We start from the raw sequence: 111,599 nt of genomic DNA, 5'->3' as shown, positions 1-111,599 counted from the left end.
GGAACATTTAAAAGAAATTATTATGCATTGATAGCACAAAGACTTCTCTGCCTCTACACATGAAGTAGAAATGGAAGGATATGAGCTGGAGGCCTGAGATGGTACAGTGGATTATACCAGACTGCTGGTTGAAAAATCACTTTTAAAAAAATAGCTTCTATGTAAAAAAATCCTTCACCAATTGAAAACTAGCAGAAAACCATAGAGCCCTTCGCCCGCGAGAAGCTAGTTGGCTGGTTTTCTCACCGGTTCTGCATTTCTGAGCATGTCTAGAGTAGGCCGAATCTTCCGGCGTGCAGGTGGTGCTGAGAGGTTGTAGAAGTCATACTGGGGGCAGGCATCAATTGTGGCCTCGTAGTCTGGTGGGGCTGAAAGAGATCTGTTGTCCTCCATTTGTGCAGGAGGTGCCGATTGCTTAGCATTGCCATTGGCTGGTTGCGCCGGGGGTCCATTCTGAAGCTTCCGGACCTTGAACCGCCCCAGCGAAAAGACTGTCTTATATGATGAGGAGTCTTCCATTGACTGAATGAATTCCTCTCACCAGCTAGAGAAGAGACACAGAGGGGAGAGAGAAGACATGAAAGAATTTGTTCAAGTGAGGACCTTAAGTTTTAGACCCAGAGCATTTATTATTTATTTAGCGTATGGCATATAATACATGGACTTATATATCAGTTAGACTAGATTAAATGTCAGTGTCCAGCCATTCAAGGACAGGGTTGCCTTCATTGAAAAAGTCAGACCATGGGCCAGTATACGCCCTCAGTTTGCAGCCAGATACAATGTGGTATATGGTTTGGCAGGAGAACCCACAATCACACTGTGGGGTAGATACTAGTCTCCATTTAAACATTGAGTCCTGACAAACACCATGTAGGGTACAAATCCTGTTCAAAGTTTTCCAGTGCTGGTGAGGTAAGTTGAAACCTGGCACCTTAAGTGTAGGATCGTCTATATATTTACCTGTTTCTGGGTGTTTGACTGCCAATTTAGCTTTCCACTGGGCATTGATGTTAAAATTGTTGTGCAGATGTTGTGCGAGTGCAAGAGAAGGCTTCCTGGATTTAAGCCTACTGATTGATAGATGAGGATGATCGGCATGTACTGGTAAAAGTGAGTTGCTGGTGATTTTTCTATATTCTTTCACTAAAACCTCTTGTCTCCGTAGGGCTGGTGGTGCTATGTGGCTCAAGATGGGGAGCCAACAGATAGGAGTGGGTCTTATACAGCCACTTATGACCCAGAACATACTTTGGATGATAAGAGTCAGCCCAAGAATGTGTGATTTAACAATAAAGAGCTCCCCTGAGCATTTGCTGAATGCTGACCCTGTACTAGTAAATAAATATGACAATCCCTCACACATCTGAGACTGAAATATGGCCTTATAAGAGATGAGGGTAGCATTAAATCAGTGTGTGTTGGCAACCTTCAGTCTCGAAAGACTATGGTATCGCGCTCTGAAAGGTGGTTCTGGAACAGCGTCTAGTGTGGCTGAAAAGGCCAATTCAGGAGTGACAATCCCTTCCACAACGGGAGCAAGTGCAGTCTGTCCCTGGTCTGTCTCCCCAGCTATGGGCCTTCCTTCTTTGCCTCTTAGCCTCAGACTGTTGGCCAAGTGTCTCTTCAAACTGGGAAAGGCCATGCTGCACAGCCTGCCTCCCAGCGGGATGCTCAGAGGCCAGGGCCAGTGTTGAGAGGCCAGGGCCAGTGCTGAGGTCCACTCCTAAGGCCTTCAGATCCCTCTTGCAGATGTCCTTGTATCGCAGCTGTGGTCTACCTGTAGGCGCTTTCCTTGCACGAGTTCTCCATAGAGAAGATCCTTTGGGATCCGGCCAAATTAAATCAGTGGTTCTCAACGTTTTTGCACTGAGACCCCTTTTTAGATATGATGACCTGTCAGGACCCCCAGATGGCATTAGGTAATATCAGGAAGAGAAGTCATTGTTTTTAATTAATCTTATCTTTTGAATAAATCACATTTTTTAAGTTGTATTCAAACAGCCCCACTCATAAACTGCAGAAATGGATGAATGGAAAATGGATGGATGTGTATGTGTGCGAGTGAGAGAGAGAGATGACTAGATTTCAGCTATTCAAAAATGTGTTTTATTATGTCTCCCTACTGCAACTGGGAGCAGCTTACCTGATGTTGCCTGCAGCTGGAGAGTGGAGGCTCACAACCCCAGCAGCCTGACACTTCCTTTGCCAACCGATTACCAGAAGCATCGAGGAAGTGGTGGTTTAATAGGGAAGCCTCTTCCCTAGCTAGAAATCCCCACTGTTCCCAGCTGCTACGTTTTCCAAAGCTAGTTTGCAAAGGGGCCCTGTAGGGAGGACGGTATCTTTCCTAAAGATAGTAAAGAAAGTTTACTGGTCGCCAAACAATCACTCCAAGAACAACCGCTAATGCTCAGGCCCATCTTACATTCTCACCGACCATGTTCTTAAGCTCTGCCTTTTGGAGCTCTGCTGAGCTCTTCATCACCCCCTGAAAATCTGCTTGCCACCTCCAGGTTGGGAACCACTGCATTAAATGATGCCCAGAATTCTGCACCAGGAAAACCACAATCCTGCAACCTGTAAAATGTTGAAAACCAAGCAAAGTGACATGCATATTTTGCACAATTAATTTTGCTTCTGCTGGTTATCAAGAGGTGCAAAGAGATATGGAGAAGATGACCCCCTTTGATCACTGGTAATCCAATAGTGTTCTCTCTCTCTCTCTCTCTCTCTCTCTCTCATACCCCTCTTCCAGTTTCTGAGATTCCACCAACATTACATTGCGTACATCCTCACAAGCTTTTACTTCCTTGAGAGCTGAAAACTGGTGCATTGTAAAATGTGAGAAGCCAAATCAGGCACCCAGAACAAAATGGTGTACCGCAGAATCCCGCAATACACCCAGATTTGGGCAGAGGCAGCAGGTTCGCTGGAAACTGGTTTGCTTTGGGGCTTCCGCCTTCTCCTTAACCGGAAACCAAGATTCTCTGGGTGCTGATCCTTCAGGCACGGTACCAATTATGCAGAATTATGATAAGAGCCTAAGAAATCAGATCAGCAGACGATGAAGACAGAAAACTGCCCAAGGGCCCAATCCTATCCAATTTTCCAGTGCTGGTGCAGTTGTGCCAGTGGGGTGCGCACTGCATCCTGTAGTGGAGAGGCAGTCACAGAGGCCTCCTCAACAACAACAACAACAGTATTTATATACCGCTTTTCAACACTTGTTCAACATTTGTTCCCTTACCTTGGGGCTACATTGCACTAGTGCTGGAAGCTGGATAGGGCCCTAAGTCATCAGTTCTGCTAGCTCAGTATTGTCTACATTGACTGGAGCTGGTTCTCCAGAGCTCCAGGCAGGGGTCTTTCCCACACCTCCCTGGTAATGCCAGGGATTACACCTGGGACCTCCTGTGTGTCAAGCAAGTGCTCAGTCATTCCCTCTTGTTCTCTCCTCCGCAGGGACTTTATTGCTAACAAACACAACAGCAGTACCCTGCCAATCATAACTGGGGTTCTGTATTTTAGCATATCACATGCAACAACAATTCCCCTTAAAAATATCCAGCAGCCACCCAGTGAGTGCAGTCTGAGGAGATGGGATTGATGAACTGGGAGAGCTGGAACCCATCCTCAACAGCTGAGGGCCAGTTCATCCAGTTTCCCTTTCTGCAATGAGACTGCACTCTTGGATGCTTTTTTTTTTCAGTTCAAAATAAGCTGCACTGTGAACAGTGTCCTGGGGAAGACGTTTGCTGGATTCCCCTTTAGACAATCCAGTCCCACTTGACAACTGTGATCAGCAACTGTGAAAAGAAAAACTCGCCAGGGGGAAAAAGTCAATCGCTATTATTAGCCTTATAGTTGAGAATAACTAGGAGTCTTGTGACATCCTAAGAGCTACAGATTTATTGTGAGAGGGTCATGTTGCAATCCATCCATTCACCGCTAAGGTGCCACACGACTGTTGTTTTGTGGCAACACAGTAACAAAGCTGGCTAAGCATGTTCGGAGATAACATACTTCTGAAAGTCATATGATGGAGACCAACAACAGGGAAGAGTTATCAGCTTTCCACCTGCCTTCTCCTTGGGAGTATCTAGGGGCATCAGACTGCTGGCTGCCGCAGAAAACAGAATGGATATGTGGACTCTCAGCCTGAACCAGCAAAATGTGGTTGAGGACAGCTCAGAAAGCAAGAGTTCCTTTTCTGCCAAGTCTTAAGGCCAGCATACCACATGAACGCTTTTTTAAATGAACACTTATGAAAGACTTCATTCTGTGCCACCTTGAAAGCATTGACAAAACAAAACAAATGAACTGCCACAAATTCATTCGTTTTCCAGCACACCCAACATTGCCTATCAACCTCTGAATTTCAGAATGATACTATAAAAATACACAAGGAAAAGAGTTAGGTCCTCCCAGCTTGAACACTGGGTTTTTGTACCAGCCAAAGAGGTGAAGTTGGAAGAGATGTTCCAGAATTAGGCTGCAATCCTATCCACGCTTTCCTGGGAGCAAGGTCCCTTTGAGTATAATGGGAGTTACTTCTGAGTAGACATGGTTAGGATTGGACTCTCAGGTATGTGCTATGGGAGAAATTACACTGGCCAGAGGGGCCAAGGACAGGTAGACAGGCAGGTGGGAATGGAGAAGACAGTGGACAGACCAAACCAGAGGTGGGTGCAACTCTTGGAAGACAGAATGGATGGGAAAATATTAGAGAGGAGATGAAAAGACAATGGCACAGATGGAGGGATAGGCGGATAGCTGGCTCATCATTGCCCCCTTTGTACCTGCTCCTTCAGTGTGTCTTCTCTCCTTAGTAATTTATCTCCCTCCAAATAGCAGGTATAACTCCTATCTCCCCATGCCTTTTATAAAGGTCTCCGATCCCAGGTCTAGCTCTTGACAAAGCACAGCTGCCCAGATCCCTCCCATCTGCTTCCCCCTCCTTCACCAAATAGGCAAACTTTCCAAGCACAAGGCTGGGTGAGAAGGAGCATCCTCTCCCCTTTGGGCATGTATATGCAGAGCATAACTTAAAGGCCTGTTTGATTGTCTTATCTCCTGCTGCCACTACGTTCTTTCCACTGGACTGGTTTGCTCAGGGCAATGGAAACTCGGGAGACACAATGGAAGACAAAGAGGCTGGAGCCAGGGGGATCTGTCTGGCAGTGCACACGGCTGGCCCCTGCATAGGGGGCAGCGCAAGCACCAAGGTCACAGGCATCCCAGGTGAGGGGATAGGTCTTCCAACCTATCCCCTCACCTTGACCTTAATTGGCGCTTGTGTTTGTCAGAGCTGTTTGGGCTTGTGTTTCCTACAATGCTGTGACTCAGTCATGGCTGGTTAAATGAAGTACTTCAAAAACGTATGCAGGAACTCCTCAATGAGAGGATCGCTAATGGCAGATAAGCTGACAAACCTGCTGACCATTGCCAATCTCCCTTGCCCGTGTTCTGACAAAGAAGAGCATTGGTGCGTTCTTGGGCAGATAGACTCACCTACTGGTGAGTCCCCAGGTGATTTGAAAGAGATGAACAAAAGTTTCTCACTCTGAGGGCCCAGTCCTGTCCAACTTTCCAGCACCGGTGCAACTGCAATGCAGCCCCAAGATAAGGGAACAAATGTTCCCATACTGTGAGGAGGCCTCTGTGAATGCCTCCCCATCACAGGATACAGTGCATGCCCCATTGGCACAGCTGCACCAGTACTGGAAAATTGGATAGGACTGGGCCCTCAGTCCCAGAGCAAAAGTAAGTGGCTAAGTGGATACATGTGCTTAGACAACAGTTTGCATCTGACCCTCCACTGATCAACCTTAGCGCTTTACTTTTTAAGAAAGTAGATTCTACAAGCTTAAAGTCTGCCCACACCTGTTCCAAAGCACAAACTCACAGACAGTAGTATCTGAAGCCTTAAGAGGTAAATTCAGTGCTCTTGCATCAACTGTCTGTGTCCTGTGCACATGGGATCCTCTACAACACCCACAGGCTTGACTGCCTTCCAGGATTGGCCTGGAGTCTCTGGGAATCAGCACCCATCTCCAGGTGACTCCCAAAAACAATCCTAGGAATTTTTACAAGGCCACCTTGACTCAATAATGTTATGTCATGCTGGGGAAAAAAAGCCTCCAGGAATGACTTCAGTCAGAGTTGACAAGCCTCATTTCCACAACAGACCTGCAAAAGCTCTCTGTTGCCATCTCAGACTGAAGCTATTCCTGGAGATGCTTTTATTCCTACATGACATAACATCATTAAGTCAAGGAGGACTCATTAAAATCATTGTTTTCAGGAGTCACCTGGAGCTCAGGGCTGATTCTGGGAGTCTATAGTCCAGGCCTGGAGGACAGTTTCCAGGGCAGACAAGCCAACATGGAAAGGAGCCAAACCTCCTGAAGCAGAAGGTTTGCAAACACTGCGGTGGAGGGTTACACCCCATCCAGGCCTATAGCCTGAAACATGGTCATGAGATTGGATTGTCAAGCAAACACAAAATGTCAGCATGGCTTGTGCCTGTAATAGCAGCTTCATTTGGAGGTATCATCCAGTGACACATGCCATGACCTTGTTGGGCACCAGGTCTATCTAGAACAGGGCCACCCAGCAGTAGGGACCTGTCTCTTGTCCAGCATGCCCAGCCTGCTAAGTGTTGCAGTGCAAGAACACCAGCTAGGTGGGTGGCAATAATTGTCTGCTGGCCAGTCTTGACTCAGTTGGGCTGGGGATTTCTAATTCCTCCTGCTTGGCTACCTAGACAACTGTCACGTCAGGACCTCTTTCTTTCTTTCTTTCTTTCTTTCTTTCTTTCTTTCTTTCTTTCTTTCTTTCTTTCTTTCTTTCTTTCTTTCTTTCTTCCTTCCTTCTTGCAGACAAGGAGGGATTCAAGGAGAGATTCAATGTCCCATCACTAAATGCTGGAAAAAATCCTCACTTGTTGAATGTGTGTTTTCCCCACACAGGCATAGAAAGCCATTTATTTATTTATTTATTTATTTATTTATTTTGGGGGGGGGGGTTGGAATTCTTAGCTTTGTACTGAGAAAAAAACTAGTTATGGAGCCAAATATTTCCAGTTACTTCTGAAAAGCAGCCCATTTTCAAATATGCATTGGTCAGCAGAGTGTTAGTTGTAATGTCACAAGATTGGCCTTTGAAGTCATCACAGCAGCAGCCCATGTTTGAAGTCTGAATTCTGGCCAAGTATTTCCCAATGTTGAAAAACCTGCTTGCAGCCCTATGTGTGGCATACCAATCTGGAGCACCAGGGGGGAGGGGTCCTATTCAGTGGCAAAGCATGCATATTGCATGCAGAAAGCCTGGGGTTCAATCCCCGACATATCCAGGTAGGGTTTGGAAAAGAATTCTGTTTGGAACCACCACCAATCATCCCAGACACTGAGCTAGAGGGACTCAGGATAGGGCACCATCCTGTGTCTCTTCACAAGGTCTGTCTCATCCAACAGTGGCCAGCCAGATGCCCCTGGCAAGCCCACAGGAAGGATGTGGGCATGATGGTTGTCCCCATATCCTCTACTCAAGGGTTAAACTGCCTCCATAAATGGGAGGTTTGTGTTAGCTGTTATTGTTAGACATGGCCTCCATTCACTTGTCTGCTCCTTTAAAAAAAGCAAGCTAAGCTGGTGGTCATCATCAAATTTTGTGTTGCACTACATGACCCTCTGACAGGGCCAGCTCCAGCTTCCTGCCAAGGCAGCCAGCAGGATCATTTATTTGCTCAGTGCTGCTCCTTGGAGTTCTCTTCCATAAATTTAAACAAGTTGGATGACAGTATGGGGGAAAAAAGTTTTATTAGGGAGTTGCTCTATTTAGAGGTTCCTGACTGCATTAAAAAAAAAAGAAACAACTGCTGGTAGATGTTGGCATGGCTTGTCATTTGCTACCCTTTCTAGTGGGTGCTACCTTATTTTTGGCAAAGCACCTGCACCTGTTACTTCAGTGTGTCAGTAAGAAATCCAACAGGTATAGCGTTCCCCTACTAAGAAAGCAACAATGCAAGTGGTGGAAAGTAAGGGCAAAAACTTGCAAGAAATGAACAGTACTTAAACATTCAGATTAAGAAATATGCAATGACCAATTAGTTAATAAAAATGGAGGTGAACATGGGGCAGATCAGATATGAAAAATATCCTACATGGAAATTACTTGTACCTGTGTAGAAATTAGTCACTTCATACATGTTTTGACATGCAAAAAAAGTTACCTCTGTATGCAACAAATAGTTGCTCGCAAACATTATGTAGGGGTGTGTGTGTATGTTGGAGAACCACAACTAGCTATGGCTTCCTGTTGCATATGCACCAATTAAGCAACACAAACATTGGTGTGTGCATCAAACACTTTTCAAAGACAACCTCATTAAGAGATGGAGCTAACGAGCATTGCCACTTTGGAAGGCCTGCAGAACCTGCATCTGTCAAAGGAACAGGACTGAGGGCAGCAACAAATTCTGGCAATCCTACATGGAAACAAACCTGTGTTTGCCATTACATAATATGCAAAGGAGTCATGGGATTATATTCATTTGCAGCAAAGCTGTAATTTCAATAGCAGAGATGTAACAAGAAGCACTGCTTGAACTAATAATTATCTTGCTGAGTCGTGCATTTATTTCATTCATGCTCTTCGTACTATTATCGGCCAAATGTGTGTGGGGGGGGGCTGAGATTGCCAACTATTGTCAGGCTGCTAACAGCATGGTGTACATATTAGTTGATGATAATGCTTCTCTTATAGTACTCTTCAAATACTGGAAGAAGGAACAAATTTGTTGTCAACTGCCTCTGAGAGTAGCTCTAGATCCAATAGGTACAAAACAGCAAGAGAGGAGAATCTGGTTGGACATCAGGAATAAATTCTTAATGATAAGGGCGGTTCTGCAGTGGAACAGATTGCCAAGGGAGGTAGTGGATTCTCCCTCCTGGAGTTTCTTCAAGGAGAGGGTCAACAGGCTGCTCTAGGAGGATTTCCTGCAGGGGCTTGGACTAGATGACCTTGTGGGCACTCTATATAGCCCTGCTGGATCAGGCCAAAGTAGGGTTACCAGATACAAAATGGGGTATAAGAACATAAGAACATAAGAACAGCCCCACTGGATCAGGCCATAGGCCCATCTAGTCCAGCTTCCTGGATCTCACAGTGGCCCACCAAATGCCCCAGGGAGCACACCAAATAACAAGAGACCTCATCCTGGTGCCCTCCCTTGCATCTGGCCTTCTGACATAGCCCATTTCTAAAATCAGGAGGTTGCGCATACACATCATGGCTTGTAGCCCGTAATGGATTTTTCCTCCAATCCCCTTTTAAAGGCGTCCAGGCCAGATGCCGTCACCACATCCTGTGGCAAGGAGTTCCACAGACCGACCACACTCTGAGTAAAGAAATATTTTCTTTTGTCTGTTCTAACTCTCCCAACACTCAATTTTAGTGGATGTCCCCTGGTTCTGGTGTTATGTGAGAGTGTAAAGAGCATCTCCCTATCCACTCTGTCCATCCCCTGCATAATTTTGTATGTCTCAATCATACAAAAGTGCTTATACCTTTCACCGTTGTATAGAAGAGGGAATTTTGGCAGGTGCAGTTTTTTTATACCCTTCTATGTTGGTGAAAGGTATAGGCACTCTGTTCCGCTATGTATTTGGTAACTCTAGGCCAAAGGCCGATCTAGTCCAGCTTCCTGTGTCTCACAGTGGCCCACTAGATACCTCAGGGAGCATGCAAGGCAACAAGATACCTGCATCCTGTTGCCACTCCATTGCACCTGGCATTCAGAGCTAGCCTAGAACCAGAAGATATGCCCATCATGGCTAGTTACATGTGATGGAATTTTCTTTCACAAAGTTGTCCAATTCCCTTTTAAAGGCCATTAGGACAGGTGCCATCACCACATCCTGTGGCAAGGAGTTCCACAGATTAATCACATGCTGGGTAAAGACATATTTTCTTTCTTTCTATGATCATCTTTCCCTGAGAAGTTCGACCTGGTCATTCCTCCTTACCAGGCTGGTGTTAAAAATACAGGAACCGGCCCATTTCTAGCCAATTGGCAACCATGCATAGGAGTCAACACTGCTTCTCTTTTCTCACCCTTTTGGGGGGAAGAGAAAGGACTTTCTGTGTTTATGCTCCTATCAACCTCAAGACTTGCATCCTGGCCTATTTTACAGGTTTTTTAAGGGCACCCACAAAATGCTTCCTTTAAGAAACGGGCAACCTGGGCTCGCCAGTGAGGAGAAAGAATAACAGTAGGGAGGGACTTTCAGGAGCTGAGTGCATAGGGTCCAAAATGAAGACAAAAAGAAGGGAGGACCTAGAGGAAGAAATGGAGGGGGGAAGCATGAGACACAGGTCCCTCCCCTTAGGGTTGCCCTTTGTCCTTTTTTGTGGCTTTCATAGTTCCACAATGGGGCAGGATCCTCCAGTGTTGCAAAGCCATGCCTAGGAAGCTTCCCTTACAATCCTCTGGATGTCTTCTCAGAAGGAAGCTCCATCATTCAGAACTGTAGCCTTCCTCCATTGCATTTCCTCCACTGCATCATGCAGCTAAAGGTGCAGGAGGCCTGCCAGGAATAAAAGAGGCAGCCCTGCCTCATTTTCACAAGTACCATATTTTAAAAACTGAGCAACAAGCAGAACATCACTGGGCAAAGTTTTCATCCAGCTGCACCTGGAGAACCATCACCCACCTCACACAGCTGTAAGGCAGAGGGGTACACTTCTAGGCCAGCCCACAGTTAAACATCAGCCAGAAGATCATCAACCCCCAATGCATCCTTACTCACCCACAAGGTTCCGCACACACCACAGCTGCGAGTGCTTCTCCTCCCTGAGCTGCTGCACTTCAATCCTCAACCACAAATGGAAAAGTGCATCTGATTTATGGGCTGCGGCACAGCTGATAAACCCATAGAAGGCTCTGCAATCCGGCACTGAAGTCTCCTCCCCTGCCATGCTCTTGCACACAAACATGCACACGGCCATGCACCAACCACCACCCCGTGTGCCATCGAAACTCTGGCTCCACCCAAGCAAGCCCGGGGCTTCCTCTTACAACATCAGTTCGGCTGCCTAGGGCTGAGGAAAGTTGCAGAAAACTGGGAGCTTGGATGGGAGTTGCGTAATTTAAACGGGGTGACTGTGCATATTTGGAGGTGGGGGAGACAAGAAATTAATGTTGTCAGCACCTGTTGAGTGGTAGCGCCCCCCCCCCCCACACACACACACATTTGTAATGAGGCCCAAGCACTTCCTGTTAACTTGGCTGAAAGATGTTGGGTATGCAAGAAAAAAAAGCAGCAAATAAATCTTTGCTTCCAGTTGCTATTTTCAGCCACTATGACATGTAGCTTTGGTGTGCTCCAAATGGTCTTCAGTTGTGTGCTGTGGCAGTTTGGGGGAAGGTCATTTATTAGTAGGGCTGTTTAGGGAATGTGAGCCCCCCACCAGCAGTACAGTGTGCATTGTCAAAAAACCTGATGGTCTACCCTGATGATTTTAGCATCCTATCAGTGTGCTGTGAGATGAAAGTGGTTGGAAATAGCTGTCTTAGAGGAATGGTGGATATTGCAGGACTAAGGACTATGAAAAATGTCTGTCCAGGACAGGGGTCTCTAAACTTTTTGGCCAAAGGGCCGCATCAAATATCTGGCATGGTGTCAAGGGTCGGAACAAGAAATTAAATATAAAATTTAAATAAATTCATTAGAGATGGAACTTAGATGAATGACAGAAATGAATGAATGAAGGGGCTCAAATGTCCAGGATTTCTCAAAGCACCAACACAACCCAAGAAATAAAGCACACACACTTAAATGGACCCCCATTCCCCCATGCCACAAGCACAACTCTGGTTGTGTTGGTCAGCTGGGCCAGAGGCTCTCAGGGGATCAGAGGCTGGCCACAGGCTGGAAAGAGGCACTCTATGGGCTGCATCTGGCCCCTGGGCCAGGGTTTGGAGACCCATGGTCTAGGAGTTGGTGCAACATTTGATAGAAGAAAAGAAAATGGAAAACAGGAGGGGAAAATAGGTACCTAACTAGTGGGTACAACTGGAGTGTGTGGGTGTCTGTTTCCTTGGTGGTTCTCAAAGAGCTTTAAACTATGATCCACAGCTTACCAGCAGTCTTCATGTCAATAGTGCTCAAGGCCTGTTCCAGAGTGTACAGCCATCAGCATGTAACTTTCCTGAGCATGCAAGAGGTGAAGGCGAAAAGGAAGTGTTCCTCCCTGTGGTGATCAGAATGCTTTGATTGAGAGCCATTTCAAGGTGTGTCGTGGCGTAGGCTCCAACCCGGCAATACCCACCTACTACTTGGCAGTGCCTTTTCCCTTCACAGGACAGCAGCACTGGTATGTTGAAGGAGCTGAGTTTTATTTCAAAGCCTTTCAGGTGGCCTCCCTTCTTGCAGTTCTCACATGAAAGGAAACTAGGTCAGCTGCAAAAGCAGCCAACAACCTGAAGAGCCGTTTGCAATGCAATGCAACTAGGGGCAGCTCACTCATGAAATGGCCATCTCGGGTGACAGTCTGTCCCACATCCTCCTACCCTCTCCATTGGCCAACGGTTGGGATTGCCAACCAGCAGAGTAATGGTAAATTTTGAAGGGTAGAAGCTGGTTGTGACACATTTGTAGCCATGCCACTTTAGCGATATACCACACTTAACCAAAATAAAAAAATGTAAATCATTCATGATCATCAGTGGTGGACTGTCCCTCACTGGAGATCTGCAAGCGGAAGATCGACAAACACCTGTTGGAGATGCTGTAGGAGGACTTCCTGCTATAGGCAGGGGTTGGCCAAGATAACATGTTATGTCCCTTCCAACTCTATGATTCTATGATTGACTATTGTTTTATTCTCCTTCTCTTTATTCCTACTTTGGAAATGATTGCAATTTCATTTGAAGATCTAGTTCATGCCATCCCAGATTCTAGAACTGCATTGCAATAGTTTTAGAGCAAATGTATAAAAACTGGGGGGGGAAAAATTGAATTTACAAATGTCCCAGATAAATATTTAAGGTAAATTAAGGCACAATCCTAACCAGGTCTACTCAGAAGTAAGTCCTATTTTGCTCAATGGAGTTTACTCTCAGGAAAGTGATTGCAGCCTTGGGGCCCAATCCTATCCAATTTTCCAGTGCCAGTGCAGCTGTGCCAACGGTGAGTGCACTGTATCCTGTGGTGGGGAGGTAATCACAGAGGCCTCCTTAAGGTATGGGAACATTTGTTGCCTTACCTTGGGGCTGCATTGCGGCTGCACCAGTGCTGGAAAACTGGTTAGGATTGGGCCTTTAGTGTGCTAGCCTTTGTAAATTTATTCAGAGGTAAGCCCCATTGCATTCAGTAGGACTTAATCCCAGGTAAATTGGATTGTAACCTTAATGTAACAGGAGCTACATACTATCTCTCAGGGAGCCCTTGGGAAAGCTAATGGCTTAGACATTGTATGCCCCCAGACAGTGCTCAGCATACCTCAGGCTGAACTTGATACTTACACTCAGCTAAGGTCTATTTGAAAAAAGTTTCAAAGACAGTACCTGAGAGCTCTCACTGTAGGGGAAGTCTCAGAGTTCTGCCCCTCTCTACACATCTTTCGCCAACCCTCCAGGACTGGCCCGGGGTCCCCAGGAATCAGCATCAATTTCCAGGGGAATGCTGAAAGCCATTCTGAAGATTTTTTCAGCATCTCAAGAAATTTCCAAAATTAGACTGTGTTGGCAAAACAAATCTTCAGGAATAGCTTCAATCAGGGTTGGCAATCTGATTGCACAATCCTACTGTGCCTCTCTGCTGGAGTGCTCTGCTGGTGCAGACTGTCACAAACAAGCCATAAAGCATGTTGCAACAGTGCTGAAGTTAATAGCACTGGCGGGAAGACCTGTGCCATCTTGCCGGAGCCAGTGCAGGACCTAGTGTGTACCAGAGCAGGTAAGCGCCAGGCTGGGCAGCGGAAGGGTGGGGATGGGCAGATCAGATCCCAGGAGGGGGCAGGATTGGTGGTGCTGGTGCGTGAAATATGCCTTCCTGGGCCAAATCCTCTGACACTGTTCCACTCAGACTTGTGCCAGTGATTTAGCAGGTGCAGGTCCAAGCAGACCCATTGCAGTGCCAGGGACAAATGTCCCCTTTCCTTGAAGAGACCTCCAGACTGCAAAATTCCCCCACAGGATACAGCACAAGCTGTGCTGGCCCCACTGCGTTGGCGTTGGGGAATTTCAGTAGGATTGGGCTGCCCCTCAGCCATCCCAGCCAGAAGCCACCACACTTTCTTTTCATGTACATTTCTGTGGTCCTCTTCCTGCTTTTTAAAATTAACTTAGCAGTGGGGAGGGGGTCGCAGCAAGAGGTGAGTGCAAAATGAAGGGAGACGGTGACAGCTGTCTTCATCTCAGTTGCACTGGTGGTGGTGGTGTGGGCAACAGGACGCTTCAATGGGCCCCAAATACAGCAGAGTGTCAGAACTTGGCCTTATCTCCTTCCTCTGGCCGAGGCTTTGCTGGTCTTCTCTTCCCATCTCAGTCCCTCTCCCCTGCTTATCCTCCAGACTTGTCTGACCTGCTAGTCCTTTCGTTCTCCTCCCATTTTCTTTATGGTCAAATGGAAAAAACCAGCCTGAACAAAGGCATTCCAAGACCAACTTGGGAATTCCCCAAAGATGCAACAAACCCACTGCTCAGGTTAAAAAGTTCTTTCACATGGGTGTAGCCCTGTACTGATGGGGTTCCTTGCAGGGCACAACCCATACTTAACTCGTGTTCCATTCTGAGAACAGCAGCCGGGCACATTCTGTTTCTGGTCCAACCTCCTTCAGACTCCACTCTCTCTTTGGGTTAAGCATGGAAACCTGGGGCCCTGGGCATGAGCTTTCCCCTCCATAAACCCATAAATACACCCTCCTCCCCACCAGCTGAGAAGAAAAACCCAGGATCTTTTGAAAAATATGGAAATAAAAGGACCAATAGGCTCAGGCTGGTTGTGTACTGCTTCCTAGTCAGTACCAACAGTCATATAAGGTGCCATAAATAGTGGACAATACTGGGGCACAACAGAAAACACTTTTGGAAAATCCACAAACACCACAAAAGGGGTGGTGCCGAGAGGTGTTTTTGTTTGTTAAAAACACACTAAAACACTTCTTGTGTTTAAAATATCTGAGTAAAAAAACATATCTTGGGGTTTAAGATATTTCCCAGAAATTAAATTACTTTTCCAGTTAGAAATAATACTGTAGCTGCATCTGCTGACTCTATTTCACCTATATCACCCACCTAGGACACTTTTTAAAGAGTTTAAGATTAATAAAAATGAAAACTTGGAATGAGATCTTGGAATAAAAACATATAACGCCGTTTTTCTGTCTTTAAATCACGAAATCTGCAAAAAATACAAGACCATTTGCAAACACCCCTAGTGATGCCATAAGTCCTGTTTAGCAATTCTGCAAATGGGCATAGCAAACCCAGGTACAGGGAAATCGGAGCCTGCGAACTAGTTGTGCTCCCAGGCCAACGCAATCTGTAGCCATGCCTGCTTCTCTCCCCAGGTTCAATGTTTGTCTGCAGAGGCAAACAATGAACCTGCAGAAAGTTCCTCCCCATGATTTGGAAAGCCGGGTGCCCAGATGAGGGAGAACAGGGGACATGGCTATGGAGCCCAGGGATGTAGTCAATGTACCTATCTGTGAAACATCTAAATAGGGTTAGATCTCCGACTCAGCAAAGAAGCAAATCAGCAAAGGAGGACTCAGCAAAGGAGCAAACCAATTATCATCTGAAGGTCCAGCATGAGCAGGCAAGGATGGAGTCCTTGTTACATGCTGACAAATATGGTCTCTGGCATTCTTCCCTTAACAGTGCTGAGAAAGGAGCAGTGTCTTCCCAATTTGGACAACAGAGACAGGAGAGCAATCTTGGGACACAGCTCCTCTCTCAGTGCTGCTGGCTCTGGGTTCAGGAGCCTCTTCTCTCCAGCACATGGGCTCCCTTACAGACCATTGTACAACTGGCTCCACCACAGTCTGCTTGATTGGGTGGCTCCAGGGGCTAGCAGGTTGGGGTCCTGTTGGCCTTCTTCCAGTACTTAAGCTGGCCAGTTCCTGACATCAGCCCTGCAGTATAGAGAAGGGCAGGTGATGGATCGCTTCCTTCCTTGAACTGAAATGCACTTGAAGTGGGAAGTAATTAAAAGACTTGCTCATGTGGAAGAACTTTCTGTTCCTTTCCTTTTTAAAGGAGACACAATACGGTGACTTGGAAGGAGTCAGCAACTAGCTGAACGTTTCCACTGAGCTACTAAACATGAAAAATAGCCAGAAGATTGGCCCATCCATGAGGCCAACTGAGACAGTTGCCTCAGGAGGAGATTGGCGGAGGACATCCACCTCCATTCTCAACTTACCTACACAGCTCCTCCTCCTCCTCCTCTCACTTCCTGGATTACAAAAGGAAGAGGGGGACAAAGCTCTGGCATGCCACACTCTTCCCCTCTACATTTCCCCTTCTAACCCATCTTTTCCAGTCCAGAGAGTGGCAGGAACAGAGGCTGACACATCACTAGGTAAAAGGGTGTAGCATTTGGCATGACACCTCAGATGCTGGGGAATTCTAAGGCTGGTCCTGGAGAAACCACCAAATGAGGAAACTCTGTAGTATCTTTACTTAAATAACACTTAAAGTTTGTTTGGAAGGCACCGTGCCTGTTGGATGCTATAAGCAATCCTATGATGATTCTTAATATCCTAAAGAATGCAAAGTGGCTGTGAATCTCTCTCTCTCTCTCTCTCTCTCTCTCTCTCTCTCTCTCTCTCTCTGTCTTTCAGAATATGACATACTCAAATTAAAGTTGATGAGAGTTCAGGCTAGCAAAAACACACCCTCCAATCAAAGCACTTAATCCAGTCAAATTAAAATACCAATTGTGTTTACCTGCACAGTGCTAGGCAATGCTCGTAAAATAAATGGACCAGCTATTCAGAGGCAACCACACTGCAGCTCCCAGCGCACCTTGCTAAATCACAAAGTATTCTGGGGGTGCAGATCTAAGTTTTAGACTGGTGTTGCTGTTTCCCATCAAGACTTCGCAGCTCTGAACTGTCCAGGAAAATAGATCAGTGTATATTGTCACCATCTTCACCCTATGTTCAGTAGTCCTCTCCCCGTAACCTTTCCTTTTAAAAAACACTAAAGGAACAATCCTAACCAACTTGCCAGCACTGGCATAGCTCTGCCAGTGGGGCATGTGCTACATCCTGCAGTTGGGGGGCAGTTACGGAGGCCTCCTCAAGGTATGGCAATGTTTGTTCCCTTACCTTGAAGTTGCATTACCCTTATGTCAATGCAGGAAAATGGGTTAGGATTGTGCCCTAAAAGATATGGAAATGTCCAAGTGCTGAGCAAGTGTTCTTGCGGGTGTGTGGGGTGGGGCAGCAGGTGTGAAACATGGGGCAGGTGAAGCAGACCACTTTGGGTGGCAAAGTGAGAGCCAGGCCTCAGGGGTAAGCAAAGCACCACATCCCACCCAGCTCTCTTCTCCTATGCATGGCATGCCGAGGAAGGCAGAAAGACCTTTGACTCCCTCTGCCTGCCTCCTTGTCCTCCTCCAATATCCTGGACCTGGCTATAATTAACTTGACAAGTTGGCATTTGGGCTGGGATCAACATTCCCAAGAGGTCACACTGCAGCTACGGATGCTGCCTAGGTCCAAGAAAGCCCCAGCTCGAGCAGGCCCAGCAGGTGAGAGGTTGGGGTTGGGGACCCCCCAGTAGAGTATGGAACAGCTCAGAAATACTGGGAGGGTTGAAGAGGGGAGGGTGGGACAATGCAGGAAAGCTGCCATGTGGAATTTGCATGTCCATGCCCTCACCTCTTTGCACATCGGAAACGCATATCGCATAAGTGCATCTCAGCACAAAAACGTCAAGTGCAAACAGCTGCGGCAGATTAAGAATGCACTCCGGGTGAACTATTAAAGGGTGAACGTGCATCAGAAATACAGGCAGAGGTCTTATCTCAAACTGACTCATGATTCTCAGTCACGCATGTGCACATTAGCTGAACTATGTGTGTGGGAAGACATTTGGCTCAGCAACTATGCACTCACTGATGATGAACTCACTCAGTCTTTATGTTACGTGTACGTTACACGAAAGAACATTTCAAAAGCTATGGTGTCGGGATGACTGTTTTAGGACTGACAAAATGAAACCAATTATTGCACAAGTCTTCAAGTTCTCTAGCAGTGGTGGTAGCAGTGGCTAGGTGCGCCAGCTGCAGCCGTACTTGCATTGATCAGACATGAGCAAGGTGGTCCCTGCCTTAGGCTGCAACTCTAACCACACTTTCCTGAGATTAAGCCCCATTGAACAAAATAGGACTAACTTCTGAGTTAGGATTATGCCCTTAGTGACTTCAAGACTAGATTACTGTAATGCACTCTACATGGGGCTGCCCTTGAAGACGGTTCAGACACTGCCATTAGTGCAGAATGTAGTGGCCCGGGTGATTACCGGAGCTAGGTGATTAGACTCTGTTAGACCACTGCACTGGCTGCCTTTTCATTTCCATTTCAATTGATCTTTAAATCCCTTCACAGTTTAGGTCCAGGTTATCTGAGGGACCATCTTCTCCCATACATTCCAGTCCACCCTCTTAGGTCATCTGAAGGGGCTCTCCTTCAAATGTCACCTCTGTCCCAAATTAGAGGTGAACCTACTCTGTAGAGCACTGGTTCCCAACCCATGGTCCAGGGACCACAGGTGGTCCGCGAGACGCTGAGAGGTGGTCCGTGAGGTCTCAGGCAAGAAAAATCGCTGTGTCTCTCTGAGCAAGCGGTCCCCCATGGACCACCAGAGACGGCAGAGAACGATGCACCTGCAGCTAGTAGCAAAAGCAGAAAACCACAAATCTTCTCTATAAATAATAAATCTCTAATAAACCTTTTATAATTACAGACAGCCTGCATTATCTGCAGGTTTGGTACCTGCAGATTTCTTCAACTGCGGGTCCCCAAAGTTCTGATGCAGGCCAACCGGAAACCTCTGGAGGTGAGGGGAGCTGTGCTTCTCTTGTCTCTGGAAGCTTTTCTGAAGCCCACAGAGGCTGTGCATGTGTGCCTTCAGCATCTGCGGGCTTCAGAAGAGTCCCTTGACCAACTGGAACTCAGCTCCCATGGGGTTCGGGGGGAGGGAGGGAACTGCAAGTTTTGAACACCCGCAGTTTTCCCTATCCATAGAGGTTCTGGGAATTGAATCCCCGTGGATAATGAGGGCTGCTTGTATTACAAATTTAAATGTATTTTTTGTGTGCAAGGGTGGGGGGTTGCATGTGGTCCATGACAATTCCAGTTTTTGCCTCAGTGGTCCATGGTCTCCTAAAGATTGGGAACCACTGCTGTAGAGGCACCACAACTATGGAATTTCCTCCCACCCCTCCCTCATGGCTTTTCAGCAAGGGCTCAAAACAAACAAGGGCTCTTTCTGAACCAAATAGTCCCGTCCCCCCAGTTCTACTGCGAGGATCAATAATTGGGTTGATCCTTCCTAAGAAAGGTATTATCAGATTGTAGCTTTTGGATTTTTTTTCCCTAATACACCAGCACAGCTACCTACAATGTTTTGAGCTTTGTTGGCCCAGTTCGGACAATAATGGGAAGGTGTAATAAGGAACACATTTCTCCTCCCCTTTCCCAGCATGCTTTTCCACTGCCCTTTGATCATATAGGTTTGTTTATTTTTTAAAATCCAAATCACTTCTAAACATACAAATTAAATATTCCTTCAGCACAATTATATGGAAGCCGGATGGCGCATTGGGTTCCCACGCTGCTCTCCCATGTGATGAGGGTGGGCTAATTGGAATATCGTCCGAATCCGCCTCTTCCTTCCCGGAACCGAAGGGAACACACCCACATAGGCAGTCACGTTTGTTTCTGATTGAAATCACGCATGCACATCACACGCGCAATTAAAAGTATGCTTGCATATCAATTATGTATCAATTATCAAGCAAAGAAGCCTTTGACATTTCTACTGCAGGGACTGAACGTAAGTTGACCAGGATCCAGGCCACAGTTACAGAAGCCTGCCTGATATTCTGCGTTTTCTGAGCACTCAAAACAGGAGAGTAGCTTCTTCCCACGAACGTGGTCATCACGCTTGCCATTGTTCCTTTGCCCATTACAAGGTGTCCATGCATGCAATTGCTTCTGTTGCCCGGTGGTTGCACTCTGGTTTGAGTAACTTGAGGGTGTGTTTTGAGTTGGGCATGTGCATCTCCACCTCCAGTTCGACCACATTCCTTTACCATCATTTCGTTTGTCTTACAACGTTCATGTTCTCTCTTCCTAGAGGGATCTGTGCAGGAGGGGATGTCATGCAGTGAGAACCCCCAAGAAGGTGCTGTAGGGCACACAACAGAGAAGAAGTGGGAGCTACGGAATGAGGGTCACGCAGAAAGGTTCTTCACGGCAGCTTGCCAACTGAGAGAACAGCATTGTCTTGTGGATGTGACCGTGAACCTAGGCCTGAGGAACTACAAAGCCCACAGTGCTCTCCTCGCCGCAGTCAGCTCTGTCTTCTGGCAGCGTCTACTGTGCAGGGAGCAAGGTGTGATGGAGTTGGATGGCGTGACCACATCACATGGCTGGGAGGCCATTTTGAATTTTGCCTATGCTGGGGAACTGGAGATCACACCAGAGACGGCCAAGGAGGTGTTGGACGCAGCTGAAGCACTGGGCATTCCTCGTGTGGCCAAAATTTGCAAGGCAGCATTGATTGGGACAGAAGCAGAGGACAGGCTCAGTCCAGCAGAAGAGATGTGGGAGACTCTACGGAGTCTTCAGGAGCTTTATGAAGAAGGCATTGGCTGGGACCTGGCAGTTAATGCTGAGGGAGAAACCTACCAAGGTGATCAAGGCAGAGCAGACAGGAAATCCAGAACAGAGATAGGGCAGGGTTTGGTTAAGGGATAAAGGGTGGTGTCTGGGGCTGGGCTGGCCAAAGTCTTTGGGTTGGGATTATGGGATCCTGGCAGAGACATGGCTGTTGGATCTTCTGATCTCGTCTTCCCTTCTTCCAGTTCACCGCCTGGCCTTGGCCTGCGGCTGTGAGTTCTTCCATGGCATGTTCACCAGTGGAATGAAGGAATCCTATCAAACGGACACTCCTCTCTGCACCCGCTTCACCTCATCTGATCTGGGCCTGGTCATCTCCTTTGCGTATTCCGGAGTGCTGGTGGGTGGATGGGATGACCTGTTTGAGGCCACGCAAGCTGCTCTGCAGTACCAGGTCTCTGGGATCTTGGAACTTTGCTTGGATTTCTTCCAGCGCCAGCTGAACCCTGAATCCTGCTTGGACATCCTCTCCTTTGCCCGCACCTATGGCCTACACGAGCTGGAAAATATGGCTGAGAGTTTTGTGTTAAGGAACTTCCCTCATGTCTCAGCCACGCCCAAGTTCTTGGACCTCCCGGTCAACCAACTTGTAGACTTCCTCAGCTCTGATGCCCTGTACATACTGAACGAACTAGAAGCCTTCCAAGGAGCCATCCGCTGGTTGGACACTGACCGGGCTGCACGGATGGACCATGCTGAGAAAGTTCTGCGCTGCATCAGGTTCCCTTTGATGTCCACCCGGGAGCTTAAGCAGGTGCGGGCAGTAGACATGATGGCTGCCCCAGGTCGTTTCTATAATCTTCTGGTGGAATCTTTATCCAGCTTTCCACCAGGCCCTTCCAAGATGGAGCAACTCCCCTGCCGGGTAAGGTACCCAGAGAAGGTGATTGTCATCAGTGGAGGAGACACTCTGGCAAATAACATGGCCACTCGCAGCCCCAGTCGGGACTTGTGGTTCACGCACCGCTTTGTCAATGGCATTGGATTGGTCAAGCAAGTGGAGTGGCGTACTCTTGGGGAGCTTCCTGAAGGGGCTCGTTTCCGGCATGCTGTGGCGGTCAAGGACAATGTGATGTATATCTTTGGAGGAAAGCACTATTACGGAATCAGAGACACCATCAACTCAGTATTCAAGTGAGATGGGGGGGTCATGCCTCTTGAATTAGGGTTGGACAGAAAGCAGTTCCATTCTCACTGGAGACTTGTGCATGGGGTGGGAAAGACAAACAGTGTTTTGCCTTGCCAGTTCTTCAGCTTCAGTGGTGGATACCTGACCAGCAAGCAGCAAGCATTTGAGTGGTGATCACCAGGGATGGGCAAATCCGGTGTGGCTTGACTTGAGTCAAGTCACAAGTCTCTGCCCCCGTGACTTGACTTGAAAATGAGTCCTAATGGGGGTACTTTCCGAGTCACCAAGTCGCCTTTTAATGACTTGAAAGGATGAGTCATGAGTCTTTCTGATACATATGCCAGGCACAGAAAAAAAAACTGCTGCTGCTGGGGTGTGTGTGTGTGCATGAGTTCCCTTTAAACACTCCCCTGCTGCCCCATCCCATCTGTCAACAAGGTGGGAGGAGGTGGGAAGGACTGCCTGAGAGTGGGGACAGAAGCTGCAAGAGGGAGGAGGGTCACATGCAGCAGCCATGAAGCTTACCAGGATGACCCAATTCTTTGCAGTTATACTCAGTAGTCCCACTGCAGCCAGTCATTCAATGGGGCTTCCTCCCTTCCCCCCAATGAACAATGGAGCTCACAGCAGCCATGCGATTGGAAAGTGTGATTGCTACAAACCTCCCCATGCCTCCTTTTTCCCTGGGCTTCTCCAACCAATCCTAAGCAAGAGCTCCCTTGGGCTCCTCCTCCTGCCCTCCTTCCATCAAAGTAACAAACCAGACTGCCCATCCTTCCTCCAATGACTGTTGGTTCCTTCCTATCAGAGATGGGAAGAGAGTCCCCTCCCACCCCCCCTCCTGCTCAGATGTAAAAGCAAACATTAACCCTTCCCTGCCTCCTGGCTGAAACTTCCCTGCTGTTTGCCCGATCTGAATGATGGCCCCACAAGGTTTTTCCCTTACTGCAAAAACAGTAAGCAAGCACACCCAGGCACAGACAACCCTAAGTCTGCATGTGTGGGGATGAGTGCCCAAGGGGCTCTTGACTTGAGTGTTTTGCCAAGTCTTCTATGCATGTGACTCAGGTGTACATGAGAGCAAAAAATGCTGATTTTCATGACTTGGACTCGAGTCACCCGACTCGAGTTCCCATCCCTGGTGGTCACGACTATAGTGGCATAGACCAGAGGTGCCGTCCATTCCTATAAAAGGGTGAGGAGTAGTCAAGGTAGGTCAGGGCCAAAAGCAGCAGGGGCATGCAGACCTCAAAGATGAGATCCTGACATCAGTAGTCGGAATATCTAGCACTGAGGCTGACCTTACCTATGAAGGTTATTCAGTGCTCTCATACCAGCCAATCATAGCCTGGTAAAACCTTAAGGGGACACAGAAAGCTAGGAAGGGTTATTCCTTCTCAGTTCTAGTAACAAATGCTGTGTGGCTGTAGCCTTTATTGGTGGACTCAAAGGATCAAGGGATGGGTCGATCAGGGTTGAGTCCCCCAGGTTCTAGCACCTGATGCAGGCCTGGTTGTTAGCGATTGCCTGCTTCCAGAGAATGGGAACATAGGTGTCTTGCCCTTCCAGACACCTACGGCTCCCTGAGCCAGCTGCCAAGGAAGGGAAGGGCAACCTGACTTTGGCAAAGTATAGCTGTCTAGGAATTTGAGAGCGGCAGAAAGGTAGATGTCACAAAGCCACTGAGGGAGAGATAAGAGCATGTGATGGATATCGTACATAATGAGGAATATGAGAACGACGGGCCTTGTGATAGTAGATCAGTGGAATGTGAATAGATCCAGAAGTCAGCCATGGAGGCCATTTGGGAGCGAGAGCTCAGGGTCGGCCTGGTACCAGTAGAAAAGGAAACATGAAAGTGCCTCTGATCATGCGGGGAATGCCTTTCTCTCAACCCAGGGCAGCCTGAATCAGTCCCCTTCCCACACACATCTTGCATGATAGATATCAGAGAGTGAGATCCAAGCAGTCGGCACCTTTTTTCTCAGCAACAGAGGTTTATAGAACTGAACATGAGAGGATGTGGGGATGGCCATGAACTTAGGAGCAGATGTGGTGTCAGAGGTCAACTGCGCTGAGCACGCTGGCCATGCCAAGCCCTCAACCCTCAATACTGACAGCAGTGATAGTGTCCAGTGCCAGATGGGGGGGGCACCATCGGACATGTAGAACTTTGCCCGGGAGCCCCCAGCAATTTGATGCCAACATTGCTTACGTAGCTTTAAAAGGCGACTAGTCAAATGCATGGGGAAGTCTGTTCACAGCTGTGAGCCATGCCAGCAAAGTGGAATCTCCAGATAGGAGACAGAATGCAACCCAGTGCCAACATTTGAGGCTTGAGGGCCCATTGCTTCAGCCTAAGCTTCTGGGCTCCTGGAAGGCACCTGACTGGCAGAATGCAGGGCTGGGCTCTTCTTCGAGGACTGGCTTTAGGGGTTTTGTGATCTATAGAACACCCCATAGGTGAAGCCATAAGTCAGCAGTAGAGTGCTTTGCATACAGATTTCAGGCTCTGCCTATAGAATCTCCAGTTCAGACCTGACCCAGACCTGAGCACCTGAGGCAGCCTGCCAAGTGTTGAATCCCCATTACCTGTGAGCTTTCTTTTCCTCCCACTCCCTAGATTGGAAGAGGAGGATAGAGCAGATGAGGAAGTATGGAGAAGGGTAGTGAACCTGGCATCTTCAGGGATGCTCTAGCCCACTACTCTCCTCTCTACCACACTTCCTCTTCCACTCTGTCCCCTCTTTCTTTTCCAGTCTAGGGAGAGGGAGGAGAAACAGTGGAGGTGAGGGGACAGGTGGGTGGGTGCCCCCTGCCAGTTTGCTGTCTGAGTGGGCCTCATGGTTGGGACCTCAGTTAAAAGGTTCACGTGGTTGGAGGCAGTGGGCAAGACATCTGTATGAAATCCTACATGGCCACTGCCAGTCTGAGTACTGTAGACAATACTGGGCTAGATCTCACCTAGCTGTATAAGGAAACTTCCTCCGTTTTCCTACACCCTCCCCTGCTACAGGTTTGATCCCCTTCGTGGGAGTTGGGAGCGCCTGGCTGACATGACAACTTGCCGGTGCTATTTCCCAGCTGTGTTCCTGGATGGGCTTTTCTATGTACTAGGAGGCAGTTCCAACGATGCCTATTGCCTGGACACCGCGGAAATCTACGATCCTCAGAACAATACCTGGAGGTGAGAGATGGGGAGCTTCACCCAAGCAGTCCTGTTCCCATCTAGCTGGTCTGTTTTGCTTCTCCTAGTTGTATCAGCTGGTGTCCGCGGTTTCCTCCTCCTCTTTTTCATCTTGTCCTTCTCTCATTTCTTATCACAACTTCATTTGCTACAAGGAAAGCAGCCCTTGCTTTTGGACAGCTCTGATGACAAACTGCATGTGTGAATGGGGTTGTCAGCAGCTGCCTAATAAAATATCTAAAAGGCAAACTTCCGTGGGGCAAAGAAGCAGGAAAGCACTGGTTATCAGATGCTGGAGACCAGCCACACAGGAAGACTGTTTCTTGGAAGCAGGAGAGCTAAATTAAGCATGGCAAGATGGAGCAGATTCATTCTCATTTCCTTTCCCTCCCTCCAGGCCTTGCGAGCCCCTGCCTGCTCCACTCTGTGGTCATGCGGCCTGCGTCCTGGACGGCTTCATCTACGTCTCCGGGGGTAGCGATGGCTCCTGCCGCTGCCACTCATCCCTGTTCCGGTATCACCCGGGTGCACCACCCATCCCATTGGCCGCCATGCGGGAGGAGCGTGCCGGACATGCCATGGAATCGCTAGATGGGCGGCTCTACGTGGCCGGTGGTCTGCGGTGGCGGGACGGCCACGGGGGCTACGCAGATCAACTGGCTTGCGAGGTGTACAGCCCAGGCCTGGACGTGTGGGTGGCCCTCAGTCCTCTGCCACAGGCCCATGTCATTGCTGCCTCAGCTGTCTTCCAGGGGGAGCTCTATATACTGGGAGGTTACAGCCATGACACATATCGAGATACCCACCTGATTCACTGCTACAACCCCAGCCATGACCGATGGGTCAATGTGGGGACACTGCCTCAGGCCTACGCCGACCTCAGAGCTTGTATCTTGGAAGTCCCTCCCTCACTCAGGAAAAAGCAGCCCTCATCCTCAGCCCTTCCCATGATGGAAATCCCTGCCGATCCCTCAACAGAGTCTGCATGAGAGCACTCCTGATAAGCCCAAAGTGTAGAGTGGAGGCGGGGGCATCTTGATACTGAAATCACTATTTCCTCATTAATTAACCCTCTTAATTAAACTCACAAGTCTCCCCTAAGCTTTAGTTAATAATGCCATCCCATCATTCAAAAAAAGTAGCTAAGGGAGTCCAAAGCAATCCTCTTAAACTAAGCTAGGCCAGAGGTCAGCCGCAAAGTAATGAGCAACATGCTTGACCCATGATTATTTTGCAGTTGTATGGGTGCTGCAAAGTTGGATAGGATTGGGCCCTAAGTGTGAGATCAGCTGCAACTTCAGGCTTCTATGTACAAGTTTGCTTTAAAAGGCAGTTGATCACAGGGAGTATTTGAATTGTATGAGCAATACTATTGGAATGAATACAGCTATTAAGACAGGACTTTACCTTCCCAGGGCAGGTTGTTGACTTCTCAATTGGCCACTGTGGCAGTGCCTTAACAACACTTTGATCTGCAAGCAAGTAGGCGATAGTTATGCTCCTGCTGATTCATACATATCAAGCTGATCTTCAAGGCACAGGAGCAGGCCAGTAGGCCAGGTTTCTCTGGTCAGTTGGCAACCCTAGCTGCCCATATTTCTGAATCCGGCTGACACCATTGCATGAGACCAGGTTCCAGTGCCTTTAAGTAGAAACTTAACAGGTAAAAGCTTATCCTGCTGTTCCATCTGCAAGCCAACAAAAGACACACTAGTTGAATGCCTGATGCTGTGTGCAGCAGGGCAAAAGCTGGGGGTAGAGAAGGACAGAAATCTTATCGCTCAGAGAATTTGCTTCCATATAGGATGAGGACATTTCTGACTTTTCAGTACCGCCACTTTATGTGAAATTAATTAAATGCACATGCAAGATGAATATAAATTCTGGGCCCTCCATCTGTTCAAGAGTGATAGCAATGCCAACCAGTGGTACCCCCACCACCCGCCAGAAGAGAGACCAGGTGCCCATGAACTGTGTATTTCTGCAAATGATAGGCTGGCTGTGCTGCAAATTAAAAGTCAATTTATTTCTCAAGGCTCACGCAGTAGTGCATGTTTGATTTTGCACAGGCGAGCAGGGGTGTTGCATGTTTCCACAACCAGGTTATCAGGTTGGCAACATCCCCTAAACTGCAATTCAACAGGTGCAGCCTTGTTGATATCACATAATTACCTCCTTCAGAATGACCAAAACAAAATCTGGTGCCAGGGTGGAGCCCTGTGAGCGAGGGGATGGGAACATGGAAAACAAATTAGGGCAGGGAGGATACTGGAGCAGTTATTTTTTTTTTTTTTAAGAGGAATTTTTTCCATTGGAAAAATTGCAGCATTTTCTTCAGACTGAGTGAAACCACTGCACACCTTCTGCTGCCGCATTCTTCATGCAGGTTGTGTGTGTGTGTGGGGGTGTGGATTAACGTAGTAGCAAAAACAGGGTGACAAGGTACAATGGAGGACAGAGCACCTATCCACTGTTTCTCAAACTGTGGGTCCCGACCCACTAGATGGGTCATGAGCCAATTTCAGGTGGGTCCCCATTCATTTCAATATTTTATTTTTAATATATTAGACTTGATGCTACCATGGAACGTGACTGCATTTGGGGAAATGTTACAGACCTGTACTTTGAACAAGCTACTATGTACTATTCTTTTAACAATGATAGTCAATGGGATTTACTCCTGGGTAAGTGTGGGTAGGATTGCAGCCTAGGATTGTTAAAAATTTCCTGCTTGATGATGTCACTTCTGGTCATGACGTCACTTCCGGTGGGCCTGACAAATTCTCATTCTAAAAAGTGGGTCCCAGTGCTAAATGTATGAGAACCACTGGCCTATACCTTTAACTATTGTATAGAAGAGGGAATTTTGGTAGGCACAGCTTAACATGGAAGGGTTTAGAGAGCCTCCCCTGCCAAAATTCCCTCTCCTATACAGTGGTTAAAGGTGTAAGCACTGCATCCTCCAATGTATCTGGTCACACGGAGCAAAAGCAGCATTTGCTAAGGGCCCTACATTTTCAAGGGCTCCACACTGGCTTACCAGCTGCATCAAAGGCCCATCAGGCAAGCAGGCAGGAAGATGAAGGCATATATCTGCAGCCCAGCTGACCACTCTTTGCTTTTGTGAGCTTGCTGCTTGGACTTCTGCCATGGGGGGGGGGGGAACTGGACACTTCTGTACCTACAAAATATCCACATTCTGCACAAGTAAATGATGAAATGCACCCTCTTTGATCTCTTTTTTCTGTGCTTTGCCCACAAGGTGTGTGTGTGTGTGGGGGGGGGAATCCACTGAAATTCTATTCCTGTCTACTCAGAAGTCTAGTCAACATGTTAGGAAACTTGTAGCACAGTGGTTCCCACACTGTGGGTTGGGACTCACTGGTGGGTCATGACCTGATTTCAGGTGGTTCCCCATGCATGTTGGCAACCTTCAGTCTCGAAAGACTATGGTATCGCGCTCTGAAAGGTGGTTCTGGAACAGCGTCTAGTGTGGCTGAAAAGGCCGATTCGGGAGTGACAATCCCTTCCACACCGGGAGCAAGTGCAGTCTGTTCCTGGTCTGTCTCCCTGGCTATGGGCCTTCCTTCTTTGCCTCTTAGCCTCAGACTGTTGGCCAAGTGTCTCTTCAAACTGGGAAAGGCCATGCTGCACAGCCTGCCTCCAAGCGGGCCGCTCAGAGGCCAGGGTTTCCCACTTGTTGAGGTCCACTCCTAAGGCCTTCAGATCCCTCTTGCAGATATCCTTGTATCGCAGCTGTGGTCTACCTGTAGGGTGCTTTCCTTGCATGAGTTCTCCATAGAGGAGATCCTTTGGGATCCGGCCATCATCCATTCTCACAACATGACCGAGCCAACGCATGCGTCTCTGTTTCAGTAGTGAATACATGCTAGGGATTCCAGCATGTTCCAGGACTGTGTTGTTTGGAACTTTGTCCTGCCAGGTGATGCCGAGAATGCGTCAGAGGCAGCGCATGTGGAAAGCGTTCAGTTTCCTCTCCTGTTGTGAGTGAAGAGTCCATGACTTGCTGCAGTACAGAAGTGTACTCAGGACGCAAGCTCTGTAGACCTGGATCTTGGTATGTTCCGTCAGCTTCTTGTTGGACCAGACTCTCTTTGTGAGTCTGGAAAACGTGGTAGCTGCTTTACCAATGCGTTTGTTTAGTTCGGTATCGAGAGAAAGAGTGTCGGAGATAGTTGAGCCAAGGTACACAAAGTCATGGACAACCTCCAGTTCATGTGCAGAGATTGTAATGCAGGGAGGTGAGTCCACGTCCTGAACCATGACCTGTGTTTTCTTCAGGCTGATTGTCAGTCCAAAATCTTGGCAGGCCTTGCTAAAACGATCCATGAGCTGCTGGAGATCTTTGGCAGAGTGGGTAGTGATCACTGCATCGTCGGCAAAGAGGAAGTCACGCAGACATTTCAGCTGGACTTTGGACTTTGCTCTCAGTCTAGAGAGGTTGAAGAGCTTTCCATCTGATCTGGTCCGGAGATAGATGCCTTCTGTTGCAATTCCAAAGGCATGCTTCAGCAGGACAGCGAAGAAAATCCCAAACAAGGTTGGTGCAAGAACACAGCCCTGCTTCACGCCGCTTCGGATGTCAAAGGGGTCTGATGTGGAGCCATCGAAGACAACAGTGCCCTTCATGTCCTTGTGGAAGGATCTGATGATGCTGAGGAGCCTGGGTGGACATCCAATCTTGGGGAGAATCTTGAAGAGGCCATCCCTGCTTACCAGGTCAAAGGCCTTTGTGAGATCTATGAAGGTTCATAGGGTGATGAAAAGATCAGATAACTAATTGCCTCAATCCCTGATGATGTTCAAAAATCAGATACTGTTGCTGCTAATTACCTTGCAAAGAGCTCAGCTCCTGCAGTCTGTAAGCAGGTGTAAAGATAGGGAAATAAGATGTTTGAAGGTCCTTTTCTTGTTATTATAAACAAAGTTTTTTTTTTTTTCTCCTTTTCTTTTTAAGTCTGGTAAACCCAGGTGGGTCCTGATACAATGTCATTTTAAAAAGTGGTTCCTGGTGCTAAAAAGTTTGGGAACCACTGTTATAGCAAATTTTTTAAAAAATTGAACTAGTGTACCATGCAGTAAATAATTTGTTTTAATCTTTATGTATATTAAAAACATTAGGGCAACTTTATATGCTACAGGCCCTGCACTAGTGAAGATCCCCATCCTATGCATATCTACCCCAAAGTAAGTATTTCATTGTGTGAAAAGGGATTTACTCCCAGGTAAGTGTGTCCAGGATTGCAGCCTGAAAGCCCAAGCCTCTGCAGATCTACTCAGAAGTAAGTCGCATTACAGTCAAAGGGCTTACTCCCGCGTAAGTGTATACAGGACTACAGCCTTAATCCAGCCCTGGGGGGCGGGGGATTAAGTGCCATGCCGGCAACACACCTATTTTGAACGGGGGGGGGGGCACAAACAGCACAGCTGGTCCCCCAGCCTGGGAACTGGGAGCGCAGCTGGAGAGCCTGAGAGCCCATTCCTAGCCATGCCAACTGAGAAGTAAATCCCACTGTAGTCAACGGGGCTTTCTCCCAGGAAAGTGTGGCTGGGTTGCTACAGTTGCGGTCCGGCAGCATCCCCCCAGGCCTGGCCGGCGCCTGGGTACCAGCAGCATCCCCAGGGCCGGGGGGGATGCTCGCCTCCCGCGAGCACGGAGCTCCTGCAGGCGCGCCGCCGGTCCTTCCCTGAGCGGGGCAGGGCGCGGCCTGGCTGCGGGCAGGGCAGGAACCGCCTCTTGGGCGCAGTCCAGCCGGCGCGGTTCCTGCTTCCGCGTCCAGGCACCGCCTGCTCCTGGCCGCCCGCTGATCGCGGCTGCCGCTTCGCCGCCAAGAGCCGCGGTCCTGCTTTGCCCCCGGGGAGGAGAAGAGCAGCGGTGCCTTCCTGCAGCGGGAGCCGGATCGGTGCAGGTGGGTGGCCCAGAGGAGCCCAGCCCAACACAACAGTTGCGTCTCCGTCTCCTGGCTGGCTGTGTGTTGGTGGCTCTCCAGGGCGAGGCTCGGGGTTGCCAACTTACCCCCCACCTGGCCTGCTGCTGTACTTTCTAAGCAGCTGAGTGTCCCCTTGCACAGAAACAGAAGCGCTTCCTGGTACAGTCAGTTTCTCACACCAGCGCCTCAAGCGTTGAAGGGACAGAACAGGCGCAAGTTGGCAACCGCAGCAGAGCCCTTGGCTTCCAAGTGGATCCCCCCCCCCCACCGCTTATTCCTGAGCTAGGAACAGGGCTGTAGTAACCCACGGCCTGGCCCCGAGGCTTTCAGGTATTTTGGACCCCTTCTGGCATTTCAGTCTTTCACCCCACTACAGCTGATAGCCTGACCCTGATATGGTAGGTACTGTAGTACGTAGACCTAGTTCCATTTTGAGGGTCTCTTTAGATATGGACAAAAGAGCAACCAGTATGGCATTAATGTGTGTGGGTGTGTATAGATAGATAGTCTACATAGTGCCTTAAACCATTGGAGCCCGAGGGTGCAGGTAACAGTGACTCAGCAAAAAAAGAAAAGATGGGACCCCCTAGTACTTGCAGGGCCCCTAGGCTTCAGCCTAGGCCCTTGCTAGGAACATCAGCTGATAATTGCATGACTTTGCACAAGGCACGATTTCCAGGAAGGTATTCCAAGCTGCCCCCAGACTTCTAAGGGAGATGTTGGTAGTCTGATTTTCCCTTTGCACTGGAGGTTGAGTGTGTGTTTACTCACCAGTAAGGCCCATGGGGTATATTTCCAAGAGACTGACTTCCAAGTCAGTGTGACTAGAACTGTAGGATTTGAGGGCATTTACCTGCATCTGAATATGTGTGTGTGTGTGTGTGTACACACACACACACTTCTTGGTGTGAGCAAGAAGGGTCTTGGCTGCCTCCATGTGAGAGATAGAGTTGCTGTCAGCCTGCGTTTGAGAACCGGAGGCCAGAAATGAGATCAAACCAAGAAGATCCATTCTGAAATGTTGTTGGTTCTTGAAAGAGAGAACCTCTATGATTGTAAAAATCCCCTTGAGGGATTTAGAAACGCCTGCCTATGTAAACCGCCTTGAATAAAGTCAGAGGAGTAATCCGATGACCAGAAAGGTGGTATATAAATACCAAGTTGTTGTTGTTGTTATTATTATTTTATTATTTATTTTAACATTTATTTTTTTATTTTATTATTATTATTATTATTATTATTGTGTGTGTGTGTGTGTAGCTAGAGGGGGTGCAAAGCAGTTGGTTTGGCAGGCATCCTCACCGCGGCATGCAAGCGGCCCCTCCCCTTCGGAGCCATTCCAGGTGGTGGGAGCTAAATGGAGGTGAATGCCTCCGTTTTGCACCCACCATCCAGAATGGATCTGAAGGGGAGGCTCTGCTTGCATGCCGCACTGAGGCACCTTGCAAAACCTAGTGCTTTACACCCCCTCTAGCTAAGCCACTGCTTTGAGCAAAGGTCAGTTACACAGCCTGTGACTAATATTGCAGTTCCATCCTGTAATGATAAGCACACCCCAAGCATGCACGGCGCCTTTTCCTTCCCACTATTTATTATCCAGGAAGTGGCAATATATAGACCAGCAATTTTCAACCTTTTCATCTCACGCCACACTGACAAGGCACGCCATTGGTTTTTTGACATTTGCCAAGGCACACCACACTGATAGCAGGGGCTTACATCCCCCAGTGGTCCTAGTAAGAAATGATCCTCCTCCAGCTCTCATGGCACACCTGCAGACCATCCGTGGCACACCAGTGTGCCATGGCACAGTGGTTGAAAATGGCTGATATAGACAATATGCGAGCGATAATCATATTCGGCTTCCATGTTTTGGAGATCAGGTAAATGGGGAACCCATTGGGCTGACACCCCGTCAAGGAGATCAGTTACTTAATTTGCTGCGGTTTTGGTGATTTGCATAGATTTTTCTGTGAGAACAAAGCAATACTTGCAAAGGGAGAAGAAAGCATGCAGTGTCTAAATGGTGCACGTATGTGTAGTGGCAAGTGACATCTTAAAAGAGGCATGCTCCTTCTAACTCACACAGGAGGGAATGCCTCTTCTGATATTTTTCATCTGCAGCTTTTTGTATTTGTATTGGAAATAATTTAAAAAATAATGCTAAAATTTTTAATCTGGGCCCCATGTTGAGAGAAGACTTGATGCACAATGTGAGGGGTGTGCTAGTCTACCTATTGCAGCTTCTTGTGGAGCATGCACAACTTTCCGTAGCAGTGACAATTGTGTTGGAGGAATCTCTTAAACCAGATTTCCTCCGTTAGGGGGGGAGCAGAGTCGCTTCAGCAGCAGAACCCCCCCTTTGCTGGGAATCAACCCCAGGGAGCCTCCCACACCCGGCTGACTGCTAGTCAAGAAACACACAAACAACATTGGCTGGCTGCAGTTGCAAGAACAGATTCATTTACTCACAGTTCCTTAGCGGTACGGTTACAGCATCTGATTTAGGAATCAGAGGTACTCTGACGTAAAGATAACAAGGCCCTATAGCTGCCTCGTCCTGCATGTGCCATGTGGTCAAGATGGCAGCGCCAGCAGATCCCTGCTGCATGCCATCTTGTCTCCTCAGTTGTGGTGAGGAAGAGGTAAGAGGGAGGGAGGAGGGCGTGCTCAGGAGTTATATAGGGTCTGGATCACGCCCCTCCCACATAGGTCATCCAAGGTGGACAGGTAAACTGCAAAGGACACTGGGCTATGGCTTAACCCTTTTTAGGACAGTCTCCTGCCACCCCTTGAGAGCATACGGAGTTGCACCAATTCCAACACCCCTTCTCAACTCCGGATGCTCAAGTCCAGCAAATTCATACTTTCTCGTAGACTCTGGAACTTTTCTTTTGTCAGCGGCTTGGTCAGGATATCTGCTGTCATTTCTTGGGTTGGACAGTAGTCCATCCTGACAAGTCCTTTCTTTATCATGTCACGCACAAAGTGGTTTCTAATGTCAATGTGTTTAGTGCGTGCATTGTGGCTTTCTGTCTGTGCCAACCTGATACAACTCTGGTTGTCCTCAAACATCTGGATTGGCCTTGGTTCTTCTATACCCAAATCATCCAACAATTTGCAAAGCCACATTACCTCTCTGCATGTCTCTGATGCAGACACATACTCTGCTTCTGTAGAGGAAAGAGCAACAGAGGTTTGTTTTCTGCTTGCCCAACTGATTGCTCCACCTCCATACAGAGCCAAATGTCCACTGGTCGATTTCCGATCAGTTCTATCTTCTCCCCAATCTGAGTCACTGTAGACCACTAACCTGGGTCTCTCACTGGCTGGCAACTTCAATTTGAAGTTTTGGGTGACTTTCAGGTACCTTGCAACCCTTTTCACTCCAAGCCAGTTCCATTTTGTGGGAGAATTGTTTTTCCTACACAGAATCCCAGTGGCAGTTGCAATGTCTGGCCTAGTTGTGTTTAAAAGATAAAGCAACTTGCCTACTGCTTCTCTGTACTGTGTGTTGTTAGGGAGGTTCACTTTCATCTGTTTGTTTTAGAAAGTTGGTCTCCATCGGTGTAGCTACTGGGTGCGTGTCTTTGAGTCCTAGTGACTCCAACAAGTCCAGAATTTTTGTTCTCTGGCTGAGGAGAAAACTTCCATCCCCTTCTCTCTCCACGTGCATACCCAAATAATGAGTCACCTTTCCCAGTTCTTTGATTTCCACTTCTCTGTTTATGTGGTTGACTAACTCTTTGTAGTCTTGTCCTCTCTCATAGAAACACAGCAAGTCATCCACATAAACCAATACATAAGTCCATTTTCCATCTTTCTGTCTTGTGTACAGGCACTGATCTGCTGCACCTTGTGTGAAGTTTAGTTGTGTCAAAATGTGGTGCAGCTTTTCATTCCAGGCTTTGGCTGATTGTTTTAAGCCATATAGCCCCTTCTGAAGCTTGCATACCAAATGTGCCTTCTTGCTATCTATAAAACCAGGTGGCTGTTTCATGTACAGCTCCTCCTTAATTTCTCCGTGAAGGAAAGCGGTTTTTACATCCAAATGTTGGACAATCTTCTGGAAGCAGCTATGCTTAGAAGCAGTCTTATGGTAGTGTACTTCACTACAGGAGCAAAAACCTCATCAAAGTCTTCTCCATACTTTTGGGAGAAGCCTTTGGCTACGAGCCTTGCTTTGTAGCGCTCTATCTGTCCTTGTGCATTTGTCTTAGCCTTGAAGACCCATTTGCACCCTATTGCCTTTTTGTTTGGCGGTAGCTTAGTCAGTGTCCATGTTTTGTTCTTGTGTAATGCACTTATCTCTTCTTGTGCAGCCTTTTTCCACTTACTTGAATCATGCGCGGGCATCGCTTCTACCTCTTCCCAGGACTCTGGTTCGCGTTGTGACGACGACCCTGCGAGGTAGGTTAGCCCAAGTCGTGGAGGTGGAACGCCTTTGTTCTCTCGAGATGAACGTCTGGGTTCTGCTGGTACTTGGTCTGCATCTGCAGCAGCTTCTGGTTCCAGCAGTTCCTCTCCTTCATCAGCCTCCTCTTCTGTGTCGGTCTCCTCTTCTGCTGCACTCGCCTCAGACTCTGGTGATGAGGGTCCTGGTATGCTGCTGTGACAAACTGGCACATACGTGAGCTCCTCATCTGTCTGAGATAGATCATTAATAAATCTCTTGCTTATATCAGCTTTCTCATTTTCTGCAAAGTACAGACCATGCCTGGTGGTCACCTTTCTGGTGTGCATGTCCATAACTTTGTAACCCTTCGTTCCAGGAGCATATCCTATGAAGATACCTTCTTCCGCTCTCAGGTCTAGTTTGGACCTCTTCTCCTTTGGAACAAAAGCATATACCTTGCATCCAAACACGCGAAGATGACTCATGTCTGGTGCTCTGCCATGCAACAGCTCAAAAGGGGTTTTGTCGCTTACGACACCCTTTGTAGGTAGTCTGTTCTGCAAATAGTTGGCAGTGATTATCGCCTCACTCCAAAAATTTGTAGGCAGACCTGCATCTGTTAGCATGCATCTGGCCATCTCTAACAGGCTATGATTTTTGCGTTCCGTGACGCCATTTTGCTGTGGTGTGTGTGGCACTGATAACCTGTGTTTAATTCCCTGGCTCTCTAGTATTGATTTTGTGTGTCGTGAGGTGTACTCACCACCGTTGTCAGTCTGCAGTGCGCCAGGATTTCTCTCAAACTTGTTCTTTACCATTGCCAGGTATTTGCTCAGCATGTCGGGAACTTCACCTTTCTCTTTCAGCAGATAAATCACTGTATATCTAGAGAAATCATCTACAAACGTTAGAATATATTTATAGTTCCCTAGTGAGGGACTTGGCGTTGGACCTACCAGGTCACTGTGTATGATTTCCAGAACCCTGGTGCTGCGTTGTCCAGTCCTCTTTGGAAAGGATGGACTGACCACTTTGCCTTTGATACAGCACACACACCTCTCTGGATGGTTCTCACAGTGCTTCACCTGTATCCCTCTTGCCAGGTCCTTGTTCTGCAAGTCCAGGACTGCTGCTGTGTCCCTGTGTCCTAGCCTGCAGTGCCATAAATCCAAACAGTCTTTGTTGCAATTTTTCTTGGCACTCCTTAGTTGTGCTTCCTCGTTGCACAAATCTAAGACATAGACTCCATTCCTTTCAAAACCTTGAGCCAGCAAAAGGTCATCACTTTTCCATCTTATGTCACAGCCCCCTTCTGTGAAAACAACTGTGCATCCTTCTTTGACCAACTTTGATACACTCAGCATGTTTCCACTTATCTCTGGGGAGTACTTAACATCTTTTATGGTAAAGTTTTTAATTGAATCACCTGCTACACATTTCAATTTCACTGTCCCTTTTCCTTGAATCTGGACCTTCTTACCGTCAGCTATGGTAATCTGACCTTCTTCGTCTGTGTCCATTTCCTGAAAGAAACTTTGGATGGAACAGGTATGAAATGAGCATCTTGAATCAACAATCCACTCCTTATTTTCCACCTTTTCTCTGAGGCAGTGATTGTAATTGCTCTCATGCTTTCTTGCAGGTTTGTGGGCGGGATTACCACTTTTCTTTTGCCTCTCTTTTCGACCCTTTCCTTTGTCTTGGGCAGAGCTCAGGTGATGCTCCATCCTCCCTGGTTCCTTTGAGATGCAAAATTTTGCCATGTGACCTTCCAGGTGATGGGTCACCTGGCAGACAAAGCAGGTGATGGGTCTTTTGTGTGACTTATATTCTGCTTTGTAACCTGAGCCACTTGCAAGTTCCTCTTGCCTGAAGGGTGCACAATATGACCTCAACTCTTGGAGTATTACTTTATACTCCCTTCTCTCTCTTTCAAACACAGATGATGCAAAGCCCCCCAAAATTGATTCATCAAGACATCCTACAAGGTATGCCACCTTCTGGTCTTCCGAAAAAACCAAATTTGTGAGTGCTAGGTCACTGAAAAGCTCAGTCAGTTTACTGCAATACTTATCACAGTCCTCTTTCCTCTCCAACTTGAGGTGACACAATTCAGTGATCAATCTGAACTGATCCTTCACTCCTGTCTTTGCATAGGTATCAGTCAGTATTGCCATCATCTCCTTTGCAGTCTTAGCTTCCTGCACATAGGGCAATTGGAGATCAGTTAACGATCTGAGAATGAGGCACTTTGCTTTGCCATTTTCTCTGTTCCATGCCGCAATTGCAGATTCTCCACTAGTTGGACGCTCTGTCTCTAGTGCGGACGATGCTCCATGCATTTGAATTTCCGCCAAAATTCTGCAATGCCAATTATGGAAGCTCTTGGGGTTCAGCCTGACTGTTGGTTGGCCGGCAAAGGCCCCTACTTCTGTTCCTTCTGCCATTGTTTGTTTTCCAAGCAAGTTCAGCCTTCTAGATTGGGTGGGGAGAGTTCCCAAAAATCAAAAATATCCTTCCAAGGTATCTGGGCTTCCCAATGCACAACCCACCTAGGTTTCCTGGTCCTGGTCTGGTCTGGTCTGGTCTAGGCATGGTCCCTGGGCCCATAACCTGTTGGAGGAATCTCTTAAACCAGATTTCCTCCGTTAGGGGGGGAGCAGAGTCGCTTCAGCAGCAGAACCCTCCCTTTGCTGGGAATCAACCCCAGGGAGCCTCCCACACCCGGCTGACTGCTAGTCAAGAAACACACAAACAACATTGGCTGGCTGAAGTTGCAAGAACAGATTCATTTACTCACAGTTCCTTAGCGGTACGGTTACAGCATCTGATTTAGGAATCAGAGGTACTCTGACGTAAAGATAACAAGGCCCTATAGCTGCCTCGTCCTGCATGTGCCATGTGGTCAAGATGGCAGCGCCAGCAGATCCCTGCTGCATGCCATCTTGTCTCCTCAGTTGTGGTGAGGAAGAGGTAAGAGGGAGGGAGGAGGGCGTGCTCAGGAGTTATATAGGGTCTGGATCACGCCCCTCCCACATAGGTCATCCAAGGTGGACAGGTAAACTGCAAAGGACACTGGGCTGTGGCTTAACCCTTTTTAGGACAGTCTCCTGCCACCCCTTGAGAGCATACGGAGTTGTACCAATTCCAACAAATTGGAGGTCATGTTGCCCTGGTATGTGCTTCATCTTGGTTCATTCTTGTAGCAGCCCTCTGCGGTTGAGGAGCCTGAGATGGCTCTGTACTTGGCATCATTCTTTCTTTAAAAAACTAACCTACAGCTAACCTTCTTGGTCTTTGTATCTCATGCCTGGGAACTACCATTTCCCAGGACAGGAATTCAATTTGCAGGCAAGCATTTCCAGCTGTGAACTATCATGCAGAAGAACTGCATGCTTGGGGACAGGGTGGGGAGAGAATGGAGGCAGCTCCCTCCTTTGCCAGCTGCCTCACCACCATGAAATGTGCAAGTGTAAGACAAGAGTTTTCCACTTGCTGGAGGCAATGACCGCAAATTAACAGGAGCCTCTAATTGGAATGCATGAAGAACATTGTGAACCAATCTGGGAGTGACCCAGGAGAAATTTGGACAGAGAGGAAAACACCCATGCCCCAGATATTGGCTGGAGCCACAGTGTGGGGCCTGCCAGGGCCTAAACCCCTTATGAATGGTTGATTCTCATGAGATACGAAAGAGCACTTGGCTCATTCAGCCCTATTCTTTAGCTGTAAAGAAAAAAAGGTATAGCTGATATTGCGTCCAGTTGCTCTTCGTGGTGCTCCTGCCTTCCAGTGTACTGGTCAGTGGGTGCAAAATTAGCAGCACGATACACAAGCATTTGGTATTGTATTAACGTGATTTAATGCAGTGCTTTCCAAACTTTTTAGCATCAGGACACACTTTTTAAAATGACAATCTAGCATGATCCACTAGACCGGTGTTTCTCAAACTGTGGGTCGGGACTTGCTAGGTGGGTTGCGAGCCAGTTTCAGGTGGGTCCCCCTTCATCTCAGTATTTTATTTTTAATATGTCAGACTTGATGCTACCATGGCATGTGACTGCATTTGGGAAAATGTTACAGTCTGTACTTTGGACAGGCTACTAAATATATGCTTTTAACAATGATAGTCAATGGGACTTATTACTGGGTAAGTGTGGATAGGGATGCAGTCTAGGATTGTTAAAAAATTTTCTGCTTGATGATTTCACTTCTGGACATGACATCGCTTCCCAGGTAATGATATCACCTCTGGTGGGTCCCGATGTTCTAAAAAGCAAGTCCCGATGCTAAAATGTTTGAGATCCACTGCATGAGACAAAAATAAAGGGAAATAAATAATTTTTTATTTATTATTAATAATGGATACATTTTCACTATTTTTATTAATTAATAATAATTGATAAATTATTCATTAACCATAATCAATATCCTGCTAGAGACCTTACATATTGTATGTGTGTAGACATTTGCTAGACTTTCCTCAGACATGGAGTTCAAGGACTGTTACCCCAAACCTTTCAGTCATTCCAGGGTTCCCAGAATGCTGAACTGGGGAGCAAGATGTACAGCTGGGAGCTTCCATGCCAAGATTAAAGCTGATACTGGGTTCACGTGATCTGCACCATACCAGTTACTAGAGAAAATTTGAAAATGTGACATTTTAATTTGGGGGGGGGGGTAATGAAGATTACCTTGTATCACAGGTTAGCATTCCAGCTAACAATTTTCTTCAACAACCTGAGCAAAGGTACTTGCAACTTTTTTTTGTTTCAAAAACTTTTCGCGACCCACCAAAAATTGGCTCCCGACCCACAGTTTGGGAAACACTGGTTTAATGCGTTTAAAACAAACCTTCCCCTTTCAACTACAGCTTCAGCGTTTAGTACATTAATTGATTTAGGGTGCAATTCTAACTAACTTTTCAGCACCAGGATAAGGGCAATGCTACTCCGAGGTAAGAGGCCTCCCTTACCTTGAGGAGGCCTCCATGACTACCACCCAACTGCAGGATGCAGCACATGCCCCATTGGCACAGCTATGTCAGTGTTGGAAAGTTGGTTGGGATTTGGGCCTTATTGAATTAAAAACCTCTTTATCAATGAAAAAAAGTATGTTTGATTACTCAAGTAGCAATTTTTTCTTTCATTTAAAAAACGAAAGGGGATTAATGACTTTAGATGTAAGCATTTTTTAAAATCCGTCATTTTAGCCTTCCTGTAGGAGTTTGCAATTTCTACCTTCTCTCATGCAGGCCTTGTCTTTATCTGGATCAAGCCTGTGCTGGCATGCCTATATACTTTAAAATTATGAATGCTTTCTTCATCACAGCTGCATTCAAGAGAGTGCTATCAAAACTTATATGATTGATCAACTAATGCTGCAATCCTATGTACTTGAAAGCTGGAAACCACAGGATTTTACTTCTGAGTAGACGTGTGGGGCTGTGCTGTAAGATGTCTTGGAGGGCGTGACAGGCCTCCTTTAAATGTCACCGACCACATGCATTTAGGATATTTTTATGTTCAAATTGGGTCAGGTCAGAGAGTCTGCTTATTGCACAGATCTACTTTCATGTGCTACTCATCGGGCATTAAAAGTACGTATCATCCAAACCGGCCTGGTGATGTATTATGTCATTCCCCCAATTGCAGTGTTTCTAGGTAGGAGCCTGAGAGAGGCATTTGCTCAAGTCTGCCCAGGGTTAATTTAGCCTCGTGGCATTCACTTTTTTTGAAAGAAAAGGTTGTAAAGGCTACATTGAGGCACTAAAAAAAAAAAATCAAAGTTCATTGTTGCAGCCAGGTTTGTAAATTAGAATTTTGTGGCTTGGTTAAATGAAGCTTTCTAAGGTTCTCTTATTCCTTGCAACATGGAGGTGCTGTTGTATGGGACAATTACTTGCTAATGTGGGTGCCAACAGCCATGCCTTATGTCTTTATTTCTGCAGACGTTTCGACATCTGCTGCCTTTCCAGCGAGGCCAATGGATTCCTCTGCCCATCTCTGTGTGGAGAAGCCCTTCCTTCCTGTTTCCCTCACCCTGAAAGGCTTGGAGGAGTCCCGGGCCCGACTTTTGCACCCTATCAGCCCTTCTGCTTCATGGCAAGCCTTGTTGAAATCTCCCAACATCCTGAGCCAGCTTCCTCCTGACAGGCAGACAAAACCTTATTCTTCAAGCATCCTGGACTACAGATGCCCCAGTGGGGTAAGGTTATGTGAATGCTTGTAGGTCCCTATAGAGGGGAGTTGATGTGTCTTGCTGTCATGGCTTCTTTCCCTCTCCCCTTCCCAAGGAGTCATGGGAAATTCCTTGTCATAAAACAATAATTTTTAGAGCTACTTAGAAGGGAGAAGGTGATAGGCTGGAGCTATAATTTAGAAGTTGGTTTTTGCCTTGGGTTTGATGATTGATGGTCCCTAGAAAGTTCTGACAGATGGTCCCTAGAAAATTCTTTGGAACCTGGAAAAACCCCTGTGGAGGAGAGGATGCTAGGAGGTGTCAAAGAGTGGGCCCCAACCAAGTTCATGATGAGGATGCTACTGGAATTAGGATTCCCAGTCAGGAACCATGAGGGCTTCACACAACCAGTTTAGTCAAGTTGACCAAACACATTTTTAAATTCATAGTACCATTCTGAGTCCTGGATTGTGTGCACTGAACTTGTAGAAGGAAAAGGAGCATGGGCACCTCCAGTGCTGTTTGGTGCTGTGAGTGCTACTGGCACAAGGCCTTTCTCACAATGCTGCTTCTCAGCTCAGAGAGTATAGCTGCCTCTGTGTAGGGAAGTATAGCCAAGATGAATTCTGTGATATCTGGACAGGGCTTGACTATGCTAAAGTAGAAAGTTCTGTGTACTCCAGTTCTCAAAATGCCTGTAAATATTACAGAAATAAGATTTGCCTTCTCAAATTTTCATAAGTACCTAACTGCATTTGCAATAGAGTCTGTATAGCAACATAATGGAGCCCTACTGGATCAGTCCAAGGTCTCTCCAGGCCAGAAAATGTGTCTCACAGTCAGGGTTGACCTGAGATTTCCCAGCTCCTGAGGTGGCACCCCAGATACTGTCCACCCCCCTTTAACCTGTTGATGTACCAGCCTCTGCTCATCCTACTCCCTGGATCGGAAAAGGAAGAGGGTGATGAGTGTAAGAGGAAGCGTAGAGGAGAGGAAGAGGAGAATGGTGAGCTAGAGTGCCTCCAACCTCCCCTTCCAAACTGTAGGAGGAAGAGGAGAAGCAGTGGAGGTAAATGAGTGGCTAGAGGTAGGCACCTTCTGCCAACTTGCTACGTGAGGTGAGTGGCTTAGTTGGCCTCCTTGATGGGCCAGCCCTGCTTTTGGAGTTTAACCAGATGCTCTAGGAAGGCCATAAGCAGTGCATGGAAATCAACAGTCCTCCCCCATGGTTGCTTCCCAGCAACTGTTATTCAGTGTCAGTGCTTCTGAGCTGGGAGGCTTCACTTAGCTGTTGTGGCCAGTAACCAGACTTCTCTCCCATTCATTTTGTCTGTTGATCAAGTAAAGTCATCTGAGCCCAGTGGCTTGTTTCCACATCTTGTGCAACTGAATCTGATAAGTTAATTTGTGCATTGTGCCAGGTGCTGCTTTCTCGTGCCTGCCTGAATTTGGTGCCAATCGACGTCACTGGGTGACCCTGAGAAAATTCTCGCTTTGTCCACGTCTTGTATAAGTTTATGGACCTCTGTCTTGGGTGTGTCCGCTGTCCCGGTTGCTTTATTTCTAAACTTAAAAAAAAAAACAACCTGGGCACTAACTTCTTATTGGCAAGGTGTCCAGGCACCTCTGCAGCATAACAGCCCAGAAGGGCCAAGTGAAAGAAGCTGTGTGCAGAGGGCAGATTCAAGCACAGTGGTAGAGAAAGGATGTTTTGTTGCTGCCATTTAGTTAGGGCTCAGAGTGACATTTGTTTCAGGTGCAAATTTGATTTATTTATTCTTGCGCAAAAATGTTTAAAGAGCTGAGAGATACGTCATGTGGGACCATATATTCACGTAGAGTATGTTGGAATGCTCTGCCTGGGTAGAAAATTCCCAGCCCTTGGAAAATCAGCATATCCAGGAGAAGGCTGGGCAGGAGGTCTGGTCTAGAGGGTAGAGCCTCCGTCTGCCTGAAGATAACATCCACAAGGTCGCCAGTTCGAGGCCACCGACACCGTGCGACCTTGAAGCAGCTGACAAGCTGAAGCCGAGCTATTCCATCTGCTCTGAGCGTGGGAGGATGGAGGCCAGAATGTGAAGCCAGATCGGAATGAAACACCTGAATGTAGTGGTTCTTGAAAGAAAGAACCTTCTTTCAAATTGTAAAAATCCCTATTTAATAAGGGATTTAAATAAAGCCTGCCTATGTAAACTGCCTTGAATAAAGTCTTGAATAAAGACAAAGAAAGGCAGTATATAAATACCTGTTGTTATTATTATTATAAGGCTAAACTACAGCCTGCTCCCTGCCATGCTAGTTTACTGTGGGCAGGGAAGTTTTTGACACGGCAGAATGTTCAACAGTGTAACTCTCTCCTTCCCAGTCTGATATGGGAGATTTGAAGAAATCTGTACCGGGTGTTGTGTCTGATTCTGTAGATCAGCACTGGAAATTGGTGTACAGCTCCTCCTTCAGCTGATGGGAGCCACTGGGGTATAGCAGTTCTAAAGATAAATGGTGATTTCTGGATTTTGCATTCTTATTGATATCGACTGTTCTCTTATGCTCTTTCCTCTAGATAGCTCCAGATGCTGAAGATGGAGTCAAGAAACCTCTGTCCTTTTCTGAACCAAACACATCCTGGTTGGAAAATCCACTTCTGAAACAAACCAGCTCTGCCCCCCTCCATTTTCAGGGGCTGGAGGAGACCAGAACTCGCCTGCTGTGTCCCATTGCCACCTCTACCCTACAGCTGGCCTCTTCAAAGTCTTTGGATACGCAGTTCCATTTCCTATTGGAGCCCCTGGAGAAATTCGGTGTGCAGGCTTGCAGTGGGTTGCTCCCAGATCACAACTCCCAGAATGAATTTCCCAGACCATGTGTCGACCTCAGAGTAAGAAGAAAATTTGGGTGGGAACTCATGAAAGCAGTGACCACTGGCAGGAGTGTCATCAGGGCAACCAAAGGACTGATGTCAGAGGTTTTAACTCTTGATTGCCTGGAGAGGGCTGGAAACAAAGTGCAGCAGGAAGGAAATAGGGCTTTTTACAGGGTGGGAATTAAAATTCCATATATTTTTAGGAAACCATCTCAGATTGTGAGTATTTCTTTTCCCAAGTCATTGTTGACAGCTAGGACTGTGGGATTGTCGGGGGAAGCTCCAGTCGTCCTTTGTAGGTCGTTGCCATGATTTTGACTTGGGTATACAAACCACACCTTGAAAGTGTCGCCAAATCTGTCCTTGATTTTCCCTGGGGAGCAAAATGATCAGTTTCTTCACCTCTGTAGTGAAGAAATTGGCACAAGCTCGCTAATCTGATGTTCCTGGCAGTAAATTAGCCTTTTTATAAGTAAACTTTGAACGATTAAATCAGCAAATGACATGTTGTGGTTGCAGTTGCATAGCCAATTGTGAGACTCTATTACTGCATGCACATTAACCTGCCAGCCAATCGCTCGCAAGTTATGTGTTTAGTCTGTGTTTGCAACACGTTGTCTTTGTGTTTAGTCGGGTACATAGCCAATTAGCTTTTCCACATGTCCTGAACTGATATGCAATTATCTTCACTGTTGGAATGAACGGGACAATTCTGCTGTCTCGTGGGAGGTTCTTCTGTTCTGTGCCCTGGTGCAGGTGGGGAACGAACATGAGCAGTGGAGTCTAGGTTATGAAATCCAAAAGCAGGACATTGCCTTAATTAGGACTAGCTAACAAAACAAAGTGGCAACCTTTTAAGCTCTCCAGAAATCTTTGTCAAGCTGGGTGCTAACTGGTCCTAATACAGGCTTGAACCTGATTTTGGCTCTTGGATTTTTTTCTCATCCAAAATGTGGAGAAATGAATAAACAGAAAAGTCAGGCAGTTTGGTGGGAGGTGGGAATTGACCTACCTGAGCCCTTAACAATTTCTGAACTCCTGGAATAGGAGATGAAAGTAGGGTTGAGGGTGTGAGGTATGCATTCCTCAACCCCTAAATTATCTTCTGCAACTTCCTGTATTTTTCAACTCCTCCCCCTGATTGGATCTGGGGCTAGATTTCAGCTTTCTGCTCACTTCCTCCCAGACCTTAGCAGCCAGGCACAACATGGCAACTGTGCTGCGATGTTGGACTGTGGCATTTCAGGGGCGTGTGACACCGAAGCTCCCCATCCAACCTTGCAGCTCAGCAGTCCTGTGCAATTTGGGGGAGAGGATTCCCCAGTGGTGTTTATTTCCTCCATGCTCCCTTATTTACCCTTGGTGTGTCTTGGATGTCTTCAGGTGGAGTGCAGAGCTGAGACAGTGTAAAACCAATCATGGTGTCCCCCTGGCTCCTAGGTTTGCATGCCAAAATTCAGGTTTATGTTCTCCTAATGTATATTCTCAACATTCCCCTTTAGTTTCAGCTTTCTACAGTTTCAGATGGAACATAGCTATGTACCTCCTACATTGCACCCTTCAATAAGGCTCGCACAGGAGAACTCCCCCAGTTGTTTGTGCTCATCTATAGCAAATATGTTTAGCAAATAATAATGGGAAACACTGGTAGGTTCATTTCAGCCTTGACTTTGTAGCGCTCAAGTTACAGGGGGCCAGAGAAGGACCAGAGCCCTTCTCTTTTGTAATGGCACCTGAGATGATGTTTTGTAAGAAGGCTGCAGAGGCTCCATGATTTGGTCAGAACTGGAAGGAGTTGCTTGGAGATTTCATTCGAGGCCTCCCTTCCTTTCCCCCCATAATTCAAGTACCAAGCTAAAGATTTGCATATCCTTTAAGTAAGCAGTCTTCTGCCAAATCAGACCTTTGCTCTCTCAGTTGCGCCTGCATGGGCTGGCACTTTCAGACTGTTTCCCTGCCCTACCTGGGGATGCTGCCAGGGTTTGAATCTGGGAACTTCAGCATGCCCAACCTCACCACTGCAAGTGCAGCCTGCCCTTCCCCACTGAAATATATGCACTTTTGTTCACAGTGGGATGAAGATGGGGGTTCGGCTGACATGATGCCGGAGTACGTTCTGTCAATTCCGAACGGCAGCTTGAAGAAACATTCAGAAGAGGAAGACCCCTCTGGGGATGTGATGCCAATGGAAAGCGAAGAGCAGGATGTGAAAGAAGAAAAGGTAGGAAGGCTGATCGTAACAGGAGCCGGGACTCCTGGGTAGGCAGTTGGTTCAAAGGTGTCGCCAAGGTTGGACTTATATGTGTGATGCTGTGTCTTGTCATTGGAAATGCAGAAATTCCTACTGAGTGGAATTTAGCCACAGAATAAAGTGCACTAAAATGAAATAATAACAAAATAAGTAAATAAAACCATATAGAAGCCATAGCAGCAAGTGAACCTCCAGTCAAGGCCACAAAAATCTTTCAGATCAAAGGCAGTGAGGAACAGGAGAGGCTCTGGCTGGTACCAAAACAATGACAGAGATGGCATTGCCCTTTACCTCCTGGGAGTGAGAGTACCACAACTCAGGTGCCACCACAAGGAAGTCCCCTTTTTATGTCATCGCCTGGAGCACTACTGCTAGAGGTAGAACACGCAGAACAACCTTCCTGGACCACCTTGACTGGTGGTGGCCCATTGTAATAGGAAGTGGTCCTTCCCTTTTAGCATTATGAGTAATTGAATCTGGATTTACTGGGCAATGGCAAAGGAGAAGAGACAAATTCAGTGTCTCACTGGAAGGAACATTGCACCTGGTCTATGAGCAGCTTGTTCTTCCATACAGTGTGAGAATTAGGCTTGATGGTGTGTATACAACAGCAACTGAACTCTTCAGCCATAGGATTTAGAAACTTGAAAACTGAGATTTCCATTTGGAAATGGAAAAATTGCAAAAAAATAAAAAAGGAGATACTTGGCAAACTGAACCAGTTTGGTGTGCTGCTCTCTCATACAAGTGTGGCCTAGGTATTGCTAGTGTTGTTTTGGGGACAGCAGGAAGAATCTGATGGATTACTAGGTTTTTTTTCTGGTTCTGAAAGCAGTTGAGTAGGGTGTCATGGGTGAAGGACACCTGAGCCTCTGCCTTTCATCCGGCTCTGAGTGAATTGTTTAGAAGTTGGGACTCCTGGTTTCCCTTCTGTGTCTATAGTTTGAATGGTGTCCAGGGAACTAGAATAGTGAAATTTAGAGTACTGGAACTCATGGAACTCTTTCTAAACTTTCCGTTTTTATTCTCTCCTCTCCACTCCTTTTTAACGTTTCCAGTTGAAGTTGGTGAGCCTGGTCTGCTCCTCTCTGGTGGAGGGGGCAAACTTTGGGGACACAGGAGGGGAGCTGCAGCAGAAGCTGGAAGAAGTGTGCAAGAACCTAGCAGAGCGGGAACCAGAATTTATCCTCAAGGTACAAATGAAATGGTGCATTTCTGGGCTGCATCCAAAGCTCTAGGAGGGGAGTGAGGCATGAGCACCATAGACCAAGGTGGCGCAAGTCTGAGGTGACCCATTGGAACCGTGGTGGTTTACCCGAGGGTAAAAGGAAGTTTCCCCTTGCCTCCGGCTGAGCCACTTCTGACCCCAATCTTGTGCTGAATACAGTGCAGGCTGCTTGGCCTGCCTGTTCCAGCGCAGGGTAGGATTGCGCTGTGAGTTGTCTTCAATGTTTCCTTGGTTCCAAGTTTTCTTTTGAGGGGGTAGGCTTTCAGCAGCATCCGTCTTCTCCCTGTGACTGCGAGTGCCAGAACTGGAACCATGCTTGTAGAAACTTTCACACCCTTTAGCTTTTGGTGTTGAACTGAAATCTTTGGATGTGGCCGCCCTGACACTAATATTCTGCTTAAAAATATAAATATTCCTGACAAATATAACCCCTCCAAGACTCCCAGGTCCTTATTTCATTTATTTGTTTTCCATCAGCATCTTCTCTCTCTCTTTTTTTCCTTTTCATTGTAGGTTGCCCTTTACACTCGCCAGGAACTGAATATCCGCAGCACAGCTAATTTTCTTCTGGTGCTATCTTCCCGCCTCCTGCCTTGCCGCCCATACCTGCGGCGGTATTTCTGCCACACTGTGCGTCTCCCTTCTGATTGGTTGGAGGTGGCCAAGCTCCACCAGGTAGGAAGACTCATGCACAGTCATTCATGTTCTCTCTCTCTCTCTCTCTCTCTCTCTCTCCCTCCCTCCCATCACCTCTGGTGCTTCCCAGAATCATGCAGCAGGGAATTCCAGCAGTGATCCAAGCGTTCACTCTCATGTGTTCTGTAATCAGGTGATGGCACTATTTCTCTCTCTCTCTCTTTCTCCTAGAGCCTAGCAGGAGAAGGAGAAGCTCTGGCCCCAATGCCGTCATGCCTCCGTGCAGCAATGACTGACAAGTTTAAGCAGTTTGATGCCTACCAGTTAGCCAAATACAACACCCGTAAAAGCCGGGGTAAAAAATGTCATCGGCGGAAGACCAAGAAGGTGGGAAGAGAACACCTGAGTTAAAGACCTGCCTGTTGCTCTTTTTACATATGTCTGCTGTTTCTGAATTTTTCCCTGTGTCTCTGCTCGCATGTATTGGCAGAGCTGCTGTGATATTAAGGAATGTTCACAAACATTCTAACTACTTGAGGGAATGTAAAGCCTGCAGTTGAAGAATACTCCAAAGAGCAAGGGTCTTGTGAGGGGAAGTGAGCAGACATTTCACGGGAGGAGGCAAACCTATAGGTAATGGGAAACTATAGTTGAGCAGGCTCTGGAGACACGTAGGAAGGGAGCAAGCAAGGGAGGTTTTTCTGAGGTAGGAGCTTTGAGCCAGGTGACAGCGAGGCCAAAGTACAGTATGAACTTTCAATATAACTAGTCGAGAATTGTGCCCGTGTGACAGATGGGAATCGGTCCTTAAAAAATCTTGATAGGTGTGGGAGTTAGAAACTTTAAGAGCTGTAGAGAGACACTGAATTGTTCTCCTTTCATGGGAGTAGGGTGGGGAAACAGGGCAGGGATAGCCAACCAAATTATCTGGCTTTGGACTTCAGTGTCATTAAATTTGTATTTGTAATGCATGGAATCCACTGTTCTCCTCCATTAGCACTTATCTGTGGAGTCCACTTTTGTCATATCTCTGGGAGCGTCTAGTACGTCAGGTGGTTTGGTAACCATTTTTTGTTCACAGAGGGATCCAGGAGCCCCTCAGCGAAGCGACTGGAGAAAGCATGCGGCGGGTTCTTATAAACCTCTTGCACGACAACTAGAGGCTCTTGAGAAAATTGTAAGTACCACCTGGGAGAATAGAGGCTGGGGTGACCTGGAAACTAAGGCACCCCTCCCACCATCAAATCTGAACTTGTGGGCTAATTGGGGGGTGGGCAGAAAATTATTGAAGCATGAAGTTTGTCGCATCTGGGAAGCGGGCAGATGAAATGCACCCATGGCTGCACACAAGCACAGGGGCTTGAGGCTTCTTGGTCCTCTGTCACCTTTTCTGCAGTTTCACAGTGAGTCTGAACTGAGAGAGAAGCATCCGGCAGCCTCCAAGAGTCTCTTCTCTTTAAAAACTTTGATCCAGCGCCTTCACATTTGTGAGCCAGCCCAACACGTGATGAGTCTCCTGGGGCATAGGTGAGGCAGCCAAAATACTGCTGAAACCTCCTTGCCAGTGGAAGTACTTTGTGGTGTCTGATTATTATTCTTAGCTATTCAGAACTCAGAACTTCCTCTGTTATCATGAGGGCTAGCAACTTAATTTTAAAAGCAAGCTGCCATGAATGTGATATTGGACTCTAGGCAGCTACTCCAATATGCACTCATTATGAAACGACGCCTTCCTTACCACTGCTTCTGCAGGTACCCCTCTGATCTGCAGTCCTTCTCCCGTAGCCGCCTTCCAGGGCCCTGGGACTCCAGCCTTGCTGGTACTCGCATGAGACTTCCTACACCGCTCACCTGGGAGAGGGAGCTGAGCCAGCGTGGGAACAGCGCCATCGTGTGGGAGGAACTGATTGGTACCTGCAATCTTTTCATCTGTCAAAATGGGGCAGCTCAAAACCCTCTGCCGGCCCCAGATCAAAACTGTTGAATGTCCGGGAAACAACCCTTGGGTATCTCCGGGATGATTTGGATGATGCTTGACTGCTTTGATCCAGCCCCACACATGCAGAGAGGCAAACTTCTCAGTTAACTGGTGGCACCTGAGCAAGAGGAGACTGAGCAGGGCATTGTGTGTCATGTGCGCTTAAACTATTGCAGCTAATCAGGACATTGGAAGTATCATCCTAACGAGCTAGCTGTTGGAACAAAATGGGGGAAGTTGTGCAGTTCGCCTTTTGCCAGTAAATGTTGCAGTGACATGGTGTTGCACAGCCAAACCCCACAAACGTACTTGCTTGTCTATAAGAAGGGTCCACATTCACAGAGGCATAGCTAAAGGGGGTGCAAAGCGCTGAGTTTTGCAGGGAGTCTCATCACAGTGTGCAAGAGGCCCCTCCCCCCCTTTGGAGTCATTCCAAGCATACACCTTTATTTTGCATGGCTCCGAAGGGAAGGGGTCCCTTGCGTGCTGCGATGAGGCTCCCTGCAAAACTTAGTGCTTTGCCCCCCTCTCTAGCTACACCGCTAGTGTATACCAGAGTTAGTGCATAATTTAAAAACAGAAGTCCTCTAAATGGAGAGTGGAATCTAGGGGGTACAGCAGAAAAGGGACTACCTGATTGAGGTGTGAAGTAAAAAGTTCACAAAGTGGGGGGGGGGGGGTGACAGGAAAATGCAAAGTGATGTAGATACTGAAATGCAGACTGCCGGTGATGCTGAGATAGTCTGTGTGTAGTCTGAGATTTCATGTCTTCACCAGAAATGAGAATCGCCTTTTTCTTTTCTCTTGAAGAAGATTCTAGTCCTCAAGGCTGCCCAGAAAATTCTTAGAACTCGAGGGGAAGGGGCATAAGTCAGCAGGGGCTTTGGGGGGCCTCCACACCCCTCCCACTACTAGCAGGAGTCAAATATAAGCCTAGCCACACACTTAAGGCCTCACTCGAGGTGCCACTTCATGTTCTTTCCTCGTCATGAAGTGCGGTGCATGGACATCTCTTTGGGCTCTCAGTATGTCCTTGATCTGCGTTGTTGCTGCTGAGGTCTTAGTCAAGTGTTCCTTGTCAACAGTTTGTTTCTTGCTTTTTTTGGTAACAGTTTCAATGCATGTTTGTGTTTCGTCATTGCAGCTTGTGGGATGGGAAGGTTTTTAAATTGTTAGATCATCTTAAATGAAGTGACTGTAAAGTCAATGTACACAGGGTAAATTTTGACCTCCTTGCAGAGCAGATGCCCACAAGCCTGTTGTCCTCCTCACAGATTCTGGGAAACTGCCTTTCATGGCCATGCTGCGTAACCTGTGCAACATCCTGCGGGCAGGGGTGAGCGAAAGACACCACAAGCTCCTGCTGAAGCGCCTGGAGGACAAGGTGAGGCTGCCTTTGACCAGGAAATAATGTAGAGCTGTGTGTGGGGTGTCTGTAGTAGGGCTACTTCGTTGCACTTTCGTTGCACTTCGTCATGACCCAGAAATTGAAGCCGGAGTAAGGAATACGCAGAAAGGAGATGATGCAGCTCAGAACCTCTTCCACTAAACATTGTGGGATGTGGTTGGTATCTGGGATATGAGAAAAGGCAAACTTTTACTCTGGACCTGGCTAATGGGGCAACCAGGAAATATATAGATCCTCCAACTGCCAGCCTCCTCTCTGTGTTCCCAGACTGCCATGCTCCAGATATTTCCATTGCTCTTATATGCTTCTGTTACAGAGGTTGGCTGTTTTGCTAGTTACTAATCTGTTCTGTCTCCATTTGTTAATTGCCTTTTCTCCCCTCCCCCATTCCTCTCATCCTTCCCAGGAGTCTGTGATTCACAGTAGACAGCTCCCTTTTCGATTCCTTGCCGCCTACAAGGTCATCCAGCATTTGGAGAAGAACCTCGAGGAGGAGGGTGAGGCCTATGTCATAGGGTTTGGCTTTTAACACTTTGCCCTGCACTGCAAGCCTGGGGTCCCTCGATTAATTATTTGCTGGTTTCTAACCCCCCTTTCCTCTGCCCCCTCTCTATTTACAAGGCTGACTAAGGTCACTTACAATAATGAAGACGTTATGTTAGGGTCACACAACTGTATCACAAAACTGGAAATACACTTGAAAGATTTGCCCTGCAAGCAAGGTACAGAGGGTGGTGTGTGCGGTTGAAAGTGTATCTTTTGCCCTGCCAGGGAAACCCATCCCTTCAAACATGTGCCTCATCAAAAAGATCCTGAAGAGATATGCATCACGCCTCCCAAAAGTTGTGAGAGAGATTCGTAGTCGTCGGGTGCTACGTGGCGCAATGGAAGTCCCTGTCATCTTCCAGTTGGTGAAAAGCGAGAAGAAAAGACTGCTGAAGTCTAGGTAGAGCTATGGCTGCTGGGGCCATTTCTAAGACCTTGAATGGTGGACATATAGAATATGCAAAAGGAAGTCTTGTACATATAGAAGTCAACAATCGCTCTTCTCTGGCAACCAACCAGATCCTTCTGGAGAGCAGGGCACAGTGGAAATGCCCACTCTGTTATTTGTTGCCAGCATTAGAGTTGAAGGAATGTTACTACTGGACATGGAGGCTTCGCTTTGCTAGCATGGGTAATATCTGTGAATGAAGCTCTCCTTCGCTGGTTTGTCCAGTTGTTGTGTGTGGTTTTTTTAAGGTCGTCTGTCTGTGGTTGTGAGAGTGGCAGTGAGAAGCAAGTATCTTGTGCTCTTGTGTGCTCCCTGCGGCATCTATTGGGTCTCTGTGATAAACAGGAAACTGGACTCGATGGGCCCTGGGCCTGATCCACCAGGACTCTTCTTATGTCCATCATTTCCTCCTTGTTGCTGTAAATCTATGAGCTGGTCATACATTCTTTTGAAAAACCTGTTTCATGCTGTACACAGTTAATGTAAGAAACATGTGCGCAGCAGATCCTCCTTATCTGTGGGTCCCATATCTGCAGAGCTAAGCATCCGTGGATACAGAGAGTCCACATGGCTCCCTGCAATTCTTACCTAGAGCCTCCGGAGGTCTCTCTTGGGTCACTCCAGGCTTGCGACCCACTCTTTTGGCCTCCATGGGCCTCTGAATGGCCTGCAGAAGCAACTTCTGGTTTTTGGAAGGCAACTTCCAGTTTGCTTCTGAAAACTGGAAGTAGTTTCTTCTGAGGCCCACAGAGGAAGCAAACTCCCTTGAATGAGGAGGATGCACTGTACGCATTGTGGTGGCTCTGTTCATTGCAGGACCAGCCAGTACCATTCTGTGATGTTCAGACTTTTAAATATTCATTGGTGTGTTTTTCTTTCATTTGCAGAGATTTACGTTACAGGCAGGCTACCCTGCAGCGTTACCGTCAAGCGTTGGAGACGGCGATCCACTTGGCCGTCCGGCACAACGTGCCCCCTATTCGTGGCCGCACTCTCATCCTGATCTCTTGCGATCACAGTATGTGTGAGCCTTTCCAAAAAGCCCGGGATCTCTGCTGCCCGAACCCCGAGCAAAAAGATGGCAGCGGAGAAATAGGCAAACCTCTTACGGTTCGTAAAGAGTTCTTGGCCATCTCTCTCCTTGTTTTACTTGAGCTTTGATAGAAGAACAGCAGCCAAGAACGAACAGAAGGAAACAAATTGTTTTTCAATAATTACTCTTGCCTTTTCCTATTACAAAAAGAGCTACAACAACTGCAAATATAGCACCAGTTTGTAGTACCTGTGCAATGATCTCTTCATTGTACAGCAGCCCATCTGGCAGTACTGATGCATAACTTTTAAAATAAGGGGGGATCAGGGCTGGCTCCAGGTTCAAGGAGAGGCCACGGGATCTCTTGGCTGAGCCCCTTCTTCTTACTATGGCAGGGACATTGCTTTTTCGTCCTTGACAGGCCCGCATCCAAAAACACGACTGTAGCACTAATGCTTGTTCAGGAAGGGATATATGTAGACATATGGGATCATACAAGCACACGCAGGGGAAGGAGGAAGGAGGGGAGAGTGTTCTGATAGCTGAGCAGGTATAACGAGTGCTTTGTGCTGTATTATACATGCAGTCCAGTGCTCTGTGTAGTTAACAACAAGAAGAATCTCCTACATTTTCTCCTGTTCATGGCATTTAAAATTGGCAATGCCACTTGCTTCCATGTCTTGCGAGCAAAACTAGGCTAATCGCAGTTCATCACCTGCGAATTAAGTCCTGTGGTGATGGTTTCTCTCTCCCACCCAACCCCACAGGCATGGCTCTCAAAGGGACTAGAACCTGTCTCTTTTTGAAGAAAGGTTTCTTTTTCTCCAGAAACTGGATGTAGCCATGCTGTTGGGCTCCATTGTGTATTCGGCCTCTGAGCGGGCCCAACTCGTCCTCCTTGACCAAGCTAAGAATGCGGGGCGGCCTGTGCCCATGACGGGTTCCGTGCTGAAGGATGTGCAGACCTTGCAAGCTCTGGTGAGACCTGGAATTGTGTGAATGGGGTGGCAGAACTGGAGAAATCAGTGTTGGGCTTCTGCCCTGTAGATGGTGTGACTTCAGGGCAGATGTGACTTTCTGGGGTCCTCCTTCTCTTCGGGCCTTCCTAGGGGTTTCCCCTTTATTCTGAAATTCATTAAAAAAGCTCTTGCCTCTGAGCAAGTACAGAATGCATTTTATTTATCTTTCACATTTTTATACCATCCTTCCTCCAAGGAGCTCAGGGCCGTACATGGTTCCTTCCCTCCTTTTGTCCTCTCAACAACCATGTGAGGTAGAGGAGGCTGAGATGGTGGACCCGGGGTCACCCAGGAAGCTACTGTACATGGCTGAGTGGGGATCTGGACTTCAATCTTCCAGGTCTAATCAAAACTGTAACTAGTACTACACCATCCTGGCTCTCAACAATTTTCCTTGCTGTTTAAGGGCTGGCTGTGGCTATTCATCTCCAGTTAACAGGGAAGGTCATTGAGGCACTTTTGATTTCTTAAGTAGAGTTCCTCTGTGTTTTGTCTGTTGATGGATGATGATGGCCACAGCCCTTTTGCCAACTTGGTGTTGCAGGCCGAACTTTTTTTAAAAAAGCGGTGTGGGGGAGAGAGAGAGAATGAGGGTCTGCACTCTGAACTTAAACTGGTTCTGTGCCAGCTTGAATGTTTGTAGCTTCTTCCCCAGATCCTAGGAATTGTAGTGTTTTCTGAGGGGGGGGGGGAGCTGCTGCTGAGAGTCCTGTGAGAGTTCTGTCTGTCTCATGCCAGCAGAACTAGAAATCCCAGGACCAGGCAGAGGGAATGGCTGCTAAACCAAAAACGCCTGCACCATAGCGATGCCCAGAGAAGGGCATCAGAAGTGGGTTTCATGTTCTGGTTTGGGCCTGGGAAGGTGAGACTTCCCCTTCCACCCACCTGGAAGCTTATGTTGTGATTTCCTCTCATGGAAAGCCAGTCCGTACAGCCAGCCGGATCACGTGGTGGAGCATTTCCTAATTTGCTCTGCCTCAGGCTGCAAGAGAAATGTTCAGTCAAGCATCCTCCTTGACATGTCATTTTCCTATGTTCAGGAAAGCTCCTGCCCCTTCCCCTCCAACCACTACAGGGAATATTTCTACACACAGTACATGGCCCCCTTCCCTTTCTGGAGGCCTGAACTTGGACAGTTCAGGCAAAGCTTTGATCTTTTGGCTGTCTTGGGAAGTATTAAACAGGCCCCGAGAACCTGTCAGAAGAACAGTAGCCTTGTTGCGCACTCCTTTCATCTTCCTTCTTCACTGAAACTCTGCTTTGCACACAAGATCTTCTCTATTTTGTTTTGGCTGCTCTGTATCTCCTTGCTAGCAGAGGCCATGCACAGAGGTCTGGTGACACTTCCTGTCTTCTGTTCCCACCTCTAGGAGAGAACATGGGCCTCGAACAAAAACCTTTGCCTTCGGGATGTCATCGTAGACCTCCTCGCTCGCCGCCAGCGTGTGAGTCTGGGCCGTGCTTCTGACAAAGTTCACTTTGTGCAGACGAGTAAACATAAGCAATGAATGTCGAGAGGTTCTTTTAATGATCTGAATGGAAGAGTGGATCCTGCCTTCGCCTTTTGAATGCTTTCAGTGCAGTTGCAGAAGCTAACCTGCTTGAAAGACTGTGAATTCAGAACTTGGTTGGGGTGGGAGGGCAGGTGAGAAGAATGGTACGAACCTTCCTGCCTTGCTCAGGCCCACAGTCATCTGGGTGCTTCTCCTCCCAGAATTGAAATAAGGGCATGGGCCAGCACAATTCCCTTTTGCTGGCCCACCAGGGTTGCACCGGGAGAGAAGGGAGGCCGGCACAAGCCCTGCTTGGCCAGAACAACAGGTAATCTGTGCTGACCAAGCTAGGCCATTGCAGGGGTAAAGGGAGTGGGCATAGGGAAGGCAGGAGGGAGGTGTTTCAGGACAGGGGAAGGGCGGGTGAGCTTGTGGGCGGGTAGTGGGTAAGTGTGGGGCGGGACCAGGTTGGGCAACCCGGGACAGTTCTGGGCTGCTCGGATCTGTGCTACCTCTTTAGGGGCTACTGTGGTATTACCAAAGGAGAAGCGGTTCCCATTACCCTAGACCAGGGGTGCCCAAACCCCGGCCCGGGGGCCACTTGCGGCCCTCGGGGAATCCCAATGCAGCCCAAGGGGAGCCCCCAGTCTCCAATGAGACTCTGGCCCTCCAGAGACTTGCTGGAGCCCATGCTTGCCCAACGCAAGGCTTGTTCAACCTCTCACTTGAGCTGTGGGATGAGGGCTCCCTCCACTACTTGCTGTTTCACATTTGTGATGCAGCAGTGGAAGCAAAGGAAAGCCAGCCTTGCTTTGTGCAAGGCCTTTTATAGGCCTTGAGCTATTGCAAGACCATTCATTCGTTCACAGAAGTTCCATCTCGAATATAGTCATTTATGTACATTTATTCAAATTTGAAATGTTAATAATTTTTCCCCCGGCCCCTGACACAGTGTCAGAGAGATGATGTGGCCCTCCTGCCAAAAAGTTTGGACACCCCTGCCCTAGACTGAGCCACTTTGTGCCCCAACCCTGTTTTGGATGCAGGGCAGGCCTACTGGCCTGCCTGCTCCAAGTTAGGTTAGGATTGGACTGTAAGTCTGATTCACAGAGATCACACAAAGCTATGGATCCTGAAGTCAGGCCGGTTGTCCTCCTTGGATTCCATGAGTGGGAGGAGAGCCTGAGGCTGGGATTTTGGCTGCATGGTGTCTTTGATTTAGCCAGTGTGGCTGGGTGACACTGTAATTGCCGGTTACTAAAGTGTGCCAGTTCATGGGAAAACCTTATGTGAATAGGCTGTCTTGGAGATCACTGATGTACCTCTTGAGGATATTAATGCTTGCAGGAACGAGAAATGCTGGGACCAAACGTGGGCTGCCATCAGGCTTCAGGAAGGCTCCTGACACTTTTACTTTTCCTTCTCTGCTCCAGGTTGACACAGTCCTCTTGCTGAGCACTTATCCCTCAACAATCCCCAGTCCTGAACTGGCGTTCCAACTGTATCGCCACCACGTGGTCCCTGACTTCCTGTTTGTGAACCTCTGCTCTGATGGAGTGTAAGAAAGGCTTGGTTCTCTCCTATGGCCTGGTAACGGAGGTGGTATAGGAAGCTGAGCCACCCTTGGGGCCTCCAGCTGGGCAGCAGTGCTGGGTCTTAAATAAAGCAGGGTGGAGGTGGAATAGCCCACAGCATACAGGCTGCCACCCAGGGTTGCTCTCCTCTCCCAATTTCAGGTGGGGGAACAGTTCTGATCCCAGGAATCTGATGTTCAAGTGTGGATTCAGTGAGCAGGTGTTGAGGTGAGTCTGGGGTGGTGGGTTCTTGGGTGAGGGTAGAGCAAAAAGGGCCAGAAGGCCTACTAGTGAGCTTTTGTTATCAAAATATGGAGACTTTAGTTCTCTAAAGATCTCACTGGGTAGCTAAAAACCTGTTCCTGAGTGGGCACTAATGTTTAGACGAAGTTTCTTTTCATGAGCATTCCTGACTACTAACTACTAGAGAAGCTGTTTGGGAGGGTTGGACCAGCAAAAGGCATGCTTGAGGCATGACTGTGTGTGTGAGTGCCTGTGTTTTTTGGGGGGTGGGGTGGGGCTGCAGCTGGCGAAAAAGGAAGCTCCTGTCACCTCTTCTCATATTCTTTGGCAGGTTCATGGCTGAAAGTGGCAGCTCACGACTCTTGGAACACATTGGGATGGTGGACGAGATCCACGGCCTACCCAAGCAGCAGAGGGCAGCAATGACTAAACAGGAGGCCGAGGTGGGACCCTTGCTTCCTGTCCCCAAGAGCAGGTGACTGAAACAAAGTGGGGAGACAGGCGTGGGGGGCTGATTTGTGAGTTCTGACTTATTTTTCCATCTCTCTTTCCCTGCAGGTGGCGCACCGTGAGGGTTTTCATCTCCTCCACCTTCCGGGACATGCATGGCGAACGTGACTTGCTTATCCGCTCTGTCTTCCCTGAGCTACAAGCGCGGGCTGCCCAATTCTGCCTGGCAATAGAGGACATTGACCTGCGCTGGGGCATCACTGAACACGAGGCCCAGCGAAACAAGTATGAGGTGGAATGGGAGGGCTGTGACAGTTGGATAGGGAACGTGGTCAAAAGGACCATTTATTTTAAAGAGTTATACAGGTGCAGCCTATTTATCCACGGATTTTTTATCTGCAGATTTATCTCAGCAAAAATGGGGTGGGGTACTGAAAGTCACACACACCTTTGCCTCCTGTGCTGGCATCTCAGCTCCGTTTCCAGGCAGCCCAAAACACTGCAAAAAGGCTGCCCTCGCCCAGGCAGGGAAATAGCCCTGGAGCCCTGGAAGAGGTTCCCCTTGCAAAGAACAGTAACATTCCTGGAGCCCCTGAGCTAGCAAAGAAGCTGAAGAGGGGAAGGGGGGGGCAGAAAACCTCTGTAGCCAGAACATGTGCAGGAAGGTGGAGCTCTCTCTCTCACTCACACACACACACACACACACACACACACACACACACACACAGGGGCAGGTGTGATAGCAACAGAGGGGATTGCTTTAAAAAACCCAGGGAGTGTTTGCCCAATTCCCCCCCCCCCCCCAAGATGGTGCAGGCAATCACCGACACAAGCAAGCCTTCCCACCAAGCAAAGCAAGAGATTTAGCCTACAATCCTCTCCACACTTTCCTGGGAGTAAGCCCCATTGACTAGAATGGGGTTTACTTCTGAGTAGAAATGCATAGGGCTGGACTCTTAAAAGCTCAGCATTCCAACTGTGAAAGAAGCCGGGCAGCTGGCAACCGGGAGGGCTGAGTACGGAGGGGAGGGGATTGAGAACAGCTGCCTTAGTTTCCTTCCATCTGGAAGTGTCAGGTTGCAGTGTATTTGCGTAACTCTGTGGAATTTAGCACAACGCGTTTTTTGTTAATTGCACCGAGTCACAGAACGGAACTAACATGGATAAATAGGCTCCACCTGTCCCCCTTCTTTTGAGCGAATGGTGGTTCCTCCAGCATCTTACAGTGAATTGCAGGAATGACAATTTGAAAATTGAAACACCCCACCCACTTGTGCGTGTACCCAGCACAACCCGGGAACCCTTTGGCAGGTGGCGAGGTCCAGAGGGGACTGTCCTGTGCTTATCTAGTTCTTGGCGACTGGCATTTGGCTCATATCATTCGAACTTGAGAGTTCTGCTTGGTCTTCAGTGTGCCACTGCCTTGCTGAGAGGCAGAGGGTGTATTTGTACTGGATAATCTCTAATTCAAATGGGAACACTTGCTTCTTGCTCTGAGCATACATGGAAAGAGCAACTGGGTTAGCAAAGCAATGCTTACTATTTAGTCTGCTAAATAGCAGTGGAAGTGGAACCTAAGAATTCTGGGAGTCTTGCCCTGAGGTTCTCCCCTATACTGTTCTGCCTTCTGCAAATGCATCCAAGAAATGTTGGGGTTGCGTTCTGGCTCAGCAAAGATTGGGGGGGGGGCGCGGGCATTGTGTGATCAGTGGTATATTTTCTCTCTCTCTAGGCAGCTGGAGCTTTGTTTGTCAGAAGTCTCACGGAGTCACCTTTTCATTGGAATCCTTGGTGAGCGCTATGGCCACATCCCAAAGGAGTATTCCTTACCGGATGAGCCCCAGTATGAATGGGTGAGTGAGGACTCTGTGGGGGAGCAGGTTTTGGTGGAACTCTATGGTATTTATGACCAGAGGATGCCAAATGGGAAAAAAAACTTCCCCTTCTAATAGAAAAGGTGTAATCTGTCCTGTGTGTGTCACTGGTGACCTGTTTATATGCATAAACATAGTGAAAAGTATTGGTGCATCTGCAACGCATTTCATGTTGGAGAAAATGCCCCATATATTGTTATAACCCCAATCAGCATGCACAATGTCTCCCAGAGTAACATGGGCAAAAAAAGTAAGTCATCTCAAGGGGCTTACTGTCCACATGATCCTAGTAAAGGGGAAATGACCTTGGAGGAATCAAGATTTAGCAAAGGAATGAATGCAGACAGAGAGTGGGTTCAAAACTGACCACGCAAAGCCACTGTCCGAAGCCACTGTGTGGGGTAAGATGTACCTTGCGTTCTCTCCACAGGTGAAGACCTACCCGGCAGGCCGGTCCATCACAGAGCTGGAGGCTGTTCAGTTCTTGAAGGGCAGCAATGATCCCACTGCAGAATCCAGGGCCTTCTTCTATCTTCGAGAACCAGGCTTTCTTGAGTAACAAATTTTACTTCAAAATGTTACCCTACCCCAGAATAGAGTTCAGTTGCCATTATTTAAAAACATTCACCGGTCCTAAGGCAAGTGGACTTCAGGCAGGGGTGCCACTTGCCCTCCTCCTCTTTGTGTCTCCCAGTGGTTAAGCTTTCTGATTCAGTCCATGCCCTCTTGGTTTGAGAAATGCTGCAGCCACAGGTGAACCATACCCATGGCTGGCTCCACTGAAAGCATGTTTGAAAAGCAATGTGGTGTCTGCATCCAAGTTCATCTCTACAACTTTTCTCCCTAATCATTCCCATACCCTAGCTTTTGGTTTAAAACTAAATTATTTTGAGAATCCTCAAAGAGGACTGTAAAGAATTGGAACTGTATTTTTAATCTGGTTTCCTTTGCTCCTGTCTCTCTTGGCAGCTCCGTGCCGGAAGCATGGAAGGCAGACTTCACAACAGAGTCTGAGGACGTTAAGCGTCGCCTGGCAGACCTAAAGAAGCAACTAGGGGAGCACAAGGGTCTGGCTTCTCTCTCCAGGTAATGGGGAAGAGATACTAGTGGGTACTGTGGAATAACTTGACCTTTCAGCAATGTCTTAACTCTCCTCTCTTCTTACAGATACACATGCCAGTGGGGCGGAGTGGCCCGGGACAGGCCATTTGTCAAAGGCCTCGAGGATTTTGGTGCCAGGGTTCTCCAGGATGTGTGGGAAAGTCTTCAGCATCAGTTTATAGAGGTACGATGCTGTGGTACTTGTCATGCCAAGTGAACAGCTTTGTTTAGTTTGTAGCTGGAAAAATTCCCAGGGTGTAAGAGCCCCAGACAATTTAGGAGCATACTCCCTGCTCCCGCATTCTGGGGCTTAGGAGCCAAGGTAGCTGCTGCAAAATATTATTGGAAAGTTGAAGCTCTGTTTTAAAATCACTCCTGGATTTTTCCGTCTCCACCCCCATCTCTGCTTGCCTAGGGTGATGGCTTCATGCTTGGTGATGGCTCAGAGGAGCAGGAAGAAAATGTCTTGCAAGAATCCTTCCAGGAGATGCAACAGGGGAAGTTCTGTGCCCGGGCAAAGCTTCTCCATGCCACCACTGCCCAGCTGCATGGTGGCAGGCTCTGCGTTGTGAGCGGCGAGACCGGGCAAGGGAAAACGGTCTTCTTGGTGAGCATTGGGGCCTGAAAAGAGCTGACTTTGTGATGAGAAAATGGACAAGTTATAAGGGGAGAAAGAGAGACATGGAGGCCCTGTGCATTTCATTAGCAATATGTAATATTTTAGATAATTTGCATGCTTAATTTGCTATTTGTTATGGTGGCTGATGTAGCATAGTGACTGATACACACCTCTGGTGCTTTTTGCCAGTCCCTTACATGAAGGATTTTCTTCTAGGAGGTCATACTGGTATTCCAGTGTTCTCCCTGCATGTAATTGAGTTTACTCCTTTGCAAAGAGCTCAAGGCAGCACATGCAGTTCCCACTGACCTACCCACCCCCATTCATGTTTGCTGCAAGCCGTGAAATAGGTTAGATTAGACTGATTGGCCCAAGGACGCTCTGCAAACTGTATGGATCTGAACCTGGGTCTCCAGGCCCTAACTGAGCACTCTAGCCACTCCACCACACTGGATGCGAGGACCAGTAGCAATGCACTATTATCGGGGGGTGGCCAAACTAGCTTAAAGTAAGAGCCGCATATAATAAATGCTTAAGAGCTGAAATATTTAAGAAGCATTTAACCTTCTTAAATATGTTTTCTCACCATGAGCATTCAACGTATGTTTTAATCCAGTGGACTCTTGGTTTATTCACGGCAAATAATGATAAAGCTTGAAAATTTTTTACCTACTTGTATATTAATTGTGATGCTAAAAGGAACTCGGATAACATTTCCATAAGCCACACATTGTATGTCAAAGAGCAGCATGTGAGCCACAGTCTGGCCACCTCTGCGCTATATTGTGAAGAGAAGCTTCTTCTTTATTCCTTAGCTGGTGCTTGGGGAGCAGATTGTCCTCTCAACTAACACACTGCTGCAGGTGCTGCTGGAATCCCTGTGTCATTCGTGACATGCTTCCACTCTTTATGATTGTTGACAATGTTTCTAGCCTCGTCAGTGGTCTAAAGCTGCTTCACTAGATCTTCCTCAATATGTTTGAGCCATGTTTTCTTTGGTGCTGCCCACTGAGCCCTCCAGGAGGGAGGTTGTTCTCACCAGAGGAGCTTGTGTGGCAGCCAACCGATGTTTGTTTGGCAGACATGTGGAGAGAAACACCCTGGGAAGGAGAAGGGAAGGCCCTTCTTCTGTAATACTAGTCACAGCAACCAGCGCAAGAGTGAGGGTGGTGGTGTTGGAGAGAGGGTGAGGTGCTGCTCTTGTTCCTTCTTCACTGTCAAGACCTTTGGACTTGTTAAACTGAAGTCCATTCAGTGCCTGTACATGGTGTTGCATCTGGAGAGTGGCCACATGTGTGCTGTGTCTGGGTGGAACTTTGAAGCTGGAGTGAGAGTTCCAGGTTCTCACCTGGCCTGATTATATTTTTTCCCCTTCTTAGGCAGCCCTAGCCCAGGAGCTCAAGGTGAAGACTCCACTTCCTGGTGACCCTGCTCCCAGTCACTATGTTGTGGCCCACTTCACCAGGGCCCGGCCCGATCAGGCTGGGGCCAAGGTTGTCTTGAATCATCTCTGTGCCTTGTTGAGGAAGCTGCTGAAAGAGCCTCCAGCTGCACCCAGAAGCTACAGGTTAGTCCAGGTGTTGTTTTGAGGAAGTGTGTCTCTGTGTGGGGTGGAGGCATAGATGAAGTGGGAACAAAGGCTGTCTTCCATGGGATAAGCCACTTGGACCATATTGAGCAGAGAAAGAGAAGAGTGGGAGGATGAAGGAGGATGTAACAAATGGGGCTATCAGATAGGGTTATCAGATCGGGTTCTTCACCCACAATATTAGCCGGACTTCTACAAGATGGACTAAATGCTTGATCCAACTAGTCAAATGCTGGATCAATTCTCCCTCTCCTCCCATGCATCTGGTGGTCTGGGAGTGTGTGAAAAGATATAGCACAAGCAGTTTTCAATTTTCTTTGAATGTATAAGATAACATTTTAAAAAGTATTTAAAACTGTTTCTGGGATTGATTGTATACGTGTATAGGTTGTGCCTTGTTATCCACTGATTTGACTCACCACTGATACAGAGTTCCACCTTTAAATGTCTTGTAACAAGGAAAAAACACAAAAATCCAATTTCCCACTTTTGCACTGTTAAATTATTGTGCTTTCATTTCATTAGATTCCATTATTCACCCCCATCTAGTGACTGAATGTTGTCTAATGTCTATATAAATGCATTCTGGGTCAACAATGGAGGAGAAAGAAACCCGCAAGTGGGTCTTTAAAGCTATTTTTTCACTGATTTGGTATCCACTGATTTTTTTATCCACTAGGGGTAACTGAATGGGACCCCAGTGGATAATGAGGCATGACCTGTATTTTGTGACGATTTAGGTACTAGCCAATAGGTGCTAGCACAGCAGGCTTTCTGCTGGTTCAGTCTTCATGCTTGAAGCATTCAGAACCAGTTTTTCAGAGCTTGCCCTGGGATTTGCAGAAGGGAGAGAACATTTGACTTGAACATGGTGAGGGCATGTTCAAAACAACACTTGTTACCACCCTTCAGGTAAAGAAAGGATCTGCTTTCACTCTTATGTCTTGGAGGTTTCTCTCCCTAGCCCTGTACAAGACGTGATGAAACATGAATGTTGTCTGCATGTCTGGGAACATTTTGTAATCTGAGTCATTGCTACACTGAGCATGCATGTTCATGGAAACAAGTTGCTTTGTCTTGTAGGGGGCTCGTGGATCAGTTCCAATCTCTTCTCCACTCTGTGGCACAAACACTGAAGCAACGCCAGACTCTTGTGGTTTTGATAGATGGTGCTGACCTTATCCATGCAGCCAGTGGCCAGCTGGTCTCTGACTGGCTGCCTGAAAAGCTGCCCCGGGTGAGCTTTGACTGCCTTCCTGTGCAGGTGTCTGGGTCAGCCTTCCACATTTGGTTTCCTCTTACTTCAGCTCTTTGCTGTCTTTCTCTTCTTCTAGCGAGTTAACCTTGTCCTCAGTGTCTCCGAGGAATCGGCACTCCTTGGGTCCCTCAAGCGACGGAAGGATGTGATTGCCGTCCATCTGGGGCCTCTGGAACCCGCTGACCGGGCTGCTGTGGTCCGCAAGGACTTGGCTTTGTATGGCAAAAAGTTGGAGGAGTCGGCCTTCAATAACCAGGTAAATGGAGAAAAAGTGGGGAGAGCAGAGCATGGGGTTGACTGAATACTCTGACTGGTATCTGGGTAGATGTGGGCATATCCCATGTGTTCAGCAGTGTTCTGCGCAAGCAGTGAATTAAATAGCAGTTGCGCAGTTCCACATTCAGAGCTTCCCAATTTTTATTTTGAGCAAGTTGCTAGCTTTCATGGAACTGAAAATTGGTGGAATCATTTCAGGAGAAAAGTGGTGTGCTTCTGGTAGGCAAAGCTTGAGGTTTCAGTACTGGGTATGGTTTCTTAACTACTTCATGACAGCACAAAATAAGTAATGCAGTTTGGGTAAAGTGCTGTACACTTCCCTAACTTAGACAACAATATTTTGACTCTTCTTTGGTTCTGTTTATACATGGACCCTCTGTATCCATGGGTCACGTATCCGTGGATTTTCCATCCCATCTGTGGATACAGAGGGCCCACATGGGTGCTTTCTGAGGCTCCCCACAGTTACTTACCTAAAGGCTCCAGAGACTTTGTGTTGCACTAGGTTGGTAACCCACTCTGTTGGCCTCTGCGGGCCTCAGAATGGCCCACAGAATCCTCCGGAAGGTACTGGTTTTCGGAGACAACTTCTGGTTTCACCAGAAGTAGTATCTGGAGGATTCTGTGGGCCATTCTAAGGTCATTCTAAGTAATGCTTGCTGTAAGCTGCTGTGTGATTGAATATCCAGTATAGTCAAAATTCAGGGAGAGAATCACTTCAGTGCTTGGGAGGCTCTACTTTCCCTCTGCCTGTTTGGGTAACTGAGTTCTCTTCAGTGACCGTGGCTTGGAAAATAAAGTCTCTGCAGAGTCTGCACTTGGATATTTGAGTCAAGCCATGTTATCAAATTTCCCACAACAATAGTGGAGGCCCCTTGATCTCTGTTTTCCCCCAACAGATGCGGCTTGTGCTTCTGAAACGTGGCTCCCGCCAACCGCTATACCTGTCACTGCTGACCCAGGACCTGCGACTTTTTGCCCTGTATGAGAAGGTGAGGTGGTTGCCAGGGAGGATCTGGGGTTGGCAGCTGGAGGGGCCAAATGTTATGACTCTGTTTCTCAAGATGCTGGGCAGATTCTTATTTTTTTTCTTTTTTCCGTGCTCCCCAGCTTTCAGAGAGGATCCAGAAATTGCCGATATCTCTCCCTTTGCTACTGCAGCACTTGCTGAGGTGCCTGGAGCAAGATCATGGGCTGGATCTGGTCGCGATGGCCCTTGTGTCTCTCTGGGTCAGCAAAGAGGGTAAGTTGCACACCAGGGGGCATTTTAAGGGGTCCATTGAACTGCTGTCTTGTGCAGCTGGCTTCACCCTAGAGATGGCTATATAGCATTTCATCAGCTCTTATGAGGTGGAGAGGGGCAAAATTTTTTTCTAGCTGTATTTCATTGCTCTTCCTGCCCCTTCCCACATAGGGCTAACTGAGCGGGACCTCTATGCTGTCCTTACTATGTGGAAGGAACTGAATGGGACTCACATAACCGTGGAAGAGGCCATTGCTGCTGCGAGATGTGCAGGGAACTATCCCACAGCCCCCTTTTTTGATTTCCTGCGGAGTTTGAGAGGGTGAGTGGCTCAGCCTGGGTTCTGTGGTGGTCTTGCCCTAAGGTGGGGCTCTGCTCTGTAGATGTGAGGGGGGTTCTCTTCCTATCCCTCGCAACCTGGGCATGGGTTATAGAGAAAAGAACTCTTGGTAGACTTGAGAAAAGCCTGCTGGATTGGTTCCAAAGGTCCATGTGTCCCAGAATTTTGCTTCCCAGAGTTGGAAGCAGAAATTCCCCAAGCAGGGCTGGGGGGCAAAGGCCAGCTGCTCCAGTGTCTGCCCCCCCCTCCGCTTCTAATATTCACTGGCATTCTGCTTCTGAGCACGGAGGCTCTAATCATTCATCGCGCCTAATAGGTGCAGACGCATCTCTTCTCAGGAACTAGGCAGTTAGCCTACACGTGCCTTGATAGCTTTCTTCCATTGTCAGAGGGATTTGCATTAGGGCAGTTGGTCTGGCAGTGTCTTCTCTTGCCAGGAAGCCTTTGAGGAGTGTCTGCCAGGCAGCAGGAAGGAACTTCCTTGTACCACCCCGGAGCAGCCCGTGTGGCTGTCTTGGGACCAAAGGACTTTGAAGGCCATTTTGGGTTGAAAGGGGTGTTTCATTGGGCATCTCATCTGAATTAATCAAGGCATGGCAATCCTGTAGTTAGAGGGGCCATAGCAACCATCCTTCTCTCTGAAACAGCAAATGAAATCTGAATATGTCAAACAGTTTGGGCACAGACTCTGGCTCTGACTTCAGGCGCTGGGCTGATCTCTCTGCTGTTTGTTTCTGCACAGCCTGCTTACGGCGTGTGGTTCCCCCTCTGGCCACCCAGGCTCTCGGCTCCATCTCCATGGTTCCCCCTTGAGGATGGCAGTAGAGCAGCGCTACCTGAAAAAGTCTGACCTAGGCTGCACAGCTCACAAGCTCTTGGCAGGTAATGTGGGGGAGCGGGAAGGGGAGGTGCTGTCAGTCCCAACCCCTCCATCGTGCCTGGGATCTAACAGGTTGGATGCCGCCTACTCCTCTCCAACTCATTTAGTTGTCTTTGATGCTCCAAGCGTCAGGACCAGCCAGTTCATGCAGCCACTGGAAGCAGGCTGCATTGGTGATAGATTTCGCACAGTGGGGGGGGGGAGGGTCCTCTGAGGGAGTGGCAGATTCAGGGTGCCGTTCACCCCAAGTCTGTTGCCTTTAAATACAGAAGTGCGGGACCTCCAATGCTGTTAAAGAGACTGTATGAACTCCATGTGCTGTTCCTGTAAATGAAACCAGAAACCCCACAGTTCCAGGTCTCAGGGCAGTGCATGAGCTGCACAGTAGAGGCTTTGTTTTAGCACAGAGGCAACCGATTCAAGATGGCCAAGATAGCATCAGGCAGCTTTCCAGAGTGCTCCACCCCTGCTAAGCTTGATCATAGCCCCCACCCCCATTTCTTGCCACCTTCCCCCTTCTCGTCCCATGGCCTTTCCTGCCATCCTCAGTGTTGATATCTTTATCTGCCCGCTGTACTGAGGGAACCTCCTTGCCCAGCTGGCCACCACCCTTCACTCCTGCCTTTTGAGAAGAGCAGTCAGGTGAAAACTGGAGAAAGAAAGAGCCTTTCTGCTCTATTCAAACGGCAGCAGAGGTGACTGGCTGGGCGAGGAGGTGGAGGGCACAATCATTAGGGAATTGGAAGGGCTAAGGGCTGTTGGATGGGATACATTTTGTCCCCCCCCCTCCCAGAAAACAATGAAGTTTGACATTTGGGATCCACCAGGGCCAATTAGAGGACTGCCTCTATAGACTGCAAACCAACCTTCAGCACCCTAATCTAGTGGACTGAATTCTGCCCCTTCCAGTACCCCATCCTTCCTCTAGGTGGCAGCAGCTTACTGTGCCAGCAAGGGATGTTGCTGTCCTACTAGATGGTGCTGTAGCTGGCCCTAACGGAGCTGCTGTCTTGTTGCTTTGCCTCCTAAAGCTCACTGGTGGAAACTGTCAGACCCGGATGGCTCCAGGAATTTCCAGAACAGCGAGGCGAAGTCCTTGACAGCGCTTCCTTATCACCTGGTAAGTGACAGGGATGCTAGTGGGTACTCAAGTGAAGCTAGGGCTGAGAGCTCATTAGGGACTAGGAACTTGAATGGCTATAATGCTATATAGACCAGAAGCACTAGTGTGGATTCCTGCCAGAATCCTGGGAAGTTACTAAGAATGTTCAACAGAAAAGTTCACAAAGTGGTTTGCAGAGGAAATCAAAAAAACAAAATGGCCCAACTAAGTTAAGCTCTTGCCTTTATTTGTTTATTTATTTATTATTTATTTTATTTGAAAAATTTATGCCCCACCTTTCCCATGCCAAATCAGTTGCCCAGAGCAGCTTACAGAGCTCCATAAATAAAAATACAATGTATCAAAAGAGTAAGTATAAAACATTAAAACAAAGCATTAAAACATTTTAACACTAAACACTAAAACATAAAAACATTAAAATAAAGCAAACCCTAATATACATTGTTGAGCCAATCGGGGTGGGGGGTGGGGCAGGGACAGGACAAGTTAGTCCAAGGAAGCAGTCAAGCCACAGCAGTATTACAGAGGCACAGAGAGGAGAACATTCATTCATCCATAGGAAAAATCTTTGTTTCTAGTCCTCATGGTTACAGTGAGGAAAAACTGAGAAGACCTAAGAGGATTAATTTTGCTTGTGTGTGTGGGGAGGGGCAGATTTCAGCTTCACCCTTCAGCAAAACTTGCTCATTTTTGTCTGGCGGGGAGAGTTCTTGCACCATTAAGCCAGTGTCAAACTTTATGTAATTGGTTGCCCTCACACAGTCCTTAATGCAGAGATCTAAGGCTGCAGTCCTATACACACTTACATGGGAATAATTCCATTAAACTCTTACTTCTAAGAGTTTACTCACTAAGAAGTGAGGCTTACTTCTGAGCAGGCATGTGTATAGGATTGCACATTAAGTCTGCTGCCTAGAATGCATAGTGGGAAGTGGGGTGTACCGGATGAAAAAAATCTGGGGGGAATTCAGGCTTTACAATACATCCTCAGACTATCTCCTCCATCACAGGTCCAAAGTGGCTGCTTCCACATCCTGGTGTCTTTCCTGACTGACTTGAGAGCTGTGAGTGCCCACATTCGTCTGGGTCTCCTCCACTGCCTCCCTGAGGCCTACACACTCTATGGTGAGAAATTCCTGCCCCCAGTGCCTGGAATGAGGATAGTTATGTGTTAGATGCCGCTGGCCCCAGCAAGGAGAGTGTAGACTTGGAGTCTCTCCTCTCTTCTGGCCAAGGTGGAAAGTGGCAGGCTGATTCTAAAGTGAGCTCTAATAAAGGTGATTTTGTCTGGGATCAAACTGATTGCTGATGCAAAAGGGTGACTTGCAGGATAAAAAAAAAGCCCGCAGGCAAAGAATGACCCTTACCCTCTCCGATTCTACCTGGGATCACTCTTCCGAAAAAGGGGGCCTTTCTGTTTGGAAATGTGCCTTGGCAGCACACGTTTTCCCTGCTTCAGTTTGGCCACAGAACAGTATGCTTTGAAACAAGAGTGTTGTTTTGTGTCACCGACACTTGTGACACAAGAGTTCATCCAGACCCTCACTGTTGAACTTTGTTCTTTTTCCCCATAGAGGCTGCCGCTGGCTCAGAGCAGGATGATACGGTGGGCTTCTTCCATGACTTCTTGCAGAGGAACATGGGACTCCTTTCCCAGAATCCTTCATTGCTTCTCCAGCAGGCATTAAATGAACCAGATTCCTCAGCCCTCTGTTTACATGCTCAGGCTGTGCAGCGTCGGAATGGAAGGCCTTTCCTGAAGTGGGTTAACAAGCCGCAGAAAGCCCAAACGGGCAACAGGTAGTTCTGTTAAGGTTGCACGGGGGGGGGGCTCCCTCACCCCTACAGTTGCCCTTGAAACTTGCTGATCCTCCTCCATCCCCAAACAGCCTTGTTCTGACACTGCCAGCGACTCCTTCCTGTGTGTCAATTGCCCCCTCTGGGAGCTTGGCTGCTGTGGGCACCACTGAGGGAACACTACACCTTGTGGATGTGGTGACTGGACAGGTAAGAACTGGTTGGGCTTGTGCCACTTGTCAGTGCCTCTCTGGGGCTTCTGGGTCCCGATAGACACTGATGGTTAGTTGACCCAATCCATGAAGGCAACTTCCATGTTCTGATGTGGCCCTTATTCCCCAAACAAATCTAGGAGCTGAAGTCTTTGCTGAGTGCCTGCGACGGGATCTCAGCCTGTGAGTTCTTGTCAGAGACTACAATCTGCCTGGGGGCCTTCAATGGACGCTTGGAACTGTGGAGCGTGAGGGAAGGCTGCAGGTGAGTCCCTCCCAAATGTGGGTCAGAATCAGTTTCACAGGAAGGAGGATGGTGACATAAGAACAGCCCTGCTGAATCAGTCCATAATCCCATCTAGTCCAGCTTCCTGTATCTCACTGTGGCCCACCAGATGCCCCAGGGAGCACACAAGACAACTAGAGACCTGCATCCTGGTGCCCTCCCTTGCATCTGGCATTCTGAGAAAACAAACTTCTAAAATCAGGAGGTTGTACATACACATCATGGCTTGTAACCTGTGATGGACTTTTCCTCCAGAAATTTGTCCAATCCCCTTTTAAAGGCACCTAGGCCAGATGCCATCACCACATCCTGTGGCAAGGAGTTACACAGAGTAACTACAAGCTGAGTAAAAGAATAACAAAGCAGCTACAGTCTTGTCGGGGGGGGGGGCGAGGAAAGGTTGAGGGGATTTTGACCAGGCATGAACTGAGAGTGGGGTGAGGAGATCATGAGGCTGGAAGGTTTTTGGTCATCTTGATGTTGGTGAGGCTGACAGTCTGTGTGCTAATTATTATTAATCCATATGGCAGAACAAGATCAGTATACATGGCAAAGTCAAAAACTTTGACTCCAAATGTTCTGCTCTAGTTGCCTGTCCTTCTGGTTTAGCCTTTCAGCACTAAAACAGCTGTGTGTGGTGCTGCCATCCAAATACAGCCTGTGTTCACCTGTTTCTCCTTTCTGTCTTCAGAATCATGGGCACAAATGCTCACAACGCCCAGATCACAGACTGCTGCGCCAACTCAGACCGCAAGCTGCTGGCTACCGTCTCTCTGGATGGCCACCTCAAGGTGCTCGCTCTTCTCTGCCCCTTCTTTTTAATTGGTCAAGAGTTTGCATCCATTCCAGATTTCAGGAGGTTGCAACCACAATGCTGTTAAATAAACTGCTGCTGCTCTTCTAAAATTGACTTAAACTTTTAAAAAAAGTTTTTTAGTGGAATGTCCTCATTATCATCAACCCTGCTAATTGGGCAAAAAGGCACCTTTTATTGATGTCCTCTTATATTTAGCAGGACAAGAGCCAGTGGTGTAGCTAGAGGGGATGCAAAGCACTAAGTTTTGCAGGGAGCCTCACCATAGCATGTAAGGGGCCCTTCCCCTTCAGAGCCATGGGGGGGGGGGAGCAAAATGGAGGCATATGCCAATGTGAAAATAACTTATTTCAAGCCATGGATGCTGTTCAGGTATGCTCACTCTTGTCTCCGGCCTTGCACATCCATGAGAAAGTACCACTCAGAAAATATTCAGTGAATGGATTATTGCAGGTAGCTGATCTGAACTAAGGACAAGCAGTGGTGTTAACCCGTCTCTCTCTTTTATTTTCTCTTCCAGCTCTGGGAATCTGCTCAGGGTAATTTAGCTCAAAACCGGGACTGTTCCTGTCCCCAGAACTGTGTGACATTTCACCCGGAGGGCCGGCTGGTGGCTACAGGAGGGTGGGACAGAACTGTCACCATCTTGAATACGAATCTCATGGACGTGATCTCGGTGAGGAAGAGACTCCAAAAGGCAGGAGGCTGTAGTTGTGGGGATTCAGGCCAATGACAAGCAGGGGTGATGTGACCTGAAATCTGTCTGAGGCCAGTTTAGACCCTCCACCCCTGCACTAACCCCTTCCCCCCCCCCCCAAGAAAATATCTTTACTGTGCTTGTGCACTGCCTTGAAACCTGGAACTGCACAACTTTTGTTAAAACCAGAAGTCCCACACTTCCAGGTTTCAAGGTGGCGTGCAAGGAGAATAATTACGTACGTACAAGAATTATTTGCTGCATGTCAGAGGGAGTATGAAGCAAATTGTTCTTCGAATAGGGAGGCGGCGGCAGACTTGGGGTGACAGGCAGTCTCGCAGTCTACCACTGATGCAGCTGTTTCTAGTTCCTGCATGGCTGGGCCAGCCTTGGTGATGAGAGACTGGCCTTGAGAAGCACAGGTAGAGTTGTGTATCTTTTCTGACTCCAGTTTCCCCCTACAGGTGCTGAAGGGTCACGATTCCTCCATCCGCTCCATTTCCTTTTCTCCTGCTGGAAACGTTTTGGCAGCAGGCTCCTTGGCCGGATCAGTCCGTCTGTGGTCGTGGCAGGAGGCTGTCATCCTGGGCACATTTTCCGCTCATTTGGGCTCTGTCTCCACTGCTCAGTTCCTTCCAGGAGGAAAGCTGCTTACCGGAGGAGAAGACGGCAAGGTGCGGCTTTGTGGGATTGTTGAGCCACCTCAAGGAATGGTGGGGGGTTGGGGAGGAGCTTAAGTAACAAAGGACTTGTCTGGAGGAGAACTGACCAAAACCTTCTGCTCTCCCTGTTCAGTCTGAGTTGATGCTTTGATGATGATGCTTGGAGTCATCTTCATCCAGGGCCTGGAAGCCTTGCATTCATTCGCTTGTGATGTAGAGATGGGTGGAGCAATTTTCAGGGCCGATTTGGCATGCTCCGAGCCAATTGGTAAATGGTTCCAGGCCTGGGAAATAAGCAAGAGCACAAATTTGGAGGTCCAGCAGTTGTAAACCCACAGATCTGGGCCTCAGCTATAGAGGCAATTCTGCAGAGGAAAATCTCCTCGGAAATTGAGTATTTGAATATAGATAGTTGTGGAGTGACGGGAAAAGATGATGCACAGGTTAGTTAGAACAGGTTTGTGCAGTGAGCGTTTGCAGGTAGAGTCAGACAGGCGGGTAAAACTCTTAGGAAGGAATTGAGGAAGAGTCTCTCTTGAGTAAGTGGCCGTGGTATCTTTCAACATGTAGTCATTATAAAAGCCTCGAAATTCTACTAGTTGTAAGATGGGACAATTTGTCTCATCATTATGAAAAGTGGCATAGAGAACCTATGTAGTGAGGCGTTGAATCTGGCCAAGTTTAAAGAGTACAGTGGTGTGAGCTGTAGCAGTCTAAATAGTTCATAACTATTATTTAGTGAATAGTCTAAATAGCTGCTACTGACCCTTTCTTGTGGCCATTTTGTATAATAACAATATCATTAAGAATATTTATATGTTATTTTTCAACAAAAAGTAGTTCACAGAGCATTTATGCGGCAAAATAAGTGGCGCCACATCCCAAAAGGGCTCCCGGTTTTTAAAAAGTGATGCAGTGAAGACATTGCCAACAGCCGCTGGGAAAGAACTCCATGCTGGGGTGAAGAGGAGTTGCTCTCCCCCTGCCAAATACAAGAGGACCCCACTTTAAAGGATGCCTCTTTGCCTAGTTAGCAAGGGTGTTTGTAAAATGGAGTATACACTGCAGGGCTGTCATTTCCAGGTGTGTGCTTATACTAGCACCAGTGTTCTTTTAGGCCTCACCTTGACTTTTGCATCCTGGATTGCAGCTCCAGCTTTGGAAGGGCCATTTGGGACGGTTCCAGGGCACCCTACAATCAACAGCCCTTTCCTCAGCGCTGTGCCTGGCACCCAGTCCGAACAGCAGCCGGCTTGCTGTGGGGTACCATTCCGATGATGTCTGGGTCTATAGCCAGCCTTGGGGTAAGTCTTTGATCTTCAGTGCGTTGGTTGGAGCCCATCAGTGGGTCATGCCCAGACTGTGGTTGGTTGCACCGGTTCCACTTCCATTAACATTTCTTTTCATGTGTTGGGTGTTTTTTAAAAAAAAATTCCTTTTGGGGGTGGGGGAAACAGAAGGGAAGAGAGGCTAGGTACAGAGGAGGACAGGGTCTCATTACCTTTAATTGTGGTGTAGTAAGAGATATTTGTTGGGTGTGACTTTTTCCAGGATGGTGGTTAGATCCCCACCCTGGGTCTATCACCTCTTGGCTTAACCTCCCTCTCTAGGTTATTGCTTTTGTTACTGTCATCCATTTATTCCACTATGAGTAATATGGAAGGGGGGGAGATGTATACATGTGAGGAGCAAACAGTTTTTCACACTTGCATGATGAGCTGTATCTTCAAAAATTCTTACTTCTGTATAATTATTAAAAGGGTGGGAGCCCCCCTCCCCTTTTAGCAACTGCAGAGAAGAAGAGGAAAATGGGCACATATAGTAAACAGTTTGAAATGGGACCCACGCTGGAATTAAATATGAGTTTGAAAACATTAGCCAGCTGGAGTAGGTGAGCTGATGGAAACTCTGTGTGGGGTAAAAGTAAGGTGGGTGAAACCCCAAGCCTGTCTTCTAAACTCTCTCTCTCTCTCTCTCTCTCAGACACTGATATTGGCCTGACTCACTGCAGAGGAAACGGGGTGGCCATCTGCAGCCTTGCATGGCTGGACAACCTCTTCCTGGTTGGAGGTAGCAATGATGGCTCCCTGTGCATCTGGAAAACCTTGGGCTACTCTCCCTCTTACCTGCACAAACTGCAAGGTCATGATGGAGCCGTAACTGGCCTCGCTGTTTCCGAGAACCTGGTGGCATCAACATCAGGTACTTGGATTCATTCTGGGAGCAGCTTTGGGAGGTGGGGAAATATGGGGTCCTGCTCCTGTTGGAGACTCCAGCTGGAGACTCCAGCCAGAGGCAAGTCAGGAGAGGACAGGAAGATTCTTTGGACTGAAGGAAGTCAGCGTTGCTCTTGCCAAGTGCACAATGCATCCCTTTTGCCTGTCCCAATCACACAGCAGGGGGAGGGAGGGGAGAAACATAATTGGCTGCTCTTGTCTTTGGGGTCTACCAGCCTAGTCAAGAATGGGGCTTGGCTCATCACTTCCTCTAAAACTCAGGAAGCAATTTATACTTTGAGGTGGTTCACAAGCAACCAGCCTACCTTGCTTCCCCTTCTCCCTTGCCATATTAGGCTTTAAGCAAGTACAGCACCCACTTTTGAAAAGAAAAGTGATTCCTCTGACGAACCCCTAGGCAGTTGCAATGGCACACGGGGCCAAATGGGAAGTCTGCACTGGTGTGTATGGCAGGGGGAAGAATGGCTGTGGTGGCCTGCTAACCTTGGACGGTAATTTTGACCCACAGTACTCCAATGCTCAGCCCTGGCATCTGTTTTGAAGGCTAGAGGGGATCCTCCATGGGATGTATGAAGAAATATACAGAGTGCCTCTGAAAGTCACCCCCATAGAGAGGAATAACTTAGTCACACATATTTTGGATAAGGTTTTAGGGCTTGGTGCCTGCCACCACAACTGCTGCTCTTACGGATGTTCCCATCTTCTTAAACTCACCTTTACCTTTTTTCCAGAGGATTTCACTGTCTGGCTGTGGCTCTCTGACACACTGAAGCAAGACGCTGCTCCACATTCCAGCTTCTCCCCTCTTGTTGTCCTCCGGGGCCACACTGCTGGGGTGACCTGCTGTGCCTTCAGCCTTGATGGGTGCTATCTTGCCACAGGAGGCAAAGACCGGGTAAGGCTGCAATGCTTTCTCATTCCTGGGGGAACCTGGGTCCTCTGCATCCCTTAATGGAAGACAGGCTTCCCCAGAAGACAGTTTCCCCACCTCTGTTGTCTCTTTTTCCCCTGCAATGCGTAACTACAGGACCATATTGCCCATGCTTTGTTCAAGCAGGGCAATACTGAGGTCCAAGAAGCCTGACCAGGGCCTTTCAAAGGATATGCCCCAGAATCCTTTGCAACATGCAGAGATTTTTGTGGTGCATATGCTGATACAGAAAGATTTTAAAAAGTTCGTTTTTGTTTTGATACGACTGCACTATGAAGTTGGAAAGAATAAAGGAATGGGGCAAAAGACTGGTGTCAGAAGTACATAGCAAGAGCCTTGCTGGGTCAGGCCAAAGGCCTGTCCAGCTTCCTATATTTCACAGTGAACCACCAGATGCCTCCAGGGGCGCACAAGACAACAAGATGCCTGTATCCTAGATACCAGCATCCTATCTAATCAACACAAGGGTGTAAGTTTCAGTGTTTTCCTGCTACAAATTGCATCTCCTCCCATTCTCAGGACTTGTTCCTCTGGGATGTAAGGGACCCACTGCGGAAGACCCCTTCCCTCTTGCGCACCCTGCCTTTCTGCCACCAGGACTGGATCTCTAGCTGTGCCTGGGTTGGTCCCATGCTGGTAAGTTTGGGTGACCTTGTGGAGCATGTATACAAGTCCTTTGTGCGAGGGAATTCCAGGTGCAGGGAAGGAACCACACAAATGAATGTTGCTGAGCAAAGGGTAGGATCACTGACCTATCCACCTAACCTGCCAAGCCTTCACTGATTAGGCTGTGTGCAACTTGCCCACACTATACCATAAGCAGAGAGCACACACTTAAGCGCATGAGCACACCCATCATCTCTAACTTCCTTCTCCATCCTCACAGCTCTCTGGTTCCAATGACTGTACCGTTTGCCTCTGGGATCCCCAAACTGGCAAACGACTCCAGGAGTTTCTGGGACACCAGAGTCCGGTCTGTGGTGTCACAAGTGAGGTAAGAGGGCTGATGCTGAGAAGAGGAGACTTTGTTCAGAGAGCTTCATTCTTTCTCCACTTTGGTCCTGAGCTCCTTTTCCTTAAACGAAACACAGCTTCTGGAAAATATATTCTTTTTTGATCGCCACTGGAGTGATGTGGTTATGAGTAAGAAAGACTGAACATTTCTGAGTCAACATGGGTGACAACATGACATCCTGAGGTCTTGTGAATCCCATCACTACTGCAAAATCTGTTGTAAAATCCTAGAGACTTGTACTAGTCCCTCTTCTCTTGATAAACTGGTAGTATGCTTCTTGGCCCCATGGGATGCCTTGCCTTAGCTCCTTCTGATAATCCCAGCCCTTGGGGAAAGCAAAATGGGTTTTCTGCAGAGTAAGCAGAACAATCTTTAATTGCTGCTGGTTAGAGCACAAAAACTGGGCTACTTTGAGGCAGTCCGCATTGAATCCTTGTTAAGCTCATCCTCTGTTTATAAGCATTCATCTCGCCGCTCCATTTCTCCCTCATCTCTCGACTTTCTGGTTCATTTGGCAGAAGAATCATGTGATGTCTGTTGATCGAGATGGGATGCTAGTGGCTTGGGACCTGCAGGGAGTGGAGAAAACTCGGTTTCTGGCTCACCCTGGTCGGGCCAACCACTGCGCAGTCTTCTGCAATCTGCGTAAGATATTTCTTTGCTTTTAAAGTCTGATTTCAGAAAACCTTAAAGAAGGACATGAATTCTGAAGTTCCTGCTCCCAGTACCTGACCCTGCAATACAGTTTAATCCAAACAGTACTTGGTGTGTGATATTTGTATCTAACAGTGATACAATTCTGCTTTCAAACTTGAACAGTAGAATGAATTCTTTAGCTTGCTAGCAAGTAAATGAAGATGTTTCTAGCCATTCTCAGAAGACCCTTGAGCAGGGCTATTGGCAATTGGCATTAGCGAACTTTGACTCCCACTTGCAAGGATACCAGGGTCTTAAAGGTACTTTAAGTGGCTGCCCTGGTTTGGGCTCTTCAATGCTTTGCTTATTCACCTTGCAGGTGAGCTGGGAGCTCTTGCAAAAACATCTCCTAGCAAAACCGATTAGTGGGAAACATTTGTAGTTGTCATCTAAATCAAAGAGCCTCATTTGGAAGTGAACATGAGCTCAGAATTAAGGCAAAAATGAGAAGTCACATTTTTCAGAGTGGGGAGCTGGGGGATTGCCATTAAAATTGGGGTTTTTCCCACTCTAAGCAGTTGTCTGCTTTGCATCCCTTTCCTACCTTCTCCATAATGCCTATTTGTCCATACAAAGGTTTGTCTTACACACACCCTCTTTTTTTTTTTCTCAGAAGAAAAAGGATTTCTGTTGGCTGCAGCTGGCTCTGATGGGACAGTCAACCTTTGGAAACCTTCAGTGGTAAGTGATGGGAGAGGGAGACTGGCAAGTGTTCTTCCGTTATGTGGCCATAATGTAAATGTCATTCACAATTATCTCTCGTTGTTGGGGATGTTTCGAATTTGAATCAGTTTTCTTTTCATGTGTTTTCGCTGCCATTGCCACAACAGAGTCTTGGCTTGCTGCCTGCTCTGTATATTGCTTCAGTCTATGTTCTCATCCACTCCCTTTGAACAACCAGTGGACTGTCCACAGTGTGTGTGCGGGGGGGGGGGGGGAGAGCAGAGAATGAAACGTAACTGTTGATGGAAATCCGTATTCTGAGTGATGTGCTCATTGTTTGTGGCACACTTTGAAAAGATACGCACAACTGTGCTACAGTAATATGGTAGAAATTGTTAGGAGACAGATCAAAGAATCACAAGCGTTTAAGTTTCTCCCATGTTTTGTGTTTATCCTCTATATAGATTTTTTTTTCTAGTGGACTACCACTAGAAAATACAAATCTGCATTTTTTGGGGGGGACTTACTTTAGTTTATTGCTTTTAACCAAAAATTAACTATAGCACGTGTTCTTTCAAAAATACACAACTTTATGTTTAATCACATCAGGTGCGTGCCCACCTGAATAAAAACCCATTTGGGTGCAATCTAATCAAAGCAAGGCACCCGTACATCCCATTGGTTTTGATGGCTCCTGCTTTCAGGTACATGAAAATCTCAGGTAGCTTTGCCTTGACTTGAACTGTATCCTGTACACTTAGTCCAGTTAGATGCCAGCCAAATCTAAGTTGAAGGCTCTACCTCAGGAAGCAGATTTGGGGCAGTGTTTGGCAGTGGCAAGCTGTGGACTAGGGCTGGGTGGAAGAGAGAGGGACATGGCCTTCAAGGACATGGCCTGTTTGGGCATGCTCAGCTTTGCACACAGGTTTCAAATCGCTTTGGAGTTATCTCATCCTTGTAAGGACATACTGCTGCCAACAAATGGATAAATACACATTTTGTTTATCTCTGTGGTATTTCCTCCCCTTTGGAGCTGCTTGTGGTGCTGTCCAAGCTTGACAGAGAGATACCTTTTGCTTCCTGAACCTGCTATACGAAGAGGCGCAGATGCAGCGTGGCTTGTGCTTCTCTCAGTCCCGCCCCCTTTTTTTTGTTCCTTTGCTGGACAGATGGAGCAGCCCCGGATTCTTCTCGGACACTGTGCTGCCATTTGTGGGGCTGCAGTTTCCCCAGCATCCTCCTCCTTCCTGACCATATCGGAAGACAACACGGTCCGGGTGTGGGCTGCCCCCAAGGTGGAGGGTTAGTCATTACAAGCTCTTTTCCTGCCTGAGCGAAGTGAGCCAAGAACTTGGCTGGGGAGGGGGGGGGGGTGGCAAGGGGAGGAGCATCAGACTGGATGGCTTGCTTGTTTTGAATCACAGCAGCATGGAAAGCTGCCATAGGTGCATAGTCTGACCCAGGAAATCGAGACCAGTGCTGTCGGCTGTGACTGGCAGCAGCTCTGCCTGCGATGTTTGGAATGCAAAATATGTGTGGTTAGGAAACCCCATCGACCATGCACCTGACCCACTGGGCTTCGTGCCCTCTTCTTCCAATATGGGCCAAACTCTGATCCTGATCCAGGAAAGCCTCCAGGCTCCATTCTTTTGCCCTTGGCCTAACTCTTTCTTTAGTTACACGCTAGTTATCTTTAGTCACACATTGGTGGTCCCATTCATAGTTTGCTTGTGTCTCTGCTTCTTTCCTAGCAGGTGGTGTCGAGGACCTTCCCCCTCACCACGGTGCCGTCACAGCTTTGGCCTGGTCCCCAGACGGGGAGCTTGCAGTGTCCGGTGGGGAAACAGGGGACTTGATTGTCTGGCGTGCATCCAGGCCCGTGGGAAGAGCAAAGGTATTTTCTGACCAGGGAATGACAGGGAATAAAAGACAAAGGAGCTAAATTCCTTGTTTGTTTCTTTTTGCAAATAACTTATCACCCATAGGTAAGTTGATCTGGAGCATAAGATGACGTTAGTTGCTAAAGTGTCATAGAATGGGTAACTTGATGGAAATTTCTGGATGAGGTTTGAGAGCTGTGGGCAAAGCATGAACATTCATGCTAAGTCAGCGTGGGGTATGAAACAAGGCACATACTTCATCAACAACAGCAAAAAATATAACCCCCCAGATATAAGTGGTGCATAGAATGATGGTGGCAGTGGTGTGTATTAATGGTGGAAAGTGGGCCCAGTGGGGAGAGGAGAATCTAATAGTCAGAAAAGGAACAGCAAGCTGGGAGGAACGTAATCTGAACAGTATGCTTACTGAGTGCTATCCCGAGGGAACCATGGTTGTACTTTCCCCACTTTCCAGGTTGGCTCCTGCTGTGTCAGTGCCTTGGCTTTCACTCTCCCTGGCACAGTCCTTGTGGCGTCCGATAGCATCAGCCTCTGGGACATAACCAACAAAGAGCATGATGGAGCTGTCAGGTAAGACTTCAACAATCCACCCCAGGAGACCTGGTGTTTTCCTCTTTCAGTTAGAGAGCCCAAGAGCCCAGAATCCTGCTCTCATAGGGCTGGAATGTATGACATGCCTTGGCTCTGATACGATAGCTCTGTAGTTAAAAAAAGAGAAGTACTCTGCAGGTGCTCAGAGGAACAATTTCACTGCCTTTATTGAGCAACTGCAGCAAATATGGATTTGGAGAAGGGACAGAACAGATAAGAAACTCTTTTCCAGATAATAAAGGAGCATGTGGAACTCATTACCACAAGGTGTGGTGATGGCCACTGGTTTACAAGCCTCGAAAAGGAGAGGTCTGCTGGTGGCTATTAGCACCCTAAATGAAACATCTGTGTTTACTGGTGTTCTGCATCCTGAGTAGCTGGTAGTGGGTGAAAATGGGAGGCTCATCATCCTCATTGCCTGTGTGTTAGTTTCCCAAAGGCACATAGCTGACCACTGTTGGAAACCGAATGTTGGCCAGATGGCCCTTTGGACTGATCCAACCAGGAGATTCTTTTGCACAGGCAACTCAGCAGAGGACTCTTGGGTCAGTGGCTTGGCCTCCAGGGCTGCTAGTGCTTTCTGGTCTGTCCATTCATTCTTGCACCGCTCCCCTCCCTGGCTCTCCAGTGGCCCATCATTTAGCCCAGAGGGTGTCAAACTTTTCACACAGTGGCCCGAATAGTATTTATGATGCCTGCTGAGGGCCAGACGTGATGTCGTAAAGCAGGTCATGACGAGAAGTTAGCACTTCTTCTCACTTAAGAGAAAATAACACAAATCTTGATCATATTTTCAAGATATGGGAGAGTTCAGCTATCTTGTGGGCTGCCCTTTCAGCAGTGATACCTCAGTACAGCTCAGCAGCAGAAATCAGCTGGTAGTGGGTGCTGGGAGGACTCTGATGGCTGGTTAAAGAGCTTGTGGGGGCTGCATCTGGCCCATGGACGTTATGCTTGACATAGCATGATTTATCCCCACCTCCTGCTTGGCCTCTGCCATTTTAGTAGTACTCTTTGTCTTCTGTTGCTTAGTTTGACTCAGAGAAAACATCTGTTTAAAGAAAAGAAGAATTTGGTTGTCTGTGCGGGGATGCCCTGGCCTTATGGCCCTATTATCCTAGTACTGTCCAATGCAAAGTTTCTGGTACACCAGCCTGGGGTCGAGACAGTCAAGAAGGCCAGGTGAGTAGGGGAGATTTGGCTGGGGGAGGAAGTGAAGGGTATCTGGAAGTGGAGCATGTTTCATGCGACTTCTCCCTTCTCTAGGTTTTCTGGCGTAGCATGGGAGTATCAGGCGTACGCGAGCTTTGACATCTCTGTGTCTGAGGACGGTATCCTTCACGTCTGGAGCTTCATGGACGCCCCTAACATGGTTACGATAGTGAGTTATTGCTGTGGGCACCCCCAAAGTGAGACCCCCTTTGCAGGCCACAGCTGTCTGCAGAGGCAGTGCAGCCCCCATATGGCCAGCTCACTGGTGACTTGAGCAGCCTCCTCCTTAGCTGCCACTTCTCCATCCTGGCCTGGTTTTTCCAGGCTCCATTTTATGTGACTGGTTAGTGTGAAGCCGATCCTGTATTGTGTTGTTGCCTTGTTATGTCAGAATGCCAATGCAAGGGAGGGCACCAGGATGAGGTCTCTTGTTATCTGGTGTGCTCCCCGGGGCATTTGGTGGGCCGCTGTGAGATACAGGAAGCTGGACTAGATGGGCCTATGGCCTGATCCAGTGGGGCTGTTCTTATGTTCTTATGTACATATGAATTGGAACAGGAAGGGAGAAGGTGGTGGTCCTCTCCTACTGACCCTACTGCATGACCTGCCCTTGTTGCTACACTCGCCTGTTGCCTTGCTAGGGCTACATCATCTTTGGTTTGATTTGTTTCTTAGGAAGTGACCGATTCAGGGAAGCTGAAGGCAGTGGAGCAGCTGTCCATGAACTGGGCACCACGAAAGCCCTCTGATTATGTCACTGTTGCCCGACTGGTCGAAAGTAAGGCTGGAGCAACAAGCTTTAAGCTGCTGTAAAAACATATTTCTAGTCCTGGTGGAGACATTTGAAACTATGCAGGCACTACCCGTGCTATACACACACTATGCACAGGCACTACTGGTAGTTATACACACACTGCTGCTGTGAAAACCCATGTTTTGGAATTTTAAACATTCCAAAGTTTAAAATGTTAATTTGATTTCTGTAAACTGCAATATGGTGGGAGAATATAATGCTTAAAGAACTCTGCATAGGACTAGTGTGGGGTGTTTAGCAAGCAGAACCTGGGAATGAGGGTAGCAGACTTTCAGTACAGCTACACTGGCTGAATGGAAAGGGTAGGGGAGAATTAAGCAAAAGCACTAGGATTAGTGTGAGAGTAGAAAATAGCACCTTGCTGAATCACTTCCTTCATTTCTTGCAGACAAGTTCCTGTTAGGTGCGGACTCAGACGGAGCCCTCTGGACTCGACCCAAGCCAAAGGAGGAGGATCCAGTAACGGCTGATGACTGGCAGTGGAGAAAGGTGCGTGTCAGCAAAGGAGAGAAGGTGGGCCCAAGGAAGGGTGCTTGACTTTGGGGTCTGATCCAGTTCCCACCGTGAAACCTCCTGTATTGTTCACTGTTGGAGAAAGCGCATAGGAAGAAGTCTGTGTCTTCAGGAACAAAATCGTCATCAATCCTAACCTGCGTTGGAACCAGCACGCTGGCTGGCCTTGTGCTATATTCAGCGTGGGGTTGGGGCTGGCTGTGGCTCAGCCCGGGGGCAAAGGGAATCGATTCTCCTTACTCCAGGTAATGCAGCAGCAGCCCCAATGGTGCTACTCAGATCTGAACCACCTAAAGAGGTGGCAGGGATCCAAGCAGACTTGCACTGTGCCGGGTTGCTCGGAAGTGGGGTTAGGTGTCAGAACCTGACTCCACCTTCCCGGGCCCAGCCCTCCCTGTCCCAGAACGCCACCATTCCACCCTCATCCTGCCCCCCGTCCCCCGCACCAGCCTGACGTGGCTGGCACGAACTCACTGGTCTGCTGGCATAGTGGCACCAGTTTCAGCCTCCTAAGTCCAGTGCACATCTGCACACCATCCTTCCAACTCTGAGGTGGCGTGAAAGTGCCTCATGGCACTTTTGCGATGCTTCTGAGCCCAGCATAATCTTACGATTGCGTTCTGTGTGTGTTAGAACTGGCCCCAGCTCACATCCGTAGCCAGCATACAGAAAGGGTGTTTTGTTTTGTTGTTGGAGAGAATAAGGAGATTCTCTCCTTATCTGTTGAGAATTCTCTGGTAAAAGGGATTGGACGAAGCAGCCTAATATTGTTTGGTTGATTCTCCACACAGCATAGCAAGCCATCATATAATACTCTTTTCCCCACCTCCCTTATGCCCAGCAGCTTTAACCTTGTTGCCTCTGTTGTGCTCAGATTCATGGTGCCAAAATCACTGCTCTGCACGTCCTGGGAGACAGGATTATAACAGCATCGCATGACCAGGATGTGAAAATCTGGCAGAGGGACACAATGAAGCTGGTGAGTGATTTGAGGGTGGGGTCCTGATTCTTTTGAAGCCTCCTTACCCCCCTCGGTTGGCCCATTCCACAGTCGGCGGTCTCCCCTGCACCTCTCTTGCCCGCACAGGCGGCTGCCTGGTGCCCCCAGCAGGGCCAAGACTTGGCCAAAAGACTACATTCATCCAGCAGACTGCAGAGCTCTCCTGGGAGGGTGGAAAAAAATGCCCCTTCCCCACCTTTCCTCATGTCTTATTAGAAACTTGCCACCTGCGCCTCTCCGCACAATAACAATTTTTAATCTTTTTTCACTGCGGCAAAGCGGAGTCTGTACCTACTTGTCTAGAGGAGTTAAATGATACAATCCAGAATTCACTTTGCTAAGCTCACTGTGATGTGATCTAGGCCCGAATTTCTGTTGAGATTAGTTGGCAGCTCACATGGATAGACTGAGATCAATGCCAACTGTTTGTACCTTATTCTAACCTTGTACTTGCCCTCCCCGCCCAATTCTGCCTTAGACCTTCTTCTGTTCTCTTTAGTTTACCAGAGTCCTATCTTAGCTGTGTACTCTGTTGTCTTCTGTCTTGACTACAGCTGGGCCAGTTCCGCTGCCGGGCCCCAGTCTCCTCTCTCCAGCCTTGCCCGCGTGCCGACTCTTCTCTTCAACTTGTGGTGGGTGACACCCTAGGCAATGTCTACTTCTTGGAGTGGGACTGCCTCTGCGCGTGAGCCGCCTTCTTTGGAGAGAACCCCCGTATCATCTTCCTCAGTGGCTGTGTTTGGGTCTCACTGACCTGCCGCTGTACATGAGCGAGGCAGAACAACACAGCATCTCAAAGGACTCCCTGGTTCAGCTGGAGACTATAATTGTGGCTTGTGGTTGCTTAGTGACCGGAACATTCCCCAAACCAGGCAGCTCCAAGAACTGTGGCTGAGATTCGAGTGAACTCCTTGGCACCCTGGCTGCTCATGTTTCATGAGCAGAGTGTTATAATTCTGAAATGCACACTGGGTTGGTTGCAATCTCTTAGTTTGTTTCCTACAAAGCTGGTGATGGGGGCATGTGAGCCACATTGAGGATGTTGAAGATTGGGATTAAAATACTCTAAGTTACACTGTAAAATAAGAATTTTTATTTGAGGCTTCTTTCCTCTCATCAGCACAGAGAGGTTTGCTGTAGAAATAATCATGTTCTTTGGTAAGGGAGGACACTGAGACCATGGCAGAGGAAAAATTACAGAGACCTGTGGAAAGACCCTGGCCCTACAACAAGCCTCCCTCTTAGCTGCTGAAAACACAGCGTGCACCCTGTTCAGCATTATTCAGGTACCAGCACCTCAGGTCCCGTTTTCATATTTTATTGAAATAGCAAGAATGCCTTCAGTTGCACATTCTGAGCTCAGATCTGCTTCCATGGAGGATGTTGCGGAAATGAGTTTTGTTCTTGGAAGAAGTCTGCTGAAGGAACATAAGCACTGACAGCTAGGACTAAAAGCCCCTCTTGGCTCAAAGGGACCAGAGGCCTTGTTCTTGAGGTCCACCGTCTTTTACCAGAGCTGAGCAAAATTGAAGCGCACTTTGAGGAGGTACCTCATGCGCACCTGGCGAGGGTCGTAGACAACAAATTCATTGTAGTTCAGGGTGTAGCCCTGTGGGTTCACCACCCCAGTTTCCACAGCTGGGCCTAAGGGAACCACAGCCCCATGCCTGGAGTGAAGGAGAGAGACACCACAACAGTCAGAAAAGGGCATTGACCAGGGAAGCATCACCCACAGCCTTTGTGTTTTAAGGAGGGGTTGCAGCCTTGGGGCTGCTTTGCATGCAGAAGGGTGTCGGGTCAGTCCCTGGCAGCACTTCCACCACAAGGCTGGGCAAGACCCCTCCATTTGAACCCTGTTGCAATGCTGCCAGGTGGCACTGACAATGCTGTACTAGTTGGACCACGGCTGCAAGCAGCTTGCAATCTTCCTTGTTTTATACCTCAAGGCAGGGGTTCCCAAAGTGGGTGTTGCAACACCTTAGGACATTGTGGCACACTCATGTGGGATGCTCTGGAGGCCCCTCCTAACTGTTACCCCAGATGCTGCCATCTTGAATCTCATGAAATCTCACAAGGTTTCAGTGTCACCAGGCTGGATCTCGTGAGGTTTTGCAAGCTCCAAGATGGCAGCACCTGGCTGAGCCAGGAAGGAGAGACTGTAGGGGTGTTGTGACCCAGGGAAGTTTAGGAACCACTGTCTCAAGGTGTCATGACTGCCGCTGGTACCACTCACAAATGTAGTATGCATTGTGCGTCTTATGCAACTTTTGCTTCTGCTGCTAATTCGGGATGGTGTTGGTACAGCATCAAAGTTCAATACCGGACCCTGATTATTGGACTCTCTCCCTCAGCCCCCACTGGCTTCTAAGACTTTCTGGCATTGTCTGTCTTTGCTGCCTAAAAGCCTAGAAACGTTTTCAAGCAGGACTCCCCCCCCCTTTCTCTGAGCAAACTTACAGGAGTGTGCTGTTGCCTGGGGAGGGAGCCAGCTTGCCTAGACCTTTGGTGCTGTGTTTGCCGGGTGGCAACTTCCCCGCTTCAGGGTTTGCCTCTAGCAGCTCAATACATTCACCTAGAGCTACCTGCAAGGAGTGCAAGCATCAGTGTTGAGACACACAAGCATGTAACAGCATCACTCTGTTATTCAAAACAGGGCAACCTGAACAAGTGAATGGCCTGTCATTTGGTTTTAGTTCAACTTAAGGTGCAACTGGCTGTGAAGACTGGAGGGACAAAGGTGCTTTCAGGTGGCGGGAGACTAGAGCTAGCGCTGGTGTGGGGCAGGGACCAAAAGGAAGGTTGGGCTCACCTCTGAGAGCAACAGAAGCCCAATGTCTTTCTCACGGGTAGCAAAACAATAATTGGCACTCTTGGAGGACATGTCAGCAAAATAGATCCCTTTTCCAAACTTGGGAAATAGAGAGAGAGAGAGAAATCATATAAGGCAACCCTAGGCTGGAGAGGCAAAGCTACAGTGGATGACAAAGTGGGAGCCTCACCATGTAGCCAGTGACCGGTGCCTCCGGTGGTGCCACACGCAAGCCCTGGCTCAAGATGCCAGCCCAGTTGCCCAAGCGGGATCCATGCCATAGCAGCATCCTGAGAAGGGGAGAAAGCATGAGAGGCACAATTTGAGCAGCAGTCCTGTCTTCCTCTTCCCTGCCTAGTCCACTTACCGATTGGGTAGATCGGAACGGAAGGCAGAGGTGGGAGTGGTGTTCTTGTTCAGCACAAAGGCCTCTAGCAGGGTCATCGTGTAGTCCTGGTGGGTGGGGGCATGTGTGGACAACAGGTAGCTCTCTAGGACCTAGGAAGGAAGAATTGGAAATGGGAACAGAGGGAACCACTGCAGATGGGGGTCTTCTCATTCTCCTCCTCCACGCCTACCTGGAAATCAGGACTGTTCTTTTCTAAGGGTTGGAGCTCACAGCCCAGGCTGCGGTAGCTCCGGTCCAGGGGGTGTTCCAGGTCTGGCTGCTCTGACCGCACCAGCTTGATGGCAATGCAGATCTCACTGAGAGCCTTGGAAAACAAAAGGAAGCCAGGAGAAAGTGAGGGGCTTTGGCTGATGGACACAAATGCGTAACAGAGGGCCAGGTTCCTCCTGAACTGAGATTCATATTTGTTCTTTGCCACACTGGTATTCAAAATGCCTCTGAGGCTGACCACAGGGCTATATGTGAAAGCAAAACACAAGGCTGGGGTTGTGTCCTAGATTCAATCCTAGGATCTTGTGAAACAACAACTTCGCACATATATGGAATATCTCTGCTTGAAATCACAACCCAAACGTAAAGGGAAAGACCTCCTAGATCAGAAAGCAAGCTTGAATTCAGCACCTCTCATTTTAGAAAAGCAACTCCTACCTTTAAGTAGCTGGATCTGCTTCCACATTTAAGTCCTTAAAAAACAGAGCTGTTCTCAATATCTGCCTAAAAACATCAGAGGAGTTCTCCATGAGACAGGGACATCCCAAACTAGCGTGACCCTGGCACTTCACTACCCAGCTAGTTAGGATCCTCCAGGAAGGGTTTTGCTATCTAACCTCTGCCATCCCACTGAGCCATTCTTACCTCCAGCAGCTGTGCCTTCTCCTGTAGCTCCTGCTCAGTGTTTATCAGCGGGGGAGTCCTCAGCCTGCAAAAGGGTGGAGACAGGAAGCGCAGAGACTTATCAAAAGGTGCAGGACTGAGCGAGAGACTAGGGGTGTGGGTGTGTTGAATTCTGCACTAAAAATATGATATATTATTCATTTAGAAAATATGAGGCCATTCCTCTCCCCCCCCCCCCAAAGAGGCAGATTCGAGGTGCACATTACTGACTTGGAAAGCCTGAGGTTGAGACTGCATGGCAGAGTGCTTGGAGAAGCATGAGAACGGAGAGTTGGGCAGGGAAGCACAGTCCATGCCCAAGACTGCTAGAAGTTCCAGGGCTGGGGAGGGGGGTCACTCCAGAACAAGCAGCACCAACCCAAAATCATGGGGAATCCGGGTGTAGAATTCATTGCAGGCTTCCAGCAATGCACGGCCTGTCTGCTTCCTCTTTAGACAGGCCTCCACCTTTTGCAGTGACTGGTAACCAGCACGGATCTGCTCAGCTGTCAACTTTCCTGGCGTGGAGAAGGGAGAGAGAGCTGGTTGGCAAAAGCGCTTTGTTTCTACCTCTTTGAGAGTGTGCTGATGGAAGTTACTTGTGTGGGATTCCTATGGTCTCTCGGTTGCACTGCAATGGATACGGGAAAGAAATGTTGAACTTATTGCAGCAAGTTCTTTCTTCCCAATGGAGGAGGGTATCCTTGGACAGCTAGCTCCTTCCACTTGCTCCATTCAGACAAGGTTATACAAAGGAAGTAGGCCTTAAATCCCTTGGGAATAGCTATCACCCCAGTTTGGGCCAGAAGCTTGTGATGAAAGCAAACATGCTGGTGATTCTCTCACTGTCAACTACAAGACTTTCTTCTTCAAAGAGGGAACAGGCTAACTGGTACCTTAATAGAACAAGCTTAAGCAGGTGAAGTGCTAAGAGTCGCAGCATCCTCTGCAAGTGATAACATACACCTCATTTGGTGGGCACAGAGTCAGCAGTGAAGCCTGTTGAGAAAGGCATTCTTCATGACATATGTCTGCTTGGCTGGGCTGGAGGACTGGATGGGCAACAGTCACAACAGGTAGGGCAGACTCTGTCCCAGAAAGTTTCTGGCAGGAAAGACACCTGGGTCTGCAATGAGGAGGTGACAAGGGTGTTGGTCCCAAAGAGGGTTGCAGTGAGTCGAGCAGTCTTCCTTGCTTGGAGCTGTGGGGCAGCATCACTGGGCAGGGGGGCTTTCGTCTGGGTCCTCTGTCCATTATCTTGACCGTTGCTTTCTTTGGGGGGGGGGAGAGGTTTACAGGAAGAGGTTGGAGAAAAGCTACCCTCTTAATCTCCTCCTGTTTGATAATTCAGAAGCGGAGACCTCTTCGGATGGAGCCTGAAGCAAGCAGCCATGCTGTCTGGGCAAGAGAAGCTTCAGCAGCTTGGTGGCATCCCCCTTCCTGGCTCACTGAAAGAAGGCATAAAGGCCTCAGAGCACCCCATCACAGTGTCTGCCCTTGGAGCAAGACAGACAGAAACTGACCCGGAGTGTAGCAGCTCCTCTCTAGAGACTTGCTACCTGCTTTGCTTGTGCAGCCTGGTCTGATTGGAGCAGGTGGGAGGAGACACTCACCCAAGGATAACTCCTCTGCTACCAGAGAAACCCAGAAGGTTTCCTGCCACAGCTGAGCGGTTACAATGTATGCCCCTCTCTTTCTTAAAGTCCTCCTTTCAGTACGAAGAGGGTTCCCCTTCCCCTACTCACTGTCTTTAGAGTCCTTAAGCAATGACATAAATACAACCAGTAGGGAGCACTGACCTAGAGGGGCCTTCTTGCTGTCGTACTTCATCTCCATCACCATCTCCTCCATGGTGCGAATGTTGCAAATCATCTCTACTAAAGCCTGCACCTGTGAGTCCAACTGTGACACTGGTTTGGGGCCTGAGGTGGTCCTCTGTGGGGAGATTTCCTCTTTATCCTGGCAGAAGGTAGATGAAGCCATTGTGAGGAAGAGAACCAGAGACTACCGCACCTTCTCCCCGTTTTTTCCTGCTCCTAAAGACTCACTGCATCACTGGCTTTGTAGTCCATGTGCAGAAGGTCATATTTGCCAGAAACTTTCTGGAAGTTGCCACGCTTGGCCCATTCATTCTTGGTTTTATCCAGGAACCTAAGAGGGGCAGAAGAAGAAATTACACCACTTCAGGAAGAGGAGGCACTAGATGGAAGTGGGAATTCTCAAAGACTTTCCAACTTGACTCACTTTTTGGTGAAAAGGTCTTTGGCTTTAGCTAAATCTCCGGCACAACTCACAAGTGAGTGCTGACCTGGTTTACCCACTGGGAAAGAAAAAGAGAGAGGGGGAAGCTTCAGAAAAAATTCTTCACTTGAGAGTCTTGGAGAGAAGTCAGTTCCAAGAGCTGGGAAAATGATTTAGGAGGCCCAATGGATGCTTTCTTCAAACACATAATCAGTCCACACAGTTTATATGTGAACTTAAAAACATATAAACCTCTTTTTCTTGCCAGATTAAAAAAAGATCTATACAATTTAGAACTCTGCTTCTGACAGTGGTCGGTCAGACAATTCTGTGAAGCTCACAAGCAAGGCATGAAGGTAATGGCTTTCTTCTGTTGAAAACTTAAGATTGACTGCCTCTGAATTTGGAGGTTCAGTTCTTGGGCATTGTGCTATAAATATACAGGTCCAGCCTATTTATACATGGATTTTTTATACACGGATTTGACTCAACACGAATGGCCACTGCAAATGAGAAGGAAGGTGCTGATCCCTGGAGAAGGGGAAAAGTGCATCCCTTTAAAATCAGTTTAAAAAACTGAACAGTCCTTTAACAACAGTCTCCTTAATGAGAGAGAGAGAGGGCAGCTGGCTGACAATCCATCAATCCTTCTCTCTCCAGGCGACCCCTCCCTTCCCCCTGAGCATGTGAAAGAAAGGTAATCACTTTGCATTGGTGAAGGGAGGGACCGAGTGAAGCAGATGACTGATTGATGGATTGTCTTCTTAATGACTCTTAACTTACATCACAAAGGTCAGCAAGGCTGTTTTTAAATCACTGGAGCAAAGAAACTTTGTTTTTTAAATTGATTTGCTATAGTGCATTTTTTTTGCCATCCAGTGCTTTGGAACAGAACCCTCGCGAATAATGAGGCTCAACCTGTAATATCTTTCTTTTTTTTTTTTTGAAAGTTGCATTTACTGGTGACCATAACTGCATCATTTAGTAAAGAACTCCACTTCCAGTTCAGAGGTCATGACTGCAGCGCAGGTTTAAGCCCTGCCCATTTTAGAAATGAAGGGCTACTCCTGATCCTCTCTTGAAAACATGACCCTCAGTGCCTTTACAATCACCGGGATTCCCATTTCCTTTCTCTGACTCACCACGCCCCCAGCGCATCCAAACGCTGTAGTTCTGTGTCCTGTCATCTTCCAGCAGCTGGATGACATAGTATTTGTTGTTGTTAAACTGAAGGTTCGTCTGGGAGGAACCAAGAGGATGGAGGCACGTTTAAAAAACAAGAAAGAAAGAAGGGATGTGTCAACTTCCTTCTTCTTCCCTTCCAATGGTCACAAAGCCAGTTCCCTCCAGTTACCCACCCACAGGCTCCTAGGAACTAATTCACCCCGGAACGAATTACCCACTCACCTGATTTAACATCACATCATAAACATCTTCTCTTTCACAATAAACATGAGCCTTTTACAGGTGAGGAGCAGAAGAAGGAAGACACAAGGAAGGAAAGATTATTTTCAGAGCAAAATTCCTACATGGGCACACTTCTTTTAACGGCCACAAGCATGAGACATGACTTCCACATTCAGAGCATGCATGACATTGCCAGATGGCCATTTTGCAACATCACAACCATCAAGCTAAAGAAGCATTAAAACCACAATATGTGGCACTTAATGTTTCTTGGTGCCATGGTTCACATGTGAGTCAGGGGATTTGGGGGGATGGTGTGGCCAGCAGCCCACATTTTATTTTATTTTCCATCCCACTTTTCTCCTAGATGGGCCCCAATGTGGCTTGCAGAAGTACATATAAAATATGCATTAAATAACAATACTAGAAACAGCTAAAACAAACAAACAAAATTCATAATGTTAAAAACATAAATGAAAAAAAAATAACCAGCATGAAATAGACAAAATCTGCAATAAACATACCCATAAAAGCCACTGAATATACCAGCACTAAGATGACCAGGATAAAATCAGAAAGCTAACCTAAAAAGAAATGATTTTAGGCCCTGCCAGAAGGCTTCTGAAGAGGGAGCAGATGGCATATCAAAAGGGTGAGAATTCCATAAAGTTGGTGCCATTACTGAGAAGGCCCTAAATGGAATGGAGACAAGCACCCCTAGTTAGTAACTTTTTTTACTAGTTACTAGTACTTTTACTAGTACTAGTTAGTAACTAGTAACTAACTAGTAACCCCTAGTTAGCTTTTGAGAGGAAGGGCTGGGTGGTGAGCCAAACTCTCCACTACTTCAGAAAGTCCCATTTACTACAACCGCTGCCACAGTCCTCCTCACTGCAAATGAGAGGTGAGGGAGTGGCAGGCTTCTTCCTTTCAAGGGCTGCTTTTGACTGAGGGCCATTAGTTGCTGACCTCTAATGTTAAATAATGAGGCTATCATGCCTTGCTTGGGAACCTCCTTGTAGCCCCTGGCTGGCCACTGCAAGTGGCCTCGGCTGGCCACTGCAAGCTAGCCCTGTGTGTTCTAGCTTGACCCCAACATGGTCATTCTTCCATTTCTGTTCAAGTTCTAGTGTTCACGTGAGCAGACATCTTACTTTGCCCAGCTTGGCCGTACATTCTGGATCCACGGGAGCTTTCCCCTTCATGATTAATGTTTTCACAGCCTCTGAAGGGAGACAGAAAGATAGGCTAGAGCAGAACATGTTGATTCCCTAATCTCACCCCCAACAACAGTGGACCAGCAATAGATGCCTCAGGTGATGCTGATGGTCATGTTTCCATTCTACTTCCAATAAATTGCTGTTGAGAAGATGGTCAGGGATTCCAGTTCAGCCTGACCCACCAAGAACCCCTTTCCGTGGCCTTACCTACACCATCTCCCTCTCCCTGTGATGCAGAGGCACTCGCTCTGTTCTGGCCCTTCTTCTTTGTAATGGGTTCTTCGGTGCCGCAGGACTGGTTACTGAGCTGGGATCCTTCACCCTCAGTCTCGGAGGCATCTGAGTGACAGAAAGAGCAGCATGGCAAAGGACTTCCAATTAAGCAGCAGTGTGAGAGGAAGGGAGGCCCTTGGCTGGATCTGCACTGTAGAAAATGTTTCCCTACACTTGGGATTTTCCTGGCACTGACTCATTTTATGGTTCCATTTTACAGCTGCTCCACTCCAGCAACAACCACTATTCAGCACCTCATTCCACACCCTGCAGCTCAGCATTTGGTCTGGTTATCAAACTAGAGGCCTAAATGCTTTTCAGGCTGGAATCAGGTGACTGTGGGTCCCTGGCCAAGAGGCCGAGAGCATGCAGCCACACTGCTGTGGAAGACCTATCCCCTTATCCCCCAGGAGAGCATGCTGTTCTGTTGCTTCCACAGTCCTTCAACCGTCCTCCCTGCTGGGCTATCAAACAGTAGCCAAGAGACTCCATCAGAAATAGCAAAAGGTTCAGGGCGCCGCTTGGTTTTTATAAACATAAACACTGGCATCCGCGTACCAGACTCCCTGCGTTCCATCAGTCGTTCAAACCCGGTCCGGGTGTTGGTCTGCACCATGCGGGTCATGTCCAGTTTATAGCGTGTCCGCCCCACCATCACTTCCACTATGGTCTCCCCATGGCTGTTCCTTGTAGCCTGCAAGGCCAGGCAGGTGTCCACAGGATATGGAAACCAATCGCCATCCTGGTCCCCTTGCCACTGCCAGACAAAATCTGCACCCACACAATGCAAAACAAAGAGCGGGGGGAGGAGACAAGAATAATCAGTAGCAACTTGACATGGTAGAAAATATGAAATGACACCCAGGGTTGGCTCTGTGGGGTCTCTGCAGTGAAAAATAAGCCATGATTATGTCCTCAAGGGGGATTCTTGCTTCTTTCTTGGTCTGCAGGAAAAGAATGGCCCCATGGAACAAAAAAGGAGCGTCCTTTTTTCTTCTATGTCCCCGCAATAAGGTTAAAGCCAGAGCTACAAGGTACCGAATGAATGTCTGGTGTCAATCGTGGATGTTCCTTCTCTAGACAGGAAGGAAGGAATTCACCCATTCTAAACAGCAACACTCTCTCACCTTTGTGGAGTGATGCTGTAGGTAGAGCTACCTGATGTCCCTCACCTAACACAAGCCCTGCTCTCAACTCTCAGACTTCTCCAAGTAGGCCATGAGCCTTGATGTTACCAACCCGATACCTTCTGATAATTGCAACCAGACCGCTGATAGAACTAGTACAACACATCCCAAATATTCTACAACAAAGGCAGAGTTTGTTTACAAATGAAAAACTGAAGTATGCCCCACTGTTGCACTCTTGCAAAACTTACGTTTGAAGGGTGTAAGGGGAAGAATTACCTGCCCCCAAAGAAGCCCACTACATTCTCTTGCTCTCTCTGAGTCACTGTCTTGGGCCAAGAATAGAGCTGAGCTCATGCAGAGATGTAACAGGCAGCCTCCTCTGCAAACTGATAATTCTGCCTGCCTAAGATCTGCTGTGGAAGCAAATTAATAACAGAATCAAACCTGATGTAGATTTAGCCTCCACTGAGGGAGAGCCTGGCCAAAGGAATTAGTCATAGCCCAGGCTGCTCCCTGTTGTTTTGCGAGTTTTCTGCATTGCAAGGATTCTTACTTTCAGAAAGGCACTTCCACAGCTGCTGTCTAGAGTGGCACAGTCCATTCTACACCCTCGCTACTCCTCCACCTCATTCTGCTCCAGGCAAAGGTGGGAACAGTAAATCACACAGAGAGACAACAGGCAGCCTTCCTTGCAGGTGACTCTCTGGTTCCTTGTTACTTAATGAACCAATTCCTTGTGACACATAATTGGAGAATCCCTGCGCATGGCCAGCAAGACCCCTGAAGGTGTTTTGCTCCCAGGTGGCCTTTCTTAGTATCTACAAGAGTCACTCACAGGAGTCCTGATCCTGCACAGCTGCAGCCACACGTGTCTCCTGCCCCGTCTCTTTATCCCGCCGCACCATCTTGAGCAGGTCCACGGAGGTCTCTCCAAGACTGATAGAGCGTTTCCCTACCCTGCATAAGGCACAGAGTCTGCATCATGGAGCCCTGGCCAAAGCCAACATGGCTTGTCCCCCGGGGTCAAAGGGCACACAGACTCACCTGGCTGCTTGGGTCAGGGCTTCGTTCTGCTCGGGCAGGAACTGCAGCCATCCGTCAGTGCTCTCCCACTCCCAGCGCAGTTCCAGCTTGGCCCCAGCTGCACTGGGTTTCCCGTCCTGGGCCTCAGGGGCTTTTCGTTTCCGTCCCATCCCTGAGGCAGTGAGAAAACATGTATTCCTTCACAGTGCATGATCAGAGTTACTTGGAAAACCATAACTGATTATTTTTGCAGCAGTGGCTTCTTGCATTTCTTTGACACACAAACCAAAAAAGTGCAATTCACTGACACTCTGTATTGTATACATGCATGCTATGCAAGTACTGTAAGTAAAATAAGTATACATGCATGTATCACTTAACAACTGTTTGCTTAACGACAGACCACATATATGACAGTGGTCAAAGCACAAGAAAGAAGCTCTTAATGAGGCAACTGCGTCTCCCATAGCCTGCAGCAGAGGGTCTGTTTACACAACAGAGAGGCTCTTAATGCAATGAAGAGGCAATCTATCTCCAGTAGCCTGTGCAGCCAGCTAGTGCCCGGCAGAATGTATCCCGTCATTAAGTGGCACACATCTGCATGTCATACTATATATGTACCATAATGGCAGCAGACTAACAAGGAGTTCACTGCACTTTTAAGAACGATAGATTATAGGTGGAAGAAGCTTTTATGGACTCACTTTATCAGAAAACACAATCCTAGATTTGTTGCAGTCTTTTCTCTATGTGTGTTTGCAGAATTATACATTCACCCCTCATGTAACCACTCCTGCTAACTGGGCAAAGATGCACCTTTTATAAAGCAATGGATTTCTTAGATTTAGTTAGGTCAACACAAAAGCAAATTAGGGCCCAATCCTATGCATGTCTCCTCAGAAGTAAGTCCCATTATAGTCAATGGGGCTTACTTCCAGGTAAGTGTGGATAGGATTGCAGCCTCAATCTATATCTACCCCACCCCTCCATTATTGATCTGAGCTCTGAGAAAGTGTACTGTATTTAGGTTTGTAGCAACAGACATAACTGATGTTATTTTTCCCCCCTTAAATTATAAAAGTGGGATTCCAAAGATCCTGGGGGTCTTTAGAGATAATGCAACACTGAATTCCCCAAGCAAGATCTTAATCCCATCTATCAGCAATAGATTTCTTAAATCGACGGGACTGGGGCTTATGCCCACCTGGAGACCATGCCGCCCTTTGGCCTTTATGCCCACTCTCTCCAACTGACTGTGGCCATGGAGAAGAGTGCAAAATACACTTTGCACATGCTCAGAGGTGCTCTTTCCCAACATGACAGCAAACTGGAACCATTTGATCAGCTCAAATTCCTCCTTGGCCAGTTTAGCCAGTCCTACCCCTAACCAGCATCATCACTGGAAGCACTTTGGAGGAAGGAGGGTAGAATAACAGAGGTAATGAATAAGGATTCTCCAAGATGGAACCTCGGCTTGCAAAAGCTTTTGGCTTGTACCCACTTCTGCTGCTGTGCCCTGATGAGGGGTGGCTCTGACCCTCTGCCTGAGCACTGGGCTCTTCCTCCCAGTCACCCACCCTGTGTGATGCTGTTTAGAGGGGCTTGATTGCACATGGATGGGGAAGAGGGGTGCCCAGAATCAGACACCCCATTCCCCATCCATTGGCATGGAAGCGCCTGCAAACTCCCCTCCAGCAAGCAAAATCCCATTTCTGTGCCACGCAAGAGAGGCTTGGCAGGATTTTGCATCTGCACACAGCTGGCCTCCCTCCTTCCCCAGGGTCCCCGCCCCCCAGCATCTGCACCCTTTGCAACCCACCTGCTCTCCCACTGTTCAGGGCTGCAGCAGTAAACACCCTTTCCGGATTCCCCGCGTGCCCTCCCAGGAACGTTCCAAGGGTCAGACTCCGCGCCCTTCATCTGCATACGCCTAATTTGCATGTTTGTCTCTCGGAAGCCTATCGAAAGCGGGAGGTGGGAACATGCAAATACAGTTTCCTAATTTCACAGCGGTGGAGGGGGGAGCCTTTTGGGCTCATGCAAATTAAGAGCTTTGCATGATGGTCGCTGCTCACATTTTGGATTTTCCTTGGCATTTTCTTAGCACTAGCTTGGCATTGCCCAAGGTGGACACGCAGGGGTTCCAAACCATCTTCGGCTAGGAGAAAGAGCAGACTGGCACTAAGCAAAGATCACGCTCGCCATGACCTAGTGGGATGCGAGGCTGCAGACTTCATATAGTCGGTGCAGGCGCAAATATTAAGGTGGGCTGGGTGGAAGCTCTCCGAAGAGGCCACCTACTGGGTGTGCGTCACCCTCTTTGCGCCTCTGGGAAGGTCTGAGAGAAGGGCCGCCTATCGTCCTAGCAGGGCGCCGCCTCCACGAGGTGGGTGAGTTCCCAGCAATATGGGTCCTAAGCAGCGCTCTAGTTGGAGGCAGGAGAAGCAGCCGCGGGGTGACTTCGGGAGCCCCGCCTGCGGATGCCTCGGTGGCCTGCCGCGGATTTGGGAATGACTCACGGCCAGCAGCTATGAGTACAATGGGAAGAGGTGAGGCCTGCGGCTTCATAACCCAATTCAGACTAGTCTCTGTCCAGCCCTTTTGGTGCACTTTTTGCACTAGTTTTGCACTATTGCCTGTGCAGAAAATTTGATTTGCACTATTTTGCACTTTTTCTTGTTTGTTTTTTTTTTGCACATATAATCAGAGCAGAGGATATTGGGATAGGTGGACAAAAGGCAGAGAGACACACACATACCCTTTCCAACATACCCTTTCCAATCCCTGGTTCTAGGTGGGCAGTTTCCAGGATTCCGGAGATGGTTTGCGGAAAGAGCCAGTGCAGTGCAGAGCTGACCTGATCCTTTTTGTTTTGCTCCTTGTCTGGTCTTGCATTAATCAGCAGGAGAGGTGTTTGGCGGCAGCCAAATTGAGGGAGAGTCATGGTTTGCTGTTCTTTCAGACTCTCCTCTCAGCAAGAAATCGGAGGCGCTCCCCTCCCACCCGCCGCACAAGCGCCATTAATGCCCTGCTTCATTGGTTGGCTGGGCAATGGGGGAAAAAAACCAAAATGGAAAGTGCTTTATGAATTACTAACAGGAGTAGCAATGCTTCAACTGGGAGCAGAAGTGTAACTCGGGTGGAGCCTGAGGGCCACATGTCCCTCGATGTGTGCAACGTGCAAGGCAGTCACTTCTGAGTTCTCTCCAGAGGAGGAAGTGCTGGTGGCTTCGTGCCCTGCTGTTCTTTCTCTTGTGGACGCCTCCACAGGGGATACAAAGCCACCAACACCTCCACCTCCAAGGAGAACCCAGAAGTGACATCACAATATCATGTCACATGATGACATCACTGTCCCGGACTCCAGAGCTTCTAGTTATGCCTCTGGCAGGGAGTTCTCTTGAGTTTAGCGTTAGTCATATCCATGGAGCATGGGTCTATTAATGGTTGTTAGCCATGAGAACTGTGAATTAAAACTTCCATGCGGAAGAGCAAGGCGTGGATCCTTGCATTTTCAGAGGTGGATGTGACTCTTATCTGATCAGGTTCTTGTTCAAATAAAATAATAGCTCGGTACTGTCACCCTTAATCAGTTCAGGCTGCTCACTAGGATGGTGATGAGAACAACTTTGAAAACCAGAAAGAGTCGTTTTTGAATTTGCATTTGTAACAAATGCAAGAAGTTGGTAGTAGAGAGAGGGCTGGGCACACAACTATGCTTAAAAATGGAAAACTCTTTTGAAACTGACTTGCTGTTCTTAAAAGTGATCTTCCCAGAACTGGCCACTATGATCATGGCAGCTCCATGCGGGCCCAATCCAGAACCCTGTGCGCCGGCTTATGGTCAGTGCACATTGTCATAAATGTGCCATAAGACATGTCTGCAACCATTACCATAGGTCCAGCACCGGAGCTAGCCCAGCACGAGCCTGCGCTGGCCCCAGGTGTGGCACTAGGCCAACAGTCCGCTGCCCAGCAGCTTGCCTGAACCACCAGCTGTTGGAGAGGTTAGTGGAGCGGGGGTGGGGTGGGGTGGGGGAGGCGTTCCAGGGTGTCCGGGGTGGAGGGAGGGTGGGCAGAGTGCGGGGAGGAGGTGTGATGGGAGAAAGCGGGATGGGAGTGGGGTGGGACTGGTGGAGCTCAGTTCCCTTTCCCTGTGGGCTGTGGGCTGCCTGCACATGTTGGCCTGAGCGTGCACACATTGCCCTGAGCATGCTGGTCAGCTCAGAATAGGGCTGCCTGCTGGGTATTTGTGTGTATGGAATATAAAATAGTGTGTGCTATATAATCATTCCAATAATCACGATGCTCACATTGTGTTTTGTTTGGACTTCTCTATATATCACTCAGCAAAATCCATCACCCCATACCTGAGATGCCTTCAGGTCATAAAAGTCACCAGTCAGTAATTATGAACCTCATTATGCTGAAATGGCGCCAAGTGGAAAGGAAGTCCCTAAACACTCTTGTTGACCCCCCCTTTTTTTTTAAAACTTATTACTGCTTAGGAGGAGGCAAGGGAACATCTGTTGGGGGTTTGGAATCATTTGTAAATTTCATGCTGCGGCAGAACAAGGCAGGCATCTGGCCAAAGCCCAGTATATACTGCCAGATGCATATCTTCTCATTGGGCTGCAGTGTCACACTGATGGATTCTTCATCCTCAGTGGCTTCGCTCCATTCTTCTTCCTCAGTACTAACGTGCTTTCCACCATATGCAGCCAAGAGGGAGAACTGGGCCTTGGCAAGGGTCCCTGTGAGGGTTCCTGTTCCAAGTGTACCAGTTATGCTGATTTGCCAGTTGTGCTGGATGCTGCTCATCTTGTGCTCTTCAAACCCCACCTTCCTTGTGATGGTCTTGTTCCATGCAATGGGAGACTTGGACTCATTGGAGATGGTCTTAAGAGCATCCCATCTACCAAAAGATGGGCCTTGGATAATAGCCAGCCCTCCAGGCAGGAAGTTCACCACGTCTGCATGGAAGGAATATGTGACAGTGTCCATATTTTCATGGAAGTCAGTGCACTTACAGTACTGGACACCCCACTCATCATGGGGCTTTACAAAGTAATAATGATTCTTGACGCCCCAGTAATAGAGGCCATCCTTGCAATTCGGGTGAAGGGTGTATTCAATTGCATCTTCATCAGTATTCAGATCCTTGACTCGGCGGCAAACGCCTTGGCCCTGAAATACAATGTAGAACTTTCCAAAGGCTGACAGGTAGTGGTTCCCTCCGGAGCAGTTGGGATGGAGGGTGTACACTACAGCATCCTTGTCCGCGTGCATGTTGGAGACACGTCGATAGTGGCCTCCTTTGATGATGTAGAAAACGCCATCTTGGTGAGCTAAGTAGTGATCACCTCCCCGGCAAGAATTGTGCAGGCCAAACACTTCGAGATCTTTGCCCTCGTGGAAATTGGTTGACCTCATGTAGCAGCCGAGGTCTGAGCGGACGATGTAACAATATTTATCTACCCCACAGAAATCAACTCCTGGGGCGTTTTGCTTGGGGACTATTTCAGACATGGCATTCGAATCTGGGAAGAAAAAAATCAGTATGTTGCACTGAAGAACGTAAAAATTCTTACTGATTCATTGGAAAAAAGACTTTCTCAGTAGATACTTTGTGCTGCTAAGAACGAGATTGCCCCACACCAATTACACAAAAACCAGTATCATAAGTGCTCTTCTGTAGCCAGCAGGGTTTAACAAAAACAAAAACTCCCATTAGCAATGAGCCTTTGTGCTTCTGAACTAGGAGATAAAGCAAAATCCTTGATTATGAATTCTTGTGTGTTAGAAACTAAAATTATCTAGGATAGTGCCTTCACCTTTCAGATGCACATGGTAACCCACTGCTGGTTAAAAATCATTATTTCACTTCAGCATTATTTTACTTGACGAAAGAATGGTATACATAGAACTAAGCGCAGAATCCTAGACAATAAATAACACAGATTTATCTTCCCTTGGTAACGTAGTGTGAATGGACGATAGCCGGATCTCCTCTATGGAGAACTCGTGAAGGGAAAGCGCCCTACAGGTAGACCACAGCTGCGTTACAAGGATATCTGCAAGAGGGATCTGAAGGCCTTAGGAAGGGACCTCAACACATAGGAAACCTTGGCTTCTGAGCATCCTGCTTGGAGGCAGGCTGTGCAGCACGGCCTCCCCCAGTTTGAAGAGACACTTGGCCAACAGACTGAGGCAAAGAAGGAAGGCCTATAGCCAGGGAGACAGACCAGGGACAGACTGCACTTGCTCCCAGTGTGGAAGGGATTGTCACTCCCAGATCAGCCTATTCAGCCACACTAAACACTGTTCCAAAACCACCATTCAGAGTGCGATACCAGAGTCTTTCGAGAATGAAGGTTGCCAATATGATATCTTCCCCATCCCAGGTCAGGAGCACAAGAAGATACATTTGCAAACATTTTTTTTTTTTTTTCACACCCACCAACTCAGAATTTAATAGGCCAGGATTGTGCTTCTTGTTTTCTTGCCTTTCATATTCTTGAGCAGAAGAAGATGACCCACTGCCCATTTTGACACATGGACAATACTTACAACCAAATCCTAACTAACATTCCTGCACCAATACAGCCATGCCAGTGGGGCACACACTGCATCCTGTATGGAGGAGGCAGTCACAGAGGCCTCCTTGAAGTAAAGGAGCATATGTTCCCTTACCCCAGGACTACATTGTGGCTGCATCAGCACTGGAAAGTTGGTTAGGATTGGGCTGTTAGTAGCTCAGAATTATTGTCCTTGAATTTAGAAAATGAAGCACAGAACGCAAGAATGTTGCAGGGCAGGACTACCTCCAAGAAGCACAGAAAGAGGATAAAGGCAGAGAGGTTGAATCAAGATGTTTCCAGTCCATCAAAAGCTACCCCACCACATTTGCCTCACTTACCAGCTGTAGGAAGATGAGATGCTGAAGACAGGTTGGCAGGCAGTACCAGTCTATGGGCAACACGTGAAGAAAGAGAAGGAAGAAACAGAGGAGGCAAGCCAATAAATGCAATTTGCTGGGATGGAGTGAATGTTGGAGTGGAACAGAACAAGCCGGAATGATCCTTTAATAGATGCAAGCAGTTTTGCGTCATATGTTACTATGTTGCAGACACGTAGTAACAATCATTTCAGCCTCAAACCAGCCCAACCAGTCTGTTACAGTGAGAACCCATCTGGAGTAGGTAGTTTATATCTCATCACTGGCATAGCAAAATCCAAACACTCCACAGACAGACAGACAGACAGGCAGAGAGTAGGATGTATTAGAGAGAGGCGAACAATATTTTGGAAATGATACCCATGCAGTATTACAATTTTATGACCCCCCCTTTCCCAACCAAAAATACACTGTTGACAAGCAACAGTGTGGAACATGGGCCTCAGGCGACAAAGACTCACACACACACACAAAAGGTGGGAGTAATACAAGGAACTACAAAACTTCTCCAGGAGTGTTTCTGTTTTCTGTCGGTTTTGCTGAACACAGCGGAACTTACTTGTGTACACATACTGCTTCCCCCAAAGGCCTGTTAATTAATTGGTTTTCAGAATGACCCTTTAATGCCTTTTTCAGAAAGTGACTGGCCGGCTACACCTCGTTTTCAGAGATCGTTAATGAACTGTAAAAGAAAAATTAGCCTCAGAATAGAAAAAGATAGGAACTGATTACACTTCAAACAGCAAACCTGAAGAGGCTTTATCGTTCAGAAAAGCCACACCAATAAGGATATCAATTGGATCCTGCACACTGTTACCAGGCTTTACCACTTCCACCTACAGGAGGGTTGCAGCTGACTGCCAAAGAGCAGCAACTTCAACCGGTGTGCCGCGAGAGGTCCACAGGTGAGCCGCAGGAGTTTGGAGCTCAGTGGTTGAAAATAACTGAAAATCCCATTCTGGGTTCTGTTCCTAGGGCAATTGTCTGTAGGCAGAGCCAGCAAAGGAAGACAAACAGAAAATTTGTTGCTACAGACAGTTGCCCCAGAAAAACCCAGAAGAGTCTCCTGGAAGCCAGAAGTGAGATCACAAGAGGCAAAGACCATAGAGGTAAGTCCGCCATTAGGAAAAAAAACAACATTGAAAATCACTAACCTATGTGAGTGAAGTGATTTCACAGCTGCCAAGCGACTCATCCCTTGCCTGTAGATCTGGCTCCAGGTGACATGCTAAACATACCAAGGTCTCTTCACCTCATAGGCCTTGGTTTCATCATAGTTGACCTCCAGTTTATCACAGTTCTTCTTGAAATGTGGTACCCAAAACCGGACCAAGGATTCCAAGTGAGATCTGATAGGTGCAGAATAGTGAGGAAGCATGCCAGGTAACAACTCTGCCCTTCAAGTCTCATCATAAACCTGTAAAAAAATAATTACCCCCTTTTGGATACCTGCTGAGGTGCATTTAGTCCATTAAATGTATTGTGACGTGATGTGCTCTGAGCGATGAGGCACAGGGTCTCAGAGAAGATTATTTTCAGGGGGTACAAAGTTTCTTTTGGGTTTCTTCCCAAAGGGGGAGGGGAGGGACAAAACAGGGCAGGGGGAGGGTGGCAACAGCCGGACAAGTCTCCAGAGCCCAGGTCTACTTGCCTGGTAGACCTGGCCTCCTGATTGGCCCTGCCTCCATCTTTCAGTCTCCACAAGGCCAACTGAGATCCCAGGAAATTTCTGAGACTTCTGCAACAGCTGTGGTCCTGCAGCCATGACCCTGAGCTCCTATATAGTCCTTCATGGCAAGCAGATCCACAAGCCAAAGAGCTACTGTAGCAGGTCAGTTTCCTCCCAGATTTGACATTGTGTTAAGGGGTGTCATGTATGCATTTCTTGGCCCGGCACATATGGCTAGCAGTAATGTCCCCAGCATGCTTTGCAGGAGACTGGGCTGGAGCCAATACAGCATCTGCAGTGGCAGAGACTGCACAGCAAGGGCTGTAGAGACACCACATGTGCAGCAAATCTGGGTAAGATTGGAAAATGTAAGTTCCCAGACAGAGGCATCACCTGGTTTGAGAGCTCACTGTGTCACCCCCATGATGGACCTCCTCCCATACCAAACCATACAGAATAAATTACGATATCATATGCACAGCCTAAATGCAGTGGCATCATTAGGCTGTGTCACCCCCATTAACTTTATTTATTTAAGCATAGAACAATACAGGTCACCCAGTAAATCAGTAGCCAACCAGAAACCAGCACCAACTTGATGATAGGCACACAACTGAATAAGAGTTCTAATAGCTCCAATACATAGTAGAAATGAAAATTGACTCATACTAACACCTTACAGGTTCTCTGCTGTGTCATAACACCTCATTAGCTCTTGGAACAATCAGTCTCATCAGTCAGTTTTAAGTTGAGAAAATCCACTTTTTGTTACATAAGGCTGTTGTGATTTCCTTTTCCAGTTCTTTGGCTATAACATTTGGTAGCATACAGATATTTCAATGGGGTTTGTTTCATTGCATTCTGCATTAAATTATACATCAAATGATACATAACATGATGGTATTATTAAAAAATACCAAGATTTTACAATTTTTTGCCAGTCGATTTTTGCCACCCCCATCCCGCACCCTCCCCACTGGTTCCCAGGAAATTTTTGGCTTCTTCACCTCCCTTTCAACCCCAGACCTAGGTATAATTTACGCCCATCTCACAGGCTCTGGTGAGGAGTTCCAGGTGCTGCAGCAGGTGTCACTGCACCTGCTGAAATTCCCTCTTCTATACAATTGTTAAAGTTCCAGGACCCCTAAAGTTGAAAGTTTGCCCACCCCTGCGCAAGGATCTCATGGGAGGCAATGTCCAATGCTTTACTGAAATCGAGGTATACTATGTCCACAGCATCCCCATGACCTACTAGATTAGTCACTCTATCAGAGAAAGAGACGTGTCTGGTACGACTTGTTCTTGACAAACCCATGCTGGCTCCTAGAAATCACTACATTATTTGCTAAGTATTCTATGTATTTTCTATGTATTTTCTGACATACATTCTGATACCAATCTGTTCTAGGATCTTTCCAAGTATTTAAGTTAGGCTGACTGGATCTTCTTTTCCACTTTTTAAAAGATAGGGACCATTTGCTTATCTCCAGTGAGGCACTGCATCCATTATGGAGTTATCAATGATTGTATGCAATGGCCCTGGGATCACATCTGCCAGCCTGTTCAAGTACCCTTGGGTGTTAAATTTATTGAAGTTCCCAGAATGTGCATGTTCCATTTCCACCCTTTTACTTATCCTGAGTCATGATGCCCCAGTTCTTCCTTAGTGCAACCCATTAGGCTGGGCCACCATCTCCTGTGTGGCTTCACTAACTACAGCTGGACTTGTGCAGCTTCTATGTCTTTGGACTTTGTTTTGTACTCTGCAAAAGTAGGTAGGGCAAGAGTCTGCCAGGTCTCTAGGGGAGAGAAGTTCTCTGAGATGAACAGGTCGACAGCATGCTCTCAAAAATTCCTTCTGGTATCTTGTCCATCAAACTTGAAATCAAAAGTCAGCTGAAGAAGCCCTGCAGTAAACTGCAAGCAAAGAAAATATTATTATTATTATTATTATTATTATTATTATTAAGGTGTTTGGGATTTGCACCAAGGGTGCCAATCACCATTGGGATTACTCTGGTCTTCTTCTGTCACAACCTTTCAATATCTATTTGTAAATCTTTGTATTTTGTTATTTTTCCCAATTCTTTTTCTTCTTCTCTACTGTCACTTGGTATTGCTATATCAATGATTTTGACTTTTTCTTCTTCTTCTCAACAACAGCTGTGTCTGGTGTATTGAGTGATAAATGTTCAATTAGACCCAATTTCTTCACAGGTTCTCACCCCAAGCAGGACTCATTTAGAGCAGTGGTTCTCAAACTTTTTAGTACACACTTTTTAGAATGACAATCTGTCAGGACTCACCAGAAATGATATCGTTAAACAGAAAGTGATATCATGGCCAGAAGTGACATCATCAAGCAGGACAACTTTTAACACTCCCATATGACAAAATCAGATTAATTAATTAATTAAGCAAGCAAATTAAAAGTTTGTAATAAGCATAAATCCAAAAATTTATTTCAAATAAAGAAGAACCCTCCTAACCCACCCAAGCAGTTGCTGATCCGGTAAAAAAAAAATCCCCAAACATCTCAAAGATTACAATCCTATCCACACTTATCCAGGAGTAAACCCCATTGACTATCATTGTTAAAATGATAGTCATAAACCATGGTTCATTGTTTTTAGATTGCGAACCCTTTTGGGACAGGGAGCCATTAGTTATTTGCTTTTTCTCTGTAAACCACTTTGTGAACTTTTTCATTGAAAAGCAGTATATAAATACTGTTTATATTGTTTATATATATATATAAAATAAAAGTTATATTAAAAATAAAATACACATTGAAGTTAATGGGAACTCACCTGGCTAACAACCCACCTAGTGGGTCCCAACCCACAGTTTGAGAAACACCTACTTAGAGACTTCTAATTTGAATTAATACTGATGACAGTTGCTCTGGATTAATTTAATACAGAATATAAGGGTGTGATCTTGTGACTGTAACATAAATGCCAAACAGCCAAAGTGGGTGCCAATGCTTCCTCAATCATTCTTGTTCAGTCAGCCACCTGATATTTTGTTTGGCGGAAACATCTGTCATTGTGTTTCAATATAATTCTCCTCTCTTCTCGTAGCTACCTTGAATGTACACACCCAGTGTCAACTCCATGAGCAGTACACCTGCAGGGGCCAAATCATGAGGAATGCCTCTGCTTATTTTGTACTCCTTGTTTGCTCAGCTCTTGCTATGTCTTTAAACATCCTTCAAAATCTTTGCTTAGGTTGGTGGAACCTTCTAGAATCAGAAGGCTTTTTGCTATCAAAACAAAAAATAAAAACTTAACACAGTCCTTTGATTGTCTACTCAGAATTAAGCCTAATTGAGTTCAAGTGTGTATAGGATTGCAGCCTGTGAGTATGGTCTGGCTCTCATCGTTCTTTTGATACTTGACAATAGGAAAAATCTGGAACTTAAGAGTAAGTTGCTGGTATGGGCTGCTGCAACATCTTTCTGCTAAGAAATCTGCTACGTCTTTCTTGGATGCGTATTCACCAACAATTTTTATTCCACTTCTGACATGATTTATAAGGTATACCAGATGCCAACTCAGGTCCACTGCTTCTACAAAATTTTCAACAAAACAAAACAAGAAAACAAACAAACACACACAAAAAACAAATAGCAACTGCTTACTGCACTTGTCACATGGTTTCTTCAAACGGGAAGTGCAGGATTTCTGGCTCGATTTATTTTAAAGGGACCGTGCAAAAGAAGGAGTTCCTTTATTCATGTGATTCCTGTAAACCAAACTGGAAGTCCTGCACTTCTGTGTTTGAAGAAACCATGCCAGGAGAAAGACGTGGGTGATCCAATTTCCCCTCTTTTAACAAGTAGAATCAGTGTGGGTTACGATGTGGGCAGACTGGAGAGAGGTGGTGGCAGTGGTTGGTTTGGAGTGAATCCACTGACCAGTCTCACCCCCTCTGCAGTCTGCCAATGATGCAACCCACAACACCTCACCTAATGGATGGGCCCAGCCTATGTGTATACTAACTTGGCGTTCTTCAGCTGCTGCGCTATTGCACATTGGTGTGCCATGAAATGTCCGCAGGTGTGCTGGCAGAGGAAGAGGGGTGGAAAATTAGTATAGACCAGGTGTGGCCAAACCCTGGCTCACAAGCCACATGCAGCTCTTTAACATATAATGTGCAGCTCTCAGAAATATGTAGGTTGAGTTCCTTTTTGCATCACAATTAATATAAAAGATAAATATATTTTTTCAAGTTTTATAATTATTTACTGGGTATAGTCCGCTGGATTAAAACTTAAGTTTAATGTTCATAAATAAATACATTTAAGAATTTAAATGCTTCTTAAATACTGTGGCTCTTGAGCATCTGAAGTTTCTTGTATGTGGCTCTTATGCTAAGCAAGTTTGGCCACTCCTGCTAGAGACAGTTTCTCTAGAAAAAGAGCCACAGAACCCAGAAGAGTCTCCCAGAAGCCAGAAGTGTCTTCACAAGAGGCGAGGACCATAGAGGTCAGTGTGCCTTGAAAAGAAAACCATTGAAAAAATCACTGTATTATATGAAATAAATCACTGCCATATTATCTGTATGTGTAATGAGTGTTTTGTTTACAGATAATTACCGGACTTACAATGTTGTACTTCTGCTGTGTGATGATAATCAAAACTGCAGACACAGCGCAGCCTGACTGAATCTCATGATTTGTTGTTTTTGACTGTGGACAGTGCCAAGAAATATTGATGCCAGGTCTTCTCTCTCTCTCTCTCTCTCTCTCTCTCTCTCTCTCTCTCTCTCTCTCTTTTGTAAATTACACTGTCAGTTCCCAGTTCCTGGTGCTGTGTCATTGCTGTGTTTCTTCAGCTGAAACCACCAGAACAAACATTACAGAAACTGGAACTCAGCAGAGGAGTTCCTGCTGTTGACAGTAGAGAGAGAAAAACAGAGACCATGTGATTTTAGGCTGGCTCAGTCACATAGCAATGTGCTAGCAAGCAAAGAGACGGTCCCAAGGAGATCCTGCACCCCCCATCCCCATTGCCTCCTGTTTGAAGGTTGTTGGGCAGCTCCTCTATCTTTGCCCTTTTTGGTCCGTACAGCATCCATAGTTTAATTTGGGATCGGCCACAGAGTCTGGTTGGAATGCCAGGGTGCAGCCCTAGAATAATGTGAAATAAACTGACAATACACCAGGAGGGCACCAGGATGCAGGTCTCTTATTGTCTTGTGTGCTCCCAGAGGTATCTGGTGGGTCACTGTGAGATACAGAAAGCTGGACTAGATGGGCCTGTTCCAGCAGGACTCTTCTTATGTTCTTCCATAGGAGTGCCCTTGTCTAACAAGGAAGACAACAGAGAAACAGGAGGGGAGTGGTGCCAAGGGAGATGGGGAAGAATATCCAGTTATTTCTTGTACCTGGACTCTGTCTTAGGCTCAGATCAAACATGCAAAACTCCAGGAGGTAGTGGGCGTTCCCCACAGAATAAGCATTATTGGTCTTCCACGCTTGGTCAATAAGTGTAAGTTTGGTTTTTGTTCTCAGGAAGGTAATTATTTTACCTTGGAGCCAGACAATACTACTAGAAGGTTCTTGGTGGGGAGGGGGGGAGATTTTCTGCGTTTTCCATAGATTGGTCTTGGCTTTGGCTTTCTTGGAAGCCCTTGGGCAACAGCTCTGCCATATGCTTACCAGCTACCCCCCTTCTCTGGTGCCCAGGAATCAGGTGGGTGGACAGGCAGCAGTTCACCTTCACTGCTGCTATAGGTATAGATGGCAGTGCAAAGGAGGACTCATTCTTGATGTTGCCACCTGTTCCTCATTGCATCCTGGGGAGCCTCACCTTCTGGCCCTGGTCCCTCCTGGCTAACTGGGCAACCGGAGGGAGCAATGGGAGTAGGATTCATCAAATGGTGCTGGTGAACTAGTCAAATACCCAAAGGAAACCTATGGAGATGGAGGGGGGAGCAAGATGCAGCAGCAGGGCTGTCTCCTTCCTTCCAATTCCCAGCTGTCCCAACCCTTGAAACAGCATCTGGGAGCTGCAAAATGACACTCACTGGAAAGAGAAGAACATCTGCTTCTGTCACTGGTCTCCCACAGTGACCCAGTAAACATCCCCATGGACCCTGGCCCAGGTGGACATGAGCCTCTGGCACATACCCCACCTGGGTCTGGTACCTGGGTTATTTGCACCCTGGACGAGTGTGTCCTATTCAAATGCACCCCAGTCATTGGCATCTCTGCAAATTTGCATCTGGTTCTTTTCTCCTCTCCTGGTTATTTGCATGCTGCTAGAGCTGGGTGACAAACCCCATATTATATATCCTAAGTCT

At 47.6% G+C, this 111,599-nt stretch overlaps 3 protein-coding genes across 5 annotated transcripts; 2 read left to right on the top strand and 1 right to left on the bottom strand.

Moving 5' to 3' along the window:
* Window positions 1-17,692: 17,692 nt before the first annotated feature.
* Window positions 17,693-27,281, top strand: KLHL33 (kelch like family member 33). Of its 2 annotated transcripts, none has more exons than XM_066628114.1 (5): window positions 17,693-17,768; window positions 20,381-20,638; window positions 21,111-22,059; window positions 25,071-25,241; window positions 25,639-27,281. In XM_066628114.1, exons 1-5 carry the CDS (start codon window positions 17,723-17,725, stop codon window positions 26,228-26,230), a joined length of 2,016 nt encoding a protein of 671 aa, XP_066484211.1. In that variant the 5' UTR covers window positions 17,693-17,722; the 3' UTR covers window positions 26,231-27,281. The 2 variants fall into 2 exon arrangements, with proteins under 2 accessions (XP_066484211.1, XP_066484210.1); XM_066628113.1 differs by having other exon boundaries at window positions 20,381-20,938.
* Window positions 27,282-31,072: 3,791 nt separating this feature from the next.
* On the top strand, window positions 31,073-86,351 carry TEP1 (telomerase associated protein 1). Of its 2 annotated transcripts, none has more exons than XM_066626903.1 (56): window positions 31,073-31,171; window positions 41,539-41,795; window positions 44,329-44,643; window positions 46,700-46,849; window positions 47,938-48,072; window positions 48,621-48,782; window positions 48,975-49,130; window positions 49,825-49,920; window positions 50,140-50,270; window positions 50,496-50,653; window positions 51,996-52,105; window positions 52,536-52,626; window positions 52,901-53,075; window positions 54,011-54,233; window positions 54,985-55,134; window positions 56,546-56,620; window positions 58,102-58,226; window positions 58,405-58,470; window positions 58,817-58,960; window positions 59,044-59,220; window positions 60,668-60,788; window positions 61,240-61,364; window positions 61,779-61,895; window positions 61,977-62,094; window positions 62,326-62,517; window positions 63,909-64,096; window positions 65,201-65,354; window positions 65,452-65,631; window positions 66,551-66,643; window positions 66,762-66,894; window positions 67,066-67,216; window positions 67,977-68,116; window positions 69,146-69,234; window positions 70,248-70,362; window positions 70,812-71,037; window positions 71,127-71,244; window positions 71,387-71,511; window positions 72,224-72,323; window positions 72,867-73,022; window positions 73,508-73,717; window positions 74,856-75,009; window positions 75,689-75,907; window positions 76,674-76,837; window positions 77,393-77,509; window positions 77,760-77,867; window positions 78,407-78,533; window positions 79,198-79,265; window positions 80,417-80,549; window positions 81,002-81,141; window positions 81,603-81,718; window positions 82,772-82,921; window positions 83,006-83,120; window positions 83,627-83,729; window positions 84,154-84,254; window positions 85,153-85,257; window positions 85,833-86,351. In XM_066626903.1, the coding sequence occupies exons 2-56, from the start codon at window positions 41,574-41,576 to the stop codon at window positions 85,965-85,967; spliced, it is 7,767 nt and encodes a 2,588-aa protein (XP_066483000.1). In that variant the 5' UTR covers window positions 31,073-31,171; window positions 41,539-41,573; the 3' UTR covers window positions 85,968-86,351. The 2 variants fall into 2 exon arrangements, with proteins under 2 accessions (XP_066483000.1, XP_066482999.1); XM_066626902.1 differs by having other exon boundaries at window positions 80,999-81,141.
* PARP2 (poly(ADP-ribose) polymerase 2) lies at window positions 86,342-98,581 on the bottom strand. Its single transcript, XM_066626904.1, has 19 exons — window positions 98,483-98,581; window positions 96,685-96,835; window positions 96,476-96,597; window positions 95,069-95,281; window positions 94,445-94,576; window positions 94,172-94,242; window positions 93,018-93,068; window positions 92,753-92,849; window positions 91,614-91,689; window positions 91,418-91,520; window positions 91,169-91,328; window positions 89,749-89,887; window positions 89,352-89,415; window positions 88,666-88,800; window positions 88,455-88,585; window positions 88,278-88,377; window positions 88,088-88,186; window positions 87,736-87,860; window positions 86,342-86,945 (listed from the first exon to the last, which is right to left on the bottom strand). The coding sequence occupies exons 2-19, from the start codon at window positions 96,831-96,833 to the stop codon at window positions 86,786-86,788; spliced, it is 2,127 nt and encodes a 708-aa protein (XP_066483001.1). The 5' UTR covers window positions 96,834-96,835; window positions 98,483-98,581; the 3' UTR covers window positions 86,342-86,785.
* Window positions 98,582-111,599: the final 13,018 nt, after the last annotated feature.

This window comes from Tiliqua scincoides, chromosome 5, assembly GCF_035046505.1.
Source record: "Tiliqua scincoides isolate rTilSci1 chromosome 5, rTilSci1.hap2, whole genome shotgun sequence".
Classification (NCBI taxonomy): domain Eukaryota; kingdom Metazoa; phylum Chordata; class Lepidosauria; order Squamata; family Scincidae; genus Tiliqua; species Tiliqua scincoides.
This window is presented reverse-complemented; position numbering and strand designations above follow the sequence as displayed.

What these genes read in the sequence shown, in the direction of transcription:
- KLHL33 (XM_066628113.1), top strand. Translation starts at nt 17,723, where the DNA reads ATGCTGCCTAGGTCCAAGAAAGCCCCAGCTCGAGCAGGCCCAGCAG. An exon ending in TGAGGGAGAAACCTACCAAG is followed by an intron (nt 20,939 to 21,110) that starts GTGATCAAGGCA and finishes CCCTTCTTCCAG; the next exon opens with TTCACCGCCTGGCCTTGGCC. An exon ending in CCTCAGAACAATACCTGGAG is followed by an intron (nt 25,242 to 25,638) that starts GTGAGAGATGGG and finishes CCCTCCCTCCAG; the next exon opens with GCCTTGCGAGCCCCTGCCTG.
- TEP1 (XM_066626902.1), top strand. Translation starts at nt 41,574, where the DNA reads ATGGATTCCTCTGCCCATCTCTGTGTGGAGAAGCCCTTCCTTCCTGTT. An exon ending in TGAAGCGCCTGGAGGACAAG is followed by an intron (nt 52,106 to 52,535) that starts GTGAGGCTGCCT and finishes CATCCTTCCCAG; the next exon opens with GAGTCTGTGATTCACAGTAG. An exon ending in CCACAGGAGGCAAAGACCGG is followed by an intron (nt 76,838 to 77,392) that starts GTAAGGCTGCAA and finishes TCCCATTCTCAG; the next exon opens with GACTTGTTCCTCTGGGATGT.
- PARP2 (XM_066626904.1), bottom strand. Translation starts at nt 96,833, where the DNA reads ATGGGACGGAAACGAAAAGCCCCTGAGGCCCAGGACGGGAAACCCAGT. An exon ending in TGTGCAGGATCAGGACTCCT is followed by an intron (nt 95,282 to 96,475) that starts GTGAGTGACTCT and finishes GTGTGGGTGCAG; the next exon opens with ATTTTGTCTGGCAGTGGCAA. An exon ending in AAAGACCTTTTCACCAAAAA is followed by an intron (nt 91,521 to 91,613) that starts GTGAGTCAAGTT and finishes TGCCCCTCTTAG; the next exon opens with GTTCCTGGATAAAACCAAGA.